The sequence below is a fragment of the Hylobates moloch genome, unplaced genomic scaffold, assembly GCF_009828535.3.
Source record: "Hylobates moloch isolate HMO894 unplaced genomic scaffold, HMol_V3 SCAFFOLD_9, whole genome shotgun sequence".
Classification (NCBI taxonomy): Eukaryota; Metazoa; Chordata; class Mammalia; order Primates; family Hylobatidae; genus Hylobates; species Hylobates moloch.
In genome coordinates, this window is record NW_026652284.1 from 47,716,565 (window position 1) to 47,860,743 (window position 144,179).

At 38.3% G+C, this 144,179-nt stretch overlaps 2 protein-coding genes across 8 annotated transcripts in view; both read left to right on the plus strand.

Moving 5' to 3' along the window:
- Positions 1 to 12,151: 12,151 nt before the first annotated feature.
- PCMTD1 (protein-L-isoaspartate (D-aspartate) O-methyltransferase domain containing 1) lies at positions 12,152 to 96,264 on the plus strand. 6 transcript variants are annotated; one of them, XR_009214745.1, is made up of 7 exons: positions 12,202 to 12,333; positions 52,921 to 53,321; positions 68,480 to 68,582; positions 80,488 to 80,659; positions 82,580 to 82,703; positions 86,786 to 86,912; positions 93,073 to 93,161. XR_009214745.1 is itself a non-coding variant. In XM_032759802.2 (6 exons), the coding sequence occupies exons 2-6, from the start codon at positions 53,015 to 53,017 to the stop codon at positions 93,438 to 93,440; spliced, it is 1,074 nt and encodes a 357-aa protein (XP_032615693.1). In that variant the 5' UTR covers positions 12,202 to 12,333; positions 52,921 to 53,014; the 3' UTR covers positions 93,441 to 96,263. The 6 variants fall into 6 exon arrangements, 4 of the variants coding, with proteins under 4 accessions (XP_058299683.1, XP_032615693.1, XP_032615696.1 ...); XR_009214746.1 differs by having other exon boundaries at positions 86,786 to 86,885; positions 93,073 to 93,127; XM_032759802.2 differs by lacking the exon at positions 86,786 to 86,912 and having other exon boundaries at positions 93,073 to 96,263.
- Positions 96,265 to 123,511: 27,247 nt separating this feature from the next.
- PXDNL (peroxidasin like) overlaps positions 123,512 to 144,179 on the plus strand; it is a 480,152-nt gene continuing 459,484 nt past the window's right edge. Inside the window, exon 1 of one of the 2 annotated variants that reach the window (XM_058444093.1) lies at positions 123,512 to 123,531. The gene's annotated coding sequence lies outside the window, so the exon portion shown is untranslated. Of the gene's footprint in view, positions 123,532 to 128,521; positions 128,556 to 144,179 lie in introns of those variants that run through there. The other variant, XM_058444094.1, reaches the window with a different exon arrangement.

Sequence of the window (144,179 nt, forward strand, 5' to 3'; positions counted from 1 at the left end):
TATAATTAATCCTGGCTTAGAGGAGGCACTCACCTCTTTAACTTTGGTTTTCATTACAGAAAGCATCTGCTGGGTAGTATGAGATAAATGATGCCACCATTCTAAAACAACTTCTTTGGCTCCCCATACTTTTCTTAATAGTGAGGTAGAAAATATTGAAATCCTTTGATACACCAATAAGATTTTGTTATGTTATTTTACTTTACCATATACAGATGGAAAGATTTTATACATGTATTTTCAGGCACTCTCAAGTGCATTTGAGGTTAAGGCCTTTGTCTTATATATGTCCTCGACTTCTTCCTAGCACCAAATACTACCCCAACACTCAATAACTATTTGGTATAAGAGTTAGCTAGATTATTTTTTCTTTTGTTGCATCATAGCAGACGGCCAGTGACATCTAGTTAGGCAATAGTTTTCACATCTAGTGGGAAATACTTTTCACTGAGGAGTTTTCATATCATAGGTACGTTACAATTTCAAGCGTGCTGAATTTCATACCAGAGTAAAAAAGCTTCATATTTTTTACATACTAATATCTTAGGCAAGTCTTTCATAAGCCAAGAAATGGTTAATTTTTACAAAAGATGCTAATAGACCATTAATGCAAATATTTGTATTAGCTTATGGTTTTTATTCCTAGCTACTGTTTTTAATTTTTTTAATAAAAAAAAATTTTTTTTTGGAGACAGGGTCTCACTCTGTTGCCCAGGCTGAAATGCAGTGATGTGAACATAGCTCACTGTAGCCTTGAACCTCTGGGCTCAAGCAATCATCTTGCCTCCACCTCCTGAGTAGCTGAGACTACATGCGTGTGCCATCACATTCAGCTAATTTTAAATTTTTAGCAGAGATCGGGTCTTGCTATGTTGCCTAGGCTAGTCTCAAACTCCTGGCCTCAAGTGATCCTCCTGCCTCAGCCTCCCAATGTGCTGGGATTACAGGTGTGAGCCATCATGCCTGGCTCTGGCTACTGTTTAAGTTCAGGATTATCAAAGAAAAAAATGTGCCAGACAAGTTAAACAGGCAAGGTGGACTTTATTCAAGACAACTGTAATAGGGAGAGAGACTGAACTCAACTCTAGATACCTGGGGATTTATAGCCAGTGGGCAAGGTGAGGTGTTAGTGGATGAAAAATTACTAAGGGGAACTTGATTTATTGTTATGGTGTGAATGTCTGTGTCCTCCCTCCCCACCCAAATTCATTTGTTGAAGCCCTAATTCCCACTGTGGCTATATATGGAGTAAAGAAATAATTAAAATTAACATTAAAATTAAAATGAGGTCATAAGAATATGGCCCTGGTTCACTAGGATTAGTGTCCTTATGAGAAGAGATATACTCTCTCTCCCTGCTGGTACACAGAAAAGAGGCCATGTGAGAACACAGTGAGGAGGCAACCATCTGAACTCAAAAAGAGAGCTCTCACCAGAAACCATCCATGCCGGCAAACTGTCCTTGGTCTCCAGAACCATGTAAAAACATCTGTTGTTTAAGCCACCCAGTCTATGGTAGTTTGCCATAAGGCAGCCTGAGCAGACTAATACAAATACCAAGGGTGTGGGGATTCTTGCAAAACCAGGCCCAGCAGGTCAAACATGAGGCCTAGCCAAGAAGAGGGCTGAGAGTAGTGGGACAAAAGTTTGGTCAGGCAGGGTGCAGTGGCTCACACCTATAAACCCAATGCTTTGGGAGACTGAGGCAGGAGGATCACTTAAAGCCAGGAGTTTGAGACCAGTCTGGGCAACAAAGTGAGACCCCCATCTGTATATTTAAAAAAAAAAAAAATTAGCCAGGTTCAGTGGAGTATGCCTGTAGTCACAGCTACTCAGGAGACTGAGGTGGGAGGACCTCTTGAATCCACAGTTTGAGGCTGCAGTGAGCTGACTGTACCACCACACTCCAGCCTGGGTGACAAAGTGAGACCTTGTCCCAAAACACACATACATACACACACATACACACAAATAAAGCTCGGTAAGTCTTTTCTCTTGTTCAAAGAAAGAACAGACATTTTTCTTTCCTCTAAACAGTAAGTCCATTTCTAAGTTGGCTGCCTTTTGTTCATTAAGGAAAAGCTAAACTATTCTCTTGAGACTTGCAGTAAAGACTTTTTGTTAGATGGCAAGAGCATTTAATGAAGGGTATTCCTATGAAAATAAAAGAAAAACAAAAATTAATTGTTGGAGCAGACTATGAACCTAGCGGGTGATTCTATATTTTAGGCATAAAGCACCTGTAGAAGATGGAATAAGGATGGCAGTGGCAATCCAACTGCCACTGCAAACCAATTTCTGGTTTGCAGTTTGAACATTCTGGCGATGACGCAGACCTCAGGGAGGTTTTGGTGAGATTGTCACGATCGTGGTTATTTCCTGCAGCAGGGTGTGGCAGAGGCGGGAGTTGCAGTGAACTTCCTGAGTGGCCTCCACAGCAGTAGCTCTGGGCATGAAGGATGTCCTAACATGATCTTTTGTGATGATGAGCACTTGGAAATTTATCTTGCAGGATTTCTGCAGATCTAGGAGAAAAGCCTGGCTACAAGACAACCTAGAGTCCCAATAAGGATCTGGATAGGCAGGTTTTAGTTAAGTCAGGAAGGTAGAAGTAAATCAGAAACATTTGGAGAGTTGTAGCCAGATATTAAAGAAAACTAGAAGAATTGAAAATTTGATAAAGACTGACACTATGTGTGAAAGAGCAGAGTCCAGTACCATTTACGAGTAGGCAACAAAACTATGTAGGGTTACAAAGAGGTGAAAAATAGCTCAAAGTCAATGTACAGGACTAGAATCTGGTAACCCACAAGGGGGTGTTATAATTTTCTACTGAAACAAAGAACTTGTCTCTACAGTCAGAAAGTTAATTTTCCCAATAGATATATAATAGACTATTAATTCATGTACATGAATTAACTTACAGTTTTTGGCCAGGCGCAGTGGCTCACACCTGTAATCCCAGCACTTTGGGAGGCCAAGGTGAGTGGATCACCTGAGGTCAGGAGTTTGAGACCAGCCTGACCAACATGGCGAAACCACATCTCTACTAAAAATACAAGTTAGCTGGGCGTGGTGGTGGGGTTCTGAAATTAAAGCTACTCAGAAGGCTGAGGCAGGAGAATTGCTTGAACCCGGGAGGCAGAGGTTGCAGTGAGCCAAGATTGCGCCACTGCACTCCAGCTTGAGACTCTGTCCCAAAAATAAATAAATAAATAAAAAACCTTACGGTTTTTTATTCCTGAGTACTATTTAAGTTAGGCGACTATAAAATGCACATATTTGTGAAGCATACATTTCTGTTTTACAACTTTTATTTTTTATTATTCCTGTTATCTAAAAGGATCTTGAATCATGTTTTGGATTTTGTTTTCTTCTTTGCTACTTCTCCTCTTGCTTACTGACAAAACTTTAAAAACTCTATCTCGACCATAAGAACTGTTTTAAGTTAGTGTCCTCAAAGACTTATCATTACCAAGATTGTGACTAAGGTAGTGGCAAAGGAACTTATCTGCCCATATAAGAATACATTTTTCATTATTAAAATAAATAATCTCGTTGGTATGTGGCTTCTTGTTTGAATATGTAACACTGGGACTTTTCATACTCATATTCTGTTCTTCTTGGAAAATGGGAAAAGTACCTGTCCCTCTGCAGGTAGTCTGAGCCATATGAATGTGGGCAGAAGTGATGTGTGCCAGTTTCAGGCAGGATCACTTATTTGCTGGCATAAGACACTGCAAGAACTCTCTTTCCATCATAACAACAGAAAGCACATGTCAATATGATGGTGTCAGGAGTACTGAGCCAACTCATGGAGGACAGCTGCCCTGGAATACTGTCTGATATATAAACTTTTGCCATGATAGGCCACTGCAATTTTGTGTCATTTGTTAGAGCAGCATAATCTAGCCTATCCAGGCTGATACAGTTAAGCGAGTTCTGTATTAGCAGTGTCCAGGTCTGGATGATAAATTATATATCTCTCTCCATATAATTTATATAGATATACATATATATTATATATATAATATCTCTATATAAGATATACAGATATAATATATATAAATTATAATTTTAATAGATAAATTATATATAGGGATATATAAGTAATTTTTAATGACAAAAATTATAACTACATAATTTATATAGATATAAATATATTATAGATTATAAATTATATCTCTATATATGATATATAGATATTATATATACAATTTTTATATATAAATTATATGCAGAGAGAGATATATATATATAATTTATCATCCAAACCTGGACGCTTCTGAGAGTGACATGGGACATCATTAGTAATTCCATCGGGATAACAGTTATAAACTGGGACTGACTTGAGCAAACCAGGCTGTGTGGTCATCTGAAGTATGAGGCAAGCAAAAGTAGAGGTGTTGAGAACACCTGACCACCAGACAGCAGCTTTCTAAGAATATTTTCTGATGACATGTTGGAATGTCATTAAACAACCACAAGAGATTGTTTAAGTTTTAGATCATAAGGTAATATAGCCTAGTCAAAGAGAATAGCTCAGTTTAGAAAATCTGGTAAGCCAAGTATATTCTAATTATTTAAATTTTTTTCTATAATAAATTAATTTTGACTTTGAGCTCATAGTTTTTGAAACAAACGAGAAATTTTTCTTTGAGTTATACTCTCAGGTCTCCTATCTACAGGATGATTAAAATATTCTGGAATCTCACATATGGTCAAATCACTGAGGAGGCTCTGTGGGTCATAAGCCATTGGTTGTGAGATGCTTGTTGTCCTAGCTGGGATGGACCCTTCAGTTCTGGAAGTTCTGCAGATTCGATTGTATATGTGGGGCATGAGGAAATGAGACAAAGGTGGAAACCCCAAGTGGAAAACTCCTGCCTCGCTATGTGTAGCATGCATCCATTTCCCCTGAGGTTTTGCCACCTGCTATGATGGTGTTTGGTAAACAGATTTTGGCTTGTTTTACTGCTCAATGGATCCATATTCCTCTTTTCCATTTATAGTGTGGGGAGGAAATTGGGGTCATTGCTGTACAAGAAAAGTCTGCTTTTTGCCCTGCCAAAAACTTCATTACGTCACCAAGACAAGGAGTCGCACAATTGGCTATCTGCTAAAATACATTAGGGGAAAAGAAAAAGGTGTAAAATAAAAATACAGTTGCCCCTCAGTATCCGTAGGGCATTGGTTCCAGGACTTCCCACCCCTGGATACCAAAATTTGGATGCTCAAATCCCTGATATAAAATAGGGTAGTATTTGCACATAACCTATACACATCCTCCCGTATATGATAAATAATGTCTAGATTACTAATAATATCTAATACAACGTAAATGTTATATAAAGTCTTCCTTTCCTGTTTACCTTGTCTGGTGCTTTTTTTTTCTTTTTCTTTTTTTTGCGGGGGGGATGGAGTGTCACTCTGTCGCCCAGGCTGGAGTGCAGTGGTGCAATCTTGGCTCACTGCAAGCTTCGCCTCCCAGGTTCACGCCATTCTCCTGCCTCAGTCTCTCGAGTAGCTGGGACTACAGGCACCCACCACCACGCCCAGCTAATTTTTTGTATTACTAGTAGAGACGGGGGTGGGGATTTCGCCGTGTTAGCTAGTATGGTCTCGATCTCCTGACCTCGTGATCTGCCTGCCTTGGCCTCCCAAAGTGCCGGGATTACAGGTGTGAGCCATCATGCCCAGCCATCTGGTGCTTTTTTTCTTTGATATTCTTGAACTTAAACAGTAGCTAAAGCCAGGCACGATGGCTGACACTAGTAATCCTAGCACTTTGAGAGGCTGAGGCAAGAGGATCACTTGAGGCCAGGAGTTCGAGACCAGCCTGGGCAACATTATGAGACTTCCATTTCTACTAAGAATTTAAAAATTAGCTCCATGATGTGGCACATGCATGTAGTTTCAGCTGCTTAGGAGGCAGAGGCAGGAGGATTGCTTAAACCCAGGAGTTCAAGACTGTAGTGAGCTACGATCACATCGCTGCATTCCAGCCTGGGCAACAGAGTGAGACTGTCTCCAAAAAATACAACAACAGAAAAACGGTAGCTAGGAACAAAAACCGTAAGCTAATTCATGCACTGGCATTAATGGTCTATTAACATATATTTTGTGAAAATTAACCATTTCTTGGTTTATTAAAGTCTTGCCTGATATATAAGTATATAAAAAATATGACTGAAGCTTTTGTCTCTGGTAGGAAATTCAGCATGTATTGTTTAGGGAATAATGACCAAACAAAAGTCTACACGTTTAGTACAGATGCAACCATCCATTTCTGGTGGGAATATTTTCCATCTGTGGTTGGTTGACTCTATGGTGTGGAACCCATGGATACGGAAGGCCAACTATATAAACTAATATGTCGGAGATGTATCTCATTTTTCAACCTTTTAATTAGAAACCGAGGGAAGCTAAGAACACAAAAAGTCCTCCTGCCTAAAACAACCTAGCTATAGCTTACTCCTGAGGCCTCAAATTCCCTATAAGTAATAGAACATCATTATTTAATTCCTTTGTAAAAATTGTAGATTGAGTTTTTAAGAACTGTTTAAATAAAAATATTCCCAGAGGGAAATAAAGCTGATTTCATATATTAAGTATCTTGTCATTAACTTTATCACATGGTCTTTTTAACATGGTTCCAGCTGAGTCCTGGGTCCAGCAGGACACATTGCAGACAAGGAGAAGAAAGGTGGGGTCAAAGGACAGCACTGATGGAGAAGGCATGGATGACACCACAGAGGGGGCACCCGCACAGCTGCAGGCCGCTTGAGGGCATTGCTTACTGAGGTTACGGAAAAGAAAGGAGGGAGGATAGCTGCAATACATGCTGCTCATGTTACACACTGATTTATAGCTAGTCCTGGCAGCAGGGGCAGTGGAAGCAGTGTAATCCAACCACCTGTGTTTTTGAGACTACAATTATCACTTAGCCATGACCTTCAAGTTGGGTAACACTGAACACTTTTCCAGGGACTTTGGTGTGGATCACTCTCTGTAAATATCTCCTTGAAGGAACATATAATTGGAATAAATTTTGACGTATTTTTGCTAAAAAAAAAAAAAAAAAAAAAAAAAAAAAAAGAGTTCATTATCTAGGCTAGCTTTTGTTTTAGGATTTTTCATTTCAAAGTCTCTGTTCTGCCCTAATAACGAATTTGTTGTCACAGCTCCTATTTTTACTATTATTTTTAGCAAACTATTCTATTTAGTGGAATTAAAAAAAAAAAGATCAGTTGGTTCTAGTCAACTCTTCATAATTGCTGTGTTCATTAACCTAGAGCCAAGAAGAATCCACACGTATGAATTATCATTTCAGTGCCTGGACTTACTACTGTGGTTCAGTATCTGACCAAGAAAGATAGGTATACTGCCCAAAGCCTTCTTCATTTTCATTTCAGAATTCAAATGTCATACTTAAAAAAACACATACATACATATAATATGTACACACACACATAAACACAGTAACTTCATTTATACTATGAATCACTAAAGCAGACTCTCAAACGGTTTTACCTAACTACAGTAATAGTTATATACAGCATAATTTTTAGTTCTAATATAAGGTACTTGAGTCAGCTACATTTACATAAAAGTGAACACTTAAGTTTTGGCTCCTTGCTGCCTGTTGCATCCAATCTAATGACCACCAAAATCTGGCTGCAGTCTATCTTTCTAGGCTTAGCTCCTATTATCCTTTTTGCATTCTATGTTCTAGCTAAATCAGATTAATCTCTGCTCTTTGAAAACAAATGATCTATGTAAGCGTTATTCTTTTATATTCCATGTCCCTAAAATAACTGTTCTCTTTATCTCCATAATTCAAAAATTCTATTCAAATTTCAAAGCTTCATTCAAATTTGACCACGGCCATGGAACACTACTATGGAGCAACAGTATTTAATTTGTACCCTTACTATTATGTCAAGGGTCACTTTCCTCCTTCTATTATTTGAATGTAAGTTTATTAAGACAGGAGCTATATCATATATTATTGCAATATCCTCAGCATCTATCATAGAGTCAGAAAATGTTTATTAAACTTTAACAGATTCTTTAATAGATTCTTTAAAAAATATTAAATTTTACATATACATTAAAAAGATGTTTATCCACAGTTTTGGTGCACTTAGTTTACAAGCAGAAGTTTTCCTTCTTCTCCACTCCATGATTCTGTTTTTTAAGAAGCAGAATTTTTAATAAAGATATCTATATATATTAAGCACCATATGAGAGTAATTTTAACTTGTGAGTTAAAGTCACTTTTTGTTTACTGTGGACAATAAATTATAAATACTTATTTTTCTAAAAGGAATTCATTTTATTGATAACTTACATTTCCTTTTATTGGAAGATTATGCTAGCATTGAAATCTATGTAATTGAGGGATTATATGTGCAATTTAAAATAAAATTATGCTTTCCCAAAGTCATTTAATCCTATTATTTGTCAAGTGAATATTTCAGAAATTACTGACCTTTTTAATACTGAAAATGAAATCTGCCTGTGCAGACTACATCCAATTAGAAACTAACTCCTGGGCTCAAGTAATCCTCCCATCTCAGCTTCTGGAATGGCTGGGACTACAGGCATGCATCACCACACTCAGGTAATTTTTAAATTTTTTGTAGAGATGAGGTCTCACTACGTTGCTCAGGCTGATCTTGAAATCTTGCAACTTCTGAACTCAAATGATTCTCCCACCTCTGCTTCCTATAGGGCTGGGACTATAGTGGTGAGCCACTGTGCCTGGCCAACAATTCTCTTTAAGAGAAAATACTTCTGTTTTTGCTTTTTTTTTTTTTTTTTGCAGGGGGAGGGGGATGGTGAGGTGGGGGAGGTGATTAATTTAACTGTACTGAAAATGGTACAAGGAAATCAAACTGCAGAAAAAACGTTTCCTTATTTAGTCAGATTTTAGTTTTGGGTTTTCCACAGACATTGGAGGCCAAATTCAAGATGAGGAAATCCTTTCAGTCCTCACAGACCAGACTTGGCTCTATAAAACATAATCAAGTCCCATTATACAACCTAGTGTTAGGAAGCAACTAGAGTTTTCAAGGTAGATCTGGGCAACACGCAGACACCTCCATTTCTGAGGCTGAAGGAAACATGCGCACCAGTGCTAACTGCCACGCATATGAAAAATGTGAACTCCTAGCATGGTGAGAGTAGCTGTATGCTGAATACCATTTAGTTTAATAAGCATTTGTTTGTTGAATACCTTATGCATTCAAATAACAGAGCACTTCTGATGCAACAATGCTTCAGCCTACACAGTATTCTGAAAGGAGTCCCAAATAGCTCAATTTTACTTTGGGTATTTTCTGCTCAATAATAAAAGTGAAGCAACCTCATATGAAGAATTAAGTTATTACAGTAACTTATTGCAGTTGCCAGGACCAAACTTACTGCAACAATGTATCAAGAACTCTAGGAATAAACTGTGTGTGGGCTATCTAAATTTATCAAAGTCTAAGTAAATCTCTAAATGATTCTAGATGATAATTTAACATTTAAATTACTCATGCAACAAATGCAGAGTATCAATGTTGTAGCAGCCAGTTTATCAGGCCCTGCAGAGAAATAGTGAGCATACTGGGTATGTGCCCAACTTTCATGATTACAAATTAGTAGGAAGTCACACCCAAGAAGTGAATTACAGCCAGGTGTGGTGGCTCATGCCTGTAATCCCAACACATTGGGAGGCCGAGGTGGGTGATCACTTGAGATTGGAGTTTGAGGCCAGCCTGGCCAACATGGGGAAACCCCACCTCTACTAAAAATACAAAAATCAGCAGGGCGTGGTGGTGCGCTCCTGTGATCCTACCTACTTGGGAGGCTGAGGCAGGAGAACTGCTTGAACCCAGGAGAACTGCTTGAATTGCAACCTCCAAGCAGGTTGCAGTGAGCAGAGATCACGCCACTGCACTCCAGCCTGGGCAAAAGAGCAAAAGACTCTGTCGCCCACCTCCCCCCCCCAAAAAAATGAATTATATGTGTAAGGTATGGAGGCATAATCAGAAATGATGTGAAGGTGGAGATGGGGTGTGCCTACCACAGGAGAATTACAGAGGTGATAGAGTGCTTTACTTGCTGTTTAACTACTCACCCACAAGACTAGCATTTGGTGTTGTTTAAGAAGGTATTTACTAGTAGTCTTATTTAAAAAATGACCTGTGTTTAACTTTACAGCTGCAGAAGAGAAAAAAGGTCTAGAACCCTGAAAAATTCCCATAGCATTAGGAAGAAAGTAAAGGAAAATATGTTTTTAAAAAATGGAGAGAAAACAGGGGAAAACGCTGTAAGAGTTGTTTAATGATTTTAGCTATTTTCCTTAGATTGCCATTTGTACTTTTTTTGTTTGTTTATGGTAAGATAGTTTTCATGTGCCAAAATTTCTGCTTGGACTAACAGAAAATTCATCCTGTAAGACTGTTATATGATCCCACAACGGTTAGGAGTGCCCTGGGTCCAGGCAGAAATCCAAAGATGGAGCTAATACTTGTGACCCGCAGCTCTACTCCAGAATGCAGATGAATAGAGATTTTGAACAGTTCGGAGCTCAATGTCCACTGAATATGCACTCATACTTTAAACCTAAATAAAGTGAAGCTTTTGAGTTAAATGGCAGGGCGCCTCAGCAGCAATTTTGCTCTTGTTTTCAAGTTCTTATTTCGTGATTTGAAGCTTTTGACCTTGCTAGCAAGTTCTTTCTGAACGCTTTTGCAGATGGTTGGTTATGGTGGGGAGTAGCAACCCTAGCATAAAGACGTTCTAATTCTAACTTACCTTAGGTAATCTATAAGGGTAGCTTACGCTCACTCTCATACTTGAAAATCAAAACCGAACAGAATTCACACGATGGAAGCAAATCATGCTACAACCTACTATTAGAGACTGGAGGGAAACGCACAAAGATTAATGAACAACAAACACTTCAAAAATTACAGTATTTGGAAAAGACATGCCTTTATATACACTAAAACTAATTGAAAAAAATTAAATGCAGTTTGCTAGGAGTTTTACAAATATTAAAATGTTCACTGCTTAGGATCCTTAGCAGCAGTATTTTCCCGGCTCGCCTACCCCCATGTCTCATTTCCTCTTCTCGACTTTTTTTTTTGAGATGGAGTTTCGCTCTCGTCGCCCAGGCTGGAGTGCAATGGTGCCATCTCAGCACTGCAACCTCCGACTCCCGGGTTCAAGCGATTCTCCTGCCTCAGCCTCCCGAGTTGCTGGGACTACAGGCGCAGGGCACCACACCCGGCTAATTCTTGTATTTTTAGTAGAGACGGGGTTTCACCATGTAGGCCAGGCTGGTCTCTAACTGCTGACCTCAGGTGATCCGCCTGTCTCGGCCTCCCAAAGTGCTGGGATGACAGGCGTGAGCCACTCCACCCGGCCCTCTTCTCGACTTTCTATCCCTCCTCCTCAACACCCTTTCCTTCTTGAAATGGGCTTTGGGGTGGTTAACCAAGCCCAGGGAAATTTGCGTGGCCCAGCATCTTCCGTCCGCTGCAGGAGGAGCACACGCCCCCGCCCCCGGTCAGCAAGACGCGAGAAAGCGGCCAAGCCAGGCGTCCGGGAGCTGAGGCCGGAGAGCGCCTGACAGGCAGGGCGGGGCCCAGGCAGCGGGAGTGCTTACGACGGGCGCTGGGGGGAACTTCTGGACGCCAAGGGGCCACTATAAAGCGGCAGTCTTGAGCCTTCGCTCTTCACCTAAACCAGTGAGCGCCCTTCGCAAAGCCTCTGTGGAGATAACCATTGGGGGTTCGCCTCCAAACCCAGGAATGCACCTCAAAAATGCTCCCACACCGTAAGACCTTGTCCTTTAATGCAAATGGCACTGTGCGGAGAGCCCGGACAATCCGTAACCCTGAGACCACTGAAAGCCGGCACCCCAGCGCCGGTGCGCGAACGTGGAGATGGGGGTGGGGAGGAGAGGTGGAGGCCATGCTCTCGCGTGATCTCCCCTAACCGCCGTCGTCGTCTGGCCTGTCAAGGCCTCGCGTTGTTTGGGCTTGGGGGCGGAGCGAGCCCTGAAGGGGGCGGGTCCAGATGGGGGCGTCTCCCGGCCTTGTTGACTTTGGCGTCCGCGGGGAGCTGCCCCCGTGCCCGTGGCTCTCTGCGCATGCCCGGACCCCGGCGGCTCCGGAGTCTGGGAAGCTCTGGCTGCTCCAGTCGCGGGTCCGGGCCCCGCCTCTCCCCTCGGTGGTGGCGTCCGTGTTATTATTGTGGTGGTGGCGGCGTCTGGCTGCTGCGGACCCCGCCGAGTCCTAGCGCCTGGCCTGCGCGCCGCTGCCCGCGCCACAGGTAACGCCGCCGCCAGTGGGGGCTCGTAGTCGTGGGGTGTGCGGGTCCCGCGTGCTGGGGCCGGGCGGGCGACTGGGATGCTCTTGGAGGCCAGAGAGCCAGGGGGATGGCAGCCGAGAGTCAGGGGCAGGGGGACTTAAGGGCGGGCAGGTCGGGGGCCGGGAAACTGAGGCGCTGCGGGGCAGGTTGGGGGAAGGACGGGCCGGGGGCGGAGGACTCGGGAGGTCGGGGAGTCGAAAGGGGCCCAGCGAAGCCTGGAGGTCGGGAGCCGGGGTTCCTGGGGCCGGGGAGGTCGGGGGTCCGAGGGAGGCCGGGGCGCGGCATCCTCGGCCCGTCCTTCGGCTCTGACCTGGGCTTGGGGACCGGAGTCCCGAGGCTGGCGTCTTGAGATGCCCGCGGGCCCCTTAGGGCCGTTTTGGATCCGCCCAGTGACTTCTGTTGTTTTGGTTTTGGAGGAAGAGAATCCAGTCTACGTAGGCTCGGGGAAGCCTCGGGGGCTGGGAGGGGACTGAGAGGTTATAGCAGGCGCCCAGGGCTCTTTTTGTGGATTTGAGCGTCTACTACCGTTCAGGGGAAGTGCAGTGCCCGCGTTTTGCTTGGGGAATTTCAGACACCGGCGTGGAGAGGACCCACGGGCAGAACCCGAGGGAGTAATTTTGCAAATCCAAGATTTTTTGGAACTTCTATAATTTTGTTTTCGTGTGTCCTCTTTTTAGAATCGAGAAACCAGAGCTATATTTTTAACATTACAAATCAGAAGAATTTGCTACGGAGGAAAAAAAGTATGCTTTTAGCAGTGTTTTTCCCCTATTTATTTATTTTTTTAATTACAAAAGTACTGCGTGCTCCTTGAGAAAAAAATGAAGCAGCCAAACAATGAGGAAACCTGCCCTCTCTCGCGCCCTTCCTCCCATATTTCTCTTTCTTACTTCCCAGGGTAGCCAGTCTCCAAGTGTGGTGGGTAGTTAGTTATTCAGGATTTTTTTTTCTGTGCATTTAATGAGTGTGCTTTAGAAACAAGTCTGGGATCATATATAGTACAGTATATCGTTTTATTAGCCAACAGTGCATCATGGATATTTCTCCATTTTATTACACACCTCATTTTTAAAAACATTATTACTGTGTATTAGAGAATCCAATCTACGTAGGCTCGGGGAAGCCTTTTTATTGTTAAACATGGTCGCCAAGTTTTCAGTAATCAGTAGCTTTGAAAAGGGCTACAAGCCAATATTTTGAAACAATGTGGCAAAACTTTCAGAATGTCTGAGGCCAGACATTACTTTCATATTAAGCAGATTGAGTAATATGTTTACGTATTGCTTAATGGTAGTTTCTATGAGGCTAGATGACTCCATAAAACATAAAACATAAAGTTGTTGAATTAGTTTACTTTTTGTTTTTTATTATTTTTTTCTAAGTAAATTTTAATTCCATATGGTCAGTTGAACACTTGTAATTCCTTTAACATGAAGTAGCTAATATGTGAAGGAAAGGTAAGGTAGGAAAGGTAGAAAGCTAGTGGCCCTAGCCTTAGACAAGAAAAAAGAAAGCAACAGGGATTAAATATTTTGGTTAAGTAAGCCATAGGGAGTAAACTGGAAGTGGAAGGGTGATACTACACTGCCTACTCTTAAGTAAGACAGAAAGCTAGGAAATTCCCATTGCATACTGTATTTCTGTGTGCAGAAGAGCTGGAGGCTTTGTTGATTTAATCACTAGCTTGTATTTATTAAAAATGTACTGTGTGTTCATCTTGGTGCTAGCTTCCAGGGAAAGAAAAACTGAGGAAGATAATCACGAACAACGTCTGGTTCTAAACATGCATAGCCTGAAATTTTAAGCCAAATTGTGTAGTATTTTATTATTTGGAAACTGTGCTTGAGAGGAATAAAAAATATCCATGACATTTTAGTTATTTTTGGTAATAATATGCTCATATATTTCTCATAACAAATAAGTGACATTCTTCTCATTGTATAGAGTGATAAACAGAGGCTTTGAGAAAAAGAACTGCTCAAGATCCCATTGCTTTTTTTTTTTTTTTTTTTTTCTTTTGGTAATAGTGCGTGTTTATATTCAGGAGTGCTTAATCCAAGAACCTGTGTTTTTTGCTCTTGTTTTACCTCGTATGAATGAAAAATTGTTTCCCTCATGGTTTTTTCTGCTTTCTTTGAAATGTTCCTTACAGAATAACTACATGAATATAATCACATGCATTTAAAATAGTCTAGAGAATATAGTGTGAAACTATAATGGTATTTTTTTAGATGAGGTTTCTGGTGGCATATTACTAAAATTTTAAACTCCTTGATCTTAAGCTGTTAACCAAGAAGATGGGGGTTTGTGTTACTTTAGACACTGCTAGGTGCCATGGTAAATTGGGATATTATTGTAAATTGTAGCTCTCACAGCTGCATGTTCCTTACAAACTCGGAAGGATAGTCTCATATCAGTAAACATTTTTATGAACGTAGTTGAACTTTTTTGTAAACTAATGTGCTGGAAAGAATACCAAAAGGGCCCTAAAAAAGTCTAAAAAGATTAAAATTTACTTATATAATATTACTGGTATTTTAAAATACTTGGTAGTCCCTTAAAATGCATAATGAGAGACAGTAGGGTGTCATAATATGGTTTATTAATCTTTTTTCATTTTCCACTAGATGTGGCAACTACGTAGTTGGAAGAAATGTGGCGGCCGGGGGCAGTGGCTTACGCCTGTAATCCTAGCACTTTGGGAGGCTGAGGCAGGTGGATTACCTGAGGTCAGGAGTTCGAGTCCAGCTTGGCCAACATGGCGAAACCCCGTCTCTACTAAAAATACAAAAATTAGCCGAGCATGGTGGTGGGCACCTGTAATCCCAGCTACTTGGGAGGCTGAGGCAGGAGAGTCGCTTGAACCTGGAAATCAGAGGTTGCAGTGAGCCACAATTGCTCCACTTCACTCCAGCCTGGGCAAAAGAGTGAGACTCTTGTCTCAAAAAAAAAAAAAAAAAAAAAAGAAGTGAGACAAATACTAAAATTAGTAAAGTATGGTCAGTTGTAATCTGTATTTGAGAAGAAACCAAAAATATAGGAAAAGCTTTGACATTTTACTGGCAATTGTTCAGGATGATAATTGGATTCATACCTAAATGGTGTATCTGCCATTGATTATCTCTCAGTCAACTTAACATTGGATGTTGGATGTGAGTGGGTTTTATAGTTAGGTGACAGAAATATTTCAGCCCCCTAAAGACGCTTTTAGAATATGGTAAGATTTTTTCAGCTGTTGAAGTGGGGAGGGATTGGGAATCAAACACTATGTGTATGTATACTCTCAGAAATTAATGAGAGATACTGCTTATGGGAAGACATAGCATATTTTCCAGTTTAACCTGAAAATCCTTTTTGGAACATATATGCATGGGTAGCCAGAAATAAATCAGCTTTATGTTTCAGGTATGATTTCTAGAGCTTAAAATATTCTTGGAGTTTAAAAACTAATTTGCATAAAACACTTCTGTGTTTTCTACTGAGCACTCTTCAGTAACTTGAAGGCTCTTAAAAACCTTTTATAATAATCATGTTATCAATTGAAGTCAGTTCAGTTTATAATCTAAAGTTACAATGAGCATTGAAAGAGCTGTGGAATGTGAAATGCTGTGAAGGTCTGTCTTGGTGACTTTCACAAATTGGCACCTTCAACTCTCCCTTCTTGGGGCCTTTGTGTGTTTTTCTCTCTCACTTCCTGAAGTATAGATAGTTGTTGCCTTTAGGTGTTACCTTAGGTTTAGTTCTTTTCCTTTTTAGAGTTTGTTCTCTTCTTTGGCAGTCCTACACGGATCCGTGTTTTCAACTGCTCATTCCCCTCACCCTCTTTGCTCAGGCTTCCAATTCTGTATCATCAGTCTTATTTTCATTCGTAAGCTTCAGATTTGCCAATGTTGTTCTCCCCCATCAACTTAGTAGCTGTCATTTTGTAATCTGGAATCAGTAGATTCAGAATTAAACTTTTTTTGCAAGCCTGATTCTTCTTGGCTTGTTTATATTAATGACCTTTGCATTTTCTAGTCATCTAGACTCAAAATCATAGGTCATCCTTGGTTCTTCTCTCTCTCCTTTTCTTAGAATTTTTTCTTTTTGTCATCTTACTGCATTGTGGTTCCTGATTTCTTCTATCTTTCTTCAATTCTTCCAGCAGCCATATACACAGCAAGAGACATTAATCACTAGATTTGTCATTCATTGTGAATACTGCTTATTAATTGTCCTAAATGTAGTCCTGATCATGTTCCCTGCCTGATGACAAGCAAACAAAACAAACCCACTTGGGTGTTTATGTCAGTCAGTGTGCTGAATCCTTTGTTCTCATGTGGTCGTTATAATTTATATTATCCCCATTCTACAGGTGAAGAAATTGGAACTTCATGATCCTGAAGGAGTTGTTAGTAGGTAGAAGAGCTGGGATTTGAATCCCAACCATGTCTTCTTGCAAGTCTGTGTTCTTGACCACTATGCCTCTGCTGAGTGGCTCCTGATCCACTCTGGAAGAAAGCCCGAGTTCCTCAGTGTTGCCTTTCAAAACTGCATTATTTGACTTCAGTACCCCTTTCAAAACTTACTTCTTGTTTTAGTTTAAAATATTAAGTTATATTCTTTCTGTCCCAGCAGCTGTTGCAAAAAAGATGTAAACTTCAGTTTTACTTTACTTTTTTGGTTTCTCATGCATTTCCATTTCTTGGAAGTTTTTTCTTTCTCCCATCTCTGCCTTTAGGAGTCCTCCATGTAAAAGTCTAGTTTATACAGCATACACCGTATTTCCCTGGAGCCCCCACCTCCCAGTCTGTGTAGTATAGTAGTAAAATCTCCTGCACATGCATACAGCTGTTTAACCTATGATGATACTTTGTACTCTAAATTTGTTTTGAGTACTCTAACAGTTGTAATTGGATTATATAAGATGCTTGAAGCACAAACTATGTCTTACGGTTCCTTGTGTCTTCCAATGGGTGCTCAGGAAGTATGGGTAAATAAGTATGAAAATGATCACTGGTAAACTACGCTTTTCATTGGTATTTAAGCAGTATATTTGATTTTAGTTTCTCTCTCTGTGTCACACACACTAGCTTGTTTGAGTTTTTAATTGTGTGTGTCCATAACAGAACTGAATTTCTTGTTGTAGGCTATCATGAATTCTTTGTTTTCTGATTGTAAGGTAATTATGTTGTTTATTTAAGACATCAGTTTTGTCTTTCCATGTACACATATCCTTTCTTGGTACTGTATATAAATTTTTTTTAAAAATTAGTGATTTAGCATTTGAATGATTTTCCATGCTGTTGAGTCAGACAAGGTTTCTAATGAGCTGCAGTATTCTCATAAACTCTCTGATCTTACAGTTTCTTTAAGCTTACGTAGATGTGAAAGATGGAGTACAACTCTGTCTATACTTTAGTATTGTTTTCTTCCTTTTGGGGATAGCAGAAGCTCCAGCTGTACAATCAGCTGAAATGCCCTCACACAGATTATACATAATTCTTACATTGCTGAAGAGTTCATATGAAATTTCAGACTTTCTTAAAATAATCTATCGATGTTAATGGTTATCATGCAGAAGTTACAGTTTTTTCTTATATCTGCCATTGTGCCCTGTATGGTTTATAGTTTAGCTAACTAATAAGAATTAATTCTTGCTTCATAAAGTAAAAATATAATTCTGTTAAGAATTTTGAATGTAGGATACCTTGGTGATGGGAAAAGATGTTTTCTTTTTGGAATGTTAAAATGCATGCTCATAAAGGAATGAGACTGATTCTCAAACTAATCCATTTGTAGTCTGCCTGCCCTTAGCTTTATAAAATATTAAAGTAATCATAAATACTTCTTTGAAGATACAAGTTGTGAGCTTAAAATAATTCACTGACTTTAAAAATAGTTAATATATCACATGTTGCAAATTTTAAGTGATATAAAAAATATATAAACTGAAAATGTGTCTTCCTCAGCCTCCCGTTTTCCCCCCTGGGAAGTAGTCACTTATCTCTGGAATGATATAATGGAAACTTATTCTTTTATTTGTATGTACAAGGAAATATAAGTAAATTTATTTTTCTTTCCACTTACATAAAGATGAGGTACACTGCTGTTTTTTCACTTGGATTTTCACATGGCAATATATCTCTATGAGGAGATAAAGAACTACTTCATTCTTAAAAAAAATTTCAGCCTCAGAGTATATTATATATAGCTACAGCTATAGATTGTATTTCAATTATAATTGATTTAACTATATTCCCTACTAATGAGCATTTAGTTTCTAACTATTACAACCGTTGTGACCACACTTTGAAGGAAGAAAAGTAAAAAGTAGGTGGTCTTTCCTTGTAGGGGAAAATAAAGTTTGAAAGCTGAAATGGGCTTTTTGGTTCCTTTTCTGACCTGATGATTAGTGTGTAAGTGAATGCAGAGAACTATGGGGTTATGTGAAGACATTTGCTAGAATCCATAGTTGACAATCGAGTTGGAAGAGTTGGGATGGTAGTGGTGATGGGTAGCAGCTGCCATGACCAATGATCCACTCTGGGCAAGGGTCAGCCCTGCATGTGTTAGCAGTTCAGTGTTTAGAAATGGTACGTGGTATCTGGAGTTTGGTGTCTGGATCTATGGCCTATGCTAGTATATTTAACATAGGAAACCTATTCAGGGGATGAATTTAGATCCCTTTGTGTCATCTAGAAGGAAATGTTGTGGCCTACAATATTTTATGTGGTCATTAATCTTTTTATTGAAAAATTATTGTATATTCAGAAATAAGATTTAAATTACTAAATTAAATGAAGTTAAACAAGCAGGCCCCCATCATCTGTGTCTGCTCCTCATGGTTTGCTGGGGTAATGGTTTTTTAACAGTTTGGTATGAATGCTTTCAGACTTATGTATAAGCAGAAACAGTATACTCGTGCATATTAAAAATGTCAGTCAGAATTCTGTTGAATAACAAGTACATGGAATGAATGGTAAAAGTCAGAATCTTTAACAGGAGAAGAAGGTGATGGTGGGATACCAGATAATTATATAGTGAATGTTCTTTGATTCCTTTAGATCCAAGGGGGCTGTAAATACACACTGTTATTGTGTAAACTGTACTACGTATTTAGCCTCTGTAGCTAGTTTATCAGGTTATTTCTACAGATCATTTAAGATTTCTCAAGCTATATATATATATGTGTGTGTGTGTGTGTGTGTGTATATATATTTTTTTTAACTAGTGGCATATAATTTACTGAATAATGATATATTCTCTTTATTTTCCAGGCATTCTATGCTAAATTTGGGATTTGAGTGTTTTTGTTTTCTTTTTTTTTTGAGACAGAGTCTTTCTGTGTCGCCCAGCCTGGAGTGCAGTAGTGCGATCTCGGCTCACTGCATCTTCCACCTCCTGACCTCGAGCAATCCAACCTCAACCTCCCCAGTAGCTGGGATTACAGGCATGTGCCACGATGCCTGGCTAATTGTTTTTTTCTTTCATTTTTTGTAGAGATAGGTGTCTCAGTATGTTGCCCAGGCTTGTCTCAAACTCGTGGGCTGAAGCCATCCTCCTGCCTTGTCCTCCCAAAGTGGATTAGAGGAGTAAGCCACCTTGCCTGGCCTCATGTCATTTATTTTTAGGGTGGTATGTGTATGCTGCCTAGGTTCATATGGTTTAGATTTATTTTTAACAGTGGTTCGTTTGCACTGACCCATTTCTGAGCTTCTGTGATTCTCTTTGGTCAATTAATTATACTTTCCTAGATACTGTGAACATAATAAGTAAAAGCTCATGTATTTGATTTTGCTTTTTTCCCTGTATAACAGCAGTAGAAATTTATTGTGGAAAGACTAGAAAATATGGATGAAGAAAAGAAGAAACAGGTTAACGGGGATGTTATCACCTAAGGCTTGTATAGTTTTTAATTCTGAGGGACCTCTGTATTAATGAAAACACCACTAGAAATGTCCAGCTTTGTAAGTCTTGCTGCCATATAATCCTATGGCAGATGTATTTGGTGATAGAAGTATAGAAAATGTGAGTGCTTGCATTTTCTCTGACCTGGATGCATCTGTGCTAGGAAGTGGAGCTTTAAGTAACCAAGGTTGTGGTAAGGCCTTGACTTAACGTTATTAGGGGATTTCTACATTTATACAGCCAAGCACATGGGTGTTTAGCTATTGGTTATGGGAGCCACAGGTGTGCTGGTGGGTGGATCAGTCAGTGCTTCTCTGTTGCTGCTACTGCGTAAGTAGTGCAGAGGTTTTGTTCTGATTATGTATCATTATATCTTTGTAGTCCATATTTAAAATACTGGGTCTTGAGTAGAAGGAACTATTTAGAAATGTCATAGCTCAAAAAGCAAATGCAAAACAGTCTTTGTTTTAGAAGGATGGTTTATCCCTGTTACTCCTGTAAGTCTCGGTGTTCTAAATTTTCATGTTTTCATTGTAGTCTCTTGGTGGCTAGAGTGGATTTTAAATTTTCTGGTCAGTCTTCATACTCAGCTGGATAAGAACAAATTTTGGAATATGCAAAGGCAGTCTCTCTAATTTTAGTTTCAAGGAAAAGCCTAGCAGTGATCTATACTGATTTACCATGCATTGTAAATCCCATTGTGAAAGAATTATTTTAAATACATCTAAACCATTTTAATAGGCTTGACTTTTCCCTGTAAATAGAGTAATTTGAACCTTTATTCTTTTATGAACCAGAGAAATTAGAAATAGATGTAGACATTTCTACAATGATCTATATAAATATCTGTGAATTATAACCATTCATGCAGTTGATTTGGCTTTAAAGAAAAGGGAGGTAATCACCATGGACTTAAAGTAGTTTAATTACCTCATTATTTATGACAAAAAGGCTTTATATAAGCTTTTTTTTTCTTTTTTTGTTAAGGACTTGTTCGGTTATCACTGTTTAGTAATCACTGGTTTTATTGTATCTAGGCAGCACAATAAAATTAATTCACTTCACACTAATATATTTTTGTGTGTACACACACACACACACACACACACACACACACACACATACTTACATATGGCCATCTGTGGTGCACAGCTCAGGAGACACTATTAACATAGAATCTAATATAAATGGCATTCCCTGTACTGCTTCAGGAAAACTGACACTTTCTGTGGGAATAGTGCTTCCTGGCATTGTGTAGTCAGCATGAGACCCTGTTAAATTTGATACTTTTCACATTTTCACATTTTCGTATAACTGCATCTTGTCAAAGAGGTAGGAAAGTATTGTTATTCCCATTTTATAGATGGATGAACTGACTCAGAGTGACTTCAGTTTCCTCAATCTGCTTTATTTTCTGTAAAATGATGATATCAGACTCAGCAATCAACAGTGTTGAGGGACACAGGGTTTGGTGTCAGGTAGATCTAGAACTCAACCTTAGTTTTGCCTCCTAGTAGCTGTAAAAGCTTAAGGAAGTTATTTAATCCCATTCCTTCGTTTCCCATCCCTAAAAATAATGCTGTTACATGAAATTTTATGAAGACTTAAATGAGTTAATATACTTAAAACACCTCAAAGCTTTATGCTGTAAGTGCTCAAGTAATGATAGTTGCATTAATAATCAATAATAAAGGTTATATTATTTTGTGAGTCATATACTACTTTTCAGAGATTATGAGATCAGTTAACACTTGATAGAAAGTGACAGACCTAACCTAGAAGCAATACCTATTTTAAGTAGAGGCCAAACTTGGACTGATAACCTCATGCTCTCTTACCAATATTGTAGTCAGTGAGTGAGGAGTTAACAATAACAACAAAAGGCCTCGGAATAGCAAGGAGAATGTGTCCTATATAGTCAGGGACGGACTGTGGAGTCACATTAGATCCAACATAGTTGTACGTAAAATAAAGCAGATTTGAATCATCTAGTCACACAAAAAAAGAAACGAGAAGTTACTGCAGTGAGAGAGCAAAGCAGTTCCAGATGGTGGAATGCTTTTACTGTGTGTGTTGGTCTCTGAGGTGCTCCTAACATACCATTATCATAATATTCCTCATAATGACCCTGAGCCACTACGAAATGGTTGAATTATGCTGGATAATTTGCTAAGACTGTAGAACTAATACACTATATAAAGACTTTCATTACTTTGTTTTTAATCTTTGCAACTTAAAGGAGTATTTTTCAGTTACCAGTAACGTTAATTTGTTTTACTGGGTGCTAGATAAAAATTACTAAATTTGAATATGCACATTATTTCATTTGATTCTTAAAACTAAAGTAGGTCATAGAAAGGTTAATGGCCAATGGTAAAATAAAGGCTATGAGTTCAGACTTTCATGAATATATTTGATTCTGGGTCTCTTTCTCATTGTTAACCCAAAGCTTATTTATAAAGGTCAGGGCCTGCTTGTTTGTTTTCATACCCTTTAGTGCCTTCTTCTGTGGGAGCATTACGAAAATCAGGTCCTGCTCCTAAATGTCATAATATTTTGTTATCTAGTGTATCTTCCCATTCATTTTTTTGTGATACACAAAAGTCATTTACCTGAAGCGGAATCTATTTTTAAAAGGATGCTCCCTCTTGAGGCCAACCTGGAATCCTCCTGCATTGAATTGACAATTTTGAATCTGCTACTATATCCTGTTGGATGCCAACAGTTAAGGAAAGGTATGGGCCATCATATACAGGGTCTTACTCTATTGAACTGAACTTCTGTAAGCACTCAGAATGAATCTATATGGTAGCTTTCTACTATCCTAAAAGTAAGGTCAGGAATTAGGAATGAACTCTAAACAGTTTTAAACTTGAAGTTTATATTTAGGCACAGTTTCTTCTAATAGAGTAAGGTATTAGAAATGTGAAAACTTGGCTGGGCATGGTGGCTCATGCCTGTAATCCCAGCACTTTGGGAGGCCGAGGTGGGCAGATCACGAGGTCAAGAGATTGAGACCATCCTGGCCAACATAGTGAAACTCCGTCTCTACTAAAAATACAAAAAAATTAGCTGAGTGTGGTGGCACGCGCCTGTAATCCCAGCTACTTGAGAGGCTGAGGCAGGAGAATCGCTTGAACCCAGGAGGCAGAGGTTGCAGTGAGCTGAGATTGTGCCACTGCACTCCAGCCTGGTGACAGAGCAAGACTCTGTCTCAAAAAAAAAAAAAAAATTATGAAAACTTTTTGTGAAACTATTCTCAAATGTTGGGACTGAGCGTACTCTTTTTTTTTTTTTTTAATTTATTTTAAACAAGAGGAAAATGATTGCATGGCTTGAATGATTACCATACCAAACGATTGATAGTTTTATTTTTTTGCAGTTTCTAGTTGCTACTTAAAATTGAGTTTCAGGGTGTTCAGTTAGTTTATACATAGTTATTGCTTTAGTTAGAGGATTTTAGACTATCTTAAGAATATAACCTTGCATTATTTACCTGTAAGAGAAAATAAATTCCAAGTCTCTCAAGGAATAATAAGCATATTTCTGCTGCTGATCCTTTCTGTCATATTGTTTCTTCACCTGTATGCTGGATGAGAAATGGGAGAAGAAGGGATGGATTTGGGCTGCCGGTATACATTTTAAGATGGATTGTATCTGATTCCCTGTGGAACAGCATTACCCTAAAGAGTCGGAGTCAAAGTTTGGGTAGTGTGATAGGCAAATAGTAGCCCCACAAAGAGGTCCATGTTCTAATCCCTGGAACCTGCGAATATATGACCTTATATGGCAAAGGGGAATTAAGGTTGCAGATGAATTAAAGTTGCTAATCAGTTTAAGATAGGAAGATTGTCCTGGATTATCCCGATGAGCCCAGTGTAATCATAAGGGTCCTTAAAAATGGAAGGTGGAGGCAGAGCGAGAGAACCAGAGAGGCAGCAGAAAAGGAATCAGCGTCATGTTTCTTGCTTTGAAGATGGAAGAAAGAAAGGGCCATGAGGCAAGAGAGAAAAAAAAAAAAAGGCAGATGGACACTAGACACTAATGCAAGGGAACAGATTTCTCACAACCTTCAGAAAGGAACAGTCTCCCCAACACCTTGTGAGACTTGTATCATGAAACCTGTGTCAGACTTCTGACCTCCAGAACTATCAGATAATAAACTTGTGTGGTTTTAAGCCATTAGGTTTATGCTAATTTGCTATGACAGTGATAGAAAACTAATACAGGTAAATGTACTGTGGCCATTTGATTCCTTATAGAAATGATTTCGAAACAGCCTCTCTCCAACAAAAGATTAAGATGACATTTATAAAACTGATAAAACTAGTGCAGCTGTGTGTAAGTGGGGGTGGCATTGAGTCCTGCCAGGTGAGGTGAGATTTCTTCCGATTTTCGTAGAATCTTGGGGGCACCTCTGGATTTTTGGAGCTTCTTTCTTTCTTTATTGATAAAAGTTGTATACTGGGCAGATGAATCAAAATGGCATATAGGATGCCATTGAAATTGGGATAACGACAGGTATGATCATCTTGAAGTTCATTGCAGTAATCTAGCAAAAATTGATAGGGATATTGACAAAAGGGCTTTTCACTAATGGGAATGGGAGTAATTGAAGAGTAGCTGGTCTGAAAGGTGAGGGGCTATAGTTTTAGATATTCTAAATTTGAAATGATAGAACTTCCCTCCCCAGTGAAATTAATCTAGAAACTTACTGAATGCACTGGAAAATTTCTGCTAAAAAGGATGATGATTTTGAATAAGTTGAACAGGGGAAAGGAATAATAGCGGTTCTGAAGTCTCTTTGGCAGTATGTTGGAGGAAGGGACGAAATTAACAGCTATTTAAATTGCAGAAAAGGAGACAGAAGTTGAGGTCCTTGTGAATTTGCTGCAAGGATTCTTACCAGTTTGGAGGAAAGAGCCTTGTGCTTTAAGAAACTGTACATAGTCTTTGTTCTTAGTAGGAAAGAATATCCCTGTGCATTCACTGTAAGTACACATTTAAAAATGCATTTCCACCCTAGGCTCACTAGTTGTTAAAGGAGAAATTATAGTAATGTCATTGGATAACACAAATTACAAAAAATTGCTATCTTTGAAAGTGTTTTTGTTTTTCCAAAACACGTATAACCTTCTAACCCAGCACAAACAACGTATGCCCTGTAGAGACATAAGGCTGTCTATCCGACGGTTATCACTCTTATGTGGTGTTCAATATATTGCATTTTAATACAGTGGCAAAGTATGTGATTTATTTAGTGTCATTTACTGTTGCTTTATTGTAAAATTGTTGTTCTGCAAATAGCTCCTTTGTGAATTTGTATTTTTAGCCTGCCTACCGATGCCTACATGAAATTTAAGGAGTTTTTCAGTGGTTTTAGTTTGTCATTTCCCATGTGTGTTAATAATCACGTAAGTTTATAGGTGAGAAGTACAGGCACCAGAGAGAACATGTGCTTCAGTTAACAAGCTCTTTTCAAGCCGACTGCAGTAGATGAAGCCACTAGGGCATCCTCCCGTCTAAAAGTTTGTGTGATATATTGTCCTAGGCAGGAACTTGAAGATGGCAGAATTGGTAACTGCCACCCTCAGTACTCTTAGTCAGGGCTGGCGTCTAACTTCCCCTCTCTGATCAGCAAGACAGCTCTCTTAACACAGAAAATGTGGTGACAAGTGTTTAAAATTTTGCCAAGAAGCAAAGATATCCTCCCTGCCCCCCAATACTTAGAAGTTAAAATAAAAAGGATGAGAGCATGTTTGTGGGATATAGTAATTTAAGTTAAATTGAGAAGGTTGTGGATGCTCTGGCCAAGTATCAGTATCTCTTGTATTTTAGTTAATTTTATTGCTTAACTGCTGTCTTTATTTCAGTGGCTTGTGTGTAGTCTTTCTGGTTTTCAGGATTGTATAAATCTGGGTCCAGTCAGGAAAGAGAAATCATGCAGTAATTTGAGCAGAGAATGTTTAGTGTAAAGGATTATTTACTGTAACAGAGCCAGTAGGAAGTACAGAGAGTGCTACAGAATAATAGAAATAGATGTAAGGAACAGCCACTACTTATAGAACTACAATTGAGCACCCAAAGAAGAGGCCCATCCCAGGCTGAGATCAGGTCTTGTTGGAGAGGGTACATCAATGGCTTATTGGATGGCAGAGAAGTTGATGGAATTTGCCAGAAATCTATCCTCTAGGATACCATAAAAGATGTTCATAGAGAGGTATTTTGCTAGAGGCTGTGTTCTACAAACTGTCCAAAAGAGAGTGCTGGGGAAAGCTGTCTATTGTCATGCACTGCGGCATCCTAGTGCTGGGGAAGCCTGCCAAGCAGTGCACCAGGCCTGGAAGCAAAGTCCTTTCCCCTTGCAGTGTTTTCTCCAATGCTGTCTGCTGAACATTACCTGTCAGTTGGGATTGAGACAGTGGGTATTAAAAAGAATATTTCTTTGTGCCTAATCCCTGGTGGGATCAGGGCAGTATATTACTACACTAGGATTTTCTTGAAGAACATACTTGTTACTTTATTCCCTTTTGCCATTCAGAAACTTTTCTTCTAGGTAAAATGATGGTACACTCCTTTTGACTTAGAGGCCAATTCCTGCTTTTGTGTTTGGTTGTTCCCAGTCAGCTGATAGTGGCTATTTCCTGCTTGCTTCTTGTATTCCCTCATACTGAAATATAAAAATGGAACCATAGTCCTGGACCAAATATTTAGGCACTGCTTGTTTTTACTACACTGACTCAGATCAGTGGCTCTGTCTATAGCTTTAAGAGGTACACCTGGTTTATTTTAACAATATAAGGCTTTAACACTGTCTCTACCTCAACTGATAGGTGATGTTCAGCAGACAGCAACAGACCCAAAGAAGGCATTTTATCTCAGAAAATGTCACATTTTATAGCTTTTATTTTAGGATGTATTGAAAAGAAACTCAAGACACGGAGCCACAAATTCTGTCAATATGCCCTTGAATGAGTAGTTTTGTCTGATGAATGACAGAGTGAACTAGATAATTTTATGATTTTCTTTATAATTATTTGTCTTGACCTGCTTTTCACAAATATCAAAGTGCCTATTTTGTTTGGGTGTATTTGCGCAAGAATATTTATGAACTATGTCTTTGTTTTTGTGAAAGCAAATGGTTTTAAAGTTCTGGAATGAGGTTTTTAAATGTCAACAATATAATACGAATGATTTTTACTTGGCCTCATTTTGTTGCTTTTGTCACAGTAATTCAACTGCAGAAAATTCAGATGCCAAAAAAAAAGCTCTTGTAACCTTATGCTAGCTAGGTCTGTACATCAAGGGAATGATTTAGAAAGTACACATACCTAGGTTGTTTTCAGTTTGACTTTCTGAACACGTTTTAAAAATATCTTGGGCATTTGCCAACCTTTGTGTACCTCCTTATACTTAATAATATTTATAAAACTGTTTGAAATATTTGCTCTTTTGTGAGATTTACTGTGGTTTAATATTGCATTAATAATTAAGAAGAAAATCTGTTGAATTTCTTTCCTCTCCCTGTGTTTTTGTGTGTGTCCCTCTCTTAGTATCTATCTATGCATATATATACATTTTACTCTTAATAACAATCTCCCCACTTGCTAGCCTTAGGACACTGAAGTATCAACTCTTTCACCTTTAATGGGAACTGTGGCATCTGTACTACAGTCTTTGCTGCTTAATTTAATTCAGGCCATGGAAGATTACAAGTTTAAATACTTTATAATCTGATGATAATACTTTTGGTTTCATAGGTTTTATTCCATCTAGCTATTATATTCCTTGTTGATTTGCTCTCATTTTGAACTCTGAAGCATTTACCTTACCTTTTTTGTCTGTTCTTTTTTTTTTGAGATGGAGTCTTGCTCTGTTGCCCAGGCTGGAGTCCAGTGGCGCGATCTCAGCTCACTGCAAGCTCTGCCTCCTGGGTTCACGCCATTCTCCCGCCTCAGCTTCCTGAGTAGCTGGGACTATAGGTGCCCGCCACCACACCTGGCTAATATTTTTTTTTTTTTTGTATTTTTAGTAAAGACGGGGTTTCACCGTGTTAGCCAGTATGGTCTCTATCTCCTGACCTCGTGATCCGCCTGCCTTGGCCTCCCAAAGTGCTGGGATTATAGGTGTGAGCCACTGCGCCCGGCCATTTTTTATTTATTTATTTATTTATTTTAAGTATTATATTCATAACTAAATTGTAAGCTTTTAAAAACTTGCGTTTTCTCTCCGATGAAATGTAATACCCCAAACAGGCTATGTTAATGTCCAGTGGAGTGTGTAATTTGTCAAGTACATAGATACATGTCTTCTGTTCTTTTTATGATCTTAAGTAACTGAGAAACTACACTCAGTTACTCATTAGCAGGGGTCTTGAATAATATCTTTGTTATAAGGCATTCAACTAAGTGTCAGAAGTAAACATGTGACTAACATAATAGACCCTTACTTTGAAGAGGCCACAGTCAAGTGGGTGGGAAACAGGATAATCACTTTGTGGAGAGATGATACAGAGATACATAGGCTCAGGGTGTTTGAGAGCTTTTGAAACAAGGTACAGTTATGAATTGAATGTTCATGTCCCTCTAAAAGTCATGTGTTGAAACCCTGACCGCCCCCTACCCCATGCCCAATGCAACTGTACTTGAATATGGGGCTTCCGAGGAAGTAATTAAGATTATAACGGTGAGGCCCTGATCCAATAGCGTCATTTTAAAAAGTGACACCAGAGAGCTCCCTCATGCTTTTTTGTGTGTACAAAGAAGAGGTCATGTGAGAACACAGCAAGATGGTGACCATCTGCAAGCCAGGAAGAGAGGCCTAGAGGCCTTACCAGAAAGTGATTCTGCTGGCACTTTGATCTTGTACTTCTAGCTTGGGAAAATAAATTTGGGTTGTTTAAGCCACCCAGTCTATGGTACTTTGTTATGACAGCCTGAAAAGACTAAGGCTTATAAGTGTTTTGGGGTTGGACTTAGAGATTTCTGAGAGGAAGGGGACTCATTAGTGGCATCTTAGTGAACAGGGAGAACTTTCTAGGTAGAGACTTAATACATATGCAAAAACATGGATGCTTGAAGAAGTGTATTGTGGTTAAGGGAACTTCAGCAAAGGCTGTGGGAGGAGAGATGGCTGGAGGTGCCCCTGAAATAGTATTCAGGGCTCAGATTAGATAATGCACTTTTGAAATAGAAAAAAATGGAGCCCAGATATGAGCAAAGTTCTGTGACTTTTGACTTACACCAAGGTTTTAAGCCCAGCTCTAAATTTTTTTCTTTGTAAAATGGGTATAATAAAACCTACCTTGAATGTTTTTTTGAAGATTAAAAGACAATTCTAAAACAGTTGGTTGAATGCCAGGCAACTACTAAGTGTAGTAATTATTAATTAAGGTGGACAAAATCAGATCTGTTGGGCTCCACATGAAGGTTGAACTTACTACACTCTGCCTGTCTGTAGATGTAAATATAGATGCTATCGTATTTGTAATATTCTTGTCAAAAGGGATGGGATTAGGATGACAGTCTGGCAAATTGAGGCGTTTTGTCTTATGACCTGTTTTTCTGTGGAGGACGAAGAAGGACCCTTGTGGAGACTGGTCTTGAGGGGTTGTTGGTTGTAGTAGTGGTAATGAATTTGCTGTGCGGATGGGAGCCAGAGGTGAATACACACAGAGATATTGCTGGGCATTGTTGAAAATCCGGTTAAGCTTGAAGAACATAAATTTTTAGTGGCACCAATACAGGCACTGGATTTCTTTAAGTAACACTTCACAGTATAGAACAGTCCTTGGAGAAGAGAGATTATTGGCTTGTTCCACGATCAGAAGTTTGCAAGATGAGTGAAGCAGAAAGTTAGAATGAAGGATTGAGAGTAATGAAGACTCAGTAAGTGAAGCAGTGTTCTTGGGGTTGATTTGGGAAGAAGGTGAGAGTAGGTGTTAGCCGGTTGTAGCCCATGGGCCAAACTTGGACTACTGTCTTTTTCGTGTGGTCTGCAAACTCGGAATGGTGTTTACTTTCAAATGGTTGGAAGAATATTTTATGACATGAAAATGATATGACATTCCAATTGTAGTGTCCAGAAATAAAATTGTATTGGAACAAAGCCATACTCTTTCACTTTTAAGTTGTCTGTAGCTACTTTTGCCCTACAACAGTGGTGTTCAGTAGTTGGGACAGAAACTATTGCCTGCAAATCCTAAAATGTTTATTATCTGGCCTTTTCAGAAAAAGTTTGCTGATCCTTGGGGTAGTGTACTAGTGACATTGACTGTAGTGGCAGACAGCAAGCAAAGTAGACATAAAATCAGGTCAGAGAAAAAAGTAAAGATTCAGGTTGGACAATTGGGTGATATAAGTCCTCAGTTAAAGGTGTCATAGTTGTTCCTTTGGAGATTGAAAAGGTTGTTCATGTACATTGAGGATGCCCCTGATTATCGTATGAGTTGGGGAGTAGAGAAGACTACAGTAGAGATGCTAGAGTTCCCAGTAAAGGTGGAAGAGTTGATATTTCCTAAGGATAGGAAGTGGGGGATTATTATTAATATATAAGAAAACAAATAAAAGTACAAAACATGTTTTCCTACACTTTTTTCAATAAGTTTGTTTTAAAAACATCATCATGAATCTTATAGGCCTAAAGTTGTCTTTCTAATTTTACATTTTAATTGCCACTGAGGTTGGGCATAATTTCATATTTACTAGTGGTTTAGTAATTCTTCTGGCAAATACCTGTTGTTTCCTCTGCCCCCCTCCCCCCCCCCTTTTTTTTTTATTAAAAGGAGACAGAATCTTGCTCTGTTGCCCAGGCTGGAGTGCAGTGGTGCTATTGTAGCTCACTGTAACCTCAAACTCCTGGTCCCAAGGGATCCTCCTGCCTCAACCTCCTGAGTAGCTGGGACTTCAGGTACATGCCACCACTTTGCCTGGCAATTTTTTTTTTTTTAAACATTTTTTTTTTGTTAGAGATGATGGTCTCCCTATGTTGCCTAGGTTTGTCTCTAACTCCTGGCCTCAAGCAATCCTCCAGCCTTGGCATTCCAAGGTTCTGGGATTATAGGCATGAGCCACTGCACCTGGCCTTCGCCCTTTTATTAAAAAAATTAAGAATGTTTCTTTGTAAATAATTCTTATAAATTTGGATATCAACCCTTTGCCACATGTTGCAATGTTTTCCCCCAGTTTGTTTTTTGTATTTTGATGTTTTACTGTGTGCTTTGCCAGATAGAATACATCATTTTTATCATTTTTACGTTTTGCCTGTGGCTTTTTAATTTAGAATGTCTTCTCTACCTGAAATGAGATACATAGTTGTCTCTCTTTTTTATTGGTTATTTTATTTTGCTTTGGTTGCTCAGAGGCAGGTGTGTGACTGAACTTTAATTGAGTAGAATCTGTTGACTTGTAAATTGTAAGTACTCAGTTTTCATATAGCTTCATTTTCCTATTAATCTTTGTTTTCCTCGACCTGATTTATATATGAATTCCTGTAGCCCACCTCAGATTCTTAAATGATAGTTTGATGGGACAATCATGAACACGAATATACTGACTTTAGTTTTAATTTACCGTTTTCTTTAAAGCTTTGTTGATTTGTTATAGTTTGTTCCTATGACTTGGTTTTGGCTCTTATAAGTTTCCTGTTACATTTCCAACTTTATTTTAGTCATGCCACTTTTTTCCAACTTAAACTGAGAATAACAATATGACATTAATTCCTAAGGTGATTTTTCTTTTTTTTCCCCCCTCAAGTGACAGATCTAGGAGTGAGCTTTAGGAAATATATACTGTGAAGGAATTATCTTTGCTGATTGCTCAGTTCTTGCTTTTTTTCTTTTTTCTTTTTTCTTTTGAGACACAGGGTCTTGCTCTGTCTCGCAGGCCAGACTACAGTGGCATGACCACGGCTCACTGCAGCCTCGACCTCCCAGGCTCAAGCGATCTTCCCACCTCAGAGTTCAAGTCATTGGGATCACAGGTGCACATTACCACACCTGGCTAATATTGTAAATGTTTTATAGAAATAGGGTCTCACTGTTTTGCCAGGGCTGGTCTCAAACTCCTGGGCTCAAGCAGTCCTCACACCTTGGCCTCCCAAAGTGCTGGGATTGTAGGCATGAGCCTTACTCATAGTTTTAAAAGTCAAATTGTCTTTCATCCGTTTCCTGTCTGCACAAAATAGCCTTCTTTTCCATTAATCTGCATATTCCCCTTAGGCTTTATTTATTTGTTTTTGAGACAGGGTTTCACTCTGTCACCCAGGCTGGAGTATAGTGGTGTGATCACAGCTTGCTGCAGCCTTCACCTCTTGGGCTCAAGGGATCATCGTACTTCCATTTCTTGAGTAGCTGGGACTATAGTTAACGAGCCACCATGCCTGGCTAATTTTTAAAAATTTTTGTAGAGATGAGGGTCTCACTATGTTGCCCAGGCTGTTCTCAAATTCCTGGGCTCAAACAGTCCTCCTGCCACAGCCTCCCAAAGTGCTGGGATTACAGGCATGAAGATCTTGCTTGCATTTTAACTCATAATTCGTGTATTTATATAACTTCATTTTGAAATAGTTTCAAACTTACAGAAAAATTGTGAGAAATAGCACAAGGAACTTCTTCCTGTACACCAGGGATGTCCAATCTTTTGGCTTCCCTGGGCCACATTGGAAAAAGATTGTCATGGGCCACACGTACAATACACTAATGCTAAGGATAGTCGATGAGCTAAAAAAAAAAAAACAAAAACCAAAAAAAAACACCAAAAACTCAAAAAAAGCCTCATAATATTTTAAGAAAGTTTACGAATTTGTGTTTGGCTGCATTCAAAGCCATCCTGGGCTGCATGTGACCCATGGGCTGTGGGTTGGACAAGCTTGCTATACACCCTTTGCTTAGATTCACAATGGCTTACATTTATGTATCTTTTTATTTTGATAGAATTTCAAGCTTGTAGAAGAACTGGCACAACAGTACAAGGAACTCCAATATATCCTCTGCTTAGATTCGTTAGTTGCTTGCATTTTGATGCATTTGCTTTATTACACACACACAGACACACTGTTTTCTGCACCATTTGGAGTAGTTTGGAGTAGAATTTTTTTTTTTTTTTAACTTTAGTACATATTTTCCAAGAACAAGGATGTTTTCTTAGAGAAGCACAGTATAGTTATTAAAATCAGGAACTTTAATAATGATGCAATGCCATTTATATATAACCTGTATTCGTATTCTGCCACTTGTTTTTAATAATGTGTCTTGTAGGTATCTTTTTCCCCCTTAGTTTATGATCTAGTCCAGGAATAATATCACTGATGTGATGAGTATCCATCTCAGGGCATATACAGTAGGTGCATTGGTTTGGCCTGTAAAAAGTAAAGGTTCCTCTTCAAAGACTTTCCTCCCCATCTAATTAGGAATAGATAGTAACTTCTCTTAAAAGCAAAATTAATTCAAAGACCTATACTAACATTCTGAAATATCTGCTAGCCATAATAAAAAAATTAATGTACTTTATGTTCTTAGCTCCCACAATGTAGCCTAAATATTTGTCCTGGCATGCTTATACTGAGTCCAAGCAAACATTAAGTCATAGCCTGTTCCTCTTCTTTATTTAAAACTGTTTTTACCTTTCTCAGCATTCTGCAGGTTACTTCCTCCTTCCTTTGTTCTCCTCTACCTTTGCCTCTTTTAAAAAGTTCTAAGTTACTATCCAATCAGGACAAATACAAAATGTAAGGTCCTGTTCCAGCCAGTGAAAACCGGACAGAGCGGTAAAGTGACCACATCAGGTTATAAATGACCCTGTCCCCTTTGTTTGGTGTACTCTCATGGCAAAACTGCTGGCGAGTATACCCTTGCCACAGAAAGTAAAAAGAATGACCTTGCTAAAAAAATTAAATTTATATTCAAATACTATTTCTTTATGGCACCAAGAAGCAAGTATTTCAAACAGGCCCAGTGTTGGTGAAGTTAGTTTTGACTACTTCAGATGGCGTTCATTGGGTTTCTTCATTGTGAAGTTACTGTTTTGTCCCTTTATTAACTGGTAATTTGTGGAGAGATACTTTGAGATTATGCAGATAATCCTGTTCCTCACCAAATTTTCACACACTGGTTTTAGCATCCATTGGTGTTTTTCTAACACCATTATTTCTTCTACATTTATTAGCTGCCATTCTACTGTGAGAGCTTTTCCTTCTCCCCCAACTTATTTGTTCATTCATCATTTAGGTATGGACTCTTTGATTCTCATTTTATTTTATGACTATTATCATCAATCTCTATTATTTAGATTCCCAAAATGTATTCAGTTTGGCCAACAGAAGACTCTTCAAGCTGGCTTCTTTATCTTTGACATCTCATTTTTGAAGACTTCCATATTTTGTCTTAAGAAGGTGTTTCAGACTCATATTTTCCCTGCCTGAATTTAAGAGTCAGTCATTTTACCAAGGAACCCTAGTTTGTTTTCTTTGCCTAGGAGAACAGTATTTAGAAACCCAGCTCTGGGTGCTAGATTTTCTTATGGTTACTGGTGTATTTCTTACATCTGCCTGTGTGTTCTAGGCCTTCATAAGCAAGGAAAAATATGTATATGTGTGTATTTCTGCAGTTTTCTATTTTGTGTGTGTGTGTGTGTGTTTATGTATATTTTAAAACTCAAACTGTTGACTTCTCACTGACTCCTCCATTTCCATCCAACATCATAGGATGTAGTCTAGGCTATACCCAATCTTTCTATGCTTTGTTTTCCCTCAGAAACACCATGAAGCTGCTGAGATCTTGTTGAAAATTGGCACCTAAAATCAAAAGTATTTTATGTGTATTTAGTAACTGTACAAAAATCTACCGGTTTTATCAACTCGACTAATGTTTCTTGAAATGGGAATATGTTTGTTTATGGAAGGATTAATTAGTTTCTGTATTAAGTAATAGAAGCAACACCTATTGAGCATGTGGTAGGCATCAGGGACTATTGTAGACAGTTTATATGTGTTACATCAGTAATGATATAATACTGATAACACATACAGACACACACACACACACACACACACACACACATTTTTGAGATGGCCTTGCTCTGTTACCCATGTTGGAGTGCAGTGGTGCAATCATAGCTTACTGCAGCCTTGAACTCCTGGGCACAAGTGATCCTTCTGTCTCGGCCTTCCAAGTAGCTGGGACTACAGGTATGTGCCACTATGCCTGGCTGATTTGTAAATTTTTTTTTGTAAAGATGAGGTTTCTCCATGTTGCCCACATTGGTCTCAAACTCCAATTGTCCTCCCTCCTTGGCCTCCCAGAGCGCTGAGATTATAGGCATGAGCCACTGGTCCAAACACCCACACTATATGATCCTTTACTTATGTGTAATTTTTATTTATGTTGAAAAGAGCACTTTCTGTTAGACTATGACTCATAATGAACATACAACTTGATATGAAATTATGATTTGATATACTGATATTCATTCTACAAATGATCCTTCTAAGGAGTAGCAAGTGAGTTAAGTAAAATTAAATTATATTCCTACTGATATAAATCCTATTGAATTGTGACCAGTAGAATTTTACATTTCTTGAGTGTTATGACTTACCACCATAACCTGTGTGGATTTAGTCTAGATAATACTTACTAAATTGAATTATATAATATGTGTTTGGAGGTTGAAAATAATTCATGAAGTTTTTCTGTGAAGAGAGTGAATCCTTTAAGAATAAAAATAATAGGAAAACCTGACTTTGTTTTCTATAGTGGTTCACTTTTTGGTATTGTTTTCCTTAAAATGTTCTACAAGCTGTCATAAGTTTCTGTCATATCAGTTACTGTAAGTAACTGGAATATTGAAATAAATTCTTTTTAAAAGAAGCATTATGTTTACTTAGTTTTAAGAAATACAAGCAAATGAATACATTAGATCTTTTTGGCCTTGTATTCCTATGTTCTAATATTTGAAGTAGGTTTTCTCTTCTGAGAATATATAACTTGCGTCGTCTTGAACAAGGCAACTGCTGAGGCTCAATTTCTTAATGAAATGGAGTGATCTCTTCTGCAGTTCTTACCTCATAAGAGAGCTCTTTAAGTTGAGTTTAGCTTCTGGAGTATGGTCCCTGAATCCTCATACTTATTATAGTTCCTGAGGCATAAACAAGTGATCAGTTTTTGTTTATTGAATGAGGAAATCATCACATGAAATATTTTTTTATAAAACACTTAAAAATTTAAATATCCAAATGCTAGGTAATGCTGTTGAGTAATTTTTTATTGAAAGCATTTTAAAGAGCATTTGAGAGCACTTGTTGAATTTAAAATATGAAGTGTATTTTGAAATACACTGTTAATAAAGGTAATTTTACTCACACTGGCTGCTATTTACAGTTTGAAGACCAATTAATATGAAATAATTCTTTACGATTTTAAAGGTCTTTAGTTTTATGAATTTATTATAACTGAGTTGAAAGTAATTTTTAAACAGTTTATTGAAAATACAGTAACCATTTAAGAGACTGGTTTTCTGGAGCAAAGACTATCTCTGGGACCTGAAACCATTCTTTGAAATTCTTTCCCTGGTGTGCCTGTGTCTGTCTTAACTTGCTGGTTCCATGTTGAAGAAGTTGTTAAATGCAGCCCCAGGGGCGGGAGGTGAGTGGGGTGGCGGGGGAAGTTCTGAACTGTAGTTTAAAAAGCTTTCACAAACATTTTGGTTACTCAGTTTGGATGGTGTTCTTTAAGTGAGTTTTATAGACTCGTGGAATCATTGATGACAGATTAATAATTTAAGGTTCAAGTCTGGCATTGCTATAAAGAAATACCTGAGCATTTGGCAGGCCAAGGTGGGCGGATCAGGAGGTGAGGAGATCAAGACCATCTTGGCTAACATGGTGAAACCCCATCTCTACTAAAATACAAAAAAATAGCCGGGCGTGGTGGTGCATGCATGCTACTTGGGAGGCTGAGGCAGGTGAATCGCTTGAACCCGGGAGGCGGAGCTTGCAGTGAGCTGAGATTGTGCCACTGCACTCCACCCTGGTGACGACAGAGCAAGAGTCTGTCTCAAAAAAAAAAAAAAAAAAAAAGAAATACCTGAGCCTGGGTAATTTTTAAAGAAAATAGGCTTGTTTGGCTCCTGGTTCTGCAGGCTTTACAGGAAGTGGGGTACTGACATCTGTTTGGCTTCTGGCGAGGCCTCAGGAAGCTTTTACTCATGCTGGAAGGTGAAGTGGGAACAAGCAGGTTACATGGCCAAAGCAGGAGCCAGGGAGTAGGGGGAGGTGCCATATACTTTTAAAATACCGGATCTCAAGAGAACTCACTCGCTAATATGTGGACAGCACTAAGACAGGAGAGATCCGCTCCCACCATCCAATTACTGCCTACAATTGGGGATTACAGTTCAACATGGGATTTGGGATGTGACAATATTAAAACAATATCAATGACCCTCCCAGCACTTTAGAGCCTATACCATTACTATGATTTGATGATGACAGTACATTTTCAAGAATTGATTAAACTTTCTCTGTCTCATTCAGAAAAGTAGGGATAGAATAATTTGCTCCAGTAAATGAAATTAAACTAGTTATCTTTTTTTTAATTTATTTTTTTATTATACTTTAGGTTTTAGGGTACATGTGCACAATGTGCAGGTTTGTTACATATGTATCCATGTGCCATGTTGATTTCCTGCACCCACTAACTCGTCATTTAGCATTAGGTATATCTCCTAATGCTGTCCCTCCTCCCTCCCCCAACCCCACAACAGTCCCTGGAGTGTGATGTTCCCCTTCCTGTGTCCATGAGTTCTCATTGTTCAATTCCCACCTATGAGAGGGAACATGTGGTGTTTGGTTTTTTGTCCTTGCGATAGTTTACTGAGAATGATGTTTTCCAGTTTCATCCATGTCCCTACAAAGGACATGAACTCATCATTTTTTATGGCTGCATAGTATTCCATGGTGTATATGTGCCACATTTTCTTAATCCAGTCTATCGTTGTTGGACATTTGGGTTGGTTCCAACTCTTTGCTATTGTGAATAGTGCCGCAATAAACATACGTGTGCATGTGTCTTTATAGCAGCATGATTTATAGTCCTTTGGGTATATACCCAGTAATGAGATGGCTGGGTCAAATGGTATTTCTAGTTCTAGATCCCTGAGGAATTGCCACACTGACTTCCACAATGGTTGAACTAGTTTACAGTCCCACCAACAGTGTAAAAGTGTTCCTATTTCTCCACATCCTCTCCAGCATCTGTTGTTTCCTGATTTTTTAATGATGGCCATTCTAACTGGCATGAGATGGTATCTCACTGTGGTTTTGATTTGCATTTCTGTGATGGCCAGTGATGATGAGCATTTCTTCATGTGTTTTTTGGCTGCATAAATGTCTTCTTTTAAGAAGTGTCTGTTCATGTCCTTTGCCCACTTTTTGATGGGGTTGTTTGTTTTTTTCTTGTAAATTTGTTTGAGTTCATTGTAGATTCTGGATATTAGCCCTTTGTCAGATGAGTAGGTTGCAAAAATTTTCTCCCATTCTGTAGGTTGCCTGTTCACTCTGATGGTAGTTTCTTTTGCTGTGCAGAAGCTCTTTAGTTTAATGAGATCCCATTTGTCAATTTTGGCTTTTGTTGCCATTGCTTTTGGTGTTTTAGACATGAAGTCCTTGCCCACACCTATGTCCTGAATGGTATTGCCTAGGTTTTCTTGTAGGATTTTAATGGTTTTAGGTCTAACATTTAAGTCTTTAATCCATCTTGAATTAATTTTTGTATAAGGTGTAAGGAAGGGATCCAGTTTCAGCTTTCTACATATGGCTAGCCAGTTTTCCCAGCACCATTTATTAAATAGGGAATCCTTTCCCCCTTTCTTGTTTTTGTCAGGTTTGTCAAAGATCAGATAGTTGTAGATATGCAGCATCATTTCTGAGGGCTCTGTTCTGTTCCATTGATCTATGTCTCTGTTTTGGTACCAGTACCATGCTGTTTTGGTTACTGTAGCCTTGTAGTATAGTTTGAAGTCAGGTAGCGTGATGCCTCCAGCTTTGTTCTTTTGGCTTAGGATTGACTTGGCGATGCGGGCTCTTTTTTGGTTCCATATGAACTTAAAAGTAGTTTTTTCCAATTCTGTGAAGAAAGTCGTTGGTAGCTTGATGGGGATGGCATTGAATCTATAAATTACCTTGGGCAGTATGGCCATTTTCACGATATTGATTCTTCCAACCCATGAGCATGGAATGTTCTTCCATTTGTTTGTATCCTCTTTTATTTCATTGAGCAGTGGTTTGTAGTGCTCCTTGAAGAGATCCTTCACATCCCTTGTAAGTTGGATTCCTAGGTATTTTATTCTCTTTGAAGCAATTGTGAATGGGAGTTCGAAGTTGAATCTCTGAATAGACCAATAACAGGTTCTGAAATTGTGGCAATAATCAATAGCTTACCAACCAAAAAGAGTCCAGGACCTGATGGATTCACAGCCGAATTCTACCAGAGGTACAAGGAGGAACTGGTACCATTCCTTCTGAAACTATTCCAATCAATAGAAAAAGAGAGAATCCTCCCTAACACATTTTGTGAAGCCAGCATCGTCCTGATACCAAAGCCCGGCAGAGACATAACCAAAAAAGAGAATTTCAGACCAGTATCCTTGATGAACATTGATGCAAAAATCCTCAATAAAATACTGGCCAACTGAATCCAGCAGCACATCAAAAAGCTTATCCACCATAATCAAGTGGGCTTCATCCCTGGGATGCAAGGCTGGTTCAACGTACGCAAATCAATAAATGTAATCCAGCATATAAACAGAACCAAAGGCAAAAACCACATGATTATCTCAATAGATGCAGAAAAGGCCTTTGACAAAATTCAACAACACTTCATGCTAAAAACTCTCAATAAATTAGGTATTGATGGGACGTATCTCAAAATAATAAGAGCTATCTATGACAAACCCACAGCCAATATCATACTGAATGGGCAAAAACTGGAAGCATTCCCTGTGAAAACTGGCACAAGACAGGGATGCCCTCTCTCACCGCTCCTATTCAACATAGTGCTGGAAGTTCTGGCCAGAGCAATCAGGCAGGAGAAGGAAATAAAGGGTATTCAATTAGGAAAAGAGGAAGTCAAATTGTCCCTGTTTGCAGATGACATGATTGTATATCTAGAAAACCCCATCGTCTCAGCCCAAAATCTCCTTAAGCTGGTTAGCAACTTCAGCAAAGTCTCAGGATACAAAATCAATGTACAAAACTCACAAGCATTCTTGTACACCAATCACAGACAAACAGTTATCATTTTTTAAGCGTGCATTCCTCAGGGGTCTCAGACTTTTTTTGTTGTGGTTTCTTACAATACTTTTAGTAGTGCATAAGATTTATGAATAAGATTGAAATATCTCTTTATTGTATGGGAAATCCAGAACAAGTAATTTACCCTTTCTCAGTCTGTTTTTATTTTTATGGTGCAGGTAATACTTTGCATCCTGCCTCTGTTCCTGTGGTACTTAAGAAATTGTATGAATTGATGTTAAAGTGCTTTGAAAACTTATGGATAATACTTTAGCCATTTTGTTTTATATAGCTTTTTTTTTTTTTTTTTTTTTTTTTTTTTTGAGACAGAGTCTCGCTCTGTCACCCAGGCTGGAGTGCAGTGGCGCAATCTCGGCTCACTGCAAGCTCCGCCTCTCGGGTTCACGCCATTCTCCTGCCTCAGCCTCTCCGAGTAGCTGGGACTACAGGCGCCCACCACCACGCCCGGCTAATTTTTTATATTTTTTAGTAGAGACGGGGTTTCACCGTGGTCTCGATCTCCTGACCTCGTGATTCGCCCGTCTCGGCCTCCCAAAGTGCTGGGATTACAAGCGTGAGCCACCGCGCCCGGCCTTTGTTTTATATAGCTTTTCCTTGTGTTCATCTGTTGATAAAATTAGCATTTTGGACTTTGGAAAGATGCCATTTTATAAGTCCAAAAACTTTGTAGTTAACCTATATATGTCTTTGTAAATAAGTAAATATGCTTAGATTTTTTGAAAGTTCTTAAAGGAGTCATTGAGGTAATTTGAATTAATGACTTTATTTTGCAGGTGAAAAAACCAAAGCCAGAAAAGATAATGACTTAAAATCATATAGTGTGACAAGGCCAGTTTTGCATTCCACAGTACATTAATATATGGAAAGAGTATATTTGATATGAGCTCATGTTTTGGTTTATTTTATGGTATATTCATGGAAGGGAACAGATACAGATCATCTGAAGTGATGAATAGTCCCCAGTTCTGCATTTTTGCTTTGGAATATTCTTATATTCGAATATTGTTCTTTATAAATTCATAGCTTTTCAATAAGCCCCACTGTGAAATCCTGACCCAGGAGGAGCTGAAAATGTGTGTTTTTTCTTTTTTTCAGTCATGCTTCCCTGTTGATCTTAGTACATCCGAAGAACTATTGCCAGTTAACGAACATATTTTTGTTTATAGACTTTTCCTGAGTTGGAGGAGGTGAACAACTTGTTTCAAAGGTTTTTCTAGGCTGCAGCTCCCATAAGGATATATATTTTAAAAAGTGTTAAGGATGGTTAGTGTAGCACTTCTGTTTCTTGAAAAATCCAGATAATACTAAGAAGTAATCCTTAAATCTGAGGCCATTATTCCCTGAGGATTAATTTTGTTAGCTGAAAGATATGTGGATCGCAAATGTAGAGGGTGTTGGTAATAGGCAGTTGTGTTTAAGGAGATAACGTGCAGTAATAATACGTTTGAAAAGGTCTTGTGTTGCGTAAAAGGGAGAGGAGGAAAGGCTTTGGGGATCCATAAAGTCCTATAACTTTCAAAATAATAAAATTTCAGCTAGATGAGCCTCATATCTTGTCCTTTAAAGTTTTATATATTACGTTATCACTTCAAATATTATACGCTAAAACTGTCATAGAACTACCATCTACTGTTTCTTTATCTTGGAGTTCACACTGTTTCCAAGCCAAGTGGAATATGAAAATTAAAAGGATGTGGAGCAAGTTGGAAGCTACATCTGTGAATATAGGCATCTTAAAACTCACCATGTATCAAAATGTGTAATGTGGATGTTTCCAAGAGAGCTTCCTTTTAAGAAATCATTTGTAGTATTGAATTGGAGGGGTAGGGGAAGAAAGATAGTCAAGAGAATATAGAAGAAAACATACGCTTCACGTACTTTGACTTTGCTGTAGCCAGTGGGAACACTGAAATTTGAAAGGACTTTCCAAAGTAGAACACTGTAACTTTCACGTGTTTTACACTTAGTCAACAGTTGTTTCTTAGATGTTCACTAAGACCATGCAACTGTGATAAATATATTAAATATAAGATGTTATTTTTCTCTTCAGTGAGTTTACACTCTGGACAGAAAAGATAGGTAGAACCAAAGAAAACTTTACAAGACAATTTTTGCTAAATTATGTAACAAATGCTCTATTAGAGGAAAAAGTATTAGCCAGAGCAAAAGTTAGCTAGTGAGGTGGAATTAAACCAAAGAGTTTTGGTATCTGACTGCTGTCTTAGCCCAGGTAAGCTCATCCTTCCTTCTGAGACTCCCTGTTAACACGGAAGGGCAGCTACTCTTAATTTAAGCCCTTCAGCACAGTTGATGGCCCAGAGCATGGCAGAAGATAACTGTGTTGTCTTTTCTTCGCTTTAACTTCTCTCTTTGCAGTCAACTTATGTGTGAATGTAAGTATTCTTCCACAGACTTCTGTATGTACTGTCCTTGGCTGTTTTTCTTTTACACATCTCTCACTTCAGGATTTCCATTTCCACTCTTTAGTTCCTCTTTAAGGAGGTCAGTAGGCGACAGCTTTGCTAGATTTGAGAAGCAGTGTTTTTTTGTTTTCCCTTTCCAGTCTTCTGTGCTTAAAAATGAAAGTTTAGAATGTGCCCTTTCTGTCACAGAAATGAAAGTTGGTATTATTGGACCAGCTATATGTTAGGAACTTTATATTCAGTGTACTATTTAATCATCACAAATTTATGATGTAATTATTTTCATTTTATAGATAAGGAAACTGGAGATCACATTAAGTAATTTGCCTGAGGCTGCACGACCAATAAATGACATCAGATGCTCACCCCGGCCCGCCCCCAGCTGCTTCATTCTTCCTTTGAAGCTGAGAGTACTAAAAGGAAAAAGAAAAAAATGAGAGATTGTAAGAGACAGCTGAGTTGAACATCTTTTCAGCTAAAAGTTAATGAAAAGTTTAGTTTTGAATTATGTGTCAGGAGCCTCTGAGCAAATTATTCTGTTTCAGAGGGTTTCATAGCTTCACAGACTGGATTTGAGTTGTGTTTCAGTTAATTCAAGGGCTGTGAGCTTCTCATATGATCTTGTGACTCTTCATAGAAGTATGGTAAAGAACTAGAGCACAGTGCTAGGTATGTAGTAGGCACATAGGAAATTGCTGCTATGTGTTATCACTACTTAAACAAAATTTAAGATTTGTATTCATCATTGAATATAAAGTGGATGTTCTTTGCAGTTTTTGGCAAGTGAGTAGTGAACCTTAGTTTAGCCATTTATTTTCTTTAATAATTCTTTATTTATATTTCATCATATCTCTTTATCAGCCCCATCACTGAGAAAAATTTTTTCCCTGTGTAGTTGCCTCTGCACTTAAAGCAGGCTTGGTCCATGAATCCCATGACAAGAGCTTTGAGGACATGAGGAGCATTCTTTGTTCATGGCCACAATTAGTGTGTTTTCTTTTGGATCAGTGGTGAGTAAGCTTCCCTCTAGAGCTGGGTGAGCTTAGTCCTCAGTTTTGCAGAGAAAGGAGCAGCAAGGAGCAGTTGACTGCTTCCCTCTGGGTAACAGGAAAGGAAAGTGAGTCAGCATTCATTTTGTTCTCCTCCTACCTTGCAACATCTGTCTGCCATTGGTCTGCTTCCTACCTCCTTTAACTTGTCAGTGCTTAATCCTCCATAAGGCATCCTTAAACTGCTTAAGAGATACCATAATATTGTATGGGGCCTTTGACAGTTCTTTCCTAAATAGATTTAAGTCACAATTCTAAATTTTGGAATAATAGCAAGAAACATTTGGAACACTTTGCAAATAGTTTCGGGTGTGCATATGTCAATGTACCCTTTATTTTCTGTGCAGCCCTTACCCAACATACAGCAGAGAAAAATACCAAGGAGTGAAATTGTGTTTTATGAGTAAACACGATGACTTCCTTCTCAAACAGACGTAACTGTGTAACTGCTTAAGTTGTTCAGCCTTTTATTCTGTTCTTACACTTGATCTTTTTCTATATTTACCTTTTTCGTCTTTCTCTCAAATTCCTTATTTTGCTTTTATTGTTTAGTGCAGGACTTGAACACTCCTAAAATTGTTTCTTCTTTGTGGAAAAGAAAATGGCAGGAGTGAGGCAGTAAAAATTGTGACCGAAGTAACAGAAATGCCAAGGCATGGACAGCAGCCATTACTAGATAACTAAAACTTGATTATATTGAATTACAGATTTGACCAATGCTGAAATAGCATGGAAATTAGAGCTTTGAGGGACCTTAGGAGCTGCAGAATATAGCCTCTTTATTTCACAGGTGAGGAAACGACATTTTGGGGATTTGGCTGGATCAATATAGCAAAGTTATCTGTGGAACCATGGCTACACTTTGGTCTCTTGACTTGTATTTGACTTTTCCATGATTGAAATGAGATTATCTTAGAAGTAACAAATGGCAAACACTGATGACCTAATGCTACACTGGGTTTTTATTAGTGTTTATTTTACTTTCATAAAAAAATTGTACATTTCAAGTTAGGATTATTATTGAATTATCACAGTATTCACTACAGACTTTGATTTACGAGCTTCTCAAGTGTACATCAATTATAATCAATTCTAATATTGATTATATTGATTATTCATAGTCTAACATTGGAGGAATTGGTTACATCCTGCTGTATCCATGTGGTAGAATATCATACTTCTGGATTTGGAAAGAATGTCTCATGGTATTAGGAAATGCTTAAGTTTTATTAAGTGAAAGTCCTGAACAATATATACAGTGTAATACCAGTCATATTTTTAAAAAAACAAAGTATATGGTTGCTTAAAAGTTAATAATGACAGTGGTTCTTTGAATGCTAGCATTATGAAAATTTTAATTTTACTTTATTTTCATGTTTTCTACAAAGGCACATTATCATCAAATCAGTGAGTATAATAAAAATGTGATTTATAATTCAGTTTCCACATTCAGCAATAATGTATGTGGTAAGAAGAGCTATATCTGTGAAACTCTTTGGTGTGGTTTAAGTTATTATTTATGTAATAATCTTCTCTTTCTGTATCTTTATTTTTCTGCCCTAGACTGTCTTATTAAATGTATTTTTATTCCTTAGGAAATTCTCCATGTGGCTTTATTATACTTCATCTGTGCTCTCTCTATAACCCCTTTAATTTTACCTTTACTTGCCAATTTTGTTCAAATAATACATGTAACGCAATTTGTAAAGATACCGCAAGCCTTGATGCCAAAGCATAGCAGTCCCTGGCTTCACCTGCTTTCACCCCCAGGTTCACATTCCAGAAGGAACTTAACACATATAGCCGTTTTGTAGGGTATTTAACGTACATGTTGCTAAGATGCTGCTTTTCCTTTTTATTCATTACTTTTGAACAGATTTACTTTCTGTCATCATAGATGAGGTTTTAGTTCCCATGCCCCTCTTTTCCTCTTCTCTCACTCAGTGTGGTTAAACGAGTATTAAACCTAAATAAGGAATTATGTTTATAATATTTTGACTATGTAAACAGTGTGTCATTTTCCCACATCCCCCACACCAAGTAATACAATTCTCTTTATTTTATAGTTGTGGTTTTTCCTTAAAATCCTATTTAATCTTTAGCAAAGAATAATTGTATATTTATGGGGTGCAATATATGTTTACAGTGTGGAATGATTAAATCAGGCCAGTTAAAAAATTTGCCTCACAAAGCTATCATTTTTTATGGTGAAAACATCTACAATTTACAGTTTCAGCAATTTTGAGATAACACAGTGCATTATGATTTATTATAGTCACCATTCTGTAAAGATTACTAAAGCGTATTTCTCCTGTCTGGCAGAAACTTTGTGCCCTTTGATCAGCATTTCTCCTTTCCCCCATCTACCCTCCTGCCCCAGCGTCTGGTAGTGATCATTCTATGCTCTACTTTTATAAGTTCAACCATTTTAGGTTCCACATGAGTGAGATCATGTAGTGTTTGTCTTTCCATGCCTGTCTTATGTCTTAGTATGTCTTATGACTTAGTATAATGTCTTCCAGGTTCATACATGTTATTGCAAATGACAGAATTACCCTTCTTTTAAAGGCTGAATAGTAATCCATTTATATATATATAAATGGATTTTATATATATAAATCTGTATTTACCTTTTTCTTTTCTCTCAAATTCCTACACACACACACACACACACACACACACACACACACACACCATTTTCTTTACCCATTCCTCTGATAATGGACACCTAGCCTGCTTACATACCTTGGCTATTGTGAATAATGCTGCAGTGAACATGGGCATGCAGATAGACCTTTGACATACTAATTTCAATCTTTTTGGATATAGACTCAGAAGTGGGATTACTGACTGGATCATAAGATAATTCTGATTTTAGTTTTCTGAGGAGCCATACTGTTTTTCATAAAGCTGTATTAATTTTCATTTCCACCAACAGTTCACAAGGGTTCTCTTTTCTCTACAACCTTGCCAATACTTGTTATCTTTTGTTTTTTTGATAATAGCCATTCTGACAGGTGTAAAGTGATAACTCATTGTGGGTTTTAATTTGCATTTCTGTGATGACCATTTTTTCATATGTGTTGGCTGTTTATATGTCTTCTTTTGATAATTGTTTATTAGATCTTTTGTTTGTTTTTTGATTGGCATATTTGTTTTCTTGCTATTCAGTTGAGTTCATTTTATATTTTGAATCTTAATCCCTTATCAGACGTATGGTTTGCAATCCCTTATCAGATATATTGGTTGCAGTCCTTTATCGGATGTATGGATGTATGGTTTGCAGTTTTTTTTTTTTTACAATGTGTGTTATCACTTCACTTTACTGCTTGTAAACAATTAGTAAAGCTTTACTGTACAGAAGCTTTCTAGTTTGATACAGTCCCATTTGTTTATTTTTGCCTTTGTTGCCTGTGCTTTTGGGATCATATCCAAGAAATCTTTGCCCAGAGTAATGTAATGTAGCATTCCCCCTATGTTTTCTTCTAGTAGTTACGCGGTTTCAGGTCTTATATTTAAATCTTTAATCTGTTTTGAGTTGATTTTTGTATATGGTGTGAGATAAGGATTCAATTTCATTCTTCTGCTTGTGGATATCCAGTTTTCCCAGCAGCACTTATTGAAGAGACTGTGCTTTCTTAATTGTGTGTTCTTGGTATCCTTGTTGAAAATTAATTGACCACAAATATGTGAAGTTTATTTCTGGTCTCTCCATCTACTTTGATTGGTCATTGTGTCTGTTTTTATGTCAGTACCATGCTGCTTTGATTACTATAGCTTTGTAATAGATTTTGAAGTCAGATAATTTAAGGCCTCTAGTTTTCTTCTTTTTGCCTGTATGATTCCTTACAAATTTTAGGATTGTTTCCTATTTTTGTGAAAAATGTCATTGGAATTTTAATACAGATTACGTTGAATCTGTAAACCACTGTTGGTAGTAGAGACATTTTAACTATTATTTCTGTGAGTCCATGAATATAGAATACCTTTCCATTTATTTGTGTTGTCTACAATTTTTTTCAATATTTAATAGTGTGTAGTATACAAATCTTTCACTTCCTGGCTTAAAGTTTACTTTTCGGTATTTTTTTTTTATGTTGTTGTGAATGGGATTGATTTCTTAATTATTTTTTCAGATCACTTGTTGTTAGTGTAAAGAAATGCTACTGACTTGTGTGTCTTGATTTTGTACCCTACAACTTTACTGATTTGTTTAGCAGTTCTAATAGTTTTTTGGTGGGTCTTTACAATTTTCCGCATAGAAGATTATGTTATCAGTTAACAGAGGTATTTTCAATTCTTGCTTTCCTATTTAGATGCCCTTTATTTTTTTTTCTTGTCTAATTGTTCCAACTAGAATTTTGTTCTGTGTTGAATAGAAGTAGTAAGAATAGAAATCCTTATTCCTGATCGTGGAAAACCTTTCAACTTTTCATCATCGAGTATATTTGTTGTGGGATTTTCATACATAGCCTTTATTATGTTGAGGTATCTTCCCTCTGTGTCCAATTTATTGAGAGTTTTTATTATGAAAGGATATTGAATTTTTGTTAACTGCTTTTTCTGCATCTATTGAAATGATCTTAGGGTTTTTGTCCTCATTCTGTTAATATGGTACATCCATTACATTATTGATTTGTGTATATTCAACAATCCTTGTATTTCAGGGATCAGTCTCACTTGGTGGTGAGTGATCCTTTTAATGTTCTGTTGAATTTGGTTTGCTAGTATTTTGTTAAGGATTTTTGCAGATATGTCATCAGGGATATTAGCCTGTTATTTTCTTTTCTTTTAGTGTCCTTGTCTAGCTTCGGTGTCAGAGCAATACTGGCCTCGTAAGTGGAGTTTGTAGGTATTCTCTTCACTTTGATTTTTTGGAAAGATTTGAGAAGGAATTGGTATTAGTTCTTTAAATGTTTGGCCTAATTCCACCTTGAGGCATCTGGTGCTGAGCTTTTCTTTGATGGGAGATTTCTTAATTATTGATTCAGTCTTCTTGCTTGTTATTGGTCTGTTCAGATTTTCTGTTCCTTCTTGATTCAACTTGGGTAGGTTGTACATTTCCAGGAATTTATTCTAGGTTATCCAATTTGTTGGTGGATAATTGTTCATAGTCTCTTATCTTCTGAGTTGTGATATCTCCTCTTTCATTTCTGACTTTATTGTTAGAGCCTTCTTTTTTTCTTAGTTTGCTAAAGGTTTTTTTATTTTGTTTATCTTTTTAAAGAACCAACTCTTAGTTTCACTGATCTTTCCTGTTTTCTTTCTGTTCTCTATTTTATCTATTTCTGTTCTGAATCTTAATCTCATTCTTTCTGCTAATTGGGGTTTAACTGGTTCTTTTTTCTCTAGTTTCTTGAATTTATTTGAAATCTTTACTTTCTTTTGATACAGGCATTTATTGCTGTAAACTTCCCTTTTAGAACTGCTTTTGATGCGTCTCATAAGTTACGGTATGTTATGTTTCCATTTTCATTTGTCTCAAGATATCTTTTTTTCTTTTTAAATTTCTTTGACCAATTGGTTTTTCAGGAGCATATTGTTTATTTCTGTGTGTTTGTGAATGTCCCAAAAGTCCTCCTGTTACTGGTTTCTGGTTTCATTCCATTACGAGTAGAAAAGATATTTGGTATAATTTCAGTCTTAAATTCATAGACACTTATTTTGTAGACAAACATGTAATATATCCTGGGGAATACTCATTTCAGTTGCTGTTGGATAGAATGTTTTATATGTCTTTTAGGTCCATTTGGTCTAAAGCGTTGTTCAAGTCCACTGTTTCTGTCTGGATGATACGTCCATTGTTGAACGTGGAGTTTGAAGTCCTCTGCCATTATCGTATTTCAGTCGATCTCATCCTTCAGATCTATTAATATTTGCTTTATATATTTAGGTGCTCCAATATTGACTGCATATATATTTAAAATGGTTCTCTTCTCTTGAACAGAACATAAAATAATGTCCTTCTTTGCTTGTCTCTTTTTACAGTTTTTGACCTAAAGTCTATTTTGTCTGATGGAAGTACAGTCATCCCTGCTCTCTTTTGGTTATCATTTTTCATAACTTTATTCTCAGTCTGTGTGTGTCCTAAGGCTAAAGTGAGTCTTTTATAGGCAGCATATTGTTGGATCTTGCTTTTCTAATCCATTCAGTCATTGTTTTTAAAAATCCATGCAGTCATTTGATTGGATAAATTTTTTTTTTTTTTTTGAGAGGGAATCTCACTGTCGCCCAGACTGGAGTGCAGTGGTGCAAACTCAGCTCACTGCAATCTCTGCCTCCCAAGTTCAAGCAATTCTCCTGGCTCAGCTTCCCAAGTAGCTGGGACTACAGCTGTGTGCCACCACACCCAGCTAAATTTTTTTTTGTATTTTTAGTGGAGACAGGGTTTCACCATGTTGGCCAAGCTGATCTTGAACTCCTGACCTCAAGTGATCTGCCCGCCTCGACCTCGCAAAGTGCTGGGATTACAGGTGTGAGCCACCGCATCTGGCTAATTTTTGTATTTTTAATAGAGACAGGATTTCACCATGCTGGCCAGGCTGGTCTTGAACTCCTGGCCTCAGGTGATCCACCCACCCACCTTGACTTCCCAAAGTGCTGGCATTACAGGCGTGAGCCACCGCACCTGGCCTGGCTTATAGTAATTTTTAGTGAGCTGCAAATACACTGAGTACAGTGTCTGTCAGTAAATGGTGGTAGTTCTTATTTATTTCATTATTCTTCTTGCCTTTTTCTCACCAAAAATGTGAGCTATGTAGTAAAGACCATATTTGATTGATTGTTTTGCTATGATAATTGTTTTGCTATGATAATTTTGAATTGAATGGAATTCAGAAGGACCAAAGGAGGGTCAGATCCTTCTTCTTAAGCCCTAGAGCCCACTCAAAGGGAATAATTTTTTAGTAAATTTTGGCATTTATGGTACAGCAATTTGCCAAATATCTTTGTAGTCAGAATTATGCTTATGAAATCCTTAGGCAAATGCCACACTGGGTACTGACAGAGACTGTCTCCTAGTGTAATATAACCATTTTTTCTTTCACCTTAGGAAGAGATTCACTCTGAGTGCTAGACGAAAAAGTTGACTTGTGCTTAAAGGCCATGTTATTAAAAAAAAAATAAGTATTGAAATGCTACAATTGGACTCAGCAAGTTGAGATGCCACAGCTAAGACCTGTTGAAGGAATAGTGAATTGACATCTCCTATTGTGCTACATTCTACAAAATATATTCATTGAGGAGAAGGGTGCTGTAAGCCCTTGTACTTATATGTATTTTTGAGGACTGAAGGTGCTAGAGCCAGGCAACTTTTTGTAAGTGAGTTTGAATGAATTAAATGTGAATTCACAGTATTTCCTCTACTCCGAAAGTTCTTAAGGCAATTGTAGGAAAGGACAAAGCGGACACAGACAAAGACAGTGTGATGGTCTCTGTTAGGGGAGCTGCCCCAGTGGTGCCAGGGGCCCGAGGACCTTGGGGATACTTGAGACCCTAATTGGTATACTTCTGTATGGTCAAGAGTTGGAGTACAGCCTTGCCAGAGTTAACTGTCATAACTCTTGTTACTGGCTATGGGTATTTCATTTCACACTTTCTCCTCTACTGATTTATTAATTCAGAAATTGATATATTAACTTACTTGCTATAGTTGAATAAAGCTTAAATTGTATATTCAGTATTACGTTTTGAAATTTTTTTAGTTTTCTCAAATTGCACTTACATTTCCATTCAGATGCTGAGTTAAATCTGTTAAAGAAGTTCAGTGTGTGTGTGTGTGTGTGTGTGTGTATGTGTATAAAACATGTTCTAGTGCTTGGACTATTGAAGTTACTAATAAAATTTGTGGTTTCTGTCACAACAAGGTTTACTAAACAAAACAGTCAGCACACAAGCGCATTAATAAACATGAGTGGGGTTTATTTTGCATTTTATGTTCAGTGTTTCGAGTAGTATGTTATTCTGTGTGTTAACATTTTAAATTTATGTAGTGCATTTTTGAATTGTGGTTTTTAAGTTCAGGAATTTAAAATCAACTAATTTTTAAAATTTATACTGTACTGTACTGTACTATACTGTACTATAAAGAAGCCAGTGTGGCTCAGTGATTAAGAGCATGGAGGTCAGGCACGGTGGTTCACGCCTGTTATGCCAGCACTTTGTGAGGCCAAGGCAGACGGATCTCTTGAGCTCAGGAGTTTGAGACTAGTTTGGGCAACATGGTGAAACCCTGTCTCTACCAAAAAAATACAAAAATTAGCTGAGCATGGTGGCATGCACCTGTAATCCTAGCTACTTGGGAGGCTGAGGTGGGAGGATTACTTGAGCCCGGGAGGGGATGATCCAAGATCATGCCACTGTACTCCAGCCTGGGTGACAGAGTGAGACCCTATCTTAAAAAAAACAAAACAAAACATGGTTTCTGACTCTAAAGACCTAAGACCAATCTTGACAGTGTCACTTTGCAGAGCAGCACTGTCCGGTATGGTAGCCACTCACTGCAAGTAGCTATTAAACACTTAAAATACAGGTAGGTTGACTAATGGAATTTTAAATTGTATTTAAGTTTTATCAATTTAGATCTTAGGTAGCCATGTGTGACTAGTGGCAACCGTAATGGGCTTCACGGTACTAGGTGACTTACTTGACTTCTTTATGTTCCAGTTTTCCCATCTGTACAGATGAAATCATATAAGTTACTTTTTGTGGTTACTATATGAATTAAATAAAATAATATAGTTAAGAAGGAGTTCAACACTATGCTGGAGCAGAATATTTCCATGAGAAATGGTAGTTAATTATAATGACATACATTTAATAAACAAGTTATTTTGCTTTTGAGCATTAATTTAAACCTGTTTATTTTTGTTCTTCCCTTCCAGGATTAATTTATTTTGGAAATCAAGTGCAATATTGGAAGCCATTTCTACTAATTTTATTTCATTTTTAAATTTATGATTTGATTTGAATACTATCATGGGAGGAGCTGTGAGTGCTGGGGAAGATAATGATGACTTAATTGATAATTTAAAAGAAGCTCAGTATATTCGTACTGAAAGAGTGGAGCAAGCCTTCAGAGCGATTGATCGTGGAGATTACTATTTGGAAGGCTACAGAGACAATGCTTACAAAGACTTAGCCTGGAAGCATGGAAACATCCACTTGTCAGCACCTTGCATTTATTCTGAAGTTATGGAAGCATTGAAACTTCAACCAGGATTGTCTTTTCTTAACCTGGGAAGTGGAACCGGATATTTAAGTACAATGGTGGGCTTAATTTTAGGTAATTTTATTTTTGTAAAATTCTATTTTAAAAAATAAGCCATTTTGTATTATGGTTTATGATTTATAGGAGTTGTAACTTTGTGTACAGTATGTTTGAATGTGTATACTCAATGGAGGTGTCTTCCTTACTTAGATGTGAAAACACAAAGTAGTAGTAATCTTTTTTCATTCCCAGTCCTTACCTCAACTTACAGTAGCTCTGGGAACTAGCTGTTCTCTGTTAGTCATTGTCTGTACTTAAAGTCAAGCGCTGGTAGGCAGGAAACTCAGGAGTAGTATTTAATCTATTTCAGGTAGAGTGTTCTGTCTTCTGGCATATAAAGTTTGATGGTTATTTAAGAGCATTGTGCCAGGTTTTTGTTAGAGAGACAGGAGAATGTGGGATATATAAGATGTGTCACTGTTAGGGTAAAGCAAGGGATTGGAGAAAAATAGAGAAGAAAGAAGTATATGTTCATTAAGCTTTCAGCATACTTAATGAATGTTTGCTCTGCCAAGCATTGTTCCTGGCACGTGCATATGCCAGTGATCAAAAGGGACTAAGATTTCTGCCCTCAAAGAGCTTACTGGGTGTTAAATGCTAGGTATTGTTTAAAGCAGTGTGTGTGTATTAACTCATTCAGTGTTCCTAATACTCCTTTGAAGTACAGACTATTATTAATCCTTTTATATGGGCAAGTAAACGAAGGCACAGGGAGGTTAAATAACTTGCCTGAAAGTCACATATCTAGGAAGTGACAACTGGATAATACGGAATATAGGTGGAAGACACATGGGTGGAGGAAAATCTGTAGTAAGACATGATGTTGGATGGAGGATGACCAACCATGAAGTTTACCAAGCCATTTAGTTCAGCTGCCATATTCACTGGCCGCTACTGTGTGGCATACGTTAAAATAGAGCATTATTTAGGGGGGTGGGGTGTGAGAAGACATAAGAAAATCAACAGCCTTCATCTAGTCTGATAGGTACTATAGTTGAGGTATATCCCTAAGTTAATAAGGATGAGAATGTGGTGTAAAATTCATTCTAAAGTGATGGGGAATCATTGAAGGATTTTAAAAAGAGAATGACATATCCTGTAGTAGGGTGACTCTACGTTCCAGTGTGCTGGGACAGTTCTACTTTATCTCTGTTATCCTAGTGTCAGTATTAATAATGTCCTTTCATTCCTCAAAGTGTCTGAGTTTGGACAATAAATTATGTGGTCACATTATGACTTTTAAGGTATAGTCAGGTCTGAAATTTCCTCCCTACACACTAGCTAGTTCCTTACTCTATTAGTCATGGGACATCCCATCTGTTTCGTTTAAAAGAGTGGGGATGGAAGCCTTTCATTCTGCAACTGGGTTAGTTCCTAATGTATAAGAACTTGTTCAAAAGTGATAGGAAATTATTAATTTTCATCGATAAAGATAAATTTAGAAGCTTACATTTAAATTTGACGCTCCTCCCTGTCCTGAGACAGGAATTTCTTAACAGGTTGGAACTTCCAGATATCTGTCACTTCTATCACCAGTTTCATTGAAAAAGGAATCTCTAGGGTTTGAGACAGTCTGCAAAATCTAGAGGTGAGAGTAGGAAGAGCTGCTTCTTTAAAAAAAAAAAAAAAAAAAAAAAAAAGGGAATTGCTGTCCTTGAACGTTTCTTAACCAGCTCTGGCAACTCTGGGCTGGAGTCCAAGCCTTATACCATGTTTGGCCAGCCTGAAAGTGCCTGTTTATTCTGTCTTCCCCTTCTCTAGTATGTGCCAACTGGCTCATGCTGAGGAAGGTCAGTCTAGCCAAACTTGGGATGGTGGAGGTATGCATCATAATTTGCAATCTTGCCAGCAGTGAGGTTGCCTTCTTAGACTCATTGCCTTAGTCCCAGGCTCCAAGAGATTAGATGTCTGTGGCCAGATGGCACTGTAGGCAGATGTCAAACTTACTGTATCATGAATGTCTTTTAATCATGACATGGGCAATGTGGGGAAAGAGACCATTGTGTAAATGGTCTACAATGCACTAGATAGTTTCCTCCTGTTACAAAGCTCTAGGGAGTCATGGATCTTTAGTTACATATATGGCAATGGCTCCTGGATACTATTCCAGTATTTATCTTTGTGTGATCCTGCTAAGTTAAGACCAAGATATAGTTGTTCTCGTTTTGATTAGGAATATTCCTTTGGTGAGAAAGATAAAGAAGGAGAAGCAGAAACAACAGTCTGTAAAACTATGATTACAGCTAATAAGTCTTAAATTCACCAGCCTTCTGAGGAAGCTTTATCTTTTTTTACCCTGCTCTCTGTTTTTAGTTTGTTTTAGTTTGTGTTTTGTGTGTGTTTTATGTCATGGAGGGGAAGGTATACATCCATAAAAATCACTTAGAACTGGATCCAGAGGAGGATGCTCACATGCTCCCTGTGATTATTGAGTATGGTGAATCAAATTTGGCTCCACTGTTTCACAGCCACCTTATTAACAGAAGTTCTTTCTTTATTAAAAACAAAAAACTATAACACTATGGCTCATCCATTTTTCTTTTCCACTCACAAGATAGGGATAACAGGTGCTCCCCATAGACAGTGGGTCCTATGGGTACTACATATTTAGTAGTAAACTCTGGAGGAGTCCCAGCCAAAGCAGAGAGAGCGGGGTATCTGTGATTTGGTAACATAGTTAAGGAAGATACCCCTTGGGGAATTTCCACTTTACTCCAGAAACACAAATCCAGAAACACAAATTCAGTGAGAGTGGGGCATCTGTGATTTGGTAACACAGTTAAAGAAGATACTCCTTGGGGAATTTCCACTTCACTCCAGAATCACAAATCCAGAAACACAAATTCAGTGGGAGTAAGTTAGGTTTTTCTTTTATTATTATTATTATTATTAATTTATTCATTTATTTTTAGGTAGAGTCTCACTCTCTTGCCCAGGCTGGAGTGTCGTGACACGGTCTTGGCTCACTGCAGCTTCGACCTACTGGGCTCAAGTGATTCTCCCGCCTCAGCCTCCTGAGTAGCTGGTAGTACCAACATCCATGGTTAATTTTTGTATTGGGTTTTCTTCAGAAAATTTCTTAGGATTAAAGCACACTTCAGGGAATTATTCATAAATTTACTTTTATCGAAGACAGTGGAGAATAGATCACTCCAACTCCTGAGATGTCTCATTGAGACATGTTTTTGAATTTCAAATTGAAGATAATTCTTCATGTCCTGTTTGTTTCTCCTTAAATATTTTCCTTGAACTAAGGGTTTTCGTAAAGATTTAGTGCTTAGTTGATTCTCCTCTCAGTACTGTCGTTTCATTCTCAGGGAATTCATTGAAAAACAGGATGCAAATAAAGCAGCCTCCCACGTCCTGTATTTTACCTCTGCTTTCCATAACTGAATTGAGTATCAGAACCACGAAGGCAAGTTTCTGATAAACTCTTTGTGATTCAGGTAGGGATTTCTGAATCCTGATCCTTTTTACTTAGGGATTCATTTTCATTTTCTTGTATAACCCATAATATAAAAATTCTAGGTATCTTATAAAACATATACAGATTCATCCCACCTAATGACTTCCTCTTAGTCTCTTGCCTAGTTCCCTAGTTAATAGGAATGACTCCGGGGAGACTGCCAGTGCCATCCAGCACCGTGGATGCCACTATCTTGCTGCTACAACATTCATTCCTAAAGATGAAACAGTTGATAATCAGGAAACTTACTGCAGTTGCCATATTGTTCAGAAGCATTAGTTAAGCTATCTGCTGCCGTCATGTTTGACTTCTACACTCTTTTTTTGTCATGGGATGTTAAATGGTCCTTATTCAGCTAACCTATATTGCCTTTGACCTCAGTGCTCGTGGTTTCTCTTTTGCCTGCTTGCTTATGCATGTTCTCTCTTGCTCGCTCTGCCTCTAATGAGGTGTGATTGACATACCATCAAGTTTACTCATTTAAGAGTACAATTCAATGATTTTCAATCCAGTTTGAGGATACTTCCAACGTGCTAAAAAGATTATTCCCCATGCCTAGTTGCATCCACTCTCAGTACTCAGCTAGTCCCTGACAACCAGTTACCTACTTTCTGTCTCTATAGGTTTGTCCTTTCTGGAAATTTCATATAAATGAAATCATACAATATATGGTTTTCTGAATCCAGCTTCTTTCACTTAGCATTAATTTTCAGGGTTCATCCATGCTGTAGCATGTCTGAGTACTTTATTCCTTTTTATGGCTGAATGCTGTTTCATCATATAGGTATACACTACATTTTGTTTATCCATTCACCAGTTAATGGACATTTGAGTTACTAGTTTTTGACCATTATGCATAATGCCATTATGAGCATTTAGGTACAAATCTTTGTGTGGATATACATTTTCATTCTTAGGTAGATTCTTAAAGAGTAGAATTGCTGACCTGTATGGTAAATTTATGTTTTTAAGAGACCAACAAAGTGTTTACCAGAGTGGCTGCACCATTTTCCATTCCCACCAACATTATATGAGGTTCTAGTTTATTCACATCCTCACTAATACTTGTTACTTCGTTTTTTAAAAAGCCGTATTAGTGGATATAAAGTAGTATTTCATTGTGGTTTTAATTTGCTCTTCCCTAATGACTAATGATATGGAACAGCTGTTCATGTGCTTATGGGCCATTTGTATATTTTTTTGGTGACATGACTAGTCAAATTTTTTCATGTTTTTTAATTGAGTTGTTGATTATTGAGTTGTTAGTATTCTTTATCTATTTTGGATATAAGTCTTTATCACAAATATAATTTTCAAATGTTTTTTCATGCTCTTTTAAGTGCCTCTTAAAGGATGTTCTTTATTAGCTTACTTTAGGCCAAAAGATTAGGGAGATCCAGGGTGGTCAGTTCCCCCGTCCCTCACCTCTCATTCTTCTTGGTAAGATAAAACACATTCTGGGCCAGGTGCGGTGGCTTAGTCTGTAATCCGAGCACTTTGGGAGGCCGAGGCAGGTGGATCACAAGGTCAGGAGATTGAGACCGTCCTGGCTAACACGGTGAAACCCCATCTCTACTAATAATACACACACACACAAAAATTAGCCAGTCATTGTGGCGGGCGCCTGTAGTGGCAGCTGCTCGGGAGGCTGTGGCAGGAGAATGGTGTGAACCCGGGAGGCGGAGCTTGCAGTGAGCTGTGCCACTGCACTCCAGCCTGGGCAACAGGGCGAGACTCCATCTCAAAAACAAACAAAAAACACATTCTGCAGGTATCAAGGTTTCTGTATAAGATATACTCTGTTTTATGCATCAAACCGAACTTCAGTTTCTTCTCTATACTCTGTTACACTTTTTTTTTTAAAGGAATTTTTTTTTTTTTTTTTGAGACATAGTCTCACCCTGTTGCCCAGGCTGGAGTGCAGTGACACGATCTCAGCTCACTGCAGCCTGTGCCTCCCAGGTTCAGTTGGTTCTCCTGCCTCAGCCTCCTGAGTAGCTAGAACTAAATGTGTGCGTCACCACGCTTGGCTAATTTTTTTTTTTTTTTGTATTAAAGACGGGGTTTTGCCATGTTGGCCAGGCTGGTTTTGAACTCCTGACCTCAAGTGTTCTGCCCACTTTGGCCTCCCAGAGTGCTGGGATTACAGGTGTGAGCCACCATGCCTCACTCTGTTTTTTTTTTTTTTTTTCTTTTTAGGAATTATAAAGTATATTTTTTTTTTTTTTTTTTTTTGAGATGGAGTTTCACTCTTGTTGCCCAGGCTGGAGTGCGATGGCGTGATCTTGGCTCATCGCAACCTCTGCCTCCCACGTTCAAGCTATTCTGCCTCAGCCTCCCTAGTAGCTGGGATTACAGGCATGTGTCACCATGACTGGCTAATTTGTATTTTTAGTAGAGACAGGGTTTCTCCATGTTGGTCAGGCTGGTCTCGAACTCCCGACTTCGGGTGATCCACCCTCCTCGGCCTCTCGAAGTGCTTGGATTATAGGCATGAGCCACCGGGCCTGGCCTTTTTTTTTTTTTTGAGACAAGTCTTGCTCTGTCAGAGCCCAGGCTGGAGTGCAGTGGTGCCATCTCCACTCACTGCAACCTCCGCCTCCCAAGTTCAAGCAATTCTCCTACCTCATCCTCCTAAGTAGCTGGGATTGCAGGCATGTGCCACCATGCCCAGCTAATTTTTGTATTTTTAGTAGAGATGGGGTTTCACCGTGTTGGGCAAGATGGTCTCGATCTCCTTACCTTGTGATCTGCCCGCCTTGGGCTCCCAAAGTGCTGGGATTACAGGCGTGAGCCACCGCGCCTGGCCCATCTGTTCTTGATATGTGATTTATCTGGGGCTCTGTGAGCAAATCTGTTTTGAAAACAACCTTTTATTTTAGGCTAATCACATTCTCTGAAATTCATGAAACTCTTAACTATTTGAACTATTACTTCTTAGTCCTAGTTAGGCTTCTGGGCATCTTTTTTCTGCCCTTGTGCTCTATATGGAGTTGCCACCACTGTTCTGTTTCTTAGATTTTTTTTTTTTTTCCCCTCTCACTTACACTGGTTGTGGAGTAGAAGTCATTACTGACAACCACCTCTTTCATTGATGTTAACTCTTAAAATCAACATCCAGGTGATTTTGTGTTTATGGATAATATTACTGCTGATTACAGGGTAATAGTAAATAATAAAAATAATAAATATTAGGAAGCAATACAGGTTTTACAGAGTTTTCGTAGTAATTTCTTCTGGTTATATTTTTTCATACTATTCTTAGAAGTTAGGAAGAAATTTCTCCAGTGATGTGAAGTGGCTTAGGTGGTTCTCTGAGCATTTTGAGTTTTATCTTTGTGATTAACTGTTTCCCAGCCAAGATTGTCTATGTAGCAAATACAGCCAATCCTTACTATTTGCAAATTTTGTCTCGAGAATTCACCTACTTACTAATACTTACTTGAACCGCCCAAATCAAAACTCACACTGCTTTTATGATCACTAGCGAGCTTGCAGAAAGGAACAAAAAATTTGAGTCTTCTGCTTTGCATCTTCTTAGCTAAGGTGGGATAAAGTGAAGTTCTCTCTGCCTTGTCTCTGTGGTCATACAGAGATGACCAAAGGCATGTCACAAGCTCCCAGTCTGCACTGGGGTCTGTTGATGGCTTGAATCCCAATTCTGGCAACAGTTCGTGGGGTGGCCTCAGGCAAGTCACTAACACTTAAGTTTATTTTTTCTTTTGTAAAATAAATAATATAGTCTCTACAGGATGAGTTCTCAGGATTTAATGTTATAATCTATTTGATATATTTATGTATGTACATATCTTCCTAAGGAGCAGTAGTTCATCTTTTGTTAATTCATTGTTTGCTGTATTTTTTTTAGAACATAACTAGTATACAGTAAGTAATGAGAATTGACTGCGTGTTACTTTGAGACAAGTACTAAACCTTTCTGTATTTGTTTCCTTAACTGTAAAATTTGTGAATCTCTATCTCCCTACGTAACAGCTGGCACCTATGGAATTGTCTTTGTTTCTCTGTGACAAAGTCTTCCCTAGGCTGAGTTGGATGTTGGACCGAATGCGTCAGGTTAGAGCCAGAGGTTAACTGGAGTTGGCAGGGCTGCTTGGTCTGCTGCAGTTCTTGGTCTCGTCTGGAACCCGCCGTCACAATCTCTCTGGGTTTGGCTCTTGCAGGGTCAGTCCGTCTACCCTCCTACACCCTTGCCAAAAATTGTTTCCTTGGATTTCACATCTCTATGTATTATGTTTATAAATACTTTGACCTTTTTTTGGGAATGAACAACTTTGGCTTTATCCTGTAGTGAAGGGTGAATCTTTCTTCTTTCTTCAAGTAACATCCACATGCAAAGGATTCATAGATTTCTGCCTCCAAGGTCTGGCAGCTGAGCTCTGGACACTCTTGATCTTCCAAGCTGCACCCCCAAGCTGGGTTCTTAAACATGTGGTGCCTGCATCCTGTTTCTTCTCCAGTGTACAAAAGATTCCAGAAGTGAGGCCTATCCCCAACTATTTTTTTCTGCCCTCTTCCACACGTGACAAAAAGTTTAACAAATTCTCTTCTTTCTCCTCTGTTTCCTTTCTTAGTGAAGAGCACTTTTTTTTTCTAAATTACATAATGCAGAAACCTGAGTACCAGTCTCTCCTCTTTAATTTTATTTTGTGGAGTAGGTAACATAATCACAGGGCTGAAAATTCAAAAGTATCAAAAGGCACACTTTGAAATATTTTCCTTCTCTTCCTCTCCTATATTTTACCTAGTTGCCTCCCCACTTTGACGATAACTTTATAGAGCTCTGAGGACACTGCGATTTTTGCACGTACATAATGCTTTATAGGGATGATAGTTGGCTTGGAGTCAGAAGCAGATTTATTTAGGAATAGAAGGAAAATATTTGTTGAATTTTGACACATTTCTATCAAGCAACTGAAATTAATAAGAAATTAATTTTGAATGGAATGTACTTAATAACATTTACTTCTGTGGCATGCATCATTCCCTGCCATCAGATAATATAGATTTAACATATTTTTTTGGTCAGGCACTATTTTAAAATCAAGACATGAAAAATATTTTTATGCTTTGTGGATATCATTTGTTTCAGTCTTCGTTGTGAACCTTTTAAATTTGAGACCGTAGCTACATTTGTGTACTTTGTCATTCTTTAAAGAAGTATTATGTTAGACCCTGTGCCAGCTGCTGAGGATACAGAAGTGTTCAAGACACATCTCCTACCCTTGAAATTGTGCATGATGCTTCTGAACTAGCAATAAAAGTGTGGTGTTAATCTTATTGGCTGTTCTTCATTTAGTCTAGTAAATATTTATTGAGTATTTATGTGAATCTATCACCATGCTGGTCCCAGGTATCTTCATGTACTTCACAAATAGATGTGCGGTGGAATGAAAGAGCTGATGAAGATGTCTTCCAGGGAAAATGATTGCATTAAGAAAAATTTGAGGCTGGGCGCGGTGTCTCATGCCTGTAATCCCAGCACTTTGGGAGGCCAAGGCGGGTGGATCGCCTGAGGTCAGGAGTTCGAGACCAGCCTGACTAACATGGAGAAACCCCGTGCCTACTAAAAATACCAGACTAGCCGGGCGTGGTGGCTCATGCCCGTAAGCTACTTGGGAGGCTGAGGCAGGATAATCACTTGAACCCAGGAGGCGGAGGTTGTGGTGAGCCAAGGTCGTGCCATTGCACTCCAGCCTGGGCAATAAGAGCAAAACTCCATCTCAAAAAAACAAAACAAACAAACAAAAAAACAAACAGAATTTGAGTCAAAATCTGAAGCTGTTTAAATTAGCTTTTTAAACTATTCTGTAATATACCTTAACAGATTTTTTTCTCAGCTTATTGAATTTGCTTTGTTAGAAATTTAATCTCTATTTTAATATTCCATTGCACACAATGAGGTATAGTCATAGGTTGTTCTTGACCTGTTAGTCTTGAATATTAGCACATTGTATAGAAATATGTAAATGAACTAATTGTGACATCTGTTCTTGATATTTCGACATTTTAGAGATATGGTTTACTTAGGGCCTTGGTTCCATTCTTTGTAACTGTGAAACCAACACTTTGAGATCTTATGTAAACATATTTCTAAGATTCATCTGTGATAAAAGAGAGTAGCATATACATAGCCATAGACTGAGAGGAGCCTGAGGGACTAGAACTTGTTTCTGGTAAATTCCAGGACTTGTTTCATGATGCCTTCTCCAGAACTGGAGAGCAAAGAACAAGGTCTAATCTTATTAGCTTCAGAGTGGTTCAGCTAACATGGCAAGACTCAGGACAAATTTGATAGTGTTTGATGTTTTCCCCAATGTGATATAGTTGGATGGGAGAAATAAGAAATTAAATAATTAAATATATCTTAATAAGTGTTCGGAATATATTAGAACAGCTTCTCTTAATCGTCTGGGCAATGATGACTTCACCTTTCGCTGATTGCTTTCTTCCTTTTTCCTTTATTCACCTTTGGTCTGTTTTATTTTCGTGCATTATACCACAGGATATTTGGGAAAAGAAAGAGTGAAACCTATTCCTGTCAACTTTTTACCCGTTACTCTCCCTGAATACTTACAAAGTTGCTTATAAATCTTTATAAAGATACCTTATTTTATCTAACTAAAATTAGTAATAAAATATCATTGTAATTTATTGAAAGATCCTTTTATATTTATATTTTAATTCTCATTGACTTTATATTAGTTTCATAGAAACCTAATGACTGATCCACCTACTCCCCCTTGTGGTGAATATTTAGTTTTAGCCAAAATACTCTTATTGGTAGCTATTAACTCTTGATGTTACTTTACTATAATGAGAACAAAGATTTGGATAGTCCAGAACAGATTTTAAAAAATAATTCAGATGGGGCTTTATCATAATTAGGAGGAGTGGCTAGTACTGCTCAGCCCCAGTTGCATGTTAGGATTATCTGCAGACCCTGGGTCACACCCTGAGAGATTCCATTTTATGTGTTTGTGGTAGGACCCAGGCATTTACAGTTTAAATCAAATTAAGTTTAATCTGCTTTTAAAAATTAAAAATTCCCAGGTTATTCTAGTAGGCAGTCGGGGTTGAGAACCCCTTATGTAGGTTATAATTATGCTTCTATAACTATTTCTGTATATAGGGAGAGCACATCATAATTTTTAACAACAGTTTTATCTGTCTATTACATTATAGTGTGCAAAGTACTTTTACACAATTTAGTGCTTTTTCCCAGGGACTACTTTTATACAGTGGGAACTGGTCTTATAGTGACTGGTCTTAGATTATACAACAGTTACGAGGAACTGGGATTGGAAACCAAGACATCTGACCTTTAATCTACTATCTTTCTCACCACACCAGTATTTTGACCTCAGAGTCCTCAATTGAAATGATGGATCTTGAATTATTTCATCTTCAGAACTTTATGTATTGTGAAGTACTTGTTGCCTGTGGCTATGTTCTGTAAGTTAGCTTTACACAAAATACTAAAGGCACAGTGAACTTCATTCAAATGCAGTGTGGAACTCGCAGGTTTCCTTGGTCTGCCTCAGTCTTCTACTCATCAGCACCACACTGTCAAAATGTTGGACATTACAAGGGGTGAACATAGACATAAATAAAAAAATATTGGTATTGCATAGACACTTGATGCCTAAACCTAATAGTTACTTACTTTTATGTGCAAGCTTGGGTTCTTGACTAATTGGTAAATGATAAATGAACTAGATTAGATCCAATTATTAGAAAAGCACTCTTAAGAGTGCAATGAATGTGATTTGAAAACTTGAAAGCAGCCTAGATTTTATTATATTTGTTGTTGTTATCAATGGGGGTTTGTCAACCTTAAAAATTATTTCTTATGTAAAGATACCTAGGAATTTCTAATAACTGTATTTGTTTTAATAAACTTTGACTTCGCTGTATGTTTCTATGTTCTCTTTAATATTTAGCTATTAAAGGTCAACATTTTCTTTTTTAAAAAATATATGTTACAAAAATTATGCCCTTGTTTCGTAGAAAAATCTTTACATTGGCGAATACAAAATAATATTGGAATTCAGAGTCAAATTCATGCCTCATTGGCCTGTTAATATCATCATCTTTTGGATACCATTTCACTTTTTTCCATTGACAACTTGTACCTTTCTATTAGCTATATATTACTTGTTTGTTTATTTGAACATTTATGTTCTTTTTTTAAATCTTTCAGTAGCCCATTGTTTTTTGATTGAAAAAGTTATACATGCAAATGGTTAAAACAAATTTTATACAAGAGCATATAATGATAAAAATGTTTCCTTACCACCCTAGATCTCTTAGTCCCCTTTCTCAGAAGCAGCTATGTATGCTTTTTCAATTTTCTGTTTTATTTTCCTGTTGTTCTATTTAATGCAGATACCAAATGTGAGTTGTAATAATCAGCATTGCATTACATTTTTATACACTTAATGCATTCAAGGTGTATATCACATTCTAAATAAATGAGATATTGGTGACATTGCTATTTAAATTCTGCCTTTTATTAATGCATTTTTCTTTTTAATTTACTTTGAACATGTTAGTTACCATTCACATTGTTAAGTAGTGATCATTAAAGATGTGCCTCCATGTCATTGAAAATTAAACAGTTTCATCTATAAAAAATCATAAATGGTGTTTACAATTCAATATTAATGCATAGCATATTTTACATGTGTATGTTGTTTGTCAAATCCTTTACATATTAATGAATTGTCTTTATCTTTCATTATTAAATATCTTGTGTCAAGGTAGTATGAAAAACAAGTTATGTGAAAAAAAATTAAATTTTCTTTAAGCTTATTTGCAAAAGTTGACACTTTGGTTTTAGATAATAAGCAGAAAGCAGGAAAAATAAAACAAAAAAGAGACCAGTGGCGTCTTTAACTGAGAGCCTAGAACTTTGAAATTCAGGTTCTTTCTGTTAATAATGCAGTTTGAACTATGGATTAGAAGCCTTGATTACAGATTCTTAACACCTTTGTTATTATATATTCTGTCTTATAGGAAACATGGAGTGCCAGCAGTATTGACCTTTTTAATTGATCTGTATCTATGCAGCCCTGGTTTTTCTTTTTTCATAACAATGTAACTAGTTTTTATTTTGTCTCTCTCTCTTTTTTTTTTTTTTTTCATTGTAAAGACACGGTCTCACTCTGTTGCCCAGCCCAGATTGCAGTGGCAGGAACATAGAGTCTTATAGGAAACATAAAAGTGCCAGCAATATTAACCTTTTTAATTGAACTCCTATCTATGCAGCCCTGGCTTTTCTTTTTTTATAAACATGTAACTAGATTTTTTTCTTTCTCTTTTTTCTTTCTTTCTTCTTTTTTTAAAACAAACAAAACCACGGTCTCTCTCTCTTGCCCAGCCCAGAGTGCAATGGCAGGAACACAACTAACTCACTGCAGCTTCTACCTCCTGGTCTCAAGCAATCCTCCTGCCTCAGCCTCTCTAGTAGCTGGGATTACAGGCATGCACCACTAAGCCCGGCTACTTTTTTGTTTAGTTTATTGTAGAGACGAAGCCTTGCCATGTTGCCTAGGCTGGTCTCGAAGTCCTAGGCTCAAGCAATCCTCCCACCTCGGCCTCCCAAAGTGCTGGAATTATAGGTATGAGTCACCATGCCTGGCCCTAGGTTCTTAATGGGTAATGAGAATGTAAACATCTCATGTTTTATAGTCAATGGATCACCCTAAAAGGAAGAAAGGGAAATGAGGTTTATGTCATAGGATAGTATTTTTCTTACTATGTACATAATGTTAAGTAAGTGTAGTTTTATTTATTTTTTTCTTTTTTTGAGACAGAGTCTTGCTCTGTCACCCATGCTGGAGTGCAATGGCAAGATCTTGGCTCAATGCAATCTCCGTCTTCTGAGTTGAAGCAATTCTCATGCCTCAGCCTCCCAAGAAACTAGGATTACAGGTGTGCACCACCACACCTGGCTAATTTTTGTATTTTTAGTGGAGACAGGGTTTTGCCACGTTGGCCAGGATGGTCTTGAACTCCTGGGCTCAAGCCATCTGCCCGCCTTGGCCTCCCAAAGTGCTGGGATTACAGGCATGAGCCACCACATCCTGCCTGTGTTTGAACTATTTTAAATGAGGAAAACCATTTGGTTTTTTAAAACATTTTATGTGTTGACACCTATGGAAATTCAAATTCTCAGAATATTCACATTTAATATATTGAAAAGTGACTTCACTGTGTGCTTTTCTAAGTTTAATTTTTTGGCTGCTTTATTATTTTGAATATAAAAGATTTTAGTTTTACTCAGTTTATCTGGAGTAATAGGAATTACAAGAAGTCAAATGATTTTGGGCAGATGTTCCAGTTTTCATTTGAAGGCTAAGAGTTCATAAGGAAGGAAACAAGCAAAAAGTTTGACATTGTTTTAATCAGGACAATTTATAAAAATGTAAAAACATTGCAAAGGAAGTTAATTCTGTTGTGGTTTAATGAATCAAGCACCTTTTTATTTAATTTTCCTATTGGAACACATTTTTTCAAGTAAAAGCAATGTTTTTATAAAAGTATAGTAGGGGAAGGCATTATCCTTATCTGATTTTGGTTTGAAGACTATATCTGAACATTTTGGTTAAATTTTTATAGTTTGGATATTTCCTAGACGGCAAACCATATTTTACATGTACTGTTTGAACATTCAAACATGACAATTTATGATTGTGATTTTTTGGTTAAAAGTACCTGATGGTCAGTAGAAACAATCCAAATATGCACTGTTGTTTTAGACATTTGGTAGAGGGCACATCCAGTTAAGTATTTCCTAAAGATACTGAAAATAAGACACCTTCAAGGACCAATGTCAAAGTAAAACAAAAATGTTGAGTGGAAAACCTGGTTGGCCCAATTTCAGAAGTTGAAAAGGGACTAACTGTAGTTTGTGTGTTCTCATGTGGGTCATGGGGCAAGTTAGTATGTACAGTAGCCTTAGGAGACACTGAGTCCTTGTATTTTCAGCGTGAGTCGGTACTAGGGTGAGGGGAAAGTGCCAGCCCAATAACATCTCTGGGGGCTGGGAAAACTCTCCTCTATTCATTCCCCTTCTCCTGGGCGGTAGTCCATCCATGGGCATATGTAAAGAGAAATCCTAAGTGAGAAGTGTAAAAGATGCTGGAGCATGAGAGTCAAGTCCAGCATGCTGCCCAATGGCCACATTCTGCTAGGCACTGGGAGCTCCAAAAGGCATGGAATGGGGTGGGAATTTAGCCTCTACTGGCTGGGGGTAGCGATGCTCTGAGACATTTATGTAATATCTGTGTCAGCCCATGGTTTTAGGTATTTTGAATTACCAATTGTTTTAGCAAATGATAAAATAATAGCGAGTAACTTAAACTTCACTTAGAAATACTATTCTTTTGGCAGTTTTGTCCTGCCAGATAAGCTACTCTCTTGGGAGAACTCTGTAGGTTTCAACCTTATGCCTGGTAGTAGTTTTTGATAGAAAACTCAGGCAGCTTTTTTTTTTTTCCCCTTTTTTTACATTAAAGCAATGTACGTGGATTTCCATTCAACTTTTAAGTCTGTGGCTAGGAAGTATTTACGTATTTCAAGCCATCTTTAAATACTCCTGTGATGTATAAATGAGCAGAACTTAAAAGAGCTCTGTAAGGGCATATTATTAATATTTTTTATAAAAATGCTGCTACGATTGCAGGTCCTTTTGGAATAAATCATGGGATTGAGCTTCATTCAGATGTGGTGGAATATGCCAAGGAAAAACTGGAGAGCTTCATCAAAAATAGTGATAGCTTTGATAAGTAAGTATTCATATCTATAGTTTTGGTTTGAAATCACTTAATAAGTAGATACATGCAACTTGTCTGTTCTTGAACACTATTGATCCTGACTGGCTCAATTGAATGCAGCAAAAATCAGTGCACCATAAAATGAGAAAAAGTTAAGATTATTCTGTGCTATAACTTTTAGTATATGTAATTCTATAGTAAATTATAAATAATCTAGTGATTTTTTGCTACTACCACTTTATTAGTAATGTTGAATTCATTAAACATTCAGGTATCTTTTCTGGAGATACAGTGTAATAGTGCTGTGATTGCAATATTTGTCTGGAACTGGTTTTTTACCTTTTGGATAGTAATTTAGTAGTTCTGTCCTCTTCAGTTGTAACGTAAGAGGTGGTACCTGTCAGTATACAAAGGACTTTAACATATTCAGCTACTTTGTAATATATCCAGAAGAAATGATCATAGAAATACATCGATATATCTTGTGATAGGATTGTTTATAAGAAATTGGTTTATAAAACCATTGTTTTGAACCCACAATATAACTCCTTTTAGAAGAAACGTTGCACAGGTTTTGGTCCTTGGGCTGGCAGGAAAAGTCCATTTGTTGTGTAATCCTAAAATTCTGCATTGCTATAGAGCAAGAGCACTTATGTTGAAATCCATGAGCTCTTTGAAATTGTGTAAAATTTGGAGAACTTTTACATCTCTCATTTCGCTGTGTATCTGATTTTCAAAGAGAAAAAGTGTTAAAAAGGATAGAAAACACAAGCCTAGAATAGTCACTTTAAAGAACAAAGTTTTAGGCAAAAACACTGAGAATTTCAACTTGGCTTGTTGGGAGTGGGCCCTCATTTATCTCCAGCCCTTGGCTATGACCATCAACAACTTGAGTGGGGGGCTACATCAGAACTAAGGGCTTTTCTCTAGAAAGATCTAGATTGAAGGACAGCACCAGAGAGAAGAAGCCAAAAAACCTTGTGAATATCTTCAGAGGAATGTTTATTTTCCCCCTCCTGCCTTTGCCCTTCCTCCCCTTCCTCTTGTACTTTTGTTTCATTCCCCTTTGCAATCCCAGTTTGTATTTATCATTTGGCAAGTGGCATTTGATTGGCTGAAGAACAGAAACCTGATGTAATGGAGCAAAATCCTCAGTCCTTACAGTGAAGGCAAGATCTTGTGTCTACCTAGGTGTGATTGTAACTGTGTTAAAGATTGCAGGCAGGCATGGGGCAGTTGGGAAATGCTCAGGTTTTTTTACTGTAGTTCAATGAATTTAAACAAGCCACTTGAATTTTCTGCATTAATTTACTGAACACCGTCCTGTATCTTATTTATGCTTGTTTTTATAAACAACACGTAATGCACATTTTGATTTGTTTTTCAAGGCTTACTGTGTTGGTTCATATCCTAATTCTAAGAAAAGCACGTTTGGCAGAAATAAAAGTTTTTAGTCCAAATTATTTGATAAGAAATTGGGATTCAGTTTTAGCATCCTTTTGTGTCTTTATTGTTTCTCTCTGTCTTAAGGATTATGGTGGCATGGTAAATGCTTAAGATGTAGTCATGAATGTATTTTTATACAGTTATTAGAACTATAGAATTTTGTTCATTTTATTTAATTGCTAGTAAGTATTTGTTTTGATCTTGAAACAATGTACACAGAAGGGCTTTTTGAGTACATTTGAATTTAGAAAATATAAAAGTATTAGTAAAAGCAAATTTTTAAGGTCTATTATAAGCTCTGTTGTATGTTAGTTATTAATAGATTTCACCTGTTAATACACGAAGACACAGATAATTCCATTTTGGGTCATTAATTGAGCAGAACAGACTCAAGGAAGACTCTTGAATCAGTGAAGCAACTCTGTGCAAATGTCTGTGGAGCTCAAGCTTATTGCTGGCAAGAGGGTATAGTCCTGGGAAACAGTAAAATATGTTGTGATTTGAAGCGTTTCTATGTTGATGTAATTTAAATAATCACAACACAGATAAGTTTGAAGACGACTTGTATAAGTATCTCAATTTTTAAAAATTCTCTAAAATTGTTATTTTTTTTTGTAACTGTAAAATACTCAAATTTCCCTGGCTTGTATTTCTTTAGTTTTATTTTCATTACTGTGTTACACAGGTTTGTTATTCATAAATTGATGAATCATAAAATACAGTGATATGACTGGTATAAATGTTTCTCTAATTTTTAATGGCCTTGTTTTAGTTACTATATGTAGTTGTTTCTAAAGTGTTTGTTACAGCTTATTTTTGAAACAGATTCTTACAATAATGAACTAGTCTTGAAGAAGACAGTTCTGAAAATTTTATTATCCTAATCTTTTCAGTGTACTAAAACATTACTGTTATGTATTTCAGATTATAAAGTAGCTTATATACAAGGAGTAGTAGGTACTAGGGAAATGTTTCATTTTGCATAATGTAATGAGTGGCTGGATTCAATGGTTTTTTTTTTATTCCTTTTATTTTATACAGTTTGGTTTCAGTGACAAATTATAAAAATGATATCGTTCTTACATGTGTTTTCATTATTTTCAATTTGTCTTGATGTTTGTGGATAATATTTAAACTAAAGTTGAAAATATTTTACAAACTTGCTGTGCAAAGTGGTTTTAAAAATCTCATTTCTAAGCAGTTTTATTTAATTATGTATGGTTCATCAAAATATATGTTTTAGTTAACAAAATATAAGATAACTAAGGAAAATTAATTGCCATTTATATATTCCTTAGTACCAGATTATCCTTGATTATGTGTAATGGAGAGAGAATAAATAGCTGAAACCTAATATTCTTCCAGTTTTTTTTATCCTGCCGGTTTGGATCATTTTTTAATCAGTCCCCTTTTCGAAAGTATTATCATGTCATGATTTGAATTGCATTTTTAAGGTTTTCTTATATGCATGTATTTAAGATCATAGTAAACTTCCAAATACAGTAGAGGGGGTAAAATCCATATGCTAATCAGCATTAGAATATATAATGTTAGATGACCTTTTTAAGAATACAAATAGGCTCACACTATAATCCTAGCACTTTGGGAGGCCAAAGCGGGTGGATTGCTTGAGCCCGGGAGTTTGAGACCAGTCTGGGCAAAGATGGTAAAACCCTGTCTCTACAAAAAAAAAAATTTTACAAAAATTAGTTGGGTATGGTTGCACATACCTGTATTCCTAACTACTTGGGAGGCTGAGGTGGGAGGATCGCTTGAGCATGGGATGCAGAGGTTGCAGTAAGCCAAGATTGCACTATTGCACTCCAGCCTGGGCGACAGAGTGAGACCCTGTCTCCAAATAAAATACAAACATGTTTTTATGTTGTATAAAGCTTGATTCCTGTGTCTTGAAAGTAGTATTCTTTCTTTAAAAAAAGTATTGTAAGTACTTTTAAACTTTGTATGTCTTAGTCTTATATCATCAAATGAAATAATGTGGAGAGTACATAGCGCGGATTTACTGTACTGGAGATGGGAGGGAAGGGGGAAGTTTCATGTCTGATGTATTCCTTTGATACATATGGTATTTTAAAATTCACTGAAATTCTCTTATAAAAATGATGTGATTTCAAGGGTCCTCTGAAACATTGGCAAGTTTTTCCCACAAATCCCAGTTATTAAATCTTTTAGGCTTGCTAAGCTAGATGGTCTCTGTTGCCACCACCTGACTCTGCCTTTGCAGTATAAAACTGGATGCAAATGCCATGAAGATGAATGGGCTTGAGGGTGTTCCAGTAACACTTTATTTACAAAGACACTCTGTTTACGAGCTGTAGTCTGGACTTGGCCTGCTGTCCGTAGTTTGCTGACTCCTATTGTACTTTTATACATGCTCTCCTAAACATCCTGTTTTTAGCTAGACAAGTAAAGGCCTTTAGATATCTGGCTTTTGAGAGGAAAGGAGGATATTGGGAAAGTCAAATTATGAGTCCGTATTTGCTCATGTACAGTTAAAAAATATCTCCAGCTTTATTAGAAGAGTATGTTAAAGGAGCCTGAATTATAAACTTTTTACCATGTAAATACTTTGAAAATGAATTATCAGTATAGCATTTATTTATAGCCACACATATGTAATGCATATACATGTATGTATTTGATTTGGCTCCCTAGAATGCATGCTTTGGAGAGGGCCATTTTCTCGTAAAGCATTAATTAGGCCAATAGATCCTATATTCCTCCCCTTTTAGGTGACTTGTAGCTGTGACTTTGAAAGTATGACTGTGTCAGTAGCCAAATAAGTATAATGTAGTTTGAATTATTGGAGATTTTCATTCCATATGAATGGAAGACCATTGTCTCTGTATAGTTTGCCATATAAATGAGTCATGATATGAGTAATGAAAACAATAATGAGATGATAAAAAATAATAGCACCTAATATGCGTTGTCTGTTCATTTTAACCATTCTAAATGTTTTATCCACAGTTCTAGAGACAATATTAATTGGTGTTCACATTTCCCAGATGAGAAAACCGAGGGTTAGAAAAAGAGGCTATAACCGGAGCCTGGGAGTCTTTACTTAGTTCTGTTTGGCTCTTATGATGTAAACGTTGATTTATTCTAATATTTCTTTCCAGCAAGGTACTGCCATCAATGAATTACAGCCTAGCAACTTGGATAGGAAAGTTTCCTGGATAGGAAAGTTGAAGGAGTACTTTTATTTTCATCATTTACTTTTTTCACATTAGAATTAAGGAATGCTGTTAATGCATTTAATTCACTATAGCATTTATATTAAAGAGCATAGCTTGTTCATTAATGAGATTTGCCTATGGCATGAATTTTTATTGGGGTCAGGGATGGGTGGGGAGACAATTCATTATTCAAATTTAGTTGAGGTATAAGTTTTATATGTAGAGTTAGAGTAGACTTTTGTACTTTAGAAGATTTAGTTGATATGGTCATATCTATTATCCTAATTTTATTTTAAATTATATGTTCATTTTTCACATATGATTTGCATTTGAAAATTAGATGCTTCTGTATTCTGTCATCTTTTATTCACTTCATCTCTATGAGAATTACACTTATTTAAAGGAGTTTTCCTATATATAATTCATTATACATTCAATATTCCAAAATATTTCTCAAATATGTGAACATTTTGATATTTTAATATATGTTTAGAAGTAGTTTTATAATTGTTAGAGATTGTAAATATACTTTAAAGTTATGACAGATATGTAAATACATTTTAAAATTATGACAGACATTCAGATGTTGAGACAGAGAAATCCTTGAAAATAGTCATCAGGACTATTGGTTGTATGTTTTAACCTGTTAGAAATGGCATGGGGAAAAATTTCATGGCTTCAAACACATTTTTAGGAGAAGACATTGTTGAAATACAATTTCAGCAATAAAAGGCTCACCTTTATATGACTTACCTGTCACATTTCCTGTAAAATGTTTGGAGATTGTTTTTGTAACTATGAATTTCTCTGCTTTCTTTAATGAACAGTAACTGTATTTACTTGTAACACATTGCTTGGAATAATGCTTGAATTATTCTGAGATGAGTTGATTCATTTGAAATGGAAAACACTTGAAAATGTAAAGTTTCGTTTTTCGAAAAATTGTAATTAAATAGCTTAATTATTGATTGTAAGAGTCTTTGGTATCAGTGTATCTGGAGATCAAGAGTTTAACATTTCCCTTGGTTTTCTTCACAATGGAAAAGTCTGAAGTTTTATTTTGTATTAATAAAGCAGTCATGGCTCTTAAAACTCAAAATGTGTATTTTGACAAAGTATTTCAAGAAAAAAGTTTTTTGATTTATTTGGCAGGTTGTTTTGGATGAGGTGTGAGAACAAGGTAGGATTCTTTTCCACGTCCTTGAAATTTCTTTATTCCACTGGAATAATTGTCTAAAATTTCAGTAACAGCATCCTGTGGCACATGATAAACTAGGTGTGCAAATTGTCAGCCCCACTTCAACAGTGTATTGAAGGGGAATGTTGTTTTTTCTACTCTCAGTCAGCTCCTAGACCTAGACTATCCGTCTAAGAGGGAAGCTACAGGGCAAGGCTAGGTCACCCTGATCTCCTAGCAGCTTATCAAAAGAATTATATGGGCAAGTTGGCAAGGTCCCTGCTGTGAACGAAATCATCTGTCCATCTCAAGATGAAGATATTCCAACGTGCACCTATAAAGAAAACCACTGCTAAGGTAAGTGATTAGAATCCTGGTGTTACTTTGGGCAAGTGTTCATGTTCTAAACCAAGATATCTGTGTGCTCTATATTTTTTCATAAATGATTTTCAGGGTACATTTGATTAAGAGTATGTCAATTACTTTTCCTTATCTGCATAAGAGAATCTGAGAATATTCATTGGATTTTCAGGTTTAAATCAATAAATGATTATAAGCTTAGAATGAATGATTTTGTGGTTATTACACACATTTCAGGACTGTTGATTTTTTTTTCTTCTGTATGCATATAACATATTTTTGGTAGTGTAATTTAGGAGTGTGGGTCATCTCTATCTTGGAAATTTTGTTTTGAACATTTTTTTCAAAGAATAAAAATGATTGCTACTTTTTCTTTTACTTACAAACAAAATTTTAATGAACTCCTAAATCAAGTATAACAATTAGGGAAGGAACACACCAACCACTCTTTTACAAGTAATTATGAACACATATTAAGTATCATTTTAGTAGACTTTTTGCCATTTTTTTCTTCTCAGATTTCATTTATTGTGTCATTGATGTAAAAAGGTAGAATTCAGATTTTCTCTTTCACCGTTTTTAACCTATGTGTGTAATTTTATAAATAGTGTAGTATTATTTTGTAATAAACTGAGAACTTTCATTGAGTTTATTGTTCAGTCTTAGAGATTATACAGCAATTGTATTTGTAGTTTAAAATATGTCCTTTACCTCCATAGGTTTATGGAAACTTAAGTAAGACACAGCTTTCAGAAGATAGTCAAAGCCTAAGGAGGAAAAATGTTTATTTTCTTCTCTACTTTGGAAGAATCAATAGGAGTTGTAATTTACTCCGTTAGATAACATGGTAGCCACCATCTGTGTCTTGAATCAATCATCTAGTTATTCACATATATAAATATATATATGAATATCAGTAAACATTTACCTGAATTCTTTTTTTTCTTTGAGACAGGGTCTTGCTGTGCCATGGTCATAGCTCACTGTAGTTTCCAGCTTGTGGGCTCAAGCGATCCTCCCACCTTGGCCTTTGGAGTAGCTGGGACTATAGGCGCGTGTTACCATGCCTAACTGATTTAAAAAAAAAAAAAAAATTGTAGAAACAGGGTCTTGCCACATTGCCCAGACTGGTCTGGAACTCCTGGGCTCAAGTGGCATTCCTGCCTTGGCCTCTGAAAATGCTGGGATTACAGGAGTGAAGAACCACACCTGGCCTACCTGAAAAATTGTAATCATAGACTTTTGGAAAAAATATTAACTGAAATTTTGGCCGCTCTATAACCTGATTGGTATGAATTTGTTTACATGAAATGCTGTATAAAAATAAGTTATGGGTCGGGTATGGTGGCTCACACCTGTAATTCTAGCACTTTGGGAGGCCCAGGCAGGTAGATTGCCGGAGTTCAGGAGTTCAGAACCAGCCTGGGCAACATCTCTACTAGTACAGCCCCATCTCTACTAAAATACAAAAAATTAGCTGATTATGGTGGTCCACCTCCGTAGTCCCAGCTACTCGGGAAGCTGAGGCACAAGAATTGCTTGAACCCGAGAGGTGGAGGTTGCAGTGAGCTAAGATCGCACCACTGCACTCCAGCCTGGGCAACAAAGCAAGACCCCCTCTCAAAATAAAAGTAAATAAATAGATAAATAAGTCATGATATTAGTATCAGAATAAAAAACGTCTAAGATTCTTAACAGTGTGCCCAGTCAGAAAAACCTAAGTTCATATTATAAGTACTTTATTGGAAAGTTATCCATAATCACTTTACAGATTGAAAAAAATAAGAATATGCAGTTTGAGAGCTTTTTTCTTTAACTGATTGTGAAGTTCCATGTATTATGGCTAGAAAAGGTTAAGCCGTACTTAAATAATAGTCCCTAGATAGGACACTAAAATTGGTAGTGTTACAGTTTTCTTTGTAGTGTGTTTGGCAGATGAGTTCTCTAATATGTTCTAGATTTTTTAGTGCCAACATTTAAAGATATCCTTTTTTGTCCAATTTTATTTATATCTTTCAATTTTTATTTTTAAATTTAGTAATAGTATATCCCTTTTTGAATATTGTCTTAAATTCAAGGAAACTTTCAAATTTGAGTATTCTGGTAAAGGAAATCAATTTAAACATGTTAAATGAAAGTATGAAGACCCCATTTGTGTTTCCTAGAAGTAGAGTTGCAATTACTAGAAGTTTATTAATTTAGAGATTTGATTTTTCTCTGCAGTTATCCTTTGTATTAATAATTTCCCTTAGAAGTAGATATACTTGTTCTGCTTTACATTAGAGGGAAAAACATTCATGTTGTTTACTAGAATAATAAGGATGGTTGATTTGAGATCTTCAGAAAGGACCCCCTGGCCCAAGAAAAACCTGTCTTTTAGTTATAGGAGAGTTGATTATTCATTAGCGGTAAGAGTTTGTTTTGTTTTTCCTTTTTTGGCCTGTTAGGAAAAAAACTGTATTCTGTAACATGAAGCTCCAGTTATCATAGTAACCTTTTTAACAAAACATAAACCATTATATTACTACAGAGAAGTACCATAGGTGGCCGGTCGCAGTGGCTCGTGCCTGTAATCCCAGCATTCTGGGAGGCTGGAGTGGGAGGATCACTTGAGGCCAGGAGTATGAGACCAGCCTGGGCAACATAGCAAGACTCTGTGTCTATATTTTAAAACTTAAAACAATTAGAAGAAGTACCATAAGCATATGCTTTTTCTGTAACTTTATTTCCAGAAAATCTTCTCTTCTACTCCTGAGATTTTTGTGATTAGCATATTTAATTTGTCAAATTTGGGTTCATATTCAACGTTGGTAGGTAGAAAAGTTAAAACATTTATGTTTCTTTTTTAAATTTAGTTCATTTATTTAATAAATGTATTTTGAGGACTAATAGGTGATGGAGATACAATTAAATCCAGAAGAAATATTCAAAGACAGCAGGAAAATAAATTTTAAAAATGTTTCAAAGGGAAGATTGTGTTAGGAAAGTATTAGAAGCAACTCTTTATTAAGTAAAAGGATAGTATTTTCATTTTAGGTGACTATTAAAAAGTATGTATATTTTAATATACAAATATAAAGAATTAGATATTTTACATTGTTCTAAAAAGTCTCTGAAAACCCATGTGCATTACAGATTATCTAAACTTGAACTAGCCACATTTTAAGGGTTTACTCGCCACAGTGGTTGGTGGCTTTCATCTTGATAGTGCAGCTCTAGATTGTCCTGTCTCATCTTTCAGATCCCAGCTTGCCATTTCTCAGGGAGCCCTTCTCTGATCCCTATGCCTGTCAGTTTCCCTTTAGAGCATTTATCACAGTTGTAATTTATATTTCAATTAATGGAATTGTTCGATGTTTGTCTCTTCCATTCGATATAGACACGAGTGTCTCCCATTGTATTCTCAGTCATTGCACGAAGCTGGTGCTCAATAAATAGTATTTGACTGAAGGAAGTGTGCAATTAGTGGTATAAGGTAACTTGCCCAGTGTCACACATTTAATTTTAGAATCACACACTAAATTATTTCTAATTTATTTTGCTGTGATGAACATGTATATAATACCACGAATTAATGAAAAGGGGTTTTAATTGTAAGTTGTCATTACCTGTAATGGTGATTTCCTTGGCAATAGTTCTGTAAGCTACCACATATTTTTAACTAGTAGGAAGCTTTTAAAACTGTAAGCATATTTTTTAGTTGATTTAACATATTTGATAAAGTGGTTTAATAATTCAAAAATTTTTAATTATTTAAATTCCCTAGTCACATTCATCCTGAAAATTATGAGGTTGAGATAAATTATGATAAAATTAAAGCATTTAAAATGAATTTCTATAAGATTTTTAGATAGACCTTACTGAAATAGTCCAACTTATTTTTAAAGAATGCGTACTGTGAATTTGATAAGGTGATTAAACCATGTGATCTACTGTATCTAATTACTTAAAAGCCAAAAATTATATTTTGCCTGTATTTTAAACAATCCGAGATTATGGCATAGTTTTGAGTATAAAAGAGAAGTTAAATATGATTCTCTAACCTAGGTAAATTCACATTTTGTGTGTGCTGTGCAAGCAGAAAAGATGAGATACTATTAAAGAATTGAGTAAGATTTCATTGCAAAGCTGGTATTTCAACTATGTCTTGAAGGGATATCAGGCATTTATTAAGGGCAGAAGGAGAGGGGGAGGATATTTTAAGTTAAGGGAACAGCACATACACAGATGCAGGATTTCAAAACACTGTGATGGTTCCTGTAAGGAATTAGAAGCAAGTAATTCAATCTACCTGCAGAGTAGTATGTTGAGGCTGGGGCAGAGACAGGAAAGGAGTCTAGTAGAACGACTTGATGGTAGACTCATAAAGATTCCCCCACGTAGCACTCCTAGGAGCTTGAACTTATCCTGCGCAGTAGAGAGCAAAGGGATGGAAGAGAGCCCTGAAAAATGTGATCAGTGAGGTGACAGTTAAAGAAATAATGGGGCATGGACTGCCTTAGCGTGGGGGCATGAAGACAATAGTACAGGGACACCCTTGACCCTTCCCATTCCACCTTTTATCCCCTTCCACCAAAAAGACAAAAAATGAAAGACGGGGCATATATTCTGGTAAATTTTCTTCTTTGGGAAATAGATGTTTATAATGTGTCTGTGTTTTAGTGACTCTGAATGGAAACTTATTGTGTAGTAAGTCTATTAATTACTAAAGGACAGGATATATTTTACAGAGTAAAAATGATTGTGATTCAAATCAGTGTTATTTTTCACTGCATGCCAAACCTTTTAATATAAATTATTTCATCCTCAAATAATAGTGTGCTTTTGCTCTATGATCATATTAACTTTATTCAACTTAAAACTAAAAGGGTACAAATTAATTTTAAAAAGATTGCCTGTTTTATTAGTGCATTGGGGTTTTAATTACGTTTATATTAGAGCCTGTCTTCAGTTTTGTTTATCAAAATTTAAGAAATAAAGTAGAAGTCCAAATAGGATAGTTTGTAAAAGCATAACTCTGTGTACCATGAACCAACACTGTTATCAGGAACAAGCAGCAGGGATAAAATACCTTTGAAATCATATCTCTTGTTGCTTAGGGAGATCATCGGGGCCAAAGCAGCAACATGAAAAAAAATAGTATTAATTCTGGTCTTTGTCCCATTCAGTAATGTTCCTCAGCCAAAATTTATTAGAAACTCTTCCTAACCTTACTGGTTGCAGGGGTATGTGGTCAGGACACTCGTATACTTTTTCTGATAAAGCTCTCCCACTTTTACCTTCAGCAAAAATGTCAAACTGAGATGAATTCTATACAAACTCTTCTCATTTCTGCTGGCCCCTCACCTTTTTTGGAAAGGACAATGCAAAGTGAAGCATTTTCTCATTTATTGATCCTTATGATTCTCATTGTTATGTTATTTTGGGGGTGTCACAATATTGAGGTTGTGATGGGCTTTTCATTATATTTATTTCTGAAGACCTAAGTGAGGTTTCAGTGTGGCCAAAAATGTTAATGTTTTGAAAACACATGTCCGTCCTATGTCATTGATAATAAAACAATACATTTGATGAGTGCTAAACTTAATAAATATTATATTTAAATAAAGTTTACAATCATTTTATCCTTATAATTAATTTTGGTAACTTCATTATTTCAAAGGACTGGATTATGGTAAATTTTTTAGATCTAATGTTTTGCTTAAATGAATTAAAATATGTTTGTTTTTCAATGCAGATTTGAGTTCTGTGAACCTGCATTTGTTGTTGGTAATTGCCTCCAGATAGCATCTGACAGTCATCAGTATGATCGAATTTATTGTGGAGCTGGAGTCCAGAAAGACCATGAAAACTACATGAAAATATTACTAAAAGTTGGAGGCATATTGGTCATGCCTATAGAGGATCAGGTAACTTCCACTCTCCTTTTCTTTAGTGGCCTAGGAAGCAAGCACATTTGTTTAAGGTTAAGAAATTTTATTCAGTGAAAGGTATATTGTAACTTTTAAAGAAAAATTTACTTTTCACCAGATCTATCTTATTTGTTAAGAAAAAACTTGAAACATCTTAATTATTTAAACAAAGGAGATAGAGAAAAGATCTCTACTATGACTAGAGGTAACTTGGGCTTTCAACTCAGCTCAGCTACTCCCTGTGCCTGGTGTTCAGCAAGCTGCTTCCTCCTTTGTTTTGCTTACCCAAAAGCTGAATGTGATGTAGTTGCTCAGTTTCCCATACTCTTCAGTTCTTTGAACATATTGAAAGGAAATCCTAGCCAGGCATGGTGGCGCACGCCTGTAATCTCAGCGCTTTGGGAGGCTGAGGCAGGCAAATCGCTTGAGCCCAGGAGTTCAAGACCAGTCTGGGCAACATATCTACAAACAGATACAAAAATTATCCAGGCGTGATGATGGACCTGTAGTCTCAGCTACTCAGAAGGCTGAGGTGGGAGGATCACTTGAGCCCGGGAGGTTGAGGCTGCAGTGTGCCATGATCGTGCCTCTGTATCCAGCCTGGGTGACAAAGTGAGACCCTGTCTCAGAAAAGAAAAGAAATCCTGTTTGTGGTTTGATTTTGAACTACTTAACTTCATTAATAAAACAAGTGAACTAAAAAACTTCATTAGTACTGAATAGACTCATTTGAAAATATTCTGCAGCTATTTATGAACATTTTTAAATTTATTTTTTTAGCCTTGGTTTGGAATTATTAGGTATAATGTATAAAATACTAATTTACTCAGAAAATGGGTATACCTTTCAAAAGCAAATTACTTTAAAAAGTTAATAAAAACACATTTAAAAAATATCTCTAATATTCACATTAACTGAAATCTGAAATGTTTAAAATAACCTTGTAGTTGTGTAGTAGAGGTGGAGTATCTAAGATGACTGGGACCTAGCATGATAGTTGTGGAGTTTATACATCTTGGGGGTCCCTTAACATCACCATGTGTCGTTGGCAGCTCAGTGGATCTCACTATCACCATGTACTGTGCTGTGTAGCAAGTCATTTGTCAGATATTAAAAAGGCAGAGTATATAAATATTCATTTTTAAAAGTTCATGGAAAAATGTTATTAGAATGCTTCCAGGGCTTAAACTCCCAGTTAAACAATTTGTTTTTTGTTTTGTTTTCCTTTAACGATACATTTTCAAATACATAAAATGTGACTTCCTCATCAATATTTTGTTAAACATTTACTCTATACTATTTTACAAACATCAAATGTAATAACGAGCTGCTTTTTGTGATAGAAGTTGAATATACTAATTAAACTTGAACAAGATGTGTATTGAGCTAATATTTTTTTCCTGTCACCAGTGATGGGCGTTTGCTGAAATGATAAAACTCCTAGTCTCTTTGTAATTACATTTATTTGTGAAATATCAAGTTGGGGGTCGAATTAGAATCTGTATTCCATTAATATCATGGAAGAGCATGAAGTCAACATGTAGTCAAAATATGGTCTTATTAATGTAATACCTTAACCAAATTACTGAACCTGTCTCAGACATGTATTTTGAAAGGCAATGGCATGTATAGATTGTAGTGCTTCTCCAAGACACTGTCAGACCACAGATCTAACATTGCAGACTCACTTGGCCATATTTGAGTATCCCATTTGCATTAAAATATCTGTATTAACAGCAAATATTTTCATTCCTTTTATATCTTATAGTAAATATTTAAATGGAATTAATTTGGTCACATTTAAATATAAGTGATTGTGTAGCTCTAACTGGCAGTTAAAACAAAGTTTTGACTGTAAGGTGACCACATTGTTGGGATTAAGCTGTTCACTTTCTTTCTTTCTTTTTCTCTAAATAGTTAACACAGATTATGCGAACTGGACAGAACACTTGGGAAAGTAAAAATATCCTTGCTGTTTCATTTGCTCCACTTGTGCAACCAAGTAAGAATGATAATGGCAAACCAGATTCTGTAGGACTCCGTAAGTAGCTCTTCATATTTTCTGATTGAATTATGACTTACGGTGTTTGGCTTTTATGCTTGGGATTTAAGACTATGTAATTATGAAGAATTAAATACTTATGCAGTAAGATATTTGGTGGATTTATTCAACTTTTTTTTTTTTTTTTTGGAGACAGAGTCTTGTTCTGTTGCCCAGGCTCGAGTGCAGTGGCGCCATGTCGGCTCACAGCAACGTCTGCCTCCTGGGTTCAAGCGATTCTTGTGCCTCAGACACCCAAGTAGGTGGGATTATAGGTGTGCGCCACCACGCCTGGCTAATTTTTGTATTTTTAGAAGAGACGCTGTTTCACCATGTTGGCCAGGCTGGTCTCACCTGACCTCGAGTGATCCACCCATCTCAGCCTCCCAAAGTGCTGGGATTATAGGTGTGAGCCACCCACCCTGGGCCTCAATTTTTTTTTTTTTTTTTGGTAAAATAAAGCCCTCACCTTACACCAGACACTGTTAGCTACCTTCATGGAAACATAAGAAGAAGGGGCAGGTCAAACCAAAACCAAAGTTATTAATTATAGTTTGTGATGTGGTGGCAAGTTACTGGTTGTGGGAAGGGCATCTGCTATAGGTATGGTGGTAAGGAAGAACTTTCTGCCAAGGCAACATCTAAATTATGACCAGAATGATATAAAAGAACTTGCCACATCAAGATGTAGTGGCAGCATTTTTTCTTACAGAGAGACAAATACAAAAGGCTTTAGGCTGAAGAGAACTTTGGTCGTTCCCAGATCAGGCATAAGGTCCAGAGTGGTGGAAGCTCATTGGCTGGCTGTGGAGGATGGATTATCATAGGAAAAAAAGGCAGGCAGGCCAGTCAGGTGGCTTTTCTTACACCCACAGGAGAGTGGATGTTGGTGTGGATAGTGTTGTCTAAAGGCAGAAGAATAGCTGACTCGGGAGTGTGGGTGGAGGGAAAAGAGGAATTCGTTTTCCCTTGAGGCTAGCTGAGTGCTGGCATTATTTACTGTTGCTAGGAAGACTGGAAGTGGCATAATTTGGAAACAGGTATAGAAAGATCTGACATTTTCCTTTCACCGTGTTTGAGTTGTCTGTTAACCATACAGACAAATGTCAGGTGGCACAAACCTGCTTCATGAGCAAGTTATAAATGGAGACCCCTCAACGTGAACATGGCATTTTAGGCTAGGGTTAGATAGAAATGGATGAGATCACTTAGCGGAGAGTGGAGATAAAGAGGAGATATTGGAGTTGGACTTGAGGTCCACCGATTTAGCGATAAAATGGAGGAAAATGGATTAGCGAAGGAGGGGCCAATAAAGGTGGTGGGGGCAAACTAGGGTCAGGTCCCCAGGGTGTTGAAAACCAAGAAAGAAAAGTTTCAAGGAGGGAGTGATCAACCTAATGGGGCAAATGAGAGCTTGAAATGGAGAGGAGAGGGTGATATTAATTGGTCTGGCTTAGATCATAGTTTTTTTAACCATGAGGTAAAATTATTTACCAAAAAGGAACCTCTTGACTTAGTTTGCCTTTTAAATGAATTTATTGCATAGGAATTTGGGTTTATAGAAAGATACAATTTTATTTTCAGTGTTCATGCTACTCTCTTTTGAGCTGCATGACTTTGGGACTTTTGGGGTGTTTGTGAAAATTATATGGAGTAATACTTGTTTTGTTTTTACGATGGAGTCTCACTCTTGTCACCCAGGCCGTAATGCAGTGGCACGATCTCGGCTCACTGCAATCTCCACCTCCTGGGCTCAAGCAATTATCCTGCCTCGGCCTCCTGAGTAGCTGGGATTACAGGCTCCCACCACCATGCTCGGCTAGTTTTCTGTATTTAGTAGAGACGGGGTTTCACAACCCTTGCATTAGACAGACCCAACCACCCACCCAGTTTCAGGCAGTGACGCCAGCCTGCCACCATGGGAGTCTACCTGTAAATACATGGTGAATAGAGCCTAGTCAATGTATGTGACTCCCAGACGAAAGTAGGTACATCCCAGAGGAAAAGAGAAAGGAATGACAGCCAAACATGGCCAGCTGCTTTTTACACACCTGAAATATACAAGCCTAGCCATTCCTCCACCCTTGGGAAGAATGTGTGCAATGATGCAGAGAGGCTCACATGGCTCTGTGGTGAGTGTTGCTTCCTGAGAGTGTTAGTGGCATAAATGTTTCTTCAGCTTGACCTTGGGAGAGTGCTTTGCAAACATTTTTCTCTAATGGGAGCCACCATCAAAGGACATATGTTGACCACTCTTCACAGATTTGTGAGAGTCATAGATTCTGATTCTGTGCTCTTATTGTGATCTCATTTAGAAAGAAATTAAGCAGTCAGTTCTAAAAAATGTTCAACCTTTCATAATTCAGAAAACGTTAGCAACCAGTTTTTTCAAATATACTTGTTAGTAATGTATACTTTCGCTACTTACAAAAAGGATTTTAATCCATATATAACAATCCATATAAAACAAGAAAATTAAAGCTAAAATAAGAATGATAAAAAACAAAGGATTCATAAGGGAGACTGGAAACATGAAGTTACTGTGTTGAAATGTTTACTTAAACTTCCTGTCTAGTCAAAAACGGGTATCACTGGGTATGCTCTGGGACACAGAAAAGTACAGGACATCCATTTCTTTCTAGCACCAGAATCAGTGATTATCACTTGGCTGTGTATGCATTATATGATTATTTCCATGAAGTCTACTTCTTAGTAGACTACAGATGCTCCTATGGCCAGATAAACCCATTGTAAATCATAAATATTGTAAATGGAAAATGGATTTAATGCTGGCAACACAGCAAATGGTCCCCAACTTATGATGGTTCAACCTTACTTGGTTGCAAAAGTGATGCTTGTTTAGTAGAAACCAGAACCCCATCATGAGACATAAGGAGCTCCTCAGCTTAAGGTGGGGTTACATCCTGATAAACACATCCTGATAAACACATTGTAAAGTGGAAAAATCCTACATTGAACCATTGTAAGTCAGGGACTATCTGTGTACTCCATCTATTTATGCTATATTAGTACTATTTATTATAGTAGACTATACTGTAGTTACTGGTCCCTACTTAAACTCCTTGCAACAATAGTAACAAAACTGTTTTCTCCTTCCTAGTTTTCAAACACTAGAATTATAGTTTATGATAATTTTGTTTAAATTATCCTAACTCGATGGGAAGTAATAAAAGGAAGTAATGAAAAAAATTTTCTGACACAGCTTGGCTTTGACCGTGACCCAACATAAGTATCATACCTAGGAATGCTTATAGAATCCCTTGTTGATGTCTGTGCAGCAGCTGTTTAACTATTTTACTTTGTAACTGACATTGTTAAAATCTCAGAATTCTATCAGTAGTCATTCCATTTTTTATCTGATAGTTTTCTTAGTTTATTTTAGAAGCATTTTGGTTATAAATATGGTTTTATAATAACATAATTCATTAATGACATAGATAATATGCTATGAATGCACAATTTCCATTTTCCCTCATTTTAAGAATTTCAACACAAATCTAAGTAGCTGGTAAGACTGCCATTGGTTGGATTGAATGGCATTTGTAACTGTGAATGTAAAATAGGAATAAATTCAATAGAATAGGGTAAAATGGAGAGGAGCCTAAATTTAAAAAAAATCCATTTCACCTCTGAAATATTTACAGACTAAATGATACATCTATAAATATTTCATCAAAATAATCTGGGGGTGGTGATGGGAAGAGTGATAATTGTTGAAGCTGAGTGCCCAGATATATGGGAGTTATTAAACCATTGACTCTTTTCTGTGTATACGGTCGTCCGTCCTTATCCTTGGGGGTATGTTCCATTACCCTCCAGGGGATGCCTGGGCCTGCAAATAGTTCAAAATCCTATATATATTATGTTTTTTTATCTGATAACTGAGGCAGCTGCTAAGTTACTAACAGGTGGGTGGTATGTATGGTGTGGAAATGGTAGACAGAGGGGTGATTCACATCCCAGGCAGGACAGCATGCAATTATACTACACTACTCAGAACAGCTCACAATTTAAAACATATGAATTGCTTATTTCTCAAATTTTCCATTTAATATTTTCAGACCTTGGTTGACCATAGAAAGCGGAAACCGTGGAAAGTGAAACTGTGCATAAAGGGAGACTACTGTACTTGAAATTCTACAATAAGGAGAAAAGTCATCAGTAACCAACAGTAACTTATAAAAATAAGTCAGGAATTATGTGAATTTCTAAAAAATAAAAGCTTCATATAGTAATATTCAGAGCATGAAAAAAGTTTTGAAAATTGATATTTGCCAAAATTTAATAGGATGTGTGGAGGATAAGTTTTTGTGGGTGTGTAGAAGTAAGTCAAAATAGCTTTCTGTTGAGAGGACATTATTCCTTAATTGCAGGAAATTAAAATATGAAAGAATGCGACTACAAAAAAACCCAAAAATTATATATACATAAATTCTTTGCCAAATGTATCTTGTAGTAATCAAATTGCTCATATTAAACAACTTACTAAAGTGGAGTCATAATTTTTCATCTTGATTGACCACTAATTTTATTACATTTAAAAATCCTATTTCTTTCTGTGGTTTTTTTGTTTGGGGTTGAGGAGAAGACATTCTAAAAAGAAAGATGCATTGTTTAAAGTTCAAGGGCAGAAGAGACTTCATAAATTGTGGGACTATATCACATTGAGCTATATGAAGTTTCTGTTTTTGAAGGTCATAAAAGACCCCCAAATCATTAGTTTTGTATGGTTCAACCTAAATAAAATGCCCTTTTCAATCTTTGTTAACAAAAATGATTTCTGACTCCTAGGCTCCTATACAATCTACATACAGCCTATCTTTTGGGAAACAAATGGAGCCTAAATGTGTGTGTTGGAGATAACCTGAACTGTAATTTTGGAGTAAAAGTTTATTTTATTTTTTATTATATTTTAAGTTCTGGGATACATGTGCAGAATGTGCAGTTTTGTTACATAGGTATACATGTGCCATGGTGGTTTGCTGTACCCATCAACCCATGACCTACATTAGGTATTTCTCCTAATGCTATCCCTCCCGTCCTCTAGCCCCCCATCCCTTGACAGGCCCTGGTGTGGTGATGTTCCCCTACCTGTGTCCATTTGTTCTCATTGTTCAACTCCCAGTTATGAGTGAGAACATGCAGTGTTTGGTTTTTGGTTCTTGTGATAGTTTGCTGAGAATGATGGTTTCCAGCTTCATCCATGTTCCTGCAAAGGACATGAACTCATCCTTTTTTATGGCTGCATAGTATTCCATGGTATATATGTGCCACATTTTCTTTCTCCAGCCTATCACTGATGGACATTTTGGTTGGTTCCAAGTCTTTGCCCTTGTGAATAGTGCCACAATAAACATACATGTGCATGTGTCTTTATAGTAGAATGATTTATAATCCTTTGGGTATATACCCAGTAATGGGATGGCTGGGTCAAATGGTATTTCTAGTTCTAGATCCTTGAGGAATCGCCACACTGTCCTCCACAATGGTTGAACTAATTTACAGTCCCACCAACAGTGTAAAAACATTCCTATTTCTCGACATCCTCTCGAGCATCTGTTGTTTCCTGACTTTTTAATGATTGCATTCTAACTGGCATGAAATGGTATTTCGTTGTAGTTTTGATTTGCATTTCTTTAATGACCAGTGATGATGAGCATTTTTGTATGCTTGTTCGTTGCATAAATGTCTTTTTATGAGGAGTGTCTGTTCATATCCTTTGCCCACTTTTTGATGGGGTTGTTTTTTTCTTGTAAATTTCTTTGTAGATTGTGCATGTTAGCCCTTTGTCAGATGGATGGATTGCAAAATTTTTCCCCCATTCTGTAGGTTGTCTGTTCACTCTGATGATAGTTTCTTTTGCTGTGCAGAAGCTCTTTAGTTTAATTAGATACGATTTGTCAATTTTGGCTTTTGTTGCCATTGCTTTTGGTGTTTCAGACATGGAGTCTTTGCCCATGCCTGTGTCCTGAATGGTATTGCCTAGGTTTTCTTCTAGGATTTTTATGGTTTTATGTCTTAGATTTAAGTCTTTAATCCATCTTGAGTTGATTTTTGTGTAAGGTATAAGGAAGGGGTGCAGTTTCAGTTTTCTGCATATGGCTAGCCAGTTTTCCCAACACCATTTATTAAATAGGGAATCTTTTCCCCATTGCTTGTTTTTGTCAGGTTTGTCAAAGATCAGATGGTTGTAGATGTGTAGTGTTATTTCTGAGGCCTCTGTTCTCTTCCATTGGTCTGTATATCTGTTTTGGTACCATACCATGCTGCTTTGGTTACTGTAGTCTTGTGGTATAGTTTGAAGTCAGGTAGTGTGATGCCTCCAGCTTTGTTCTTTTTGTTTAAGATTGTCTTGGCTATGCAGGCTCTTTCTGGGTTCCATATGAAGTTTAAAGTAGTTTTTTCCAGTTCTGTGAAGAAAGTCAATGGTAGCTTGATGGGAATAGCATTGAATCTATAAATTACTTTGGACAGTATGGCCATTATCATGATATTGATTCTTCCTATCCATGAGCATGGAATGTTTTTCCATTTGTTTGTGTCCTCTCTTATTTCCTTGAGCAGTGGTTTGTAAGTTCTCCTTGAAGAGGTCCTTCACATCCCTTGTAAGTTGTATTCCTAGGTATTTTATTCTCTTGGTAGCAATTGTGAATGGGAGTTCACTCATGATTTGGCTGTCTGTTTGTCTGTTATTGATGTATAGGAATGCTTGTGATTTTTGCACATTGATTTTGTATCTGAGACTTTGCTAAAGTTGCTAATCAGCTTAAGAAGATTTTGGGCTGAGACGATGGGGTTTTCTAAATATACAATCATGTCATCTGCAAACAGAGACAATTTGACTTCCTCTCTTTCTATTTGAATACGCTTTATTTCTTTCTCTTGACTGATTGCTTGGCCAGAACTTCCAATACTATGTTGAATAGGAGTGGTGAGAGAGTACATCCTTGTCTTGTGCTGGTTTTCAAAGGGCATGCTTCCAGTTTTTGCCCCTTCAGTATGCTATTGGCTGTGGGTTTGTCATAAATAGCTCTTATTATTTTGAGATACGTTGCATCGATACCTAGTTTATTGAGAGTTTTTAGCATGAAGGGGTGTGGAATTTTGTCGAAGGGCTTTTCTGCATCTATTGAGATAGTCATATGGTTTTTGTCATTGGTTCTGTTTATGTGATAGATTACGTTTATTGTTTTGCATATGTTGAACCATCCTTGCATCCCAGGGAGGAAGCAGACTTGATTGTGCTGGATAAGCTTTTAGATGTGCTGCTGGGTTCAGTTTGCCAGTATTTTATTGAGGATTTTTGCATTGATGTTCATCAGGGATATTGGCCTGAAATTTTCTTTTTTTGTTGTGTCTCTGCCAGGTTTTGGTATCAGGATGATGCTGGCCTCATAAAATGAGTTAGGGAGGATACCCTCTTTTTCTATTTAAATTTAAAATAAGTTTTCCTAGCAGTCAGGATTAGTATTGTCTCATCTGTTAAATCCTAATCTCATAACTGGAGGCATTGGAAATGAGACTGTTAAGGAATAGACAATATGGAGGATGTTTAAATAATTAGGAATGAGACTTATATAAAAGGTTTTGTGTCATTCAAAAGAACTTTTTTTTTTAAATTGTTTGAGACAGGGTCTCACTCTGTTGCCCAGGCTGAAGTGCAGTGGCATGACCATGGCTCACTGCAGCTTCGACCTACCCAGGCTCAGATGATCCTCCCATCTCAGCCTACTGACTAGCTGGGACTACAGGCGTGTACCACCATGCCCGGCTAATTTTTCTCTTTTTTGTAGAGATAGGATTTCACCATGTTGCCCAGACTGATCTCAAGATCATGGGCTCAGGTGATTCACCTGCTTCAGCTTCTCAGAGTGCTGGGATTACAGGCTTGAGCCGTTGTGCCTGGCCCAAAAGAACTTTTAAATGAAGCTCACATGAATGCTCCTTCAGGAGTTCTGAGTGTTAGCAGCTACCAAAGTCAAGTCTGAATCTTTTTCTGTGGTGGGTCCAGTTGGTCTTGATAAATTTCAGGTATTCCTCTGATGATTTAGGATTGAAAGATACATCGCTGGAATAGCACACAGCGTTGGCAAAGGAAGAACATAATTACGGTGTTGGCAGAGAATACCAGTAACAGAAAAATTCAAGAGCCAAGATCAGCTGAAAAGACTGATATAGTTTCTATTTCCTAGCTCCTTTATAATTTCTAAAACTTTAGGGTAAATTTATCCTTCACTCTGTCCCTTTACAGAGCTCTCTCAGGCTTTGTTCTGGGTGCTTTCCTCTACTCTTAGTCTTTGCATGTCACGGTGGGCTGATGACATGAGATTAGCATCTCCAGCCCCGACATTGCCCCTGAGCTCCAGAGTCATGATCTTATGGTGGCTTATGGTGGGAAAGGCAGCATACACTCTGCAGTCAAAACCTGCATTCAGTATGTAATCTCTTAGCATTCAGTTATTACTTGTAAAACATTGAAAATGGTGATGAGTATAACATTGTAGTTGTTATTATTATCTCTGAAATCTCCACTTTGGATAAGTGATAGACAATTCACATCTAACACAAACTAAGTACATTTCTAAATTTTTTTCTCAACCTGTTCTCCCCTGTATCTTTGTCATGTCAGTCACTGATACCAGCATCTGCCCAGTTGCTCAGGCCAAAACCTTAGATGTTTTCCTTGATTATTTTTTTTCCCTCCCTCATCCCCTACAGCCAATCCTTTTCCATCCTATCTTCAAAATATATTATACCTGAAATTTGTCCATCTCTCCCATCTATACTGCCACCCTCCGTCAGAGTGTGTTCATATTTCTAGTGGATTACCAAAGTATTCCAGCTGATCTCGTGCTCCCAACTTTATCTGCACTAGTCTTCCTTCGGCTCCTTGAACATGCTAAGCTCGTTTACCTTTTAGGTTCCCCCTGCCCCCAAGATGTTTACATGGCTGTTATATCATCTAGATCTTAGCTAGGACAGGATCTTCTCAGGGAGACCTTTATGACCATCCAATAGAAAGCAACCAGGGCCAGGCGTGGTGACTCACGCCTGTAATCCCAGCACTTTGGGAGGCCAAGGTGGGCGGATCACAAGGTCAGGAGATTGAGACCATCCTGGCTAAACACAGTGAAATCCCATCTCTACTAAAAATACAAAAAATTAGCTTGGTGTGGTGGCACATGCCTGTAGTCCCAGCTACTCGGGAGGCTGAGGCAGGAGAATCACTTGAACCTGGGAGGCGAAGGTTGCAGTAGCTGAGATCACGCCACTGCACTCCAGCCTGATGACAGAGCGAAACTCCATCTCAAAAAAAAAAAAAAAAAGAAAGAAAGAAACCAGAACCCCACTTTCTATCATATCATTGGCGTTTTGCTTTTTTTCTTGTATTCCTTATTTTTCTTCTTTATAATTGATTTTTGTTTACCAACTCCTCCCTGATTATGCAAATTGCATAAGTGCAGGGAGTGTAGACTTGGTAGTCTGAATCATCCAGTGTGTCTGCATGGGTTCTTTAACAGTGCCTGGCAGATATAGGTTAATACTTACTTGATGATGAATGTTAAATAACTTAGTGAACAATTTTGGAAGATGGGCAGAGCAGACGGTTTTTGTACATTTTTACATGTAGAGGGCCGGGCATGATGGCTTACCCCTGTAACCCCAATATTTGGGGAGGCTGAGATGAGAGGATCACATGAGCTCAGGAGTTAAAGAGACCTGTCTAGGCAACATAGTGAGATCCTGTCTCTACAAATAATTTAAAAATTATCCAGGTGTGCTGGTGTGCGCTTATGTCCCAGCTACTTGGGAGGCTGAGGCAGGAGGATCACCTGAGCTTGGGTGGTTGAGGCTCCAGTAAGCTGTGACTGTGCCACCACACTTCAGCGTGGGCTATAGTGAGAACTTGTTTCAAAACAAACAAAAACTTTATAGGGGATGGGATCTCACATCTGTTGTTATGAATAAATAGTACTTTTCATATGATTTATACATCAAAAAGTATAAAAGATACGCAGGATAGTCTCTTTCCTGGTCTTGTCTCCTTATTACTTCACGGTCATGTACCCTGTTTCTAAATTCTTATGCTTCCAGAGAACTTTTACGCATATAAATGCCAACACACACACACACACATGCCCCTGTACATTTTAACTTCTGTGCTGTCCATCGGTCCTTGGCATATAATGACTACTCCAAAACCTTTGTTAGATGAAAGGTAGAGTTTTCATATTTTCTGTATTTTCTAAAATATGCTAAGAAACACATTTTGTTCTATGAAAAAATGAACAGTAGATAATGTTTTATTTTTAATATTTTCTTTCTTGTGTTTTGTGTTTGTTTTTAGCTCCCTGTGCTGTCAGGAATCTACAGGACTTGGCTCGTATTTACATTCGACGCACACTTAGAAATTTCATAAATGATGAGATGCAGGCCAAGGGGATTCCTCAAAGGGCTCCACCCAAAAGGAAAAGAAAGAGAGTTAAACAGAGAATTAACACTTACGTATTTGTGGGTAATCAGCTTATTCCTCAGCCTCTAGACAGTGAGGAGGATGAAAAAATGGAAGAAGATAACAAAGAAGAGGAAGAAAAAGATCACAGTGAAGCGATGAAGCCAGAGGAGCCACCTCAAAATTTACTGAGAGAAAAAATCATGAAGCTGCCCCTCCCTGAATCTTTAAAAGCTTACTTGACATATTTTAGAGACAAATAACTTAGATCAAGAAGAAAGAATGCCTACTGATAATTCCTTTAGTCTTGAAAATGTAGCATTTGTTAGGAGTTAAAAGAGAATTATTTCTTTCATCAGAGCAAATTATAGTGGAAAAAAAATCACTTGTTTCTGTCAGTAACACAAATGATGTATTCAGTGAATAAAAGAACCCCTTTTATAAAATCTATTTTTCTTTAAATCTTGGAAAAATGTTGTTTTAGCTCGGAGTGATTTCAAAGTGGAATGCAACAGTAGTCAAGACTTGTGTACTATAAGTCCTTTTCTGATTCCTTACAGATTTGTAGTGATGAGGGTTAGATTTAATTTTATATATGGTTTAAATAATTGTTAAGCTTATATAACCTGATCTGAATTGCAGTTGTTTGCATTTCCTCTATGAAAACATCATTTATCTAATAAGGAAATCAAATGCTTTGTAGACTATTTACCTTACTTTTGTTGCAATCACTGTTGTTGGGTTGCTGTATATATATTCCGGGCAATATATGAGTGCAATAACAATACAAGATACTGAATAATTTAGCTTTAAAAAATCCCACAAATTTTATGAAATTTTACAGCCCTGCTACTTTTGCTTTTGAATCTCTTGCCAAAAGACATGGGTAAAATATCTGCCTCTCTCATAGAGATTTTAAGAGCACAGCAAGTGAATTATTAAAATAGAAAGTGTATACTTAATACAACTCTTTATATGGACCCTTTACATTTTCAGTATTTAAAAAAATGAGGTTATCTTAACTCTCTAGAATTTTAAAAGTATATTTAGAATTGTTTTTTCTGTAGTTCACTGTATAAAGTATTTGGTTTTTTAAAAAAAGCAAAACCATTGTTACGTGTGACTCTTGACAGGACACAGAACGAGTGAATGAGCATGAGTGAGGCCACTTTCTTGGATGGCTGTAAGTAGCAGGGCCAGGGTAGACCTGGTCAGCGGATGCACTTTAGCAGATGGAACTTCTAGTTTATCTGAATATTTATCTTTGACAAGGTAGGGCTGAGCCTACATTTGCTTTTGATCTTTCTAGTATAAGAAATATTCACAGAAATTGTATGTAGATATCCTTTGTTTTGAAAATCCTGTTCAGAATCATAGTGTAATCTTTGGGACCTATGCCATGTTCATTTCACTCCTTCCCATATTTTTTGTGTTTCTTTTGGTAAAACTATAATGGTTTTCATTTTTTACTTAATATCACACAATTAAACTGTCCATATTTGAGCTTTATTTTAGCTTATCAGTGATAAAAAACAGGTAGTAACTGCCATTGTTTGTTTGTTTGTTTTCCTAATAAGGCCTGAAAACAGCCATTCCTTGTTAAGAAAGTGTACAATGTAACATATTTGCTAGAGTTACGTGGATTATATATTTCTTAAAGGGAAAAATTTGAGAGTATCATGGACTACCACCAGCATTATTATTACAGTAGTTACTCAGATTTGGTTAAGGAAGCCCAATCAATGTATAGTGAAAGGATTATTATCTCTCTGCTAAGATTCAGATATTGTTTCAGAAATCTCAGCTCCAGTAATTCCACAACATCTAAAAACAAGTGTTTGTGGTCATGTGTAAGCATGAAATTGTTCCAAGTAAGTGAGGATATTTTAGTTATGTGAAAGACAGTTTCATGGAAGGTATTTGTTTTATACCAGTGGCTGGGATGGTGGAGTTGGGGTTATTTCTACAGTTTTTCTTAGATGATTACTAAACTGTTAAGAAATGCCCCATATCATTTGTATCTAGGAAAGAAAAAAGTCAGTTTCATACTGTTGTCATCTGTCAGAAATGTTCATTTTATTTTGAATTAAATGTGGCTTTTGAAGTTACCTTGAATTCCTGGTGACCACGTTTTTATCTGGAACACCTGGGGAAAGTTATCTGTCCCATCTCCCCTGCTTTTTTTTTTTTTTTGGTTGGAGCTGCTGTTTAGATGATACTTTTACTATGCAGGAGAGAGTTTTTGTTAAGGCTATATTTGAATATTGGCTTTTCCATATTGTCTTTCATTCTTTGACCGTGGCAAAGTGTACAGTAGATTTTCATGATCATTGCATATTTCTTGTCATTGAAATGTATCTTTTATGTTTTTAAATGCATTCATTTTACACTTGTGACTTTATCATTGACTTTAAGAGGTAGAAATAAAAAATGAAAATTAAAGCTAAAGCCTTTTTATCTATTAATGCAGATATATTAGAATAAGAATATTTTGGGTTTGTGTTTATTTTTTAATCAATTTATGTTTACTTGAGTATGGAAAATTATGCTTTATAGGTGGAAAAGTAGCAAATAAAGATTAAGTAAAAGTAAGTGAAAATGATGGGGAATATAGTATTGGAATTTTATGGCCAGATAAAACAATAAGTATCATCTAATTTGGGTGTTTATTTTGCAGATGAGAAAACAGACCTAGAACTGTGGCATGTTTTGCCTGAAACATACAGTGAGTTAGAGACAGGGCCTAAGATAGCTTCTAGCATCAGATCAATCCCAAGAATCCATCAGCAACCTCAGACCTACCCAAGAAGATAATGTAAATCTATACTGCTTGTTGGTCAATATATTTGGTTCTAGTATTAATAAAGAAAAATGTTATTAAAATAGCATACATGGTGGTAAAATAAAATACAAAAAGTGTGTGTTGATTTATAGCTGTTTGAGATGATAAAAGTGAAGCAAAGCCTGTTAAATCATTGGAAGACTTGGAAAATTATTTTAAATAAACAATTACATATAATTAAGCATTTTTCTCCCATGGCTTGACTTTTATGTTTGTCTTCTTCTTTTTAAATTTAGGCAATCTCAGTACACCTATGGATATGCTCAATTATGGCATACAGTTGTCTTTATTTGGACATCTCACTGTCTTTTGACTGTTGCCACCTCTGAAGAGTATGGAAGTTTTTTAAAATTTATTTTTATAAAATAAGTAGGGAAATTTATAAAATATTCATAAAGTATAAGAAATAATTTAGTGTACATGTAGGTACATGTGTGTGTACCCATTAGGTTCAACTAATAGCTTTACAGTCTCCTGTGTGCCCCTTCCCAACCACATCTTAATCCTTCCCTTCTCAGGAGGAGGGATTTTGTGTTTATCATAATCTGCCTTTTTGTTCTCAATCACATGTCTGCATCTCTAAACAATGTATTTGGCTTCATACATGCTGGGATCCTACTGTACGCATTCAGCAGCTCTCTTTTTTACATTACCTTTCTGAGATTGCCCCATGTCCTATGTTGTTCTGTTACACTCACACTTCACAGTTTGTTCTACTGTTGGTGGACATTTTTTGTTCCCTCAAATAGTTCAGTTGTGAACATTCTTTTATATGTCTTGTGACTACATGTGTGAGAGTCTGCTTAGGGTGTACATCTAGGAGTAGAATTACTGGGTCATAGGAAATCATTTCTATTCACTTTTACCTAGATGGTGCAAATTTGCTTCCCAAAATAGTTTAACAGTATGTTTCTTCTAGCAATGTTTAAATGTCCCAGTTATTCCACATCTTCACCTACACATGACAGACTTTTGCCTGTTTAGTAGTGTGACATATCTTCTTAGGGGACTTTGTTACTTATGAAGGTTATTTATTAAGGGGGTTTTATCTTCAAGTGTTTCTTGGTTTTAGGATTCCTTTCTGCAAAGTGCTGTTCAAGTCTTTTGTAAATTTTTTTATTGGGTAGTTTCTTTTAAAAAATTGTTTTGTGGGATTTCCTTTTGCAGTCTAGATATTATTCCACTGTCAATTATATGTGTATTCCACTGTCAATTATATGTGTTGCAAGTATCTTTTCTCAGTTTATGGTTTCTTACTCTATTTATGGTGTTTTTGATGAATTGACATTTTCAATTTTAATTGTCAGATTCATCTTCCTTCACCCTCAGTCGCAAGGTCATGGAAATATTAACCTATATTTTCTTACAGAAGGTCTGTGATTTTGCCTTTCACTTAAATCTGCACGATAGCTGAAATCGATGTTTGTGTATGGTGAGAAATAATAGTCCAGTTTCTTTTTTTTACTTTATTAATCAACTGTTAGAGGACCATGTTTTGAAGTTTCTTTTTTCTTCTCTGATCTGCAGTGTTAACTTTATCGTAAGTTTTCATATATTTTTGCCATGTGTCTAGGCTTTCTTTTTTGTTTTATTAGTCAGTTTATATAACCCATTGCCGACACTACACAGTTTTATTTACTGGAGATTTACAATCATTTTTGATCTAGGAAGATAAATCCCTTCACTTTATATGCTAGGAGTTTCTTGAACCTGTGGACTGTAGACTTTAATATAAATTTCAGAATTGGCTTCTCAGATTACACACACACACACACACACACACACACACACACACTCCTCTTTGGCAGTTCCTTGAGAATCACTTTGAATTTATAGATCAGTTTATGCAAGAATTAACATATTTATGATATGGAGTCCTCCAGTCCATGAATATGGCACTTCTTTTTTTTTCGTTAGGCCTTATTAAGTATGGTTTGGCTCTAAGATCTAATATCTTTTGTCAGATTTAGTTGCAGATATTTTATATTTTTCAATGATGTTGTAGTTTATTAAAATTGTATTTTATTCCTTTTATTGGTTTTTGTACATTGATTAAATCCAATACTATCTCTTTTGATTGTTTCAGGTTTTCTGTATAGGAAACCATATATTTGAATAAATTTTAGACAGTTTTTTTTTTCCTCTGGGTTTTTTTATTTTACCAGATTTGCCAGTTGTGGCCTCCAGTGTAACTGAACAGTGATGAGCAAGAGCAGCCTTATTTCTTTATTTTAATTTTTTAATTTTTCCATAGGTTATTGGGGGAACAGGTGATATTTGGTTACATGAGTAAGTTCTTTAGTGGTGCTTTGTGAGATTTTGGTGCACCCATCACCAGAGCAGTATACACTGCACCCTATTTGTAGTCTTTTATCCCTCGCCCCCTTCCCGTCCTTCCCCCTACATCCCCAAAGTCCATTGTATCATTCTTATGCCTTTACATCCTCATAGCTTAGTTCCTGCATATCAGTGAGAACATAGATGTTATCACGGTATTTGATTTTCCATTTCTGAGTTACTTCCCTTAGAATAATAATCTCCAATCTCATCCAGGTCACTGCAAATGCCATTAATTCGTTCCTTTTTATGGCTGAGTAGTATTCCATCATATATATATATATCACAGTTTCTTTATCCATTCGTTGATTGATGGGCATTTAGGTTGGTTCCATGATTTCACAATTGTGAATTGTGCTGCTATAAACATGCATGTGCAAGTATCTTTTTTGTATAACGACTACTTTTCCTCTGGGTAAATACCCAGTAGTGAGATTACTGGATCAAATGGTAGTTCTACTTTTAGTTCTTTAGGGAATCCCACACTCTTTTCCATAGTGGCTGTACTAGTTTACATTCCCACTAGCAGTGTAGAAGCATTCCCTGATCACTGCATCCACAGCAACATCTACTGTTTTTTTATTATGGCCATTCTTGCAGGAGTAAGGTGGTATCGCATTGTAGTTATGATTTACATTTCCCTCATCATAGTGATGTTGAGCTTTTTTTTCACGTTTTCATGTTTGTTGTCCATTTGTACAACTTTTTTTTGAGACGGAGTCTCACTCTGTCGCCCAGGCTGGAGTGCAGTAGTGCGATCTCGGCTCACTGCAAACTCCGCCTCCTGGGTTCACGCCATTCTCCTGCCTCAGCCTCCCAAGTAGCTGGGACTACAGGTGCCTGCCACCGCGCCTGGCTAATTTTTTTGATTAGATTTGTACATCTTTTGAGATTGTCTATTCATGTCCTTAGCCCACTTTTTGATGGGATTGTTTTTTTCTTACTGATTTAAGTTTGTTGGAGATTCTGGATATTAGTCATTCGTTACACATACAGATTGTGAAGATTTCCTCCCACTCTGTGGGTTGTCTGTTTACTCTGCTAACTGTTCCTTTTGCCATGCGAAAGCTCTTTAGTTTAATTAAGTCCTGGCTATTTATCTTTGTTTTTATTGCATTTGCTTTGGGTTCTTGGTCATGAAATCCTTGCCTATGCCAATGTCTAGAAGGGTTTTTCTGATGTTATCTTCTAGAATTTTTATAGTTTCAGGTCTTATATTTAAGTCCTTAATCCATCTTGAGTTGATTTTTGTCTAAGATGAGAGATGAGGATCCAGTTTCATTCTCCTGCGTGTGGCTAGCTGATTATCCCAGCACCATTTGCTGAAAAGGGTGTCCTTTCCCCACTTTGTTTTTGTTTGCTTTGTCAAAGATCAGTTGTCTGTAAGTATTTGGGTTTATTTTTCTGAGTTCTGTATTCTATTCTGTGGGTTTATGTGCCTATTTTTATACCAGTACCATGCTGTTTTGGTGACTGCGGCCTTATAGTATAGTTTGAAATCAGGTAGTGTGACATCTCCAGATTTGTTCTTTTTGCTTAATTAATCTTGCTTTGGCTATGTGGGCTCTTTTTTGGTTCCATATGAATTTTAGAATTGTTTTTTCTAATTCTGTGAAGAATGATGGTGGAGCCTTATTTCTTATTTTACTGCCGTTGTATAGTCATTTTTTAAGTAAATAGCATGGTGTGTTTACAAAGAATGTTCTGCAGATTTTCATTGTAGTGTTCTATTAATGCTAATGGAATGAGTTAAAATTGTGTTCAAATTCAGTATACCCTAAGTAAATTTGTGTGTGTGCCCACATCATCTATGAACTGTGGAGAGAGACCTGGCAAAAGCTCTCATTTTGATGGTAGAATGTCAGTTTTTTTCTTGTAATTCTTTTGATTTTTGCTTTATTTCAGTGCGATAATATGTGGATTATGTCCATTTGGTGATTTGAACCTTTAACATCATGTAGGAGCACTCTTTATCTTTAGTAATATTCTTTGCTTCAAAGTCTATTTTGTCTGATACTCATTTAGCAGTTTTCTTTTGGTAAGTAGTCACCTAGTATATCTTTCTATTCTTATTGTCAACCTTTTTTGTATCCTTATGTTTTAGGTGTGTTTCTTATAAACAACACATAGCTGAGTTTCTTAAAAGTTACTCTGGCAGTCTTTGAATTTTACTTGAAGCATTGCATTCTTTTCATTTTCATTGTTACTATAGAATGATATTTTGTGCTATATACCTATCAAGTTTTTTTTCTCCATTTTTTAGGATTGATGATTCTTTTGGTTTTTGTCCATTATTAGTTTGAAAGTTATATGTTTATTTTTTCTGCTCTCAGTGATTACTCTCGACATTTTAATTCACTCACCTAACTTATAAACTTCTAAAGTTAGTTACTTCCTACTTGATACAAGCCACTTTAGAATACTTCGATAAACTCTGGAGTCATTACCTCAAAATCATATGCTAGTCTATTGTGTTTGAACTATATAATTTTAAGCCCCTTTGGTACACCATAACTATTATTTATCTAACCAATGCTTAGTTTTACTCCCACTTCCACTTGTTTTTTGCTCATTATTCCTTCTTAATTTTGGACCATCTCAATTTCCTTTTGCCTAAAGTACATCTTTTCAAATTATTTTAATGAAAGACTGTAGCTAACTCTTATTTTTTTCTGTCTGAAGGTGTTTTATTTTGACTTTGTTCTTGAAAAAAATGTCCATTTGTTATAGAATTTTAAATCAACACTTTAAAACACAAGAATTATGATTTCTTTGCATTCTGGCTTTCGTTGTAGCTATTAAGTCAACTGACAGCCATTCCTTTGAAGGTCATCTGTCTTTTATTTCTATGTGCTTTAAAGATTTCATCTTGACATTGTTAATATTATTGTCTTGGCACTGTTAATTTTCTGTAGTTTGATATAATGTGCCTGGGTATGAATTTCTTTTCATTTATTCTGCCTATTCTTGTAGCTGTGCGGGTTCATCTGTTTCATCAGTTCTGGAAATTCTTGGCTGTGTTTTTTCTTACAAATGTTGTCTCAACTTTATGTTTCTCAGCATTGAAATCTAGATTTCCTTAGATAATATCTTCCTATCACGAATCTTCTCTTTAGTTGCTTTAAATCTGCTGTTAAACCCTTACATTGAGTTTTAATATTTGTTGTATTTTAATTTATAGTTCTATGTTTTCAAGTCTGCCTGGTTGTTTTTATAGTCTTCTACTCTTTATTAATATGTTCAACTCTTAAACATACTGCCTAATTCTGTTCTGTGTTGGATTCCAGTATGTGAACGCTTAAAGTGGGCTCATGCTCATAAGGGTTGATGGCTAGCTTTCATAACACTGTTTCTGTTTCTTTTATATTTTGTGGGTTTTGACTGAGCCTGTATTGTAAACTGTGGGAATTATTAGAGGCCCCAGGTTGTTTTTGCCAAGGAGCACTGCCAACTTACGACCTTTTTAAATGCTCCACTTAAAGTTTTTTGTACCATACAAGTAGAGTGGCCCGAAAATCCATGTGAAGGCTACTTTGGAGATAGCACGCCTCCAGGAAGATTTGTTTGCTGCCTCCCATAGCAAGCTTTGAAATAGGTCATTTTACTTGTGTCTTCTGGGTGTATAGGTGGGTGAGTGGAAGTGGAGGCAGGGGGCAGGTTTATTTCTAGTTCATCCTTAAGATATGGCTGCAGCTTTGTACAGGAGATTTTTGAAATAAGACTCTCGTAAGAAAGGACTTTTCTTTTTCCTGTATCCCTGCTACTCCAATTCCTGCAGTTCTTTTCACAGGGTTGAACAGACAGTCTCAAGCTGCACCGGCCTTCATTGTTTACCCACCTTGCTGGCTTCTTATGTTCACTTCATTTTTTGGTCTCTTGTATATGTCTTACTGATTTCCTCAGTAATAGCACATTGATGCATTTATACAATTTTAAAAGTATTTTAATAAATTAGCGCATTTAGTCGTTTTCACCTGGAAAGTTGTCCCAAATCACTGTCCAAAAGGACTTGCGATCACGAGCAAGGGCCATGCCTTGCAGTTCTTAGTTGTGTACTGACAGTTGGTAATCAGTAGATTTTTTTTTTCATTCAACATAAGTTTAGGTTTCTAAAGTGGAAAGTTTTTTGTATTTTTTTTTTCCTGTAAAAAAAATGCTTTATGGGCTGGGTGCGGTGGCTCACTCCTGTAATCCCAGCACTTTGGGACGCCAAAGCAGATAGATGACAAGGTCAGGAGATCGAGACCATCCTGGTCAACATGGTGAAACCCCGTCTCTACTAAAATACAAAAAATTAACCAGGTGCGGTGGCGGGCGCCTGTAATCCCAGCTACTCAAGAGGCTGAGGCAGGAGAATCGCTTGAACCTAGGAGGCAGAGGTTGCAGTGAGCCGAGATCACGCCATTGCACTCTAGCCTGGCAACAGAGTGAGACTCCATCTAAAAAAAAAAAAAAAAAAAAGCTTTATGAATGCAAGATTTTTTTTTATAATTCGAACTGAAAACAAGGCACAAAAGCTTGCAGAATTTCTTCCCTTCTACCTAATTATTATACACCCTTAGCTCAATGACTTTTAGAACCGCATGTCTTGCCTTTATCTCCCTCCTGAACTTACATATTTCTGAGCCCCTACCCTTTTTAAGTCTACTTTATGAATGCAAGATATTTTTATATTTTATATATTTTATATTATTTATATTTTTTGTATTTTATATTTTGAACTGCACACAAGGCACAAACCTGCAGGTCTTGTCTATGTCCTCCAAATCACAGGCACTGCCAAGAGCATAGTGATTGTTGGGGGGGATTTAAAGGAATAAATTTCCTTTTTTGGCTTTATTGGTATACTCGGACAATAAAAGTCATGTGAAAAGTGTCAAATGTAAAGTTTAAAATAAATCATTCTTGTTCATGGAGATTAGTTTTTTAGATCTTTTTACATTTTAATCTCCCCAAAATCACATATTTAGATATGAACATTTTGCCAAAAGAGGGCAGTATTCGCCTACAGTAGAATGTAAAGGGACTGAAAAATTTCTGCAGAGAGAAGGATGAACTTATTTTCCTCCTAAGATTGGTCTACTAGTCTGATCATCTGGGATTGACCATGCAAGTTTTAATTTGTTTTCTATTACTTTTATGTATTTAAAACATTTTTGTTTGAAAATGTTAGTCTTTAAAGATAAAGCCAAAAATCTGTTTAAAAATACCTGCTTACAGAATGACCAAAAAGTAGATGTTTTCATATTTATTAAGTTTTCACACACATCCCCAACGAGGTGCTGCTCACTTCAGGGAAAGATGGCCAGTTCAAACTGCTGATGAAAAGTCTGCAGCCAGCAGGGCCACTGCTGCCAGTGTGTCCTGAGGGAGCTTGCACCTGTTTGACTTTACATATACATACTTAGGTTTGTCCATCAGTTGTCTCCTCTTCAAGGAGGTATGTGAGTTCGTGGTTTTAAGCATATAAATTTAAACGTTAAATATTAAAGGAAGGAATCAGAAGTAGCCCGTTTGAGTCTTACATGAGTGAAATGTGTTGGGTTTCAGAAGCAGAATACATAGAAGGAAAGGAAACCATTTTTTTTAAAGAGGATAGTTTGGAATAAGGAAAGAATATGTGCACCTAGATGAACGAATTAGAACTCTGTCTGCCCTTTAGGGTTTGGTAATGTTACCAGATAAAAAAGAAGAAAAGCTGTTCTGCATTGTTTCAATACATTCTTAATTAACTTGGGCTTCAAAAGGACAGCTGGAGGCTAAGAGGCCAGGTTTTTTCATCAAATGTGCAGTGGAAGCAATTTTGGAAAAGTTTGTTTGCATTATGCTGCCTAAAACACGGTGTTCTAGAAAGAGGCTTTTGCATTGAAAAGCTTCTCGTCCTCGCCTCTGGGAGTCTAGTGCCTCCTAGAGCTGCTTGTGCCCTCAGCCCTGTAATGTGATACCCCTCCTCCTGGATTGGTCAGAGGGGTGTCCTTTCCCTGGGAGCTGCTTTCCACCACGGCTCCCAAACTTGGCTCAGTCCAGCAGCCACCATCACCACCACTGCGGTTGCTGCTGCAGCTGCAGCTGCTGCTCTCCCTCTGGCTGCTGCTTCGCGTGGCCAGCAGCGAATGGAGCGATGGAGTCCAGACTGTTCTGCTGGACAACTCTCTTTCTCCTGGCCGGGTGGTGCCTGCCAGGGTTGCCCTGCCCGAGCCGGTGCCTTTGCTTTAAGAGCACCGTCCGCTGCATGCACTTGATGCTGGACCACATTCCTCAGGTACCACAGCAGACCACAGTTCTGTAAGTTCACATAAATTCCCCGGAAACCCTGTTCCCCAATGCTTCATTGCTTCTCTGCTAGGACCTGTGTCCTTTTAATTTACGATTCCTAATGCTCTCCCTGCTTGTATACTTAGAAGAGGCTTTTCACTTTTCAAACAATTTCGTGGTTCTGCTCTGTTAGACTAGAAAATGTGAGCAATGATGAGTTGACATAAATATATTTGTTTTGGATTCAGTTCTCTTCCAGTATCTTCCAGAACTTACCATTGAGAATTCTCATCTTCATTCTTCCTTCAATAATTTTCCTGCATACGTTCTCGATTTATTCCTATTCATCCTCTACTCCCAAATCTTTGGGCCTCTTAAATGGTCAGCACGTGTCTGCCCCATTTGGAAGGAACTAATTTAACTTTAGAGTGTGGTTTCAATTGATTATGTGCTGACAAATTGTTAGGCTTTGTACTGCGTGTACCTCCTCAGAGGGTGAAGCCCTGAGCCCTCAGCACTTGAAGCACTGTCTGTCTCCAGAACAGACCCTTAAATGGTCCAGTAGAGTTCTTGAATGCTTAAAAGCCTCGTGGAGCAGCCGCTTAGACTAATCGGCATCTAGGAGGCATTACGGGATAGTAGGGCAAACCAGAATTTGGGAGTCAAACAGGTCTGAATTCAAATCCTATCTTCTCATCTTTAATATTCAGATAATAAACCCAAGCATTTAAATTTATTTAGATTAAGTCATAATTAGATAATTAGAAGGGCAAATCACCACAAAAGAAGAAAAGGATCTGTTTCTAGGGTCTGTTTTTAAAGAAAAAAAAGACAACAAATTCAAAAATTTAAGAAAAAATAAAAGAAGAAAAGAAAAAAATGCTGAAAGATGCAGACTAAAGAGGTTTCCTGCTCTATAATAAATATTTTGTGGGTTGTGTCATGTTCATGGAAGACAAAACTGCTTGCAGTGTTTCAAGTCCATTCTTGGGCAGAGGGAAATAGCTTAAAATTCCTGGAATTTTGAGATATAAATGTTTAAGAGGATCATTGCCACACATTTGTCATTCATAATCATGAAATGAGGACTTGGTAATAAAAAGTCCAATTTGATGGTATTTACATAGAAAATGACATTATCCGTAGATTCTCATTTCTATAAAGCATTTCATTAATTTTATATGCATGCAAATATCAAAATAAGTCTTACTGTAATAACTAAAAAGATTCTTGAACTTGGGAGCACTGCTTATTGCTATGTGGACAGCACAGTTCTGCAAGTGCCTTCGACTCAGAACCAGCCATTTGTCCTTTTGTAATGACAGCTTTTTGGTAGATAGCAGCAAAGCCTTGGAGAAGGGGCTGCTTGTCTAATCAAGTGTCTTGGAGCTACGTGAGGTACAACTCGACCAAATTTTGTTTCCTAGGTGTTTCAAAGAAGAGATTAGCACCCATTAGACACACACCTCTAAGTGTAATGAGCAGAACTGAAATGATGTTGTCAGTGTTGTCATGCAGAGCCTTCCTCTAGGTTTAAAAATAAAGCTTAATTGTGGATTCTCAGGCCCTTGGCCAGATCCCTGTCTGAGAGTCTGGTGCCACCACTTGCAAAATGTGTTGCCTTGGACAAATTCTCAACTTCTTGGTGTCACAGTTTCCTAATCTGTAAAAATGGAGATGCTAACAGTGTTTGATATGGTTTGGATCTGTGTCCCCACCCAAATCTCATGTTCAGTTGTAACTCCCAATGGCAGAGGTGGGGCACAGTGGGAGGTGATTGGATAGTGGGGGCGGATTCTCATGGTTTAACACTACCTCCCTTGGTGTTGTCATGGCGAGAGTGAGGTATCACAAGATCTGGTTGTTTAAAAGTATGTAGCTCTTCTTGCCTCTCTCTTCCTCTTGCTCCAGCCATGTGAAGTTCTCGCACCCCCTTTGCCTTATGCCATGATTGTAAGTTTCCTGAGGCCTCCCAAGAAGCCAAGCAAAAGTTGCTGTACTTCCTGTACAGCCTGCAGAACCATGAACCAATTAAACCTCTTTTCTTTGTAAATTACCCAGTTTCAGGTATTTCTTTATCACAGTGTGTGAAAACAGACTGATGCACAGTTCACCCTATTGGTTATTTTGAAGATTTAATGAATTAATGCATTTTAAGTACCTAGAAAATTGTTTACCTCTAGTAAACACTATGGAAGTTTTCACTATTAGTATCATGTTTGTAATTCAGGACAGGAATTACAAACTTAAATATCTCTGGGAACCTGCTGGTAAATAATTTGAGGGAAGTGGGGTAGATGAAAGACAGACTACTGTGTGATGAATAGCAACTAGCCTGAGGCTTGGAGTGTGTGGGGATGGTAATGAAGGCAGAGGCAGCTCTTGCTAATGGGCAGCCAGCTACTTATCTAATTGATGGCCTTTGGGGATTTGGGCCATAGTTTCAAGAAAATATGGAAGCCAAAAGTGACATTCCCTAGCTTTTCAATATTAGCAGCTAATTACATTTTTAGGGACGGAAAGGCAAAAATACACAAGCCCAACCATGCATATTTGTAGGTTGCTTTTTGCCTAGGACCTTCAGTTTGTGACTTCTACTAGATAAATGGTATAAAAGCTGAGAAGTATATGTAAAGCCTGTAAAAATTGCTCCTCTACTCCTCTGGGACTAAAAATCCTTTTTATTATTATTATTATTATTTTTTTTATTATACTTTAGGTTTTAGGGTACATGTGCACAATGTGCAGCTTTGTTACATATGTATCCATGTGCCACGTTGATTTCCTGCACCCATTAACTCGTCATTTAGCATTAGGTATATCTCCTAATGCTGTCCCTCCCCCATCCCCCAACCCCACAACAGTGCCCGGAGTGTGATGTTCCCCTTCCTGTGTCCATGAGTTCTCATTGTTCAATTCCCACCTATGAGTGAGAACATGCGGTGTTTGGTTTTTTGTCCTTGCGATAGTTTACTGAGAATGATGTTTTCCAGTTTCATCCATGTCCCTACAAAGGATATGAACTCATCATTTTTTATGGCTGCATAGTATTCCATGGTGTATATGTGCCACATTTTCTTAATCCAGTCTATCGTTGTGGGACATTTGGGTTGGTTCCAACTCTTTGCTATTGTGAATAGTGCCACAATAAACATACGTGTGCATGTGTCTTTATAGCAGCATGATTTATAGTACTTTGGGTATGTACCCAGTAATGGGATGGCTGGGTCAAATGGTATTTCTAGTTCTAGATCCCTGAGGAATCGCCACACTGACTTCCACAATGGTTGAACTAGTTTACAGTCCCACCAACAGTGTAAAAGTGTTCCTATTTCTCCACGTCCTCTCCAGCACCTGTTGTTTCCTGATTTTTTTAATGATGGCCATTCTAACTGGTGTGAGATGGTATCTCACTGTGGTTTTGATTTGCATTTCTCTGATGGCCAGTGATGATGAGCATTTCTGCATGTGTTTTTTGGCTGCATAAATGTCTTCTTTTGAGAAGTGTCTGTTCATGTCCTTTGCCCACTTTTTGATGGGGTTGTTTGTTTTTTTCTTGTAAATATGTTTGAGTTCATTGTAGATTCTGGATATTAGCCCTTTGTCAGATGACTAGGTTGCAAAAATTTTCTCCCATTCTGTAGGTTGCCTGTTCACTCTGATGGTAGTTTCTTTTGCTGTGCAGAAGCTCTTTAGTTTAATGAGATCCCATTTGTCAATTTTGGCTTTTGTTGCCATTGCTTTTGGTGTTTTAGACATGAAGTCCTTGCCCACGCCTATGTCCTGAATGATATTGCCTAGGTTTTCTTGTAGGATTTTAATGGTTTTAGGTCTAACATTTAAGTCTTTAATCCATCTTGAATTAATTTTTGTATAAGGTGTAAGGAAGGGATCCAGTTTCAGCTTTCTACATATGGCTAGCCAGTTTTCCCAGCACCATTTATTAAATAGGGAATCCTTTCCCCATTTCTTGTTTTTGTCAGGTTTGTCAAAGATCAGATAGTTGTAGATATGCGGCATCATTTCTGAGGGCTCTGTTCTGTTCCATTGATCTATGTCTCTGTTGTGGTACCAGTACCATGCTGTTTTGGTTACTGTAGCCTTGTAGTATAGTTTGAAGTCAGGTAGCGTGATGCCTCCAGCTTTGTTCTTTTGGCTTAGGATTGACTTGGCGATGCGGGCTCTTTTTTGGTTCCATATGAACTTTAAAGTAGTTTTTTCCAATTCTGTGAAGAAAGTCATTGGTAGCTTGATGGGGATGGCATTGAATCTATAAATTACCTTGGGGAGTATGGCCATTTTCACGATATTGATTCTTCCTACCCATGAGCATGGAATGTTCTTCCATTTGTTTGTATCCTCTTTTATTTCATTGAGCAGTGGTTTGTAGTTCTCCTTGAAGAGGTCCTTCACATCCCTTGTAAGTTGGATTCCTAGGTATTTTATTCTCTTTGAAGCAATTGTGAATGGGAGTTCACTCATGATTTGGCTCTCTGTTTGTCTGTGATTGGTGTACAAGAATGCTTGTGACTTTTGTACATTGATTTTGTATCCTGAGACTTTGCTGAAGTTGCTAATCAGCTTACGGAGATTTTGGGCTGAGACGATGGGGTTTTCTAGATATACAATCATGTCATCTGCAAACAGGGACAATTTGACTTCCTCTTTTCCTAATTGAATACCCTTTATTTCCTTCTCCTGCCTGATTGCTCTGGCCAGAACTTCCAACATTATGTTGAATAGGAGCGGTGAGAGAGGGCATCCCTGTCTTGTGCCAGTTTTCAGAGGGAATGCTTCCAGTTTTTGCCCATTCAGTATGATATTGGCTGTGGGTTTGTCATAGATAGCTCTTATTATTTTGAGATACGTCCCATCAATACCTAATTTATTGAGAGTTTTTAGCATGAAGTGTTGTTGAATTTTGTCAAAGGCCTTTTCTGCATCTATTGAGATAATCATGTGGTTTTTGTCTTTGGTTCTGTTTATATGCTGGATTATATTTATTGATTTGCGTATGTTGAACCAGCCTTGCATCCCAGGGATGAAGCCCACTTGATCATGGTGGATAAGCTTTTTGATGTGCTGCTGGATTCGGTTTGCCAGTATTTTATTGAGGATTTTTGCATCAATGTTCATCAAGGATATTGGTCTGAAATTCTCTTTTTTGGTTATGTCTCTGCCAGGCTTTGATATCAGGACGATGCTGGCTTCATAAAATGTGTTAGGGAGGATTCCCTCTTTTTCTATCGATTGGAATAGTTTCAGAAGGAATGGTACCAGTTCCTCCTTGTACCTCTGGTAGAATTTGGCTGTGAATCCATCAGGTCCTGGACTCTTTTTTGTTGGTAAGCTATTGATTATTGCCACAATTTCAGAACCTGTTATTGGTCTATTCAGAGATTCAACTTCTTCCTGATTTAGTCTTGGGAGGGTGTATTTGTCGAGGAATTTATCCATTTCTTCTAGATTTTCTAGTTTATTTGCATAGAGGTGTTTGTAGTATTCTCTGATGGTAGATTGTATTTCTGTGGGATCGGTGGTGATATCCCCTTTTTCATTTTTTATTGCATCTATTTGATTCTTCTCTCTTTTCTTCTTTATTAGTCTTGCTAGCGGTCCATCAATTTTGTTGATCGTTTCAAAAAACCAGCTCCTGGATTCATTAATTTTTTGAAGGGTTTTTTGTGTCTCTATTTCCTTCAGTTCTGCTCTGATTTTAGTTATTTCTAGCCTTCTGCTAGCTTTTGAATGTGTTTGCTCTTGCTTTTCTAGTTCTTTTAATTGTGATGTTAGGGTGTCAATTTTGGATCTTTCCTGCTTTCTCTTGTGGGCATTTAGTGCTATAAATTTCCCTCTACACACTGCTTTGAACGTGTCCCAGAGATTCTGGTATGTTTTGTCTTTGTTCTCGTTGGTTTCAAAGAACATCTTTATTTCTGCCTTCATTTCATTATGTACCCAATAGTCATTCAGGAGCAGGTTGTTCAGTTTCCATGTAGTTGAGCGGTTTTGAGTGAGTTTCTTAATCCTGAGTTCTAGTTTGATTGCACTGTGGTCTGAGAGACAGTTTGTTATAATTTCTGTTCTTTTACATTTGCTGAGGAGAGCTTTACTTCCAACTATGTGGTCAATTTTGGAATAGGTGTGGTGTGGTGCTGAAAAAAATGTATATTCTGTTGATTTAGGGTGGAGAGTTCTGTAGATTTCTATTAGGTCCACTTTGTGTAGAGCTGAGTTCAATTCCTGGATATCCTTGTTAACTTTCTGTCTCGTTGATCTGTCTAGTGTTGACAGTGGGGTGTTAAAATCTCCCATTATTATTGTGTGGGAGTTTAAGTCCCTTTGTAGGTCACTCGGGACTTGCTTTATGAATCTGGGTGCTCCTGTGTTGGGTGCATATATATTTAGGATAGTTAGCTCTTCTTGTTGAATTGATCCCTTTACCATTATGTAATGGCCTTCTTTGTCTCTTTTGATCTTTGTTGGTTTAAAGTCTATTTTATCAGAGACTAGGATTGCAACCCCTGCCTTTTTTTGTTTTCCATTTGCTTGATAGATCTTCCTCCATCCCTTTATTTTGAGTCTATGTGTGTCTCTGCACGTGAGATGGGTTTCCTGAATACAGCAGCACACTGATGGGTCCTGACTCCTTATCCAGTTTGCCAGTCTGTGTCTTTTAATTGGAGCATTTAGCCCATTTACATTTAAAGTTAATATTGTTATGTGTCAATCTGATCCTGTCATTATGATGTTAGTTGGTTATTTTGCTCGTTAGTTGATGCAGTTTCTTTCTAGCCTCGATGGTCTTTACAATTTGGCATGTTTTTGCAGTGGTCGGTACCGGTTGTTCCTTTCCATGTTTAGTGCTTCCTTCAGGAGCTCTTTTAGGGCAGGCCTGGTGGTGACAAAATCACTCAGCATTTGCTTGTCTGTAAAGTATTTTATTTCTCCTTCACTTATGAAGCTTAGTTTGGTGGGATATGAAATTCTGGGTTGAAAATTCTTTTCTTTAAGAATGTTGAATATCGGCCCCCACTCTCTTCTGGCTTGTAGAGTTTCTGCTGAGAGATCAGCTGTTAGTCTGATGGGCTTCCATTTGTGGGTAACCCGACCTTTCTCTCTGGCTGCCCTTAACATTTTTTCCTTCATTTCAACTTTGGTGAATCTGGCAATTATGTGTCTAGGAGTTGCTCTTCTAGAGGAGTATCTTTGTGGCGTTCTCTGTATTTCCTGAATCTGAATGTTGGCCTGCCTTGCTAGATTGGGGAAGTTCTCCTGGATAATATCTTGCAGAGTGTTTTCCAACTTGGTTCCATTCTCCCCGTCATTTTCAGGTACACCAATCAGACGTAGCTTTGGTCTTTTCACATAGTCCCAAATTTCTTGGAGGCTTTGTTCATTTCTTTTTATTCTTTTTTCTCTAAACTTCCCTTCTCGCTTCATTTCATTCATTTCATCTTCCATCAGCGATACCCTTTCTTCCAGCTGATCGCATCTGCTACTGAGGCTTCTGCAATCTTCGTGTGGTTCTCGAAACTTGGCTTTCAGCTCCATCAGCTCCTTTAAGCCCTTCTCTCCATTGGTTATTCTAGGTATCCATTCTTCTAATTTTTTTTCAAAGTTTTTAACTTCTTTGCTATTGTTTTGAATTTCCTCCCGTAGCTCAGAGTAGTTTGATCGTCTGAAGCCTTCTTCTCTCAACTCGTCAAAGTCATCCTCCATCCAGCTTTGTTCCGTTGCTGGTGAGGAACTGTGTTTCTTTGGAGGAGGAGAGGTGCTCTGCTTTTTAGAGTTTCCCGCTTTTCTGCTCTGTTTTTTCCCCATCTTTGTGGTTTTATCTACTTTTGGTCTTTGATGATGGTGATGTACAGATTGGTTTTTGGTGTGGATGTCCTTTCTGTTTGTTAGTTTTCCTTCTACCAGACAGGACCCTCAACTGCAGGTCTGTTGGAGTTTACTAGAGGTCCACTCCAGACCCTGTTTGGCTGGGTGTCAGCAGCGGTGGCTGCAGAACAGCGGATTTTCGTGAGACCACAAATTCAGCTGTCTGATAGTTCCTCTGGAAGTTTTGTCTCAGAGGAGTACCCGGCCAAGTGAGGTGTCAGTCTGTCCTTACTGGGGGGGTGCCACCTAGTTAGGCTGCTCAGGGGTGAGGGACCCACTTTAGGAGGCAGTCTGTCCGTTCTCAGATCTCCAGCTGCGTGCTGGGAGAACCACTACTCTCTTCAAAGCTGTCAGTCAGACAGGGACATTTAATTCTGAGGAGGTTCCTGCTGACTTTTTGTTTGTCTGTGCCCTGCCCCCAGAGGTGGAGCCTACAGAGGCAGGCAGGCCTCCTTGAGCTGTGGTGGGCTCCACCCAGTTCGAGCTTCCTGGCTGCTTTGTTTACCTAAGCAAGCCTGGGCAATGGCAGATGCCCCTCCCCCAGCCTCGCTGCCGCCTTGCAGCTTGATCTCAGACTGCTGTGCTAGCAATCAGTGAGACTCCATGGGCATAGGACCCTCCGAGCCAGGTGCGGGACACAGTCTCCTAGTGTGCCGTTTTCCAGGCCCGTTGGAAAAGCGCAGTATTGGGGTGGGACTGACCCGATATTCCAGGTGCCGTCTGTTACCCCTTTCTTTGACTAGGAAAGGGAACTCCCTGACCCCTTGCGCTTCCCGAGTGAGGCAATGCCTCGCCCTGCTTCGGCTCGCGCACAGTGCACTTCACCGACTGTCCTGCACCCACTGTTTGGCACTCCCTAGTGAGATGAAACTGGTACCTCAAGCAGAAATGCAGAAATCACCCGTCTTCTGTGTCGCTCAGGCTGGGAGCTGGAGACCGGAGCTGTTCCTATTTGGCCATCTTGGCTCCACCTAAAAATCCTTGATGTAGGATTGCATTTTATGTCAGCAATATCATGAAAGATGACAATAACAATTATGAAAAAAAGCCAATTAATTTTTGAAAACTAAGGCAAATGGAAGCTGAATGAATTTCTCCCAAGCAGCAGAACCAATAGCTTTTGTTAAACCACTCTTATGTATGTTTATTGTCATTGTAACATGGAAATGATGTAAATAATATATTTAGCTCTGCAAATGGTCAACATGCTTCGTAAATGCTAATTAGTAGTAGTGTTAAAATTTCCTTGATTTTTTCCATTTTTACATGTTTTAAAATTTTAATGTGAATGCAGAAAATATTTTCCTAAATCATAGATAAGAAAATTGTGTTATTTTAAAGATTGGTTACAGTTGATCAGGGTTTTAAGTTTAGAAAAATGCAAAACTATCCCTCCAAATTTTAATTTCATTCCGCCTATAAAGATATCATTGTGTTTCTAAACTAATATCATTTACCAAAAAGCCTGCTGCCATTGAGAAAATCTCACTCTTCGTGCTGTGGATTTTAGTAAAACAAATCTTTCAGAATTAGAATTTGCAAACAAAAAAATGTCCAGTAATGAACACAGCATCTTTAGCAAGCCTGTTCAGTAATCAGAAGCCGTGTATGGTGAGTGTGATTTGACTCCATCCTATCCCAGGGTCATTAGGTTGTACTTTCCTAATTTCCTTAGTTACTGGTTAAGAAGTAGACTCAGTGACTGCAAATTGAACATGCTCTAAAAACCATCTTGATTATATTAGAAAAAGTTTTAAGCTTAGGGCTGTTTTAATGATTGAGGATTTTCCTAAAGGTCATAAATACAAAAGTATTTACAATGTGAAATTCTAAACATTTAAAGACATTTTCTTTATGTGGAAAGCTTTCTTTGCTGTCCAAATAATACAAAACTCGAAGAACAAGATGGGGGTGGGGAATTGGAAAATGTCTTAAGCTCCGTCATGAAAAAGTGTGTCCAGCTGATAAAAAGTTTCACCTTGTTCAAGAAGAAAATAGAATTCCTTCAACTCTTCCAATTTCCATTCTTTCTTTCTCTCTCTCTCTCTCTCTCTCTCTATATATATATATAATATAAATGATATATATATATTTTTTGGAATATATATATTCTCTCTCTCTCTATATAAATGATATGTTATGGAATAATAGGGAGTAGCTGCAATCTGAGGCAGCAAACATGATTTTATAATTTAAATTATATATAAAGTTTTATGTTACATATAAAATTTTATAATTTATATTATATATATATGTATATATAAAATACAACTTAATAGGGCTTACTTTTACCTTTGTTACAAAATTTTTTGTAGCTTGTTTGTAACCGACATAACTTACTGGCTTTGAATGACCACTTGGCAGTAATGAACAGGCCTGAACTCCTTGGACCTTCCCCCACCTGGCATTATTGAGGGGAAGCACAGTGGGACCCAGATGAAGTGTGTCAACATTCAAACTTCCCCCAGTGGTTGACTTGTTGGGGAGAAAAATGAAACTGAAAGTGGGCTGTCACTGACCTCCTGACTCTGGCCAGTGTGGTCCTGTGGAGAGGGGCTGGAAGAGGCTGTTCTGGAATGAAGGGCAGGTGAGTGTGGATGGAGCCCAAGCAGGAGAATGGACATAGGGACAATGTGGAGGGGACAGCTTGAGGAGGTAGAGGAGTAAAGGCCAGCACCACTGGCTGGGTTGTAGTGTACCCTGGAGACTTGGGAGTCATCCTGCAAGAAACAAATGGACAGACAAATTGCTTTAGAAGGTCAGTGGAGCCAGGATATCCTACAACAGCCTGTACTTAGATGGTATATGCTGATTAAAGTATTAGAACAGTGTTGCCTACACTAAGTGTTGCCTTTCAACCCTACTGTAGATTCTATAAATGAAGTGAAGGGATGTGTTATGGAATAATAGCTTTGTAGGGGGTAGCGCCAACCTGAGGCAGTAAAGCTGTGGTCCCTGTGCTAGTTGGAGAGCTACTGCACATGGGAAAATTTGAATGACAGTACGAGTCTGGTGTTAGAAGGACCAATTCTGCTTCTGTATTTATGGAGTAAAAAGGGATGGTGAATGTCCTCGTTTGTCAACTAGATGGGCAACAAAGACAGTGAAATAAGTGAAAAAGAGGAGAAAAAAATTTAATCATTGAGAATGTGAAAGCAAAATAAATCCTGGGGCCCCAAAAATCACTAAGCTAAAGGGAAAGGTCAAGCTAGGAACTGCTTAGGGCCAACCTGCCTCCCATTCTACTCGAAGTCACCCCTCTGCTCACTGAGAAATATCTGTATTCGACTGCCTCCTTTGGAGAGGCTAATCAGAAACTCACAAGAATGCAACCATTTGTTTCTTATCTACGTATGACCTAAAAGCCCCCTCCCCACTTCAAGCTGTCCTCCTTTGCTTCAAGTTGTCCCACCTTTCCAGACCAAATCAATATTCATCTTACATAAACTGACTGATGTCTCATATCTCCCTAAAATGTATAAAATCGAACTGTGCTCTATCATGTCGTGAGGACCTCCTGAGGCTATGTCATGGGAGTGTGTCCTCAACCTTGGCAAAACAAACTTTCTAAATTAACTGAGACCTGTCTTTGATATTTGAGGTTCATACATTGTTGAATTTTGTTGTGTTTTACTTGGGCATTCTGGTAGAAGGGGTAGGGGCTCAGAAATATATAAGCGTAGGAGGGAGATAGAGGCAAAACATGCAGTTCTGAAAGTCATTGGGCTAACGGTGTACATTAATTAGGTTGAACAGAAGAAATGAGATTTCCCAGAGGGAAGAAGAATGGGAAAAGGCCACATAGGCTAGAATTCTGGAACGCTCCACGGTCAAGTAAACACAAGAACAAAAGCCAGGACGGTCACCAGTGGTTGTGTAGGCTGTGTACTGCACAACTCCGAAGTGTTCTGGGAAATGTGCAGTGCAGCTGTGAAACACAGTGGTTCTGGGGGAAAAGGAGGGAAGAGACAGAGGAATACATCTATCAAAGACTCAGGAGGAGCCCAGAAGACAGTATCATTTGTTCTTCAAGGGCGAGGAGGGGGGCCACATCTGTCAGAGCTCGAGATGGCAGAGTGCAAATTCCACCTCTAAGAATTTGGAAGAAAGGGACAGGGTCAAGTGAATTTTGTTGTTTATGTTGGTCTGTTTGTTTTTATGAAGGACAGGGAGTGTTTTTTTGTGTGGTAGGCAAAGGGAATGAGAGTAGTGTGGGAAGAGGAAGGATGTGAGAGCTGAAAAATCGATAGGTTTTCTATTGGACCTCACGTTTCCAAAGAGAGATACTCGCTGAGATATTGATATAAGCAAGTAACTGAGAGGTTCCTGTCTAGATCAACAGGCAGGACACAGACCTCCTTATCTGGGAGGCAGGGAACCCAGCAGGACAGATGGGAGGCCTCCAACCCACAGTGAGCCAAGGCCTATGGAAGCCTCACTGCTGCAGCACATGTTCTAACCCAGGTGCAGAATAGGTCTGACAGTGATGCTTCTGGCCCCAAAGGGAGAGAGAAACATTAGAACAATGTTGAGGATACCTGGGTGTTCAGCTACTACATTATTTTGTAAATGTATTCCTTTGCTTAGATATCTTTCACAAATAATGTTTATAAAGTTTTGTTTTATTCAATGAAATGTTTACTCAAGGTGATGTAGGTTTAAGTTATGTAAATGTTTATCAAAAACAAATAGGTACCAATATAACTTAAACATCCTGATATGTTCTTTGTTAGCCTGTATATTCCATTCTGCCATGAAGTTCAATAAGCTACTTCACAGGATGCATGAAGGGGTATATCACACAGCCCTTGTTCTTGCTATTATATAAAATTGGCCATGTCTGAACAAAATTCAAATCACAGACCCTTTTCAAATGCAATATGAAAGCATTCATGTGTTCTGCCTTTTGTTTCAGGCAACAGAGTAGCCACAACAAATGACACAGCACAGTTTTATTGTCAAACTCTAGACCAGGGATGTCCAATCTTTTGGCATTCCTGGGCCACACTGGAAGAAGAATTGTCTTGGGCCACACATAAAATACACTAACACTAACAATAGCTAATGACCTAAAAAAAAATTCACAAAAAATCTCATAATGTTTTAAGAAAGTTTACGAATTTGCTTTGGGCCACATTCAAAGCCATCCTGGACCACATGTGACCTGCAGGTTGTGGGTTGGACAAGCCTGCTCTAGACAATGAAGTGGAGAAACTCAGAATTATGTTTAAAATCCATGTTATTTTGCTGCTCCTTCTGATTAATTTACATAACTTTGTTGGTCTTCTGCAGTGATTCTTCATCGGAGTAGTAAAAACACCAAGAAACAGTAACTGTGCAATTCTGACTGTTTTATGCATGCATTTTAAAATTAAAAAAAAAAAAAACCTTGAACATGACTCCAGCTAAAAAGACTTAAAAAAATTCCTGTCTACTAACTTCTTTAAAGAAAAAATTGGCCGGGCGTGGTGGCTCACGCTTGTAATCCCAGCACTTTGGGAGGCCTAGGCAGGCGGATCACGAGGTCAGGAGATCGAGACCACGGTGAAACCCCGTCTCTACTAAAAATACAAAAAATTAGCCGGGTGTGGTGGTGGGTGCCTATAGTCCCAGCTACTCAGAGAGGCTGAGGCAGGAGAATGGCGTGAACCTGGGAGGCAGAGCTTGCAGTGAGCCGAGATTGCGCCACTGCACTCCAGCCTGGGTGACAGAGCGAGACTCCGTCTCAAAAAAAAAAAAAAAATCAGAACTAAAAGCCCTCATTTAACCACAAATGCTACAGAGTGTTAATGGTTACATATGCTATGAGAGACATGCATGATATTTTGTGCAAATGATTTCCAAGAGTAACAACACATCTTAAGATTCATCTACTCATGTCGCCTGGAGTGTGAGCCCCAGGAATAAGTAAAAGAGGCACCTGCCTACATGCATGGTTTGAAACAAACCTAGAGGTCCCCCAAAGGTAGATTTCCCAACAGCTTACCAGTTCAGCTAATATCCCAATGAAAGATATACATTTTATCTAACTAAATAGAATGACCTCAGCTTATTAAATTAGTGCCTACCAGTCCAGCCCCAATACAATTAGAACATAAGTGGATTGTGTTTATGAAGGTGCAGCAGAAAGTCTAGAGAGGCAGGAACCCAAATGGGCTTTGTTCACACTGTTTTTTTTTTTTTTTTTTTTTTTCTTTTTGAGACGGAGTCTTGCTCTGTCGCCCAGGCTGGAGTGCAGTGGTGCAATCTCGGCTCACTGCAAGCTCCGCCTCCCGGGTTCACGCCATTCTCCTGCCTCAGCCTCTCCGAGTAGCTGGGACTACAGGCGCCCACCACCACGCCCGGCTAATGTTTTTGTATTTTTAGTAGAGATGGGGTTTCACCGTGGTCTAGATCTCCTGACCTCGTGATTCGCCCGCCTCAGCCTCCCAAAGTGCTGGGATTACAAGCGTGAGCCACCGCGCCCGGCCGTTCACACTGTTCTTTATCGGGGGAACCAGCCCCCAATATTTCAGCATAGGTCCTTTCTATTTTCCCTAAGTGTCAGCCAGTCTGAGAAATAAAGAGAAAGAGTACAAAGAGAGGAATTTTACAGCTGGGTCTCCGGGGGTGACGTCACATATCGGTAGGTCTGTGATGTCCGCCTGAGCTGCAAAACCAGCAGGTTTTTATTAAGGACTTTAAAAGGGAAGGGGGTGAACGAACATGGAGTTGGTCACAAAGATCACATGCTTTAAAGGGCAAAGCAAAGATCACAAGGCAAAGGGCAAAATTAGAATTACTGATGAGGTTCTGTGTTCAGCTGTACACATATTGTCTTGATTAACATCTTAAACAACAGAAAACAGGGTTCCAGAGTAGAGAACTGGTCTGACCTCAAATTTACCAGGGCGGGATCTTTTCCCCACCCTAATAAGCCTGAGGGTACTGCAGGAGACCAGGGCGTATTTCAGTCCTTATCTCAACCACATAGGACAGACACTCTCAGAGTGGCTGTTTATAGACCTCCCCCCAGGAATGCAATTCTTTTCCTAGGGCCTTAATATTTAATATTCCTTGCTAGGAGAAGAATTTAGCGATATCTCTCCTACTTGCACATCCATTTATATGCTCTCTAAAAAAAAAGAAAAATATGGCTCTATTCTGCCCAACCCCGCAGGCAGTCAGACCTTTGGTTGTCTTCCCTTGTTCCCTAAAATCACTGTTACTCTGTTTGTTTCCAAGGTGCACTGATTTCATATTGTTCAAACACCCATGTTTTACAATCAGATTTCATATTGTCAAACACATGTTCTACAATCAATTTTTACAATAGTGGTCCTGAGGTGACATACATCCTCAGCTTACGAAGATAACAGGATTAAGAGAGTAAGACAGGCGTAAGAAATTATAAGAGTATTATTTTGGGGAACTGATAAACGCCCATGAAATCTTCACAATTTATGTTCAGAGATTGCAGTAAAGACAGGCATAAGAAATTATAAAAGTATTAATTTTGAGAACTGATATGTGTCCATATTAAAATGAAATGTTCACAATTTATGTTCCTCTGCCGCAGCTCCAGCTGGTCCCTCCGTTCAGGGTCCCTGACTTCCCACAACAGTTCTTCCTGCCAGGAATGCATCCATGGCCGTTTTCTCCACACTGAGTCTGCTCCTGCTTGTTCTGCAGAAGCGGCTCAGAGCTCACCTCGGGGAAGCCTTTCTTCTCCCTGTTACTCCCAGGCTGCATGACACACCTTTCCTGTCTTATCTGAATCAGGGAATATACTACGTGGAATTAGCATTATTAACTTGTCTTTCTGAGAGACTGAGTTCCTTCAGGGCAGAGAACAGTGAAGACAGACAATATAAAATATATTAACATAAAATATTTTGCATACCGACATATTTTATGTTGGGATATTAACATAAAATATGTTGCATGCAGGAATGAGCCAATTGGCCCAGTGAAACTTGAGGGGTGCTGAAAATATTGCCCATTTGAAAGTTTGACATGGGGCAGGCCCTCCATTCTAAGAGTGCTGTGGACCACTCTGTGTTTAACAGGGAGTTGCCTGGACTGAAATGATTTTAGTTGTAAGCCTCACTTACTACCTCACCCGTGTTGATGACTATTTTTACAGAAAAGGCCTGTGGTATGTGCCTGTTCAAAGAGGAAAATAGATTCCAAAGACAAACATTTCTAGGGAAGATGAGGTAAGGGAGAAGAGAGAATTAGAGGCTAAATATTCTGACAGGCAGATACGAGAAATATTTGAGTGCTGATGTGATGGTTAATCCCGTAATGCTGTGAGGGTTGGGCATGGGTAGGGAGAAACTTACAAAGATCTCCATCTCTCTAGTTGGCACCCTTGTTTTAAACCAGATGTAGGTGCACAGTAAAATGGTTTGTTCTTCATACCTAGATCAGAATGCCTCCTTACCGGGAGCTGTTCCCTCCCTGGCTCACCTTGCCCTGTTAGAGAGAGGCTGATTTTGCCACGGTCTATATTTTGGCCAACTCTAAAGACAAGTATAGTTGAAAAGTTGAGAATTTATTTTTAAAATGTTCCAAGTCAGCTAAAAGCAGCCACCAAGTAGGGAGTATAACTCTGTTTGCATGGGAATCCTAGACAGCTCTCATGGCACCAGCCCAAGACAACAATCAGTTATTATATTTTTAAGCTTCCCAATGTTTGTTATAGTAATAATTATTTTATTTACTTGTACCTCACATTTTCTCAGGAAGAATATCTTTTTTTAAAATTTAATTTAATTTTAAGTTCCAGGATACATGTGCAGGACTTGCAGGTTTGTTGCATAAGTAAATGTGTGCTATGGTGACTTGCCACACCTATCAACCCATCACCTAGGTATTAAACTCCACATGCATTAGCTGTTTATCCTGATGCTCTCCCTCCCTGCCCCGCCCCGACAGGCTCCAGTGTGTGTTGTTCTCCTCCTTGTGTCCATGTGTTCTCATTGTCCAGTTCCCACTTACAAGTGAGAACAAGTGGTGTATGGTTTTCTGTTCCTGTATTAGTTTGCTAAGAATAATGGCTTCCAGCTCCATCCATGTCCCTGCAAAGGAAATTATCTTGTTCCTTTTTATGGCTGCATAGTATTCCATGGTGTATATGTCTCACATTTTCTTTATCCAGTCTGTCATTGATGGGGATTTGGGTTGATTCTATGTCTTAGCTATTGTGAAGATACGTGTGCATGTATCATTATAATAGAATGATTTATATTCCTTTGGGCATATACCCAGTAATGGGATTGCTGGGTCAAATGGTATTTCTGATTCTAGGTGATTTACATTCCTTTGGGTATATACCCAGTAATGGGATTGCTGGGTCAAATGGTATTTCTGGTTCGATTTACATTCCTTTGGGTATATACCCAGTAATGGGATTGCTGGGTCAAATGGTATTTCTGGTTCTAGGTCTTTGAGGAATCGCCACACTGTCTTCCACAATGGTTGAACTAATTTACATTCCCACCAACAGTGTAAAAGGCTCCTATTCCTCCACAGCCTTGCCAGCATCTGTTGTTTCTTGACTTTTTAATAACCACCACTCTGATTTGCATCAAATGGTATCTTATTGTGGTTTTGATTTGCATTTCTCTAATGATCAGTGATGTTATGCCTTTTTTCGTATGTTTGTTGGCTGCCTAAATGTCTTCTTTTGAGAAGTGTCTGTTCGTGTCCTTTGCCCACGTTTTAATGGGGTTGTTTTTTTTTTCTTGTAAATTTGTTTAAGTTCCTTGCAGATTTTGGATATTAGGCTTTGTCAGATGAATAGATTGTAAAAATTTTTTCCCATTCTGTATGTTGTCTGTTCACTCTGACGATAGTTTCTTTTGCTTTGCAGAAGCTCTATAGTTTAATTAGATTCCATTAGTCAATTCTTGCTTTTGTTGCATTGCTTTTGATGTTTTCATCATGAAATCTTTGCCTGTGCCTATGTCCTGAATGGTATTGCCTAGGTTTCCTTCTAGGGTTTTTATGGTTCTGGGTTTTACATTTAAGTCTTTAATCCATCTTGAGTTAATTTTTGTATAAGGTATAATTTTTGTATAATGAGTCCAGTTTCAATTTTCTGCATATGGCTAGCCAGTTTACCCAGCACCTTTTATTAAATAGAGAATCCTTCCCCCATTGCTTGTTTTTGTCATGTTTGTTGAAGATCAGCTGATTGTAGATGTGTGGTCTTATTTCTGAGATCTCTATTCTGTTCCATTGGTCTATGTGTCTGTTTTTGTATCAGTACCATGCTGTTTTGGTTACTGTAGCCTTGTTGTATTGTTTGACGTCAGGTAGCATGATGCCTCCAGGTTTGTTCTTTTTGCTTCGGATTGTCTTGGCTATACAGGCTCTTTTTTGGTTCCACATGAATTTTAAAGTAGTTTTTTTTCTAATGCTGTGAAGAATGTCAGTGGCAGTTAATGGGAATAGCATTGAATCTACAAATTACTTGGGGCAGTATGGCCATTTTCATGATATTAATTCTTCCTATCCATGAACATGGAATGTTTTTCCATTTGTTTGTGTCCTCTCATTTCCTAGAGCAGTGGCTTACAGTTCTCTTTGAAGAGGCCATTCACAAACCTTGTAAGTTATATTCCTAGGTATTTTATTCTCTTTGTAGCAATTGTGAATGGGAGTTTATTCATGATTTGGCTCTCTGCTTGTCTGTTGGTTTATAGGAATGCTTGTGATTTTTGCACATTGACTTTGTATCCTGAGACTTTGCCGAAGTGGCTTATCAGCTTAATAAGCTTTCAGGCTTAAACAATGGAGTTTTCTAGATATCGGATCATGTCATCTGCAAACAGAGACATTTTGACTTCCTCTTTTCCAATTTGAATACCCTTTAATTATTTTTCTTGCCTGATTTCCCTGGCCAGAACGTCCAATACCATGTTGAATAGGAGTGCTGAGAGAGGACATCCTCGTCTTGTGCCAGTTTTCAAGGGGAATGCTTCCAGCTTTTGCCCATTCAGTGTGATATTCGCAGTGGATTTGTCATAAATGGCTCTTATTATTTTGAGGTAAGTTCTATCAATACCAAGTTTATTGAGAGTTTTTAACATGAATCAGTGTTGAATTTTATCCAAGGCCTTTTCTGTGTCTATTGAGATAATCATGTGGTTTTTATCTTTAGTTCTGCTTATGTGATGAATTACATTTACTAATTTGCATATGTTGACCAGCCTTGCATCCTGGGGATGACGCCAACTTGATCATGGTGGATAAACTTTTTAATGTGCTGCTGGATTTGGTTTGCCAGTATTTTATTGAGGATTTTTGCATTGATATTCATCAAGGATATTGGCCTGAAGTTTTCTTTTTTTGTTGTATCTATGCCAGGTTTTGGTATCAGGATGATTCTGGCTTCATAAAATGAGTTAGGTAGAAGTCCTTCCTTTTCAATTGTTTGGAATAATTTCAGAAGAAATGGTACCAGCTCCTCTTTGTACCTCTGGTAGAATTCAGCTGTAAATCCATCTGGTCCTGGGCTTTTTTTGGTTGGTAAGCTATGTATTTCTGCCTCAATTTCAGAACTTGTTATTGGTCTATTCAGGGATTCGACTTCTTCCTGGTTTAGTCTTGAGAGGGTGTATGTGTCTAGTAATTTAACCATTTTTTCTAGATTTTCTAGTTTATTTGCATAGAGGTGTTTATAGTATTCTCTGATGGTTATTTGTATTTCTGTGGGGTCAGTGGTGATAACCCCTTTGTCATTTTTTATTGTGTCTATTTGATTTTTCTCTCTTTTCTTCTTTATTAGTCTAGCTGGTAGTCTATTTTATTAATTTTTTTTTTCAAAACACCAGCTCGTGTATTCATTGATTTTTTTTGAAGGTTTTTTTTGTTGTTGTTGTGTGTGTCTCTATCTCCTTCAATTCCACTCTGATCTTGGCTATTTTTTGTTTTCTGCTAGCTTTGGAGTTTGTTTTCTCTTAGTTCTCTGGTTCTTTTAATTATGATGTTAAGGTGTCAATTTGAGATCTTTCTAACTGTGGGGGTTCATTCAGGCTGGTGGGAAAAATATTAAAGATAGTTATAGTAATAGCCACAAACCTTCTTGGAAGGCCGAGAAGTTTGCATAGCTTGAGTAAGGATTATAGCTGAAGGCAACCTGATCCTCACCTTAAGTAAATAGCTTAAAGTGAGTACAAAGGAATGTGGGGAGTTTACCTAACGAGCTTATTTACTCATGTGGTCTTAAGACCAACCTTTGATCATTCCAGGGTGCATGATGTCTCTCTCTGGGGTCGGGGTGACCAGGTTAATTACCCACAGGTGTGTTTACTCATGACCTTTGTCAATTAATCTTTACTGAATAAATGTAAGTCTCACTGGCAAGTCGGGGCCATGGTTGCAAATAGTGGCCCAGACACTCAGCTGAACTGGCAAAGCAGAATATCTGTGTGTCAGTGTACTTTATTCATCCATCATTGGGTCAGGGTCTGTGGGACAGACCCCCGCATCTAGCTTTTTGGGCATTTAGTGCGATGAATTTGCCTCTTAACACTGCTTTAGCTGTGTCCCAGAGATTGTGGTACATTGTCTCTGTGTTCCCATTGGCTTCAAAGAACTTCTTGATTTCTGCTTTAATTTCATTATTTACCCAGGAGTCATTCAGGAGCAGGTTGTTCAATTTACATGTAGTTGTGTGGTTTTGAATGAGTTTCTTTATCTTGAGTTCTAATTTGATTGCACGGTATTCTGAGATACTGTTTGCTATGATTTCAGTTATTTTGCATTTGCTGTGGAGTGTTTTACTTCCAATTATGTGGTTGATTTTAGAGTAAGTGCCATGTTGCACCAAGAAGAATGTATATTCTGTTGTTTTCTGGATGGAGAGTTCTGTAGGTATCTATCATGTCCACTTGATCCAGAGCTAAGTTCAAGTCCTGAATATCCTAGTTAATTTTCTGTCTTGATGATCTGTCTAATATTGACAGTGTGGTGTTAAAGTCTCCCACTATTATTTTTTGGGAGTCTAAGTCCCTTTGTAGGTCTCTAAGAGCTTGTTTTATGAATCTGGGTGCTCTTGTATTTTGTGCATATACATTTAGGATAGTTATCTCTTCTTGTTGAATTGATCCCTTTACCATTATGTAATGCCCTTCTTTGTCTTTTTTGATCTTGGTTAGTGTAAAGTCTGTTTTGTCAGAAACTAGGATGCTTTTTCCTACTTTCCATTTTCTTAGTAAATTTTCCTCCATCCCTTTATTTGACGCCTATCTGTGTCTGCACGAGATGAGTCTCTTGAATACAGTACACTGATGGGTCTTGACTTAATTCAGCTTGCCATTCTGTGTCTTTTAATTGGGACATTTAGTCCATTTACATTTAAGATTAATATTGTTATGTGTGAATTTGATCCTGTCATCATGATGTTGGCGGGTTATTTTGCAGACTTGTTGATGTGGTTGCTTCAGTGTCATTGGTCTTTGTACTTCAGTGTGTTTTTGCAGTGGCTGGTAACAGTTTTTCTTTTCCATATTTAGTGCTTCCTTCAGGAGCTCTTGCAAGGCAGGCCTGGTGGTGATGAATTCCCTCAGAATTTGCTTGTCTGAAAAGGATTTTATTTCTCCTTTGCTTATGAAGCTTAGTTTGGCAGATATGAAATTCTGGGTTGGAAATTCTTTTAAGAATGTTTAATATTGGTCACTAATCTCTTCTGGCTTGTAGGGTTTCTGCTGAGAGGTCTGCAGTTAGTTTGATGGGCTTCCCTTCATAGGGGACCTGGCCTTTCTCTCCAGGTGCCTTTAACATTTTTTCCTTCATTTCGACCTAGGAGAATCTGATGACTGTGTGTCTTGGTGTTGATCTTCTCATGGAGGATCTTACTGGGGTTCTCTGGATTTCCTGAATTTGAATGTGTCCTGTCTTGTTAGGTTTGGTAAGTTCTCCTGAATGATATCCTGAAGTATGTTTTCCAACTTGGTTCTATTCTCCCCATCTCTTTCAAGTACCCCAATCGGTCATAGGTTCCGTCTTTTCACATAATCCCACAGTTCTCAGAGGTCTTGTTCATTCCTTTTCTTTTCTCTCTAATCTTGTCTGCCTATCTTGCTTCAGCAAGATAGTCTTCAAGCTCTGAAATTCTTTCTTCTGTTTGGTCTATTCGGTTAATGATACTTGTGGTTGCATTATGAAGTTCTCATGTTGTGTTTTTCAGCTCCATCAGGTCATTTATGCTCCTCTCTAAACTGGTTATTCTGGTTAACAGCTCCTGTAACTTTTTTTTCCATCTTTTTTTCTTTTTTTGACAGAGTCTTGCTTTGTTGCCCAGGGAAGTGCAGTGGCATGATCTTGGCTCACTGTAACCTCTACCTCCCAGATTCAAGTGATTCTCATGCCTTAGCCTCCTACGTAGCTGGGATTACAGACATGTGTCACCATGCCCAGCTAATTTTTGTAGTTTTAGTACAGACGGTGTTTCACTAAGTTTGCCAGGCTGGTCTTGAACTCCTGACCTCTAGTGATCCGACCACCTTGGCCTCCCAAAGTGCTGGGATTACAGGCATGAGTCCTTATGCCCAGTTCCTATAATGTTTTATCATTGTTCTTAGCTGCTTTGCATTGGGTTTGAACATGTTCCTTTAGCTCAGCAAAGTTGATTATTACCCACCTTCTGAAGCCTACTTCTGTTAATTCATGCATCTCAGCCTCTGCTCAGTTCTGTGCCCTTGCTGGAGAGGTGTTGTGATCATTTGGAGGAGAAGTGGTGCTCTGTCTTTTTGAATTACTAGCATTTTTTTGTTGATTCTCATCTTCGTGAGTGATACGATCTAGTTTTGATCTTTGAGGCTGATGACCTTTGTGGAGTTTTTGTGGGGACTTTTTTGTTGATGCTGTTGTTGTTGTTGCTTTCTGTTTGTTTGCTTGTTTGTTTTTAACAGTCAGACCCCTCTTTCATAGGGCTGCTGTGGTTTCCTGGGGGTCCACTCCAGACCTGGGTCCCTCGTGCAAGTGTCATCAGTGGAGGTTACAGAACAGCAAAGATGGCTGCCGCTCCTTCCCCTGGGCTGTCTGTCCCAGAGGGGCACCAACCTGATGCCAGTGGGAACACTCCTGTATAAGGTGTCTGGCAACCCCTGTTGTGGGGGGTCTCACCCAATCAGGAGGCACGGGATCTGGGACCTGCTTAACAAAGCACTCTAGCTGCCCCTTGGTGGATAGGGTGTGCTGTGCTGGGGGACATCCCATTTGTCCATACTGCCTGGTTCTCAGAGCCCGCAGGGGTAAAGACTAAGTCTGCTGATTCGTGGAGACCACGGCTGCCTCTCCCTACAGGAGCTCAGTCCCAGGGAGATCAGAGTGCTGTCCCTAAACCCGTGGCTGGAGTTGCGGAAACTCCTGCAGGGAGGCCCCGCCCAGTGAGGAGGGCTGGGTCAGGGTCTGGCCTGAAGAGGCAGTCTGGCCACAATCTACCACAGCCATTATCCTGTGCTGTGGGGAATTCCTCCTGGGTCCAAACCATCCAGTCTCCCCAGCACCAGCAGGGGGAAAAATGGCAGACTGGAGCTGCAGTGATGGCTGCCACCCCCGCCCTGGGAGTTCAGTTGTCTTAGGCAGCAGGCAGCTGCAGTGATGATGAACACCTCTCCTGCCGGGAATTCGGTAGTTTTAGACAGTCTCCAGCTGAGTGGTTGCTGAGAATCTGCACAGCTCAATGCTTGGGACCCAAGGCCCTGGCGGTGTGGGCTCACGAGGATCCCCCGGTCGCATAGATCAGTGGAAAAAGCGTGGTTTCCCAGACAGGGTAGCACGATCACTCATCACCTCTCTTGGCTCGGGGTAGGAGCTCCCCTTGCCCTGTGTGGCTCCCAGGTGGGCTGTCACACTACTCTTCTTTTCCTTGCTGTCCATGGGTCATGCCAACCACCTAGTCAGTCCCAATGAGAGAACCTCGATACCTCAGTTGTGGTGCAGGATTCAGTCGACATTTTCATTCTTCTCAGTGGGCGCCTCTGACCGCAGCTGTTTTTAGTCAGCCATCTTGGCCCCTCAGGGAAGATTTCAAGTAGCTGATTGCTCTTCTTACTTAAGGGAGAAGGTAAAACTCAATGTTTTCCACCTACTTTTTCTAAATCATTTGTTTTCTTTTTTTGTATAATTTCTGATTATATTTTTCTTTTAATATTCCTTTGAATTTTTTGAATGCAAAAGAAGGGTAGCAGATTCTGTAAACAGAAAAGAATTTATTTTTTCTAAGAGGGACATCATCAGATTTACAATCTATTGCTAAATCTTACTCACCCGGGCATCTAGGTCCTTGTACTGAGAATAGAGCCTATACAAAAAATATAACTTTCAAGAACAGCCCCTATAATGATTAAGCATTGAAAGATTTTATATCCACTATTGAATTTTTCTTTGCCACTATCTAGTAAAGCAGGACAAGTACTAACCTGAACTGTCTAGAGAGAGCGGGAAGCTAACTCTACTAAGGGGAACCTATAAGAACACCTGACTTTTAGGGTTGCATGCACCGGCAGGGGTAATAAGTTATGCAAAACTACTTGTGTACCCTTCCATACTTTTCTCCGTCCAATGAATTTGACCAACGAGATGGAACTAAGGCAGCAGAAAGTCATCTGGATGACATGGTCACAGCTGTGTTGGGTTGACCCAGTCCCTGGGTACTCTCTGACTATTAGAGAATGGCTTTTCATTTCATGACCTTCAAGTTCTGAGCAGTTGTTTGTTAAGGGTGCCTTCCTGAATGATTGCCGGTCACCTCTGTGTAGTTTGGAAGGCACTGTCACCCACAGTCCTGGCCAATTTGGACTACACAGTTGTGAATATGATCTGAGTCTCACAGAATAAAGCCCATGGAAGTCATGTGACCACATGATCTACCGGTCTTCCTCTGTGTAAGAAGACGTCTCTTAGCAAGCTTAGGCTTTGCCTGCAATGTATTTCTGGCTCACAGATCTAGTTGAGGGGCAAGAGAGCTCAGTAGTTAGGACCCTGGATCCCAGAGCCTGACTGCCTGCACTTGAATTTTCCCTTCACAGTTTATGAGCTGTGTGTCTTTGGGCAAGTAGCTTCAATCCTTTGGTGTCAGTCTCCTCGCCTTTAATTTTGTGCTTATTTACCATGTACCAGGAACTATTCAAATGTTAGCTGTACCTATTAGTACTAGTATTATTGTATCCGTTAAAACCCAGAGGTGAAAATGGTAAATTCTAAAAGATTCTGGATCTCTTTTTAAAAAATAAGGCAGGGTACAAAGAAGTGTATTTACAAAGATTACAAAAATGATCAACTAGTGTCTCTTGAAGCCAAAAAGTTATTTTTGTTGAGAAAGCACTGGAAACACTCACTCTTAGCATGACTTTACTAAAGTTGCAAGTTCCTGAAATGATGATTTAATGTTTAGAAACATTCTTTTTTTCCCACAAACTAAAGTTTTTACCGGGTGTGAGAGATACATGAGATACTGGAGAGTGTGTTTAGAAGACGGTAATCTAATAAATTAGACTTGGGGTTTTCAGTACAGAGGCACACTTATTTTCATATAATTGTCATTGTGCTCGTATCTTGCTCTGGTCCCAAACCACCACTATATTTTAGCAACCATCTTTGTGTAATAGAAAGGGGGCAATTCTTCCAAGTCCTTGCTGAACACAGGAAGAGTTCCTAGTTCTCCAAGCCATGATCGTCAAAGTTCTGCACAAAGTTTCATACCAATTAAAACCATAGCTTGTATATCATAGTATTTTTTCCCTATCTCTAATTTGTATTTATCAGAATTCTGAGATTTGTGCTACTGGAAAATTGCCCCCTCATCTTTCCTTTGAAAGATATGTGTGGGGAAGAAGGAGAATCTTAAGGGTTTTATTTGTTTGTTTTTGTGCACACACAGCTGTAGGAACCTGGAGCTTTAGAGTTTTTAAAAATAAAAAGGAATCCCTGGGGAGGTAGAGGGTGGTGGTCTAGAAAAAATCAGAAAACTTTGGAGATCTAGAAAGTACCTAGAAGCAAGGGAGAAGGGGCAGATTGGGAAAAGTTTTCACTTTTGAGTTAAAATATCTTGGGTAGGAGAGGAGTGAAGCCAGCATTAGCTTTGGAGAGGGAGCCCTGGAGAGGGACTGCGCTGGGCAAAAATAGAAGAGCCTCCTGATAGACCTGCAAGGAAGGCAGGCCTCCTGGTGGGGCTGTTTACATGGCTGAACAGGCAGGCCTCAGGATTTGGGATTTGAGGATCCCATACACAAATGTTTTAACAGGTTGGGTCCTGCTGCTCTATGCTTCAGTGACATGCTGTGTACTTGTTTTCTGACAACTTTAATCAACATTTGTATTTACTTATTTAATGTTTTCCCCATGACATTATAAGCTCCACAAAAGGGATCATTCTGTCTTCATGAGCACTCTATCCCAAACTCATAACACGGTGCCTGGAATACAGGATGTGTGCAATAAGCATTTGTTACGTGAAGGCTCTGGCCGCATTAATGATGCGCCGGTAGCTTTTTTGCAGCAAGTGTTTCTTTCCTGTGTTGCCTGGCGCTTGACTAAAGGCAGTAGGACACAGGCACACAGATCAGTTCTCACGACTTCCCCTGGGAAGCAGGTAGCACCTTTAGGGTTCCATTACTTTACAGATTCAGCTTTGCACCTGTTCCTTGCTGGGGCCCAGACAGGCAAGGCCCTGCCCCGCGGAGCTCTCCTTGTCGCAGCAGGGCCTGATGAGATGGTTTTCCCTGGTGCAGGGGCTGTGAGACCTGGGGTCGGGGCGGGAGGATTCGCTAGTCTGGATGGAGTGAGGAGAGGGTGTTGGTCTTAGGATCTCAACCGCAAGAAGGAGCAGCCTTTCGGAGGTCGGGACTGAGCACGGCCATACAGGCACACAAGGTGGGGACAGGCCGAGCACAAGAAGAGTGGACATGTAGAAGCAGACGAGGAGGGGAGGCGGGGGCCTACCCACACCGGTCCAGGGTGGTGGCTGTGCTCTAAGTGCAGAGGGAGCCCTGCGTACCCGCGAAACAGGCGATGTAGTGACCCTAGACCTCGCGGACCGGGGCAGAGAGCGCAGGTAGAGACAGGGCTGCACGGAGACATCTGGGGCCTGGGGCCTAGCGGGTGGGGCAGCGGAGCGGGGCAGGAACTTCCCCACCCAGCGCGGGGCACTCCCTCGCCTAGGAGCCAGCACAAGGCAGCTGCGCCCGCCGACCCTCCGGGAGCCCCACCTCGCCTGCTCCGCTGGCTTCCCTGCAGCAGGTTCTAGAAATGGCGGTCATCCAGTTCTTCCTGACATGGGGCGGGTGCTTGGGAACAGTTTTGAGTTTAACAGATCATTTTAATGCCGTTTTTTAACTCGGCAATTGAGAACTTACAAGAGGGATTTTTTTTTTTTTAATGAACACGTTTTCCAAATGAAATTTTTTTGTAGTTACTGTATATGTACCAAGAAAGATACGTTAGGTTTTTTTGTTTGTTTGACTTTTTTTGGGGGGGGGGGCTTGTTTTGTATTTTTTAAAAAGGGTTTGTTAATTTTTCTAATTTTACCAAAGTTTGCAGCCTGTACCTCTATAGAACAGAGATACTTTAAATCACATACCTGCAGACAAACTGGAGCAAGGTTATTTTTAAAGTTTTTTTCACCTCCTTATTCTGTATGTATTCTGTACAGAATTCTGTATTAGGGAAGAAATAAGACAATTTGGTGTAGGCTTTTTCTAAAGTCCAATATTTTTTGTCCAGATGTTAGATTCCCAGAATAAATGTTTTTCATATATATAAATATATATTTCATTTATATATATATATATATTTCATTTATATATATGAATATATATATTTCATTTATATATAAATATATTTCATTTATATATAAATATATATATTTCGTTTATATATATATTTCATTTATATATAAATATATATATTTCATTTATATATATAAATATATATATTTCATTTATATATAATATATATTTCATTTATATATAATATATATTTCATTTATATATAATATATATATTTCATTTATATATTATATATATTTCATTTATATATAATATATATTTCATTTATATATATAAATATATATATATTTCATTTATATATAAATATATATATATTTCATTTATATATATATATATAAAAGAGTGGCAGCCCTCCTCGACGCTGTAGCAGGAGCAAGGGCTGCTGGCACCCAGGGCTGGGCCCACCCGGACCTCGCCCCCGCTGCCCTCCGCCGCCTCCAGGCCCTTTCCTCGCCCATCAGTGCGGACAGTGTCGCAGAGAGCTGCCCCTCCGGCATGGGCCCACGTGTAGGCTAGGGAAGAAAGGGATCCTGGAATCTCTGTGCCTCATAGAAACAATAATGCTGCCCTTAGTTGCTTCTGGATGCCAGAAGAGAAAATAAGAAAAGGTTTGCAACTCAGGACCTCGTCTTAGAAAACAGAAGGCTTTATCTTAAAAAGGTGGTAGAACCTTCCACCAAAGAATTAGCAAACAAGATAGGAATTTAAAGGCAAAATTTAAAGTAATTTAATGTTTCTTTGAATATTCATTCTTTGGAGTCTGAGGCCAGCTGTACCTCACTTTGTGGTGGAGGAAATCCCACACTCGCCATTTGAATGCCTGTGTGGTTGACAAAGAATCGTCCTCCTCTTCCTTTTGAATGGTATTTCATTTCATTTCTCTTTCAAAATGAGGGTTTGTGCAAAAAAAAAAAAAATCTATTAATGAAAATTAACATGAAAAAAATTGACTTGTTCCCAGGCCTGTGTCTAATTAATTTTGTTTTCTTTTCCCATACAGTCATACTGTGCTGTTTTCCCCTTTTAAAACATCACATTTAATTATCCTTGAATAACCCCATAGATTTCAATGCATTAGAGACATTTTTAAAAAACAAGCATCGGATTGTTCACTGTAAGTCTTGTTACATCTTAGATTGACGGCTTAAACTTCCAAGACTTGAAAAATAGTGAAAAAAGTTTACTAGAAAAATATTTTGCATATATATTTAGGGCAATAATAACAATAAATACGATAATTCATTTTTTAAAAATGACAGAGTCTAAAGATAAGTAACACAAGTTCCCTTTAATTTCCTAATATTTGCTCTTCCTTCTAAACTCTAAGCTTCTTTGTGTGCTCTTTCCCCTGAAGGATACTCCTTGGGTGGATTTTATCTTCTAAAGATAAGCCTTTTGTCATTCAAGTCTGGTGTATGTTTGGAAAAAACAGACCAAGTGCAAGCAGAGTGCAAAATAGAAGACAATGGCTACAGTTTCTTTTGAGTTATTTATTGTGATGTGATTGTCATTTGCACAGGCATGATGTCATGGAAGGCCACCAGTCAGAATACCTGTTTTCTTCTGGCACTAAGAAGGTGTATGATCTTGGGCAAATCATTTAATCCCCAAGCCTCTGGGTTTTCCTTTTTTTCTCCATCTGTATAATGAAGACTATATCCAATAGCTGCCCTGGCACTACTGAGTGCTCCTCATTGCTCATCCCTGAAGACTTGTGTCACGCCCGGTCTCACCTTTGTTCACCATCTGTGCTTGTTAATGCTTATCCTTCCTGGAAAAGAGAAAAATTGAATTTTACCTCTTTGGCAGGGCATTCTGAGGACAAATCTTTTCTAGAAATATTCTTATATATCTCAATCAAGGATAGATCTCCAATTTGGAGTGAACTCACCGTATGAGTAACATAAAAACACAGCCAAAAAAAAAAAAAAAAAAATGGGTACAATGAAGAGAGAAAACTATAGGCCGCTCTTTGCAACATTGTCTGGTGACTACTGAGAACCTGAAATTTGTCTTACAGAATAGGGAAAGTAGGAAAGTATTCAGTGAGGCTGCCCTAAAAAGGATGGGCAGATAGCACTATGTCCAAATAAATGGGGTATTAAAAAAAAAGAAAAAGAAAAAGGAAAGGCACTAGTGGTGTGCATTCCCAGGGAGAAATCAGGAATATTAATTCTGGATCCACAGGACAGAGAGTATTGGGGTTCATTTGACTTGGCCCTTGTGGAGTAGTTGGTGCCCTGGAAGGCAGTTAGTGCGGAACTGAAGCATAGGGCACTGAGTCCTAAAGCCTTGGGAGCCAGAGCTTGGAACACCCCTACTTGAGATCAGCAATGTGAGAATGAGGTTGTTTTTTCCAGAAAAGCTGAACCGAGGCCAAGAGCACATCCCAGCACTGGGACCACAAGCTGTGGGACTGTGAGCACTCAACTTCACAGGTGTCCTGAGCAGTAGTGAGAAATGGAACCACTGGTTCGACTAACTCCCTATGGAGCAGGATTTTTGACATGTAGGGGAAAGAGGGAGCCCTGAGAGAGATACCAGACTCCCTACTACAAAGATGTCTGAAGTCTAAGATTGTGAAGCAGCTCGTACTAATTACACTCCATAGGACTTAAAGTGCAAATACATCTTTATCTATGACATTTCTACTCCTGGTTTTTCATTTCATGTCCAAGCTGGAATGATTACTGTCTCTTCCACTCCAAAGGCTTTTCTTGAACAATTGAGTGGTGGCTTTTGCACCCCCACCACTTTCCCAGCAGGGGACTTTCCTTTGGAGAATTCATCCTTGCCCCATTCTCAGCCACTCATTCTGGGTGACAATAATTTCATTTCTAGCTCCAGAGGAGGAATATCTCCTGGTCCTCGAAATCTTTAACGGTCCTCAAAATTATTAGCTAATTTACATACAGTCATTACAAAGATATTGCAGGTTTAGTCCCAGACAACTACAATTAGGCTAATATCGCAAAAAAGTGAGTCACACAATTTTTTTTTGGTTTTGTGGGATATATAAAAGTAATGTTTACACTATATTGTAGCCTATTAAATGTGCAATAGCATTATGTCTAAAAAATGAACACAGCTTAATTTGAAAACAGTTTATTGCTAAAACATGCTGATGATCATTGGAGCCTTCACCAAGTTGTGAGCTTTTTTTCTGGTGGAGGGTCTTCCCTCACTGTTGATGGCTGCTGACTGATCAGAATGGTGGTTGCTGAAGGCTGGGGAAGCTGTGGAATTTTCTTAACATAAGATGAGGAAGTTTGCTGCATTAGTGGACTCTTCTTTTCACAAAAGATTTCTTTTTTGCATGTGAGGCTGTCTGATAACATTTTACCTACAGTAGAACTATTAAAATTGGAGTAAATTCTCTCAATCCTTGCTACTGCCTTATCAACTAAGTTGATGTAATATTCTGAATGCTTTGTTGTCATTTTAACAATGTTCACAGTATCTTCACCAGGAGTTGACTCCATCTTAAGAAACTATCTTCTTTGCTCATCCATAAGAAGCAAGACCTCATTTGTTCAAGTTTGATTATGAGATTGTGGAAATTCAGTCACATCACAGGCTCCACTTCAAATTCTAGTTTTCTTGAGATTCTCTACCACATCTGCAGTTATTTCCTCCACTGAAGTCTTGAACCCCTCTAAGTCATCCCCGAGGGTTAAAATGCACTTCCATCAAACTCTTGTTAATGTTGATATTTTGACTTTCTCCCGTGAATCACGAATGTTCTTAATGGCATTTAGCATGGTGAATCTTTTCCAGAAGGTTTTCAGTGTACTTTGTCCAGATTTATCAGAGGATTCACTATCTATGGCAGCTGTAGCCATAAAAAATGTGTTTCATAAATAATAAGACTTGAAAGTCAAAATTACTTCTTGATCCAGGCTTGCAGAAGGAATAATATGTTAGTAGGCATGAAAAACATCATTAATCTCCTTGTACATCTCCATCAGAGCTCTTGGGTGACCAGGTGCATTGTCAATGAGTGGTAATATTTTGAAAGGAATCTTTTTTTTTTTTTTTCTGGGAAGTAGATCTCAGCGGTAGACTTAAAATATTCAGTAAACTGTGCTGTAAACAGATGTGCTGTCATCCAGGCTTTGTTGTTCCATTTCTAGGGCATAGGCTAAGTAGATTTAGCATCATTCTTAAAGGCTCTAGGATCTTAAGAAGGGTAAATAAAATTTGGTTTCAACTTAAAGTCATCAACTGCATTAGCCCCTAATAGGAGAGTTCAGCCTGTCCTTCGAAGTTTTGAAGCCAGACATTGACTTCTTTCTTGCTACAAAGGTCTTAGATGGCATTGTTTTCCAATAGCAAGCTGTTTCCTTTACATTGAAAATCTGTTATTTAGTGTGGCCACCTTCAGCAGTGATTTTAGCCAGGTCTTCTGGATAACTTGCTGCAGCTTCTAGATCAAAACTTGCTGCTTCACCTTGTACTTTTATGTTATGGTGATGCCTTCTTTCCTTAAACTTCATGAACAGCCTCTGCTAGCTTCAGCGTGTCACAGTTGCTGGCTCTCTTCTTCCCAGGGCACAGAAATGCTCTCAGCACCACATTGAAGAGGTGGGCATGGGGGTGGGGGTGAGGATGGGGGTGGGGGAGTGAGGAAGGGTTGTCATCAGTGATTCAAGAATATTTTTCCACACTTCGGGAGGCCAAGGCAGGCGGATCACTTGAGGTCAGGAGTTCAAGACCAGCCTGGCCAACATGGTGAAATCCTGTCTCCACTAAAAATACAAAAATTACCTGGGGGTGGTGGCAGGTGCCTGTAGTCCCAGCTACTAGGGAGGCTAAGGCAGGAGAATCGCTGGAGCTCAGGAGGTGGAGGTTGCAGTGAGGTGAGACTGTGCTACTGCACTCCAGCCTAGGCAACAAGAGTGAAACTCCATCTCAAAAACAAATTGTTTTCTTAAAAAGCAAAAAGAATGTTTTTCCTACCTCTTCAGTGCCTCTTTCAGTATATGAAATTAAAACCAGGTAATGTGAGTGCTCAGCTGATTTTTGGTTCTTACAAAGGTGCTTTTTTCCTGTAGATAGTTGTTTAATTGGTATCCTTGAAGCTGGGATGGTTGGTGGAGCCTTCTATTCTGCCATCTCGCTCCACCCCTCCTAGCTTCAAACTTTTCTTCTCTAGCCTCCTTATCTCTCTCAGTCTTCACAAAATTGAAGAGAGTGAGGGCTTTGCTCTGGTCTAAGGTACAGAGACCTATCTTGGCTTTTGACATGCCTTCCTCACTAGTTTAATCATTTCTAGCTTTTGATTTAAAGTGACAGACTTACCACTCTTCTTTTCCCTTGAACACTTACAGGCTGTGGGAGGGTTATTAGCTGGTCTAATTTCAATACAGTTCTTTCTCAGGGAATTGGGAGGCCCCAGGAGAGCAAGAGAGATGGGGGGAACAACTGGTTGGAGCAGTCAGAACACACACAACATTTAGGTTCACCATCTTGTGTGGCTGTAGTTCATGGTCCCCCAAACAATTACAATGATAACACCAAAGATCACTGAACACAGACCACTATAACAGATATAATAATAATGAAAACATTTGAAATATTGGGAGAATTACCCAAATAGGATACAGAAACACCAAGTGAGCACATACTGTTGGGAAAATGTCACCAGTAGACTTGCTCCACTCGGGGTTGCCACAGACCTTCAGGTTGTAAGAAACACAGTATCTCCGAAGCACAGTAAAGCAAAGCACAATAAGACAAAGTCTGCCTGTACATGTATTACTAATGTGCATTGTATGAATCATCGTAATAATAAAATGGCGTTTGTTTCTTTGAAATATGCCTTGAATGTTCATGTCCTAATGAAACATGGCATTATCTAATGAACCATGTTAATCATTTCATTCAAGTTTTTTTTTTTGGCAGGTACAAACAACCAGCATTGTATTTTTGGTAATAAAATCAAAACAGTGGATTCTGGAGTTAGAGTGAGGACAAGTTTTAGAAGAGTGTAAAGGACCATGATCAAGTGCATCCTAGAAACAGCTTGTTCCATCTAAAATGTTTAATTCCACTAAGGGTCTTGATGGTAAGCCCAGGAGTTTCACTGAAGACCATTTGCCTGAGAGAAATATATAACCACTGATGCTTAAAATGTGTCTTGGTTGTTTGTTTATAATTTTATGATCATAGAAGCATTGCTTTCTGGGGCATTTACATTATTTCAATAAGAAAAACCTATATATGAATGTATTTTAATTTTAATAGAAATATAATTTTTCCTGCTAAAAAGAGGGGAGTTAAATGAGTGATTTTGTGTTTGCAGTTGCTTTGGGTACTAAAGTATTATATTATTTTTTCTACACATATTATTCTTGCTATGAAATTTATAGCAACATTGTAAAGGGAAGCAATGCAGAATGATTTTTTTTTTTCTAACTGCAGGAAAAATTTCTGTGCCTCCTAATAAGTGCCTCTCTGATGAGCAAGCACACTCTTTATTGTGTGTTCAGGCATTCCTTTGTCTTTTATTACTAGAAGCATGTTGCACTTGTTTCCATGCGACGTTGATCCAATTAGGAGCAATGCTAAGATTGATTATAATGAGAGGAGTACATCAACTCAAATATCCAACTATTATATTTTCTATTTAATGTTTATGAACTGTCTAAAGGCCCTATGGTTACTCTGCTACTTACAATGATTTCCCATTGCCTTTATGGCAGATATGAATGAAACATATAAAGTTCATGAAAGAGATTCTGGTATGAGTGTATTATGCTGATTGATCTGCTTAAGAATTCGCAAAAACAATAGAAAAGCATAATTTGTCAAGGAGAAATAATTAGTTTTGACTGGTAAAATATTCAGTTTGGTTCCTTGGTAGTTTTACAGGAATCTTTCACACATTAACAAATATAAAAATGATGTCTTATTGAAATGTCTTTTCAAGAGTTGACAGAGAAAGTAAAATTATTTATCAAATATGTCCACTTCTTGCTAGAAAAAAAGAGGAGAGTCTTGTATAGTTCTTGGTCTCATAAAACTTTACAGTTTGCTAAACTAAGAGTGTGTTGAGCAGAGATTTCTGAGTAGTGTTGTTATGCCATATCTATTCTATCAACACATACCTGCTAGTTCACATGTTTTTCAAATTGATTTTTTTTGGGGGGAAAGAAAATATTTAATCACAGTCTGTGTATCTTTCAGAAAACATGAACAATTATGACTTTGGAATTTCAAGAACTGAATCTCCAAATCTATCTAAAAACATAATTTTAGCCCTATTGACTTGAAATGTTTAATTCCATTTTACCGATTTCTTTCCAGTGAGACTACTTCTAAGCCTCACTAAACATGTCAACAGTTTTGTGGGGATGCTGTGGTAGGAACTTGGCTATCTGGCTAATACACCCCTTTCATTCAAAATTCCTGTTACACATGGAATTTCTCCCTGTTGCTTAGAGATCACCTTTTCCCCAAATTTAGATATGTATATTTCAGCAATGGTGTTCCAGTAGTGTATCCATTGTTTGTTCCATATCAAAGGTAGTAGAGCATTATTTTTATATGGTTTAGTTATAATAATGCATGGTAGAAAAAAACTGAAATTCAAAGTATCCTGTGTTGTCTTTTTGGCTTCCATCTCCTATACTGCTGGGGTAAACTCTGCCAAGTTTTAAAGGGATGTGAACATTCCAGAAGGCCAATCAAAAGCATCTAGCTGGGATAAGTTATTCAATTTCCATTCTGTATTTCTTCCCTAAGGACAACTATTTGGAACCACTTTATTCTCTATTAGTGAAGGCATTATGTGTTATTGGACTCAGCAGCAGAAGGAGGTTTTCTGCAGTGCCCAGTAGTTGCAGGCACTTCGGGCTGTGCATACATCCTGGTGGACATAATAAAGCACTTCACTTGATGGTGTTTGGGTTGTGCACAGCTACATGATGCCAGCTGGTTTCAAGGCACCAATTGCTTACGACTTATCAATTTATCTTATAGCAAAAGAAACTGGAATAATATGGTCTTCAAGTAAAATGACACTGATTTTAAACCCATCTTGACACTTTTTACCCAGGAGGAAGCTATTCTCATAATTATGCAATAATACATTTTAACTCAAATTTTATAAAATTATATGCATGTCTGGATATTGCCTATTGCCTAAGCCATTAGCCACTGTGGATGCAAGAATGCTGTACCCTTTTTGTAAGTCAATTTGCTTTATTAATATTAAAATAGTAGATTGTCATGTTTCTTAAATTGAATACAGAGGGAATGCTCAGTAGGGAAACAGTCTGACATATTCAGGACATTCATAAGCCACTAAAGTGAATTTTCTGCCTATAAGAGAAATTTTATGGGATGAGGTTACGTTAACCCCAGAAGATTGTTGTTAGATAACTTGGCTTCATGATAAGTAGCATGACTTGGAGACGTTGGTTGGAAGCCATGCCTCATAGACTGAAATTCTTCCTTGTATTTAGCACGCCATAAAGGAGTGAGAATATGCTAGACAGATTATTCAGTGTAAGTCAATACATATGAGAAGAGATTAAGAAGCATCTGTAAGTGTTCTTGTGTGGAACAACTTGTTCAACAAATATTTTATCAGTGACTACTATGTGCCCTGCATGGTAGTAAAATTAGGCAGAAGATGATGAATAAGTTATTTAAGGAGCTGATAGTCTATGGAGAATGAGAGTAAACACCTTCCAAAGGCTGTGATTAGTCCTGCCATAGGAGGGAACTGATAGGAGAGGCATTTATCCTGATATTTAAGGATTCAACACTTCTCTTTCTTGGTGGCTTTGAAACATGGTGGCTGATTCTTTGACCCTCTTGCCCTTGAGCTTGGAGCTAAGCCCTTCTCCTTGAACCTGGAGGTGCTGTGACTGCTTTAATCCACACAATAAGGGGGAAGCCCAAGGCATCTCTGAAGGCCAGGCAGCACTGCTCTATTTGCTGGAACACTTACTCCTGGAGCAGTAGGCCCCTTGTAAGGGTCCAGCCCCCGGAGGCTGTGGGTGGGCACTTCTGGCAATGGTCCTGTGAGGTCAGTCTTTCCTTCTTATCATCTGAGCCCCTAGACACCAATGGGCAGAGACCAGCCACCCTACTGTGTTTTGTCCAAATTCCTGACCTACACTGTGGTTAACTATGTAGCAGCAGGTCATTTGAACACATGTGGTGAGGAGGCCATAGCTAAGGATGAACTGGAAGTCACCATGAGGAGGATGGGGTGGTGTTCTGGGCAGGAACAGCCTTGGCCAAGGCTGGCGGTGAGAGTGCACATGTGCCTGTGTTCCAAGAGGGCTTTTGCTTTTTCTTGCTCTGGATTGGATTATGACATCAGAGGATAATATCTGGAAATGGATATTGAATAGCAAGGATCAATGAGTTCATGAGCTCATGTGAGTGGCAGATATCAGGCACCTCTTGCCAGGCTAGACCACCCTGTTTCTCCCCTGTGGTAACATATTTTCCTTGGCCTTTTGCTATCTCTGGCAGGGGAGGAGCCCAGGAAACATGTTTTATGTGAATGCAGTTATGCCACTGAACAGTTTCCACTAAAAGGAAGGTTATGAGTAGAAGAAAGTAAAAATCAGAAAAATTGTAAAGTGAATCAATATCAAGAGACCAAACCCTATATAACTGGATGAAGAGCCACAGGAAAACTGAGGTGTTCCCAGAAAGCTGATGTATCTCCGTGCATTGTGAAGTCCCAGCTGATGGTGACTTCGCAGCCCAAAGCCATTTGAATCAGCAGCTCTTATGATGGCTGCAAGTATACTCATTCTTTAACACTTTCAAATAACATGGCAGAAAATAGCAAATCAAGGCCACATGCATGCATGTGTGCCAAGCATCTACACAAGGCACACAAAGTCAGAGAAATAAGAGGCTGCACGCTTCCTCTCCCCTTTTTCATTGTAGAAAACATTCGTCACAAAGGAAACACTCTTCTGATTTATAGAGGTCTCCTTTCCACAATGCATGTCTATAATGTAAATATTTTATTTAACTTATGTGCTGTAGACCCCTAAGTGTTTGTGACACCCAAAATTCATGTGTTGAAATCCTAACCCCCAGTGTGTTAGTATGGGCAGTGGGTCCTCTGGGAAATGATTAGGTCATGAGGATGGAGGTCTCATTAGGTCATAAAGGTGGAACCCTCATGAATGGGGTTAGTGTTCTATGAAAGAGGCCCCAGAGGCCAGGTGCGGTGGCTCACACCTGTAATCCCAGCACCCTGGGAGGCCGAGGCAGGTGGATCACCTGAGGTCAGGAGTTCGAGATCAGCTGGCCAACATGGCGAGACCCTGTCTCTACTAAAAATACAAAAATTAGCTGGACATGGTGGTGCACACCTGTAATTCCAGCTACTCGGGAAGCTGAGGCAGGAGAATCGCTTGAACCTGGGAGGCAAAGGTTGCAGTGAGCTGAGATCGCGCCACTGCACTCTGGCCTGGGGGCCTGGGTGACAGGAGTGAAACTCCATCTCAAAAAAAAAAAAAAGAAAAAGAAAGAGGCCCCAGAGAGCTCCCCTCAGCTATTCCATTATTGGAAGACACTGTGAGATGTTGTTTATAAGCTACTCAGCATATGGTAGTTTATTACAGCAGCCCAAACTGACTGAGAAACTCCCCATCCGTGAGTTTTAAAGGTTTCTCATTGTAGGATAAACAAGTATGTGCATGGTCTCCTAGAACGGTGTTTCTTGACCTGGGGTTCTTGGAAAGCATGGGAATTTACATACGTATTTTTGGGTGTCTGAGGATTTTCTTTGAGAAAATATATATTATTTCATTTTGGTGGCATTTTCAACTATCTACATTAGTGTCCCTCAAACTTTATTGTGCATGCAAATCACTGGGTTATACAGCCTGTTTGGAATCAGCGGGTCCTAGGAGGGCCTGAGGCTCTGCATTTCTGTTTTTTTTTGAAGACAGAGTTTCACTGTATCACCTGGGCTGAAGTGCAGCAGCATGATCTTGGCTCACTGCAAACCTCTACCTCCTGAGTTCAAGTGATTCTCCTGCCTCAGCCTCCTCAGTAGTTTGGGATTACAGACACCTGCCATCACGCCCAGCTAATTTTTGTATTTTTAGTAGATACGGGATTTCCCATGTTGGCCAGGCTGATCTTGAACTACTGACCTCAGGTGATCCACACGCCTCAGCCTCCCAAAGTGCTGGGATTACAGGCATGAGCCACCACACCAGGCTGAGGGTCTGCATTTCTAACAAGCTCTCTGGTGACTATAGTGTGAGTGTGGGAACAGTGCTTTGAAATGCCAGGCTCGAGATGCCCCCTTACAGCCTGCAACTGCCAAGTGATGTCCCCGTGTGCCTTGTGTTTGTGTGTGATTATATTTGATCTAAATTGTGCTGCTATCATTGTCACAACTGAAAAGGGATGAAGACAGCCAACTATTATGTGGCAGCCTTCTGGTTACCAAGAACATGCACAGTTGTCAGAGCGGAATCCATGAGATAGAATTTATGGGCACACGTACTTGGTGGACCAGAACTGGGAGCTGTGTGCCATCAGCACTTCCCATCTCTGCTCATCCTTTCTTTCTGCTGCCTGGGCCTGACTTCTCTGGGCACAGGCTTTCTCCAGGTAATGGGCCAGTTGTCAGTGTCAGCCCCATCCCCTCCTCTCTGTGCCCTGCATTACTGTACTATGCTATGTCCACTGGGCCTGTTTTGATTCCCTTCCTCACTCTTACTGTCAGGGGTTCCTGACATCTGGGATTTTGTGTCAGGCTGTTTGGATTGGATGGCAGTTCTCTCTCAGACACCCTGGAAACTCACATAGGTGCCCACAGGGACTTTGCTTTGCTGTCAGATCATGGTATGTGTGGCCTTCCCTCGCACACAGCCTTGGCCTAGAGGACACTTGGAAACTGGTTGAT

Excerpts from the sequence above, each read along its gene's own strand:
- PCMTD1 (XM_032759802.2), top strand. The coding sequence starts at position 53,015 with ATGGGAGGAGCTGTGAGTGCTGGGGAAGATAATGATGACTTAATTGAT. Across the intron at positions 68,583-80,487 it reads AATAGTGATAGCTTTGATAA|ATTTGAGTTCTGTGAACCTG; the intron begins GTAAGTATTCAT and ends TTTTCAATGCAG. Across the intron at positions 82,704-93,072 it reads ACCAGATTCTGTAGGACTCC|CTCCCTGTGCTGTCAGGAAT; the intron begins GTAAGTAGCTCT and ends GTTTGTTTTTAG.